Source organism: Sorex araneus, chromosome X (genome assembly GCF_027595985.1).
Source record: "Sorex araneus isolate mSorAra2 chromosome X, mSorAra2.pri, whole genome shotgun sequence".
Lineage (NCBI taxonomy): Eukaryota > Metazoa > Chordata > Mammalia > Eulipotyphla > Soricidae > Sorex > Sorex araneus.
This window is the reverse complement of record NC_073313.1, coordinates 259,602,462-259,746,640: the sequence shown is the minus strand read 5'-3', so window position 1 is coordinate 259,746,640 and position 144,179 is coordinate 259,602,462. Positions and strand designations below refer to the sequence as shown.

General features: G+C 39.0%; 1 pseudogene; it reads left to right on the top strand.

Annotated features, from left to right (window-relative positions):
* The first annotated feature begins 137,867 nt into the window (after positions 1–137,867).
* LOC129400315 (U2 spliceosomal RNA) lies at positions 137,868–138,012 on the top strand (annotated as a pseudogene).
* The last annotated feature ends 6,167 nt before the right edge of the window (positions 138,013–144,179 follow it).

Below are 144,179 nucleotides of genomic sequence, written 5' to 3'. Positions count from 1 at the left end.
AGAAAGAAAGAAAGAAAGAAAGAAAGAAACCCACTCAATCTCCAGGTATTATCAGCTGAGCATGAATTATCTTTTTGGAGATTGATTTATAGAATAATAGAGGAGAAAACAGCTTTTTTTTAAAGCAGTAAGACTGAATGGCTACTGCATAGATATATCTCAGATGTGCTTTTCTGCTCTTTCTCTCTCACTTTCAAATTGATAGATCTTAGCATATGGCTTCTGAATTGTGGTTTACACACTATGGTTTATGACTCAGCATACAATGTTTTTGTTACTGAGTTTTCTTCCATTTGTATAACATCAAATTAAAAGCAGATACTCTTCCTCTTCCTATAGCTAGTAAGAAAGCAGTGTTTGTTTTTATTCATCTTATAAATAAGTGTATGATAGATGTCAGAATCCATTTGTATCTCCATGTCCTGAGTCAGAGATTGAAATAAAAGCAGCTTTTTTTGTGCTTCAGAAATAGGCTTTTACAAGTATGTTATATCACAGTTATTGCCATCATTTTTGTATGCCCTGAAATAATGTAGTTCCAAGGCATTAAAGTATGCCTTAGGGTGTGAGATAATCAGTGTACAGGCTCCATTCGGGAAGAATAGGTAAAATGTGCTCTTTTGAGTTAATTTCATCTTTTCCTGAGTACTGCAATTTGAGTCTTCTGTCAGAAAATTCCTAGATATCTTGTAGGATTTCCTGGATCCCTTTGCACCATTTATACCAATTGTGTGTACTTTTTTGCTCTTTTCCTCTCATTTTTCAAATCCATAGATCTTAGCATATGGCTTCTGAATTATGTTTTACACACTATGATTTATGACTCAGCATGCAATTTTTTTACTAGTTTTATACCATTTGTATAACAGCAAGTAAAAATCATATATTTTACCTCTTCCTATGGATAGTAGAAGAGCAGCATTTGTTTTTATTCATCTTATAAATATATGAGAGATGTCATACACAAAGACATTTTAATGTACTTTACAAATATTATCTTACCCAAATCTTATAATAACTCCACAAGTATGGTGTAATTTGTATTTTACACATAAGAAGACCAATGCAGAAGAATTTTTTTAGTAAGTCTGAAGCTACACTGACCTTATATGATGCAAGTAGAATGAGACGTGATGAACTGACTTCTAAGTCCTATATTTGCATAGGCTGCTTCTTCATTAAGAAATGAATTTTGAATGAAGTAATTGAATATGATGGATCCTAACAGTGCTAAGTGATGTTAGGGAGATTCACAGGGTCTATAATATGAGAATTAGAAAGTCTGATTTCTAATGACTTGAGGAACCCACCAGATTCTCTGCTCTAGGGAGTCTATGATCTCTCAGAGCTTCCAAACATTGGCAATTCATCATAATCTGGAAATGGAACCATTTCTACTCTACAACTCATTTACTCTTTTTTTGTTTGTTTGTTAAAGCAAATGGCTCAAGAAGCTTTTAAATTCAAGATACTTTTAAATATCATGATAAAAATTTACATGTGACCCAATCCCTTGCCATTTTTTTCAAGTGCAGATCTCGCCTAATAAAACATTCTCTTTATAACAGAGTGGTCCGACATATCAAAAACATTACCGAAGGGGGAAAAAAGGCCATCAAGCCTGCTGTGGCCATTTGTAATATTCAGTAGCAAGTCCTTACAAGCCTGTTGGAGTCAGCGCCAAGACAAAACACTCACTCTAGATTAAATCACAAGAAGAGGAGCCAAGTATTTCTTTTTCATTATTTTGAGAATGTTTAAGACCTAGTCTTTATTAATAGAAGTGACTTTCAGCAGAAAATAAAATGGATCTTTGCCACAAAGTAAACTCCTTGACAACAAAAATGTGTCTTATTCACTGCTCTGATGCTCTATGCCTAAAACAGTACCAGCTATAAATGGGAGGTTGAATGTTGCTTTTGATCACCTCAGTAACCTTAACTGAGACCACAGAAAGTCTAAATGGAAAGCAGCATGATATGGTCAATGTTAGCTAATATATTTGGAATCAAGTCTAAAATTTTCCACCAAAATTGGCCTGTCATTTAAGGCAAACTGTTCCATAGCCCTGCATCTCTCTCTAGTTAGGAACTACTCATTTTATCTCTAACAGTGCAGAAGCAGATATCCCTTTGACACTTGGTTCCTAAGTTTAGCTTCACAGTGGCATGCAACATTATTCTATATTGTAATGGCACATTTCCTTACAATAGCGTGAAGAGAAACATGATGTAGAAAAACCAAATATTCAAAAATTTGCAAATATGTATATTCCTTCTGCAAAGAGTACTTGAAGTTCCGACATGGTGAGCAAGGAAACCCAACTCATTCTCTCTTTCCCTGATTAGAACGCTGACTCACCATATGTCAAAAAGCATGCCAGATATCTGTCCCGGGCCAACCCTGGTTGACTCATAATCTATGGTTTAAGATGAAGATCTGAGTTACCTTTGATCTTTCCCTCCAAGAATTTCAAAGAAGATAATACCCCCATGTACCAGTGAAGCCAACTTGACTACCACTAAGCATGCACCCAGCTCTCATTATTCTGATTCATCAGAGAGGAAGTTACAACAATAGCAGTAGGGTTTGAAACAGCCATTTCAAATTTGCACCTGGAGCTGCAGAGGGTGAGAGAAATTAGTCTCATTCTGTTCCTTTTGGGTTTTGTAAATAAGCATCTAAAAGCAAAGTGCATAGTTAAAAAAAAACATACACACACAACAAACAACAAAAACGAACCCCCGGGGCTGGAGCAATAGCAGGGGAGGGGGGTGGTGCGTAAGGTGTTTTCCTTGCACCCGGCCAACCCAGGTTCGGGGTTCGATTCCCAGCATCCCATGTGGTCCCCCGAGCACCGCCAGAGGTAATTCCTGAGCGCAGAGCCAGGAGTAACCCCTGTGCAAAGCTGGGTGTGACCCAAAATGCAAAAAAAAAAAAAAAAAAAAGAATCCCAATCACACATCCAAAGCATTAGACAGAGCAAATATCAAACAGAAATATCTTCTTTCCACCCCCCCTCACCCCCCCCCCGGGGTCATCTAATCTTTTTCCTTTTCTGCTTTTTGTATGCGTGCAGATTTGCAATCTTTAGACTCCAAATCTGAGCAGAGTTTTCTGTGAAGGATGTTATTTATAAGATTCAACTTCTGAGAAAGGAAGGCTTGGCCAGGAGGTTGCTCGCAGAAGAGTCAGAGTCAACGGCCAACTCCATAAAGCCTTTGCCAGGATAGAGTAGAAAAGGTCGTCGGCCAGACTTGTCTCCTGGTAAGTTAAATTGACTGGCCTTTGGCACCCCCCAGAGGTCAGGCTCTGGACAAGAGCCACTCCAAAGAAGACATGACCTCAGGCTGGATTCTTGTCACGGAAGAAGACCTTCATGGAAATGAAAGTTTGAGCTATTGTGATAAGACCTACAATGTTTTTTTTTTTTTTTAAAAAAAAAAGGGTTGATCATTTGTAATCTGTGGAGGTCTCACCCAGATTGTTAAAGTAATCTAAAAGTTCGTTTAAAGGGTTTTCAGGCTGTGAGTGGACCGTTAGTTACTGGAGGAATGCAATGGATGTCTCTAAGAAAATCTTTAAGTCCTAGTCTCCAAAAAATTGTCATAGTCGATGCTCCCAGGAAAAGGAGCATCTCACACCCAGGAAATACTAGGCAGTGAGAAAACATGACATCACAAAGAGAGATAGAATAAGTAACAAAGACAGCTGAGGTGGATCTGCAAAAATTGGGATAGGAGGAAAATTAGAAAGTGATTGTAAATGAACTCTATATGACATTTTCAAAGTAAAACAAGGGCCAGTGAGATAGTATAGCAGGTCAAGCACTGGCCTAATAGGTGGTCAACTGACATTTGACATCAAAACCATCAAAACACTGTCAGAGTGATGTCTGAGCACAGAACCAGGAGTAAGCCCTGAGCACATCAGGTGTGGCCCCGAGGAGATAAATAAATAAAAGAGGAAACTGAAAGCACGAAAATGAAAAGAAATACTAAATAACACAAAACACATACAAATAGTAACTACAACATATGAAAGTAAATATTAAAAATTAAGAACTCAAGGGGTGAAAGAAATATTATAGAAGCACTTGCATTACACATGCCTGACTTAAGTTTGAACCCTAGCACCACCTATAGTCCCATGAGCACTTCCAGAAATGATCCTTGAGCATAGGGCAGTAATAAATCCTGAATACTGTCAGATGTAGCCCCTAAACCAATAAATAAATTAATAATGCACATTTAAAGAAAAAGAGTTCAATTAATGCATTTGGAAACATCAAACAAGACTGAAGTGAAAATAAATTGCCTCAAACGAACATGTTATGCAGACTAAAATAACTCTACACTTAAACATACACTCACAAATGTGTCACCCACAACAAGTGTTAGGATATTTGACAAATAGACTAAAAAAATAACTAAGATATTTGATCTCCATCTAATTAAAATTTTAGAGGGCAAAGAAAGGACATAAAGAACATACACCTTAGAAGAGCTAAGAGCATTAATTTGTTTTGAATTATTAATAAATATGAATTCACATATTCACTAAACCCAATAACAGCCAAACAGGATACAGACAGATAATATTTTCTCATGATATTTCAAAATTGCATAACACCAAAGGTACAGAGAAGATTAAAAAAGAAACAAAACAAAACATCCACACACAAAAATAGTAAGTTTCAGGTTTAATTTCCTATAAACAACTTGCAAAGTGCAAGACAGTTTTAGTAATGATAAGAAATATCTACTTTCACTATTATTCTCGCACTAATTTCAAAAGCAAAAGTAAAGTTAGGACATTTTTGAAAAAGGAGAATTTGTTATCAACAGAAAAATACCAAAGCAGGTTCTGAAGCCAGAAATGTTAGACAGAGTAAAGTAATTTTAGATAAAGTGTGTGTGATTTGAGAGGCAAATAATTAAACACATAGAAACTTGTAAACAAACAGAAAAAAGTAGCGATATTGCACAATTACTTTTCTAGAACTATGGCATTGCGAGTAAGCAGCAACAGTGAACTGGAGGTCTCTCCTCCACCAAGGTACTGGGGGACACCTTGGTGAGAGGGAACACCTTAGGATGGGAACAAGTTCGAGGCCCCTCCCCTACAGGTACCGCAGGGGCGGGGGATGGGGCACCGGCATGGCCTCATAGGTGCAGCCACTCATACATCCACTAATTATTTTCCCCTTTCATAGTGCATTGGATCATATCTCAGCCTCCTTTATTTAACTTTTAGGAGGGCAGCTTGGTCACCCTAATCACATTAGGCCAATAGACCACTACCTATTGTAATCAAAATTCTCCCAAGACTTACCAAAATAACAGTGAACACAAGAATCCATACAAACCTAGTCTAAAAGAACACATTGCCTGAAGCTGTGCTAGAGGCCCTGACACAAATCACACAAGGGCACCAAAGAGGAAGACAATATCATTGAAGGGGAAAGAGGAGAGCACCATCGACTGAGCTCATCCAGAATCCTCCCTGGCAGTGAAAGCATCTTTAGGCAAGAAGGCAGAATGTATTTATTTAATATCTAGATGGACCACAGCTAGGCAATCACCTGAAATTTTGGCTCACAACTGGAATAGAGAACACTTCTCATAGTTTTTCTAGCAGTTGTGGTAGTGGTGAAATGACGAGAAGATTGTTGAGAATGGAGTTTTCAGTTGGTTGCATAGTGACAATACACTGAGGTACACTGAGGCAGGAGGGGCACACCACAGGACTTTGATGGCTACTCTTGTGTTTGGGGATGTTTGTGTTTGTATGCACACGGTTTTAGCAGATTTTATTAATTTACTGATTGTTTTGGCGGCCTCCCTTCCGCCCCCACCTAGGAAACAACTGAGTTTAGAGCCTTCTGTTCTGTTCTGAATCATAACTAATGATTTATGACCTATTCATCTCTTTCCAGATCCCAGAATGGACCACTCAGGACTCCAACCTCTGGCTGCCTTCCGAGATACTTGTGCTTAGTTACCTGATTATGTTTTTAACTTTTCCATCACTAGAACAATGCATCAAGATAAGGCATCTCTTAACTGAAAGGGTACAGAGAGAGCAGAGCGAAACCTACAATTTAACCCTTACACAACACAAATCATTATAAATTCCCTCAATTGTGTACAAGTAGGATAAGGGTATATTGGTTTACTATAAATTTTTCTTTTTTCTCTTTTTCTTTTTCTTTTCTTTTTTTTTACAGAGCCTACATATCTCCACCCAGTTGGTGCTAGAACACTGGGACCATGGTAAAAGTGTTCTGGGGCCATTAAAACCATTTCCAAAGTTTCTCACTCTTTACCCTTTGAACTAACTCCATGACACCCCCAAAATATTGATCTGTTTATGTATGACTGCCAAACCTTCCCAGATAATCAATGAGGGTAGAACATGGAATTTACAAGATAATAAGAGAAAGTTGAATACGAAAATGGCATTTTTAAATCCAAAATAAGTTAATAAGGGAATTAAAAATTATATGGAAAAGGGAAGAAGGGCAGAAAAATTATGTGGTATGAATAGGCATACTCACATAAATTCATACATGTCATATGCTATGTATGTTGTCGCTAAATTAATACATTGATTGAAAACACGTTTTTATACTAAAGTTATGGATTAAATGTTTTTATTAACATATTTTCAGGATTGAAACATCACATTCTTTGTCCAAATTTCGTTTCTGTTTAGGAATTTATTGAGGTAAAGCTGGCTTACAAATGTGTAAGTGTTTATGTGCTTTCAGGGACCAATGTTATCACACCATCTCATCATCAACATGCCAGTAACCTTCCACCACAGTCCCTAAAACTCTTCTCTTCCACGTCCAGCCTGCCCCATACTTCGCTTACATAAAATTACTTCTGTTGTCAGAATTTATGCACTTGTTTTCATTATATTTTCCCTGACTTTGTTTCTTTGTAAACTACCACAAATGAGATCATCTGGTATTTGTTTTTTTCATTACTTTTGCTAAGCACCACACCCTCTAATTTCCTCCATAAAGGGAAAAGATGAAAGATTTTATTCTTTTATACATGCACACACATAAATACACACATACACACACATATATATATCACTGTATCACCGTCATCCCATTGTTCGTTGATTTACTCAAGCGGGCACTAGTATCGTCTCTATTATACTCAGCGCTGAGATTTTAGCAGCCTCTCCTTACTCAGCTTTCCCAATGATTGGAGGTTCTTTCAAGGTCAGGGGAATTAAAACTATCGTTACTGTTTTTGGCATATGGAAAACGCCACAGGTAGCTTGCCAGGCTCTGCTGTGCGGACAGGATACTCTCAGTAGTTTGCTGGGCTCTTCGAGAGGTAAGTATAATATCTGTTACTGTATTTGGGATATGAATACGCCACGGGGAGTTTGTCAGGCTCTCCAGAATGGGCAATAGACTCTCAATAGCTTGTCGGGTTCTCCAAGAGGGAGAACTAGGCTGTTAGATGTTGCACGGCAGCATTGCAGGCACACTTCCAGGAGCTTGGGATGACATGGCACTAGGGTCAGTTTCTGGGTGTGACTGCCTAGCTACTGTAAAATGGGGGATCTGGGTGGAAGAGGTCCAGTCCTAATCTGAACAGCCTTGGAGATCTCGGCCCCAGATCCCACACGCCTGTTTACTTCATGTGTAGGCTTATCCAAACGTGTGGAGAGTGGCCTTGAACATGGCTGTGTCTGGGTTCCCGAGAAAACATGTGTATCACATCTTTTCCCATGCATTTTCATTGAGTACTAGATTGATTATGCTTCCTGTTGCCATTTGTTAGTCTATGACTATGCTTATTTATATCACACAAATGAGAATATCCTTCTGTATCTGTCTTTTCACTTAGCATGCTATCCTCCAGTTTTGTCAACATAACCACAACTGCATGATTTAGATTTTTCTTCACTAAGATGTATATATATATAGTTTCTTTATCCAGGCATTTTTGTTGGACACAGGTTATTTCCAGATTTGTAGTATTGTGAATAGTACTGCAATGAACATACATATAAATGTATGTCTTTTTGGACTTGAGTTTTTGTACCTTTGGAGCAGATGCCAAGAGTGGAACTCTTGGCTTTGCATTCCTACCAGAATTCCTTTTCCATACATTAATAACAACCAACATTGATAATTTTACTTTTCAGGAATCTGTGTGCTGTTTTCCACGGAAGCTGAACCAGTTTACAGTCCCAATTGTGAATTAATTTCATATTTTCTACATCCATGCCACATCTGGTATTTATTTTCTTTTTGATATAGGTCATTTATCACAACTATGAGTATTATCTTATTTAAATATATTTATAAGGCGTTTATGTTAAAGATACAGAAAATATAAAGCTAGAGAGCAGTAAAAGATATATAATAAATCTCATAAAACATTGTATTTAAAAAAGCTTCATAGCAAATAGAATCACTTCACTAATGATGGTTGCTAGACAAGAATTATATAATAATTTTACATTTAAATGAATCAAAAGGAAATTCAGAATGTGTACAGCAAAACTTTACAGAATTTCAGAGGGAATGAACACACTCATTGTAGTGATTCAGACACCTCTTTCTTTAACTGAGAAGTAGTACAATAAATAGAAAACAACAACCAAAACTTTAGTAAGTGCACACACACACACACACACACATACATTTATATATATAAGAGCTATTTATATAAAAGAGCTATTTGTAAGTAATAAGTTTTCTTTAGTAGTTGTACATGTATATTCATAATACTATACCTAACATTTGTAGATCATGTATTTAAAGGAAACATTTGTAGATTACATATATTTTATGTAATGTCACACCCAGGGACTGCCCCCAGGCCATGTAATCCTGTCAATGGCCAGCATCCAGAGACTTAAAAGCAAGCTCCCGATATCTTATAGCATACTTCTCCCTCTGGGAGAACCTGCCAAACTACTGGGACTTTCCTGCCCACACAGGAGAGCCTCACAAGATCCCATGGTGTATTAATATGCCAAAACCAGTAACAAGCTGGGTCTCATTCCCCTGACCCGAAAGAGCTTCCAGTAAGGCATCATTGGAAGGACGAGTAGAAAGAGGCTTCTAAAATCTCAGGGCTTGGACGAATAGAGACATTACTGAGACCACTTGAGAAATTCAACGATCAATGGGATGATGATGACGACGACGACGACGATGATGATGATGATGATGATGATATATTTTACAAGTTAATATTAGTAAATCTGGGTTACAACATGAATTTTTACAATTTCCAAATGATGACTCTCATATAAGATACAAGGTGAACATCCAAAACATATAGACATCCAAATAGAATGAGTAGTAGTAAAATAACAATCATACAGAGAAGCGTTGATGATAATGAGTCAGTACAATAAATGTTACCACCTTCATAGTGTGACTTGTTTTCAAGCCAACAGATATTACAGATGGAATAGAAGACCAAGATTGTGTCAAATCATACATTCTTAAGAGTCATCAGCAATAATTTAATCATCCAAATACTTCCTGGAGGATAAAGATTATGTCTGTAATTTGAAATAAACTTATAAGAATGTAAGTATCATAAAAGATACTTGGAGAGTTGTCTAAAAACAGATAAATTAATTTGTTATACCTGGAGATGACATACTAGGGCTTAACAAATAATCACTTGTATCACTTGTCACTTGTCATTTCAGTGTTCGTCGATTTGTTTGAGTGGGCACCAGTAAAATCTCCATTCATCCCTGGTGCGTGCTAGTGTAGACCAATGGCATCTGCTTGCTCCAGAAACATGAAGAGCCTCAAACCGTTCATTTAGGGTCCTGAAAAAGAACTTTGACCATCTCAGAACTCAACATGACAAACGATCTGGCATCTGAACTGCAGCCACTCGGTCTTTTAACATCCCATAGAATCCAGTCCGTAACAGCTCTAGTCCATCAGTCGTCTCTCTGATTTTTAATGCCTTGGCAAACGAGACAGCATCCCAGGTTCTTGATTGTCGATAGAGGTCAGAATTCCTGATTCCTTCTCTCACTTGAGTGAAAAGTGATACTCCAAGCATAGCTCTTCCAATTCCTCTTTGGAAGACCCAAATAGCGTTCTCATCCTGTTTTTGTAGGGCCCAGGTCTATTCACAACACCCACCTGTCCTTCACCAACTATAAGACCAAGATGACTACCCATTGACTTCCTGATGGATCTATAACATCCAGAAGGGCAATGGAAAAGGTTATCCATGACTTATACTCTGATCTCTTTGATAACCACATCCAACTGCCACATACCAAATTCCGCAGGATGGATATGTCATTCCCTGTGTTCTCCCTTCCAAAATCCGACACGTCATCATCAGAAAAGAAGCGTACGGCACCCAGTCCAGACAAGGTCAGACCGGAACACCTGAAGAATCTGCTGCCAGTACTCAAAAATACGCTGGCTCAGCTCTTCACACACTTCCTGTCTGGATGCAAGGTTCTGTCCCAATGGAAAACCAACAGAACAAGAAGGGAGACATCCACGACATTGGCAACTATCACCCGATCTGCCTGTTGTCCGTCTTCTAGAAATTATTCACTCAAGTCATCCTGAATAGGATTGGCAGAACACTAGACAAAGTACAACCATGAAAGCTAGCCAGGTTCCATAAAGAATTCAGCACAATTGACCATATCCACACAGTGACCAAGCTCATTGAGGTTTTGCAAGAGTTCAAGATGCTGCTCTGTCTAATGTTCATCATTTTAAAGAAGGCCCTTGATTCTGTTGAGACTGAAGCGGCCATTGAAGCTCTAGTCAAACAGGACGTTCAAACTCAGTACATCAGGGTCCTCTGTGAGCTGTATTACAGATTCACCACCAGGATCTCACCATTCTACAATAAAGTGATCATCAACAAAAAGAGAAGGGTTCAGCAGGGTGACACCATTTCACCAAAACTCTTCAGTGCCACCCTTGAGAACATCATGTGACGACTGGAATGGGAAGGAATGGGAGTGAAGATAGATGGTCAGCAACTACACCTCTGCTTCGCTGATGACATCGTTCTCATAACACCAAATATCAGCCAAGCAGCACGAATGCTGGCTGACTTCTACCTGAGTGTAGAAAGGTCAGACTGCAGCTGAATCCCATGAAGACAATGTTCATGAGAAATGGACTAGTTCCTGATGTTTCATTTGCCCTCAATGGAATGAACATCTCTGAATGCAGCAGCTATGTGTACTTAGGTTGAGAATTCAACATGACAAAGGACCTGGCACCTGGACTGCACAGGAGGAAAAGAGCAGCGTGGGATGCCTTCAAGAGCATCAAAGAAGTGGTTAAGAGGATGAAGAACCTCTGGCTCTGGGCACATCTTTTTGACTCCACCATTCTTCCTGCACTAACATATGCCTCAGAGACCTAGGCCCTACGAAAACAGGATGAGAATGCTCTTTGGGTCTCCCAAAGAGGAATAAAAAGAGCTATGCTTGGGGTATCATGTCTCACTCAAGTGAGAGAAGAAATCCTAAGTTCAGACCTTTGTCGATGGTCAAAAATCAAGGACGCTGTCTCATTTGCCAAAGCATTGAAAATCAGATGGGCCACACACATAATGCTATTTAGAGAGACTGCTAGACTAGAGCTGTTACCGAGTGGATTCTACGGGATGTCAAAAGACCACGTGGCTGCCCACCTACGAGATGGTCAGAGTTCTTTGTCAAGACCCTGAATGAATGGTTTGAAGCTCTTCATACTCCTGGAGTGAGAAGATGCCATTGGGGTACACTAGCATGCGACAGGGATGAATGGAAATCGTTACTGGCACCCGCTTGAACAAATTGATGAACAACAGGATGACAAGTGATATATGTACCAAATCGAATATAAAAATGAGGCAGAACCATATCAGCGAGAAAACATGTACATATTTAACCAGATTGGAATAGTGTTAGGTAATATTGGGTTGTCCTTGCTCCTCCCGCAGGGAGCTTAGGTTTATTGAGCTACTCCCACAACACTGCCCCCGAGGCACACCAAATTCCATCAAATACTAATAATCCTATATTGATTTTATCTTGCCTTTATGTCACTTGCATGATTTAGCAATGTCCTTTTTGTACAGACACAGCAAGGCAGTTGATGCCACGCTATTGTAACTTGGGAGCTGACTACAAAATAATATTAACTCCTGGGCATCCATCATATTTACCTGACTTAAGCTTCAATTGCCTACACTTCCTAACACCCCCAAAAGGAGGGTCCTGACTAAGGGACTAGATGGACCCAGGGCAAGCTGTAAGCTACCCTTGCATTGAAAGGGGGCAGACTAAGCACCACGAATATAATAAGTTAAGAGCATGTTCATAGAACAAACTGTCATGACCCAAAAAGAAGTAACTGCATAAGGACCCTGCTTTGGTTAGGAAAGACTAACTTGGCCTGAAGACTGTGGTCTGGGAAATATAGCAAGATATCCTTAGGAAGAGCCAACCTTTAAGCTTAATATATCTCTTACTTTGTCCATACAAAATGACTATAAATATTAAAAGTAGTAAATTTACTATAATTGTTTAAATGGATTACAAGCCGAGGAAAGGAGAAAGCAATGCACCCTGGATAGAATCCCATCCTTGAATGGATCTCCTAGTAATCTGGAGTGCTGAACCCTCAGGTGAGATTTTGTCCTTGAGTTACTCTGCTATAACTTCCCCTGCAGGCATGGCACTACCTCTGTTTATTGTTATGACAATGTTCAACCTGACCTATGTGTACCCCCACCCTTCATGATTTCTATATAACTATGCTTTAAGGAGTCAAAGGGGACGAAACATTGAAGACTAGAAATAGAAGGACTAGATGAAGACTAGAAAGTAGAGGACTTTGAGGTCTATAAGGAGACTAGGATAATGGAACTATGATGACTGGGACTACAACCAAAACTAAGACTACGATTGTGCTGTAAGGGGGGGAAAGATCAGACAACACTGGGAAGGAGAAATATACCATATACCGACCAGCCTGGGCCCTGTTCCTTCTTTTCCCCAGTCCTTCATCTGTCTGTCACTGTGGGCTGGCCAGGGGAATGGTTCTCAGTGACCAAATGTTCAAGTCCCGTGTGCTCCTGCACCTTTCTCTTGAAACTCACACATATTTAACTATATTGTACTCACTGTATCACTGTATCACTGTCCTCCCATTGCTCATCAATTTGCTTGAACAGGCGCCAGTAATGTCTCCATACGTCCCTGTCACATTCAGGGTTAGAGGAATGAGGCCCATTATTGTTACTATTTTTGGCATATCGAATATGTCACGGGTAGCTTGTCAGACTCTGTCGTAGGAGATTCTGCATCACTCTTTTCCAGGACATTTGTTTTATAGTCTCTGGATCTTGGACATTGATGAGATTATATGGTGACAGTTTGTGGGTATGACTGCTAAGCTACTGGAAAACAGGGGATCTGGGTAGAGGAGGCCCAGTCCCAATCAGAGCAGGCTTGGATATCTCAACCATAGATCCAGGTATGGAGTCTTGCATACCTGGCTTCCTTTGTTGGTTCATTCATGGGTGAGGCTTGTCTGAGCATGTGAAGAGTGGTCTTGAACATGACTGTGTCTGGGTTCTGGAGATTTTTGGCTGCCAGGGTTCTGCTTGAGGCGGGGAGGGAAACTCAGCCTGTCCCCCTCTGAGGGGACCCTGGTGAAGACAGCCTGGAGTGGGGGCAGGAGATTTTTTAATAGATGGTAATAGGTTTGAACAAATCTTATTTTTCAACATCTGGGTCATTTGCTTTCAGTATATCTTGTAACAAGCACTCTTTCTGAAACCCTAAAATAATATCACAGCACTTTTTGTGAACAGGAGAAAATTAAAATGCAATGCAGCATAACAATGCTAAATCTTGTAACTAGTCTGAAAATGAAGAAAGTGACTAGGCTATTAAGTGGATTTAATGAAAATTGGATATTTCTTCCTTTGTAACAAAGTACTTTGTGGAAAATACCTACAGAACTCAAAATAGATCAACATGACTCATTCATAACATATTAAAAGCAAATTTACATTCTGCTGTATTGATTTTTTTCAGTCATTTTGATAAATAAAACAATCACATTTATAGTAGAAAATTCAAGATTGGAAGAACCAAATGGAGAGAGCATTCATAACTACTGAATGGCAGAATATTAGGCATATATATTTACTATTCTAATGCATCATTGAACCCTGAAAGACAAACCTATAAATCTTTCTACCAGATTGTATGAGATGTAAACTAGAAGGTAACCACCTCAGACTAACAAAATATAAAGAGAAGGTTTAACCTGTAGCAACATTTTAGTAATTTCTTATACAAGGACTTAATGGCTTCAAGGTGAACTACAACAATCTTCAAAATTTTCTTCTAAGGAATCATTTCTTGATCATTCTGTTAGGAAATTTTGATAACAAGCAATATTAAACATTGTATTTAGGGTTTGCTATGGAGGCAGGTTTAAGAGGTGGTTGTGAAAATGGGAGACACTCATGAAGGAAAGGTACAATGGTGATGGGATTGGGATTAGAATATTAAATGCCTATAACAAATCATCATGAACAATTTTGAAAACCACAGTGTTGATATCAAATGTAAGGGGGTAAATTTGAAATAATAAATTAATTTAAAAATTAATAAAACTGTCTAGGTGAAAAGAAGATAGGTGTATGTGTGCTTTCTACCTAAAAAAATAGGGATTCTTGACCTCACTGATCTCACTCAAGCCCATTTTTCACTAATTCATTGTTTTTCTTTAAAAATTTTAAGTTGTGGGGCTGGAGAGATAGCACAGCGGGTAGGGTGTTTGCCTTGCACACGGCCGACCCGGGTTCAAATCCCAGCATCCCATATGGTCCCCTGAGCACGGCCAGGGGTAATTCCTGAGTGCAGAGCCAAGAGTAACCCCTGTGCATCGCCAGGTGTGACCCAAAAAGCAAAAAAAATAATAATAATAAAAATAAAATAAAAATAAAAATTTTAAGTTGTTTACCCAACATCAAGTTGATACAAGAAATTTTCTAAATCAGCATTGCCTAATAAATCTCCTTAAATCACAGTTCTATTGACATTATTTCAGGTACTTTTTTTTCGATTGAGGACTTTCCTTTGCGAGTTTCTTCATACTTTACAAATTAGTGAGATCATGCTGTATTTGTCTTTTTCTTCTGCCTCACTTCACTTAATATGTCTCCCTCCAGCTCCATCCAAGGGTCAGAAAACTGCAAGATTTCTTCTTTCCTCATAGCTGGGCAGTGTTCCACTGTATATGTAAAAAGCATTTATTTATCTTTTCATCTGAATATAGGCACTGGGTTGTTTCCAAATCTTATTTATTGTAAATAATGCTGTAGTTAGACTGGGTGTGCCATGTACTTATAGATGAGTATTTTCGACTTTTTAGGATAGATATGCAGAAATAGAATCATAAGTTTATATGTTGGGCTCTATCCTTAATTTTTTAAGGAGTATCCAAACTGTTTTCCAAAATGTATGAACCAAGAAAGTCCTATAGACAATGAATGAATTCTCTTTCACCACAACCTACCAGCATTTACTGTTTCTAGAATTTTTGACATAGATCATTCTTGATGGTTTGAGGTGATATCTAGTTGTTTAGATTTGCATTTCCCTGATAACCATAGATGATGAACTCTTGACTTTCCTTTACCACTTCATTTGAAATAAGAATGTGGCTGCATTAAGAAACCAAAAGCAGTCAAATTATGTTCTTGGAGTTCAATGAAGTCAATATAAATTAAGAATTTCTATAAATGAGAAGCACTATGTAGATAATGTCATTCATTTAAATTTTAACATTAATATGTAGAAATTAAACACTGAATATACCTCTGCTAGCATGAAGTAGTTATATTGAAAAACAAATTGGTCATCTTCTTATTTAGTCTAGTTTACACCATACAAAATTTTTTCTATTTTTTCTAATTTTTCTATCACAAAAATTCTGTCTTTACATCTCCTTTGATGCCCAAGTAGGTTATCTTTTGTAATATTTGAACATTGTAACAAATGCATTATATTTTTGAGTGGTAATTTTCTTAAATCATCATCATCATCATCATCATCATCATCATCATCATCATCCCATTGATCGTCAATTTTCTCCAGCAGTCTCAGTAACGTCTCCATTTGTCCTAGCCCTGAGATTTTAGAAACCTCTCTTTACTCATCCTTCCCAACAGTGCCTCATTGGAGGCTCTTCCAGGGTCAGGGGAATGAGACCCATCATTGTTACTGGTTTTGGCATATTAATACGCCACGGGGAGCTTGTCAGGCTCTCCCATGTGGGCAGGAAACTCTCGATAGCTTGCCAGGTTCTCCGAAAGGGAGAAATAGGCTATAAGATGTCGCTATAAAAGTCACAATAAACAACCTAAAATACTTTCAAAAGGAAACTCTTGTTTAAAAATTGTTTATGTTTTGTGGGGAGCACACCCAATGGTACTCAGGGCTTACTCCTGCATTGACTAATTTTCCTAAATAATTCAAAAGGAGATTCTTGAATTTTTTCTCATATGTTTAGAATTGCATAGTCAAGAATCAACAGGGAAATATGAAGATGTGATAAAAATCATTTTATTTCATTATTGTAACTATATGCTTACTAAATTAAAGATATTATGGGAATTAACCACAAATTGCATTAGAGCTCATAAGAATATTATTTGTATGTTCTCCTATATCCATCCTCATTTGTGTTAAATGCATGAGTCTTGATTAGATCATTAGCTTCCTTACATTTCTTGTTTTGTTTTTTTTAAGTTTATTCACATAAGACAGTCTTTCTTTTTTTTTTTTTTTTTTTGCTTTCTTTAAGGTCACACCGGGTGATGCTCAAGGATTACTCCTGGCTCATGCATTCAGGAATTACTCCTGGCGGTGCTCAGGGGACCATATGGAATGCTGGGAATCAAACCTGGGTCAGTTGCATGTAAGGCAGCTTACAATGCAATCTAAATGCATCCCTACTTCCTATGCTATCGCTCCAGCCCCACACATTTTCAATGTAAGTAGATTCATTTTTTAGTGTTCTCATTTTAAAACATAAAATCATATTTTTATCTTATTTTATAAAATTCCTTTGTTTATAAATCCCTCTTCAGTGAATTCTCTCATCACATGTCATTTAAAATGATAGAATATTGTGAGAACTACACCATTAGGTGATTTTGATCATTGAACAATGGTCAAAATGTATACTACAAACTTTTCAACTACTACATCCTTGGAAAAATCTCTTCAAATCATGAATGAGTCTCTCAAATGTCATCTTCCAGTTGTTGCTAATACTTTTCTGGATGGCACTGTACCAAGCCTAGGCCAGGACTTTGATGCAATAACAGATTTCATAATATTTTCATAATTTCATCTGTGTCTTCTCATTGTTTTCTTGGGCAAAGGTCCTTTTCGGCTAGTAGGTCTTGAAAGCAGACATAACTTCTTGATCCATTTTTGAGTTTAAAAGGTTGTTTTGGAGTGAAAATTGATACTTGGTATGAAGATCATCAATAATAAGAAGATATCTAGAGAATTCTGAACAATAAGAAAACAATCTTTAAGAGTATGTTCTTCTCCAAGTAGTGCTTTTCACTGTGCTATCTCTGTGCTTCGTACTACACAGTGGATATTATTGAAGGTAATTGAAGCTCTCATTATGCTAGATAATAAGAGGATTCAGATTTTTATCCACACAAGACTGGTTTGGCCTGTCAGAAAAAGTCTTAAAATCTGGTTTTGCCTCAATTTCCTTAGACATCAACATCCTTCCAGAAATTTATGTCCACAATCGGATGATTTATCCATATTGAAATTTTGTTTTTGGCTGGAAAGATAAAAGAGTGGGTATGACGCTTGCCTCATATGACCCCAATTTGATAATGGGCTTTGCACATGATGTCCAGAATCCCTCTAGGAGTGCCCTGAGCACAGACTCAGGAGTAAAACATGAGCAGAGCACCATCAGGCATGGTTCAAAAACCAAGATCTAAAGAAAAAAACAGTAAAGTTTTGTTCTTGCAAATAGTTTTCTTCACAATCATCTAATCAGTTTGTTTTGTTTTTTAAATCTAACTGTTTCATAAATTAGGACTGTAAGAACATGATTTTTGACTAATTAATTTTTGTCAAAAATATTATATTGTACAGTATACAAATATATTCACATTATTTGAGTCATTTAAATCAACCTGAGCCAGTGGTAATATCACCATTATTGGCTTCACTTCATTCTAGACATATATATTTATATATATGTATATGTATATATATACATATATATATATATATATATATATGGACTAGAGCAATAGCACAGCGGTTGGTCATTTGCCTTGCACGTGGCTGACCTGAGTTCGATTCCTCCGCCCCTCTCAGAGAGCCTGGCAAGCTACCAAGAGTATCTCGCCTTCATGGCAGAGCCTGGCAAGCTACCTGTGGCGTATTCAATATGCCAAAAACAGTAAAAACAAGTCTCAAAATGAAGATGTTACTGGTGCCCGCTCGAACAAATCAATGCACAATGGGATGACAGTGACAATGACAGTGATATATATGAATATATATGTGTGTGTCTGTATACACATATAATGTATGTCTGGTTTTCAATTCCAATCACAGAAGTTTCTATCGAAGCTCTTTCCAATTTGTTTTAGTTTTATTGCTTTTAATGAAGCAGATTTCTTAAGAGCTTTTATCATTTCATTCCTATTCTTTTGGGTTATAGTTTGGTGGATGGGACAGGGCTGATTGGCAAGCCATAGCCATCACTAGTTTTCCATGCTTGTTTACCCCAATCGGTTTTATATGTATCTTCAGGTAAATAACCTGACCTATTTACTGAGATTAGAAAAAATTTGTATGCTTAGGAGACATGGTGTTTTTTTTGCCAAGGTGGAGGTTGGCATCATACCCAGCCACGTTCAGGACTTACTCCAGACTCTGTGTTCTGTGTCCAGGACCCAGGTATTCCTCATGGTGCCTGAGAGAGGGGGAGGGGATAAGACTATATTGGTGCCTGGGATTGAACTCTGTTATCCACATGCAAGGCAAGTACACTAACTCTCACACTATCTATCTGGCTCCAGAGTCCATAATTTTTTTTTTAGTTTTTTTTTTCTTTTTTGGGTCACACCTGGCGATGCACAGGGCTTACTCCTAGCTCATGCACTCAGGAATTACTCCTGGCGGTGCTCAGGGAACCATATGGGATGCTGGGAATCAAACCTGGGTTGGCCGCATGCAAGGCAAACGCCTTACCCGCTGTTTACTCGGGCTTACCTCCAGCCCGAGGCCATAATTTTTTTAATGAAATTAAATTGAAAGCAAGAAAAAAGTGTATAATCAAGTGATGTGTTAAAAATGAGATATTTGATGCTATCGTGAAGCCCTATAGCATAATTATAGTTACAATATCACTAAGCAACAGTTATTATCTTACCACCATCTTATAGGCAGCCTGTAATTGTCCAAAGGTGCATGATTATACAATTACAGAATTTTCATATCAGCTGGGACTTAATTATCAAATTAGCATCAAGAATGCTTTTTAACGCACCAGTTAGAAGATACAAACTTACTATTTTCAAGTATTTCTTTAAGCTCAATGGCATGATTATAGATTGAATTGAATTCCCACAAAGCTCTAACTTTAATATGCGTTATTCTTACCAAATGCAGATTTGGCATTAAGACTCATCAAGAGTAATTAAGAAGAAATGAGGTACTAAGAATGACACTTCAATATAAACTAGTTTTAAGTTTTTGTGTGATTAATTTTAATAAAGATATATCAAGTAGATATTATGGATATTGAAGCAGGCAGGCAGGTAGATATAAGCTGCACACCCAATCCCATGGCAATGAATTCTTGGGAGTAGCTCTAATGCTACAAAAACCCCCCTTGTGAGCACAGGAACTAAGGCCTGAAATGACCTTTACCTGCCATCAGCAGAGACCCAGAGAAAGCTGCACCCACCGCTGAGAGAAGCTGCTGCAGGAACAAAGACCAGGAGAGGAATATCAAAGAAGACCACCCACTGCTCCCAATTCTACCCCTTGGCAACCCCGCTAACAATGGACTCTTACCTAGGTAGGATGTCCCATGTGGGCAGCTTGAGAAAACCCCTATAAAAGTCAACTTGATTGGGTTCTGGAAGTTGGCAGACACCAGGATATTTAGGGGACAGGTGGGGAGACAACACCTACTCCCATCTGAGATACCCAGTGAAGTCGGCCTGGTTTAAAATCTGGAGGCATCTTTGCAGTAAGCTGTTGGGTTCAGTGAGAAGTGCAGGTACGGCAGGTTCAGTGCCGGCAAACTCCAGCCCTCAAGGGATAAGGGGTGGGCCCGTCCCTCTCATCCTCCCATCCCTATGGGACCCTGGAGATCACTCCTACAAACTGCCTCTGGCTGCTACTTAAGCTCCTTAAAGGCCATAATACAGAGACACACAAAAGAATCTCCAGCTGAGTAGCTCTACCTCGCTGCAGATATTTCTCCAGACCCTAATTATCTAAAATTTTAGAATTCCAGAAGAACACAAAAGGGAATGTGGGGCAGATTGTCTGCCATAGAGGCAGGGAGGCGGGAGGAGGGATGCTAGGAAATTTGGTGGTAGAGGATGTACACTGGTGGAGGGTTGTGTGATTGATCATTGTATGACTTAAACCCAAACAGGAAAGCTTTGTAATTGTATCTCACGGTGATGAAAAAATAATAATAATGATAATTTAAAAAGTCAGCTTAATCAAAGAAAGTGCACACATATGCAGCCTGAGCCCATGTGCTGCCTGTGCACATGTGTTGGTACTGATCACATGTGCCCAAGCACATGTACATACCAAAAATTATAACAGTTTAGTATGTTTCCAAAGTTCTTGGGGGGCTGGAGCAATAGCACAGCGGGTAGGGCATTTGCCTTGTACGCGGTCGACCCGGGTTCGATTCCCAACATCCCATATGGTCCCCTGGGCACCGCCAGGAGTAATTCTTGAGTACAAAGCCAGGGGTAATCCCTGAGCATTACCGGGTGTGACCAAAAAGAGAAAAAAAAAAACCATAAAAACCAAAGTTCTTGGAATACTTGCATATATTTAATTTGGACAAAGTTGCCTGGTATAAAGCCTAATATTTAATAAATTGCTGAATATCTGCTTCAATAAAAAGAAAGACTTTATTTGTATTTTAAGTTGAAGACACTTCTTAACAATATCAATTAGAGTCTATGCAAATAGAAAAAAATATATTTTATAAATTGGAATAATTAATATCATGAAGCATCTACATTATTCAGCAGAAACTATGAATTCAAATTTTATTAAGATTTTCAGTAATATGGGACGACAATGACACTCCCATGACACTACAGTGGCATACTACAGTGGTGCTTCCTTTGGGTGCAATTCCTGACACTTAATATGGCCCCTTAAGGTCTTCCTAGAGTGATCCCAAAGCACAATACTAGGAGTAAACACTGAGTTCTGAGAAGTGTGGCAAAAATAAATAAATAAACAAATAGGAAAAGTTTCCACTGATGTTTTTCACAGATATGTAAATGTAATTCTAAAATTCATATGAAAATACAAAAATTCACAATAGTCGATGAAATCTTAAGGAAAAATAACATAGTTGGAGACATCACACCACCTGATTTTAAACTATATTACAAAGATAAAGTAAGCAGAACTGCATAGTATTGACAAAAACTCAAATACATAGACCAATAGAAGATAATAGAGAATCTAGAAATAAAAATATAGATATGGTCACCATATTTTCAATAAAAACTGCTGAAAATACACAATTGAGAAAATAGTATATCAAAAAATGGCGGAGGAATTATATCCATATACAAAGGAACAAAATTATAACTATAATAATAAATTTGTATGAAATAGCATGAAGGAAAAGTTTCATGAAATGCTATTGAGTTTTTTGTATGCAATATATAAGGCTTAAATAATGAAAGCAAAAAAAAATAAATGATTTATGTCGACCACACCAAATGTAAAGTTTCTGTATGCAAAGAAAACAATCAACAAAATGAAGAAGCAAGCTGTAGAATGGGGGAATTATTTACTATATGTCCTATAATGAGTAAATTTTTATATAGGTGAAAATGAATACTATTCAATAGCAGAAAGTCAAAGTTATTTTTAAAATGACTAATGACCTGAATAGACACTTTCTCAAAGTAAAATAGGTGCTTAATACCACCCGATCATCAAGAAAATGTACATCAAAGCCACAATGAGATGGAATTCCTGTTAAGATAGTTATCATCCCCAAATCAAGAGAGAGCAGGGCTCATCAAACGTGGAGAAAAACAAATCTTTGTGTATACTTGGTGGGACTAAAATAGATGCAAAAAAATAATAAACAGCATGGACACTCCAAAAAAATATTTTGCTTATTTGGAGGCCACACCCAGCCATGCCCTGCACTTACTCCTGGCTCTGTCCCTGTGCTCAAGGATAACTCTGGTGGGGTTTAAGGGACCACATGTGGTGCGGGAGATCACGTCTGGGTTAACTGTGGGCAAAGCAAGTGTTTACCTGATATACTATATCTCTGACCCATAAAAAAGATATTTATTTTTTTAATTATTTGAATAATTTTTTCTCTAAAAAAATGAATTATTTGAATTCATTTTTCAATTAATGATTTTTTTAATTTTTTGCAATATTTTTATGATTTAGTTTCAGTCATACAAGGTTCCAACACCCATCCTTTTACTAGTGTAAACATTTTTACATTTTTTATTACCAATGCCCCCAGTTTCCCAGTCACTACCACCCCAACCTGTCTCTACTGCCTCCATGGTAGGCACTTTCTTTCTCTGTCTCTGTCTCTGTCTCTGTCTCTGTCTCTGTCTCTGTCTCTGTCTCTGTCTCTGTCTCTCTCTCTCTCTCTCTCTCTCTCTCTCTCTCTCCTTGTGGGCATTATGGCTTGCAGTACAGGTACCGAGAGAGGTTATTATGTATATCCGTTCCCTTTACCTACTTTCAGCACACAGTTCAGAGTGATAATTTCCAACCATCATTGTCTTAGTGACCCCTTCTCCATCCTAAGTGCCCTTCCCTGACTCCCCCAACTTGTGGCCAGCTTCTAATCATGGAACAGTTCTCCCGGCCCTTGTTTCTATAGTCCTTGGGAATTAGTCTCATATTATGTGTTTTATATCTCACAAATGAATGAAATAATTCTGTGTCTATCCCTCTCTTTGTTACTCATTTCACTCAGCATGATACTCTCTATGTCATCTATTTTTAAGCAAATTTTACGAATTTATTTTTCCTACAGCTAGATAGAATTCCATTCTGTAGCTATACCATAATTTCTTTATCCAGTTATCTGTTCGTGGGTACTTGCTATTTCCAGATTCAGGTTCTTGTGAATAGTGCTGCAATAAGTGCACATATTGCAGCACTATTCACAAGAACATAATAATAATATTATTATTATGTGATCATTATATTATTATGTGATTATAATATTATTATTATGTGATTATTATATTATTATTATCTTCACTCCACATATATAATTATTATTATGTGGAGTGAAGATGATAATAATAATAATAATAATAATAATAATAATAATAATAATACTTTGGACTTGGGGCCATACCTGGTGATGCACAGGAGTTACTCTAGTTCTGCTAGAGTCATAGGAATTACTACTGCTGGTGCTTGGAGGACCATTTGGGATGCCAGGGATTGAACCCGGGTGGGCCCATAGCAAGACAAGTAATCTACCCACTGTACTATCTCCCTGGCTCCCTTAAAAAGATTTTTAAATAGAACTGCCATAACCAGTAATCCTACTTATAAGTAAAACAATTAAATAATGTTTTTATTATTAAAAGAGAAAAGAATTAGATCATTATCTCATTAACATGTCTGCATTAATTTCATGTTCATTTTAGCATTATTTAATAGAACTAAGATTTTTTTTAAATTTTAGTGTCTCTCAACAGATGAATGGATTAAAATGAGGTAAAATTATTCAATTATAAATGATAAGGAAAGAGATTCTGCAGTTTGTGACAAGGTGGATGGCACAAGAAAATGTTACATAAAACAAATTAAACTGGACACAGAAAGACAATGCATGATGTCACTTAGGTGTTAAATTTAAAAAAGATAAAGTTAGTGGATTTTTATGTAACTTTCACATCTAATTTCTACTGCGCATTGTATTTTGAAATTTGGAGGTACTACATGACCACTTTAAAAGGCTGTAAACTGGAATGATTCATTATTATTATTATTATTACTTTGGGTTTGGGGCCATACCTTGGGATGCTCAGGGGTTACTCTAGTTTTATTTAGTTGTGAAACTGTGAAGCTTGGTCATTTACATGCTGAGTTTGTGGGGTGTGGGTCGGACAGCTGGGGTTTCAACAGGGTGAGGATATAGGCCACCTCACTCCTGAGAGGGTCCCAGAGTTTTCAGTAACATGATCAGTCTACCGTGGAGTTACAATGGCTTGGTGTCTTTCCCAAGATCTAGACGTGAAGCAACACAGAAGGTTCAAGGAGCTCAGGGAGTGATTAAGGAAACAATCCAACAGCTCAGGAAATTCTCAGACATGAACTTTAATAACACCATTGTGAGGTATAACAATTTTCTCCAATTTTCCTTTACTTAACTGTCTTTTGATAATTTGAGTTGTCATTTTGTCATAATATGCAGTAAAAAATAAATTGTGTTGCACCTGTTAAGAGGGAAGACTTGGGGTGTGGGTGGGAAAGTTGGAGACAATGGTGGAGCAAAAGTCACACTCATGGTTGGATTTTTGTTGGAACCTGAAACAGCTGTACTGTGAACAACTTCATAAACCTCAGTGTTTAAATAAAGTTTAAAAGGACTGATTTACTGGTGCAGAGAGGAGAGTAGTTGCTAGAAGGTGGAAGATGAGGTTATGAAATAGTGATGGCCTAGCAAAAGGGTATAAATTTTGAGTCATTAATTGGAGAAATTAACATAGTACATTGTGACCAAGTTAATAGTAATGCATTGTACTCTTGGACATTTTTTGAGTAGACCTTGTATGTCCTCATCATGCCCTTAAAACATGGTAACTATGTGAAGTGATGGAATATTATTTATTTAATTTTGCTAACCATTCCACAGAGTATACCTATATCAAGTCATTGTGCTGTATAATTTATGTGTATACAATTTTTATTTAATTATAATGCTATGGGTCTGGAACCATAACACAGCAGGTAGGGCTTTTGCCTTACATGCAGCCAACCCAGGTTCGATTCCTCTGTCCCTCTCAGAGATCCAGGCAAGCTACCAAGAGTATATCACCCGCATAGCAGAGCCTGGCAAGCTACCCGTGTATTGACGTATTCGATATGCCAAAAACAGTAACAACAAGACTCACAATGGCGATGTTACTGATGCCCCCTCAAGCAAATCTATGAGGAACCCGATGACAGTGATACAGTGAATAATGTTATACCTTAATCCAGGAAAGGAAACTACAAATATTAGAGCAGGCATTGTAAAATTAAATATCTGACACAAAATAGGAAAAATCAACAAAATCAATTATCAGTTCTTTGAAAACATTAACTTATATATTCATAGTAACAAAAGAGAGAAAGGAAGGAGGTAGTGAGAGATGAGAAAGGGTGAGAGAAGTGAGAAAGAGGTAGAGAACCTTAATTAGCATAGCAGTGGCTAAAGTAAAATGAGAGTATTTCCAAACCAGCAGATTCTCTAGTCTGGTACCAGCCTAGATGGAGGAAACTCATCTTTTCTCACTGATTAAATGAAACATACAGTTAGCCAAAATTGTATATAAAAATACAATGTGTCACTTATCATCAGGGAACTGAAAATCAAAACAACATTATTGTCTCACACCAGTTGAGAAGCTGGCACACATCATAAAGAACAAAAGCAACCAGTGCTGTCAGGGATGTGGGGAAAAGGAACCCTCATTCATTGCTGGGGGACTGTCAGCTGGCCCAGACTTTTTGGAAAACCACATGGACACTGCTCAAAAACACTCAGAATTAAACTTCTGTACAATCCAACAATTCCACTTCTGGGAATCTACTCGAAGTGTCCAAAAGCTCAATTTACATAAGGTATCTGCATGCCTATACTCATGGTAATACTACTTATAATAACCAAAACTAGATATAACTGATTACCCAAGATCGGAAGACCAGATAAATAAACTGTGGTACATATACACAGTGGAATACTACTCAGTTGTAAAAAAGAAAAAAAAATCATGAATCATGGAATTTGTTGTCACGTGGATGAAGCTGAATAGCATCACGCTGCATGAAGTAGAGAAGAAAGAGACGAACAGATATGAAATGGTTTATTCCTTGCTGTTTATTTAAAAAATAAAAACAACAGAATAGGGAATAACAAATGCCCCCAAAGTAATAGAAACTGAGACATTGACTTCAGTGGGAAGCTGACCACAGGTGGGGAGAGTGGGTGAGGGCCAGCAGACCATTGTTGGAGGAAAGTAGACACATGGGTGGTAGGTCTTGGTGCTGGAATCGTTCACACATGAAATCCTATGGATACCAATTTGTAAATCCCGGTGCTCCAAATGTAAAGAACTTGAAAAATACAGTAAGAGCTTTGGATAGTACGTGGAGATGAAGGGGAAATCGAGGCAAGCTCAGAGAATCACCGATGCTGCCTTATTTATCTGCCCATACTTTATTTCCATTCTGGCCAGAAAGCTGGTGTAATAGTCCTGTCACCCCTGCACACAGCGTGTCTCTGAGAAGAGCTCAACCTTTGCCCAAAGAACTAAGGAAAACAAAGCGGATGACGGGGGAGTTCTGTTGTGTTTGCTGTAACTCATTTGTGTTTTAAGAGCACGTCACACTTTACTCACTTGGCAATAGTTGTTATTGGCTTAGGTTCTTACAAGAGCATCAGAATAATTAGTTGATGTGGATCTGTGCTTCTTAGATACAACTTCTTCAAAGTTGTCCATGGCTACCCTAATAATGTCTGAGTCCCCAATTTACTATTGTCTAGGAAGTTTCTCTAGCATATTACCTGGGACTTATCTTTACTATTTAAATCTCCTATGACTTTCCTTATAGAACTAATCAGTGCATATGAGGAGTTATCTATTCTCTGTCTAGTTACTTTTTAAATTTTGGTACCTATTGTTCTCAGAAAAGCAACTAAGTGTACAGTAAAATAAATCCTAACTAACACATTTATCAGTTTTAAGATGCTCATTATGTCACCTCTGTCATGACTAAAACATACATACAAAAGCTTTGTTCTTATTTTTGAAATTACTCCCTGTCAGTGAAAAGAGAGATACATAGAGAAAGGGAGAAGGAAGGATTGAGTTACTCTGGAATAAAATCAAGAATTTTCTAGTTTAGTTAAAAATTTAAAAATAACACTTTATGCCAAATGTTCATGCTATTTTGCCTGATCATTAAATGAAATCTTTTTCCACCATGTAGTGTTAATAAAGATTATCTTCAAAACAGGATGAAATTCAACATTCCTTTCCTTGTTTTTAAGGTGTTAAGTTTAAACCATCATTCTTTAAATATTTCTTAAAGTTTTTAAAACAGTTCCATTATTTTATCAACTTCCAAATGGGATAGTTCATGTTTGGCATATCTTGTGATCATGTAAAAAACTTATCACCGCACCATGATTTACAAAATTATTCATAATGCAATATTAGGTATACAATATTCTCACGCAGTTCCATCGCATATGTCAACTTCCCTCCACCAATGCTCCCAATTTCCCTCCAACCCTCAGCCTACCCTTCGACAGTCACATTTTTAAGTCTGGTTGTTGTAGTTTGGATCTCATACTTTCAGCTTCATTGGTTTTGTGGTTCTGATCAAGTTAGATGTGGTAACTTATAGAAAGTGCTAGTTGTATAGTATTTTAGTTAAAAGAAAAAAAGTAATCACTGTGTTCATTATCAGAGGATACAAGGGCACTTATGATTTTTTAACCATGTATAAACTGCATACATACAAGAGAGTCTCTTGCCCACATGCCTGGCTGTCTTCCCCGGGGCCCCTCGGAGGGGATGGGCTCCAGCTTCCCTCCCCACCCCAAGCAGAGCTCCTGGCGGCCGAAGACCACCGGAACCTAGCCAAAGCCATGCTCGAGGCCCCTCTCCACACGTTCGGATGGGCCTGAAGCATGAAGGTATCAGCAGAGGAACCCAGGTGTGTGTAATCCCATCAACAGCCAACATCCAGAGACTTAAAAGCAAACTCCCAGAAGTGATATCTTGTAGCCTACTTCTCTCTCTGGGAGAAACTGGCAAGCTACTGAGAGTTTCCTGCCCACATGGGACAGCCTTGTAAGCTTCCCATGGTGTATTCATATGCAAAATCCTGTAACAAGCTGGATTTCATTCCCCTGACCCTGAAAGAGCCTCCAGTGCGACATCAACATCGTTGGGAGGGCTGAGTCGAAAGAGACTTCTAAGATCTCAGGGAAAGGACGAATAGAGAGGTTACTTAGCCCACTCGAGAAATCGACTATTAACAGGTTTTCGTGATTCGTGATAAACTATATGTTCCATGCTCTTCCTCTGATTCATGAGACACATTTATAATAAGCAAAAAATGATTATTAATATAGTCTTGGAATCATCTATGCATGATTATATCATGCGTAGCATATATCTAAGCTTAAAAACTGTTTTGACTCTTTGTGTCATTTGCAAGTCTGTCCAGTCACTGTGGAAAATCTCCCCTTGAGAATATTCCAGAAATAAGAAATCTGCAGCCTCGTGCTGATGTGTCTCCCACCCAAATCTGCCACTTCACTTTGAAAAGTAAATGATCGCCTTTCCTCATACAAACTCAGAGGCAGCTTCAAGCCTGGTCTATGTTTTGTTGAAGCAGACAACACATCAACTTTCATCGTGTTACAAAATTCAGGAACTGACATTGTCCCCTGCAGCAATTCTTTCTCACTCGCTCTCGTTTTCTTCACCATCTTCCTTCAACTGTCCAAGTTCCAAAAGACAAGAGATCAAGGAAAGTCCTATTGCTCATAGAAGAAATTTCTTTTAGGCATAATCAGCATTTCGTACCAATTTTACATAAAATAACTGATCCAGGAAGGACGCACGACCAGGCCAGTGAAACACAGAGGAAAAGACATGAGATAAGAGAAGGGACAGGGAGTGCAACTGGCAGAGAGAAAGCATAAGACATACTGAAATCAGTTGATGAAATGGTTTTAAGATTATCGTTTTACTTACAGTCACGCGCCAGGAGAGCTGGGCCCTCTCAGAAGATTCACATGTGTCATCCTTTAGATTAATGCTCCTGGTTCACCTACCAGATTATTTGGTCTTAGTTTCTCCACAAACAAGTTCTTCCTGCCCCAGGACCTTTGCATTTGCTCTTCTCTGCACAGGGAATTCTCTTCACATTTTTTTTTTTTACCTGAACCCTTGCTTTTCTTTTCTTTAATCAATGTCACTATTTCAAAATAACTTTTCTCAGTGGCCATAACAAAAGAATACTACGGATATTATTCCTGTTATTATCTTCTCTTTACCTTTGTAAAACTTTCCAGATTTGAGATCATATATTCACTGTATCATTGTCATTCTGTTGCTCATCTGTTTGCTCAAGCGGACAGCAGTAACGTCTCCATTGTGACTGTGAGACTTGTTACTGTTTTTGGCATATCGAATATGCCCCAGGTAGCTTGCCAGGCTTGCCAAGAGAGAAGGAGGAATAAAACCCCAGTCGGCTGCATGCAAGGCAAACGCCTTACCCGCTGTGCTATCATTTTAGCCCAAGATCATATATTAAATTATATTAATTCAGACTAAAGAAACTGCCAAGGTAACTAAAAATAGGAGTATCCCCTATTTATATTTGTCTTGGCTTCTCATGGTCATTTTTTGTAAAGACTGTACCACTGTATCACTGTCATCCCATTGCTCATCGATTTGCTTGAGTAAGACTTGTTGTTACTATTTTTGGCATATCAAATTCGCCCCCGGTAGCTTGCCAGGCTCTGCCATGTGGGCGAGATCCTCTCGGTAGCTTGCTGGGATCTCCAAGAAGGATGGAGGAATCGAACCCGGGTCAGCCAAGTACAAGGCAATTGCCCTATCCGCTGTGCTATCGCTCCAGTCCATTTTTTAAAGACACGGTCCTATATTTTGTTTTATTGTAACTAACTGGTAGAAAATACTTAAATGGAAAACATTTGATCACAAATTTATCATTTAGGCATAACTAAACATTTTAAAACACTTTTCAGAAGAAAAAAAGAAATAACCTCAATATCATCAAATATAAAACTGTATAAAACAATTGTGTTATACCTATACAAATTACTATGTGACAAATAAAATTGGTAAAATAGGTAAAATCTAATGCCATATATATCTAAATAACACTCCTAAAATAATTTCTCTCTCTTAACATCCTAACTACACTAGACAATATATATAGATATACATACATATATAAGTATGTGTATATATGTATATATATATTTTTTTCTATCTAGTACATCTTTAAATTTGTGTTTCCTGGCTCATCAGTAAAATTGGGGTTATTTTTATAAATACATTCTATGACTGTATTTGCATTTATATATGATATATATAATTTTTGTATATGTATACACTTTTTCTAATTTTATTGATTTGTGAGCATCTATTGCATTTTCTGATTATTAGTAGTCAGTGAGTTTTAAAAAACAGCTGTTTTCTCCTTTTTCAATGGGTATGTATTGAACTATTTTCAGTTCCAAAATTTATTTTAGTTAAATAAAGATTTTATATTCTCTTTTACAATGACAAAAATGTGATATTTGATCTGGACCAAAGAAACAGGACTAATTGATTCATGGTGATTCTCTCTCTTCCACTTTCAAATGGTTAGACAATTTCTGGAGGGCATCTTGGTGGAACAAGTTTACTTGCTTGATTCTAGTTAATTTTTTATTATCTGTATCTGTTGTGGAATAGCATTCTTTCTAGTTCTATTTACTTTGCTCAAATCTCTGGAACTCTGAGCAGCAAGAATACACACAAAACTCTGCGTCTAATAATTTTCTGTGTTAGTAGTAATGTTTCTTTCTATGTTTTATTGTCTTTTTGATATACTCAAGTGCCTCTTGAGTATATTTATAGTATACACAAATGAAATTAAGTGAAATTAATAGATCAATGAACCAAATGGAATTTTTTAAATTCTCCCTCTATAATTATTATCTCAAACATATACATATAAAAATATTTATGTATATTCAAAGTCAATGAGGAGTTTTTATAATGTAAAATGTTGGAAAGGAAAGGAAAATTTGTAACCATATTAGAGCATCATCGGCACTCACCAACTTCCTGTCCCACTCACTCAAGTCTGCAGTATTGGCAAATATATGTGAAATACTGGAAGGTGGAAAGTAAGAAAACATGACTTTAATAGCAGAGCGAAGTATACTTAAGGGAAACAGACAGACTTCTTAGGCTGTGCTTGACATAACACTTGGACTCTGAATCAGGGGTAGAAAGTATTATATGCCTTTTAATTTCTTGTTTACAGTATTTTATTGAATGCATCATATTTTTCAAAAGTCAGTCATATTCAATCTGCCTTACCATTGCACCAATTCTTTTCAAGTTAAATTGTACATTATTTATCCTTTGTGTGACCCTATTTGTATTTTAGAGGGAAACTGCCGTCGTTGGTGCTGGGAAATGGACACTGGTGAAGGGATGGGTGTTGGAATATTGTGTGACTGAAACCCGATTGTGAACAGCTTTTGTAATGGGCTTTCTTACTGTGACTCAAAAGATAAAAATAAAATAAAATAAAATAGGTTAGGAGAGCTGTCATCAGGAATTTCCATTTGTATGTCTTCTTAATCATAAATATCCTATATCATTATGACAATTATATATTACATCATTTAGACAAGTGACACTCGAGGAGAAAGAACAGTAAAGTTATATTCTAGAAGGTTATATATAATATTTTTCTGCATCTAAATTTTCAACAAATAAGGCCAAAGCTGTCACTTTCTCATGTAGCTGGGCATCTTAATAAAAGCCATATAAATTTCAAATTAAATTAACCACTGAGATTTGGGATTCAAATATGTCTCCCTGGTCTTTTGCTCTCACAGCCTTCTGCCTTTTGCAGTTATACAGCCCTAGTATGATTGGTTAAGACTAAAAAGTAAAAAAATCAGTTCATCATAAAAGGACACTGTGATATAAAAATGTAGAAATAAAAGCAGCTCATGTAAGGCTGAAGTTCTTGGAAATGACTTCAATAGACAGGAGAGATGGTTTGGGAAACGTTCACTGCATAAGGAGGAAGTTAAAAGAGAACATTTAGGGACTCCAAACTGCCAAGACATATGAGAACCACATTACTAAAGACTCATTGAAACAATTGTTGCCAACCAAAATTCATAAGTATAACAAGCATTCATTATCTTCCTCCAAAATTATTTATAATGATATGAATAGTTTCTTTGTGACCATAGTTTATTCTTAGATCATGAGAGTCTCAAATCTTTGTTTTCTGAATGATACGTTAACATGGCATTAAACTATTCACAATTGTTTAGTTCAGCAATACATAATTGGTATTTTAGGTGATCAACATTTTACATTATAAAAACTCTTCATTGACTTTGAATATACATAAATATTTTATATGTATATATTTGAGAGGACCCTCCAGCATAGCTGCAGCTAGATTCCGGTGGTCTTTGCCCACCGGGAGCTCTGCTCAGGGTGGGAAGGGAAGCTGGAGCCCATCCCCTCCGAGGGACCCCAGGGAAGACAGCCAGGCATGCGGGCAAGAGACTCTCTGTGCTTTATGTGTCTTGTATATTAGTTATTTCCAAATTATTAGTTATATCCAATATAATGTATATTAGATGTTCCAAAGTTATATCCCATTCAGTAGAATGGCTTTTGTTTTAGTGATAGTAGTTTTAACCACAGAGTTGTTTATTTTTCTGTTATCTTATTTGACCACATTTGCTTCTGTTCTTACCAATCATGTTGAATAACTGAATATATAACTGAAGCTACTATTATTAAAAGTTTCGTCTATGCTTTCTTCAATGGATTTTATGGGTTCAAATGCAATATCTATATAGATAGACCCCTTTGAATTAACCATTGTTCATAGTGTGAGTGTTTCGATTTCCTTTTTGTATTTATAGTCAACCAGTTTTCTTAACTTTCTTCTTTGGAGTAACTTTTTATTCTTCATTCAAAGTTCAGGCTTTTTGTCTCAAATTAACTGCCCATATATCTGATTGCTTATATATGGGCTCTCAATTGTCTTTCACAAACCTGAATGTCTTCTTTAATTCCAACACCACACTTTTTTTGATTAATATAGCTTTATAGTACTATTTAAAGTCTGGGAATATGGTAGCTCCAATTTCCTTTCTTTTTTTGTCTACTTCAGATTTCTATGGCTATTTGGTGAGTTTTGTGTTGCCATACAAATTGTAATAATATTCATTCTATTTAATCTTTGAAGAATTTCACTGAAATTTTGATAGGGATTCAGTGAAGCTCTACAGTATTTTGGGTAGTATTGTCAGAGTTATTGGCAGAGAGTCTCTTGCCCGCTAACCTGGCTGTCTTCCCGAGGGCCTCCTTGGAGTGGATGAGCTCCAGCTTCCCTCCCCGCCCTGTGCAGAGCTCCCAGCAGCCGAAGACCTCCGGAGCCAAGCCACAGCCATGCTCAAGGCCCCTTTCCACATTTTCGGACGAGCCTCACACATGAAGGCACCGGCAGAGGAACCCAGGTGTGTGGGACCCAGGCTGAGACCTCCAAGCCTGCTCAGATCGGGACTGGGCCTTTTCCGCATAGATTTCCCATTTCCCAGTAGCTAGGCAGTCACACCCTAGGGACTGCCCCTGGCGCTGTGGAATCCCATCAACGACTAGCATCCAGAGACTTAAGAGCAAGCTCCTATATTTTACAGCCTACTTCTCCCTGGGAGAACCTGACAAATTACTGGGAGTTTCCTACCCACATGGGAGAGCCATGCAAGGTCCTCGTGGTGTATTAATATGCCAAAACCAGTAACAATCTGGGTCTCATTCCCCTGACCCTGAAAGAGCCTCCAATGCGGCATCATTGGGAAGGATGAGTAGAGAGAGGCTTCTAAAATCTCAGGGCTAGGATGAATGAAGACGTTACTGAGACCGCTCGAGAAATTCAACCATCAATGGGATGATGATGATGATGATGATGATGATTGTCATTTTAACAATGTTAATTCTTCTAGTCAATGAACATGAAATACTTTGTAATTTATTTGTGTCTTAAATATATTTTAATACTTGCATAGTCTCAAATTATAAGGAGTATGCTTCTTTATTAACTTCATTTCTACATTCATGATTTTTCTGATGTAATCATTAATGTGACTTAAATTATTACCATTTTAGGTTTTTGTTTGCATAAGTAAATGCAGTCATTTGTATATTGATTTTATAGCCTGTCACATGTATATAGGCTTATTTTTTCAAAAACTGTGGTGGATTTCTTTGTATATTCTCATATACAAATAGTGATAATATAAATTCTTCTGATATTCTGTGAATTGCCATTATTTCTTTTTCTTGTTGAATTTCCATGACTAGGACTTCTAATAAATTGCTTAAAAATAATGAGGAGAACCGGAGTGATAGCACAGTGGGTAGGGCGCTTGCCTTGCAGGCAGCTGACCTGGGTTCAATCCCCAACATCCCATATGGGTCCCCAAGCACTGCCAGAGTAATTCCTGAGTGCAGAGCAGGAGTAACCCCTGAGCAACATTGGGTGTGACCCAAAAAGCAAAAAAAAATAGTGGTGAGTGTGAACTTCATTGTCTTTTGTGTGATGTAATAGGAAAAGTTTTTAATGTTCTGACATTTGACATAATATTAAATATGTATTTGCTATAAAGGGGCTTTGATAAATTATTTCATATAGTCACTGTCACTGTGATCCTGTTGCTCATCGATTTGTTCGAGCAGGCACCAGTAACGTCTCTCATTGTGAGACTTATTGTTAGTGTTTTTGGCATATCAAATATGCCACGGGTAGCTTGCCAGGCTCTGCCGTGAGGGCTCGATACTCTTGGTAGTTTGCCGGGCTCTCCGAGAGGGGCGGAGGAATCGAACATGGGTTGGCCACGTGAAAGGTGAATGCCCTACTTCTGTGCTATCGTTCATATAGTCACATTTGTAAATATTTTATCAGCCACTAATAATGAAACATGTGAAATGCTTTTTGTACATCTATTGACACAGTCATGCTGTTTTATCTTTCCTTTTATTATGTGGTGCATTGCATTAATAGACTGGGGTAACAGTTTTGCATAGCACCGTAGCACTGTTGTCCTGTTGTTCATCGATTTGCTTGAGCGGACCCCTGTATGGTCTCCGTTGTGAGACTTGTTACTGCTTTTGGCATATCAAAGATGCTACGGGTAGCTTGCCAGGCTCTCAGTAGCTTGCTGGGCTCTCTGAGAGGGTTGGAGAAATTGAACCCAGGTCCGCTGCGTGGAAGGCAAACTTGCCCTACCCACTGTGCTATCGATTCAGTCCAAGTCTCACAATGGAGATGTTACTGGTGCCTGCTCGAGCAAATCGATGAATGACAGGATGACAATGCAACAGTTTTGCATATATGGAATAAATCCCACTTGGTCAGGATGCATTATCTTTTTCGTGCATTGCTAAATTTAGTTTACTATGATTGTGTTGAGGATTTTAACATTTTGGATTATCAGAAGTATTGGTCTATAGTTTTCTTTCCCCACCCCCTCAACCCCACCCTGCCTCTGTGGCGGGGCATTCCAATTTGATATCTCTCTTTCCTTTTGGGTGTTGTGGTTTGAAATAGGGGTATTGAGTGGTCATCCTGTTCAGTTGGTCTATAGTTTTCTTTCTTCTTCCTTCCTTCCTTCCTTCCTTCCTTCCTTCCTTCCTTCCTTCCTTCCTTCCTTCCTTCCTTCCTTCCTTCCTTCCTTCCTTCCTTCCTTCCTTTCTTTCTTTCTTCCTTTCTTTCTTTCTTTCTTTCTTCCTTTCTTCCTTTCTTCCTTCCTTCCTTCCTTTCTTTCTTTCTTTCTTTCTTTCTTTCTTTCTTTCTTTCTTTCTTTCTTTCTTTCTTTCTTTCTTTCTTTCTTTCTTTCTTTCTTTCTTTCTTTCTTTTGGTATTATCTCTCTTTATCTCTCTCTGCTTTTAGGATCAGAGTAATGTTCACCTCAAAGACTGTTTAGAAAAATTTCTGCATTTCAACTTCAAAAAAGAGCTTGAGAAGGATAGACACTTGGCCATATTTGAAGGTTTGATAGAACTCACTAAAAGCTATCTGGATCTAGCCTTTGACTTTAATCAGACTGTTGATTACAGTTTCAATCTGTTTTTTTAGTTTTCTGATTCAGTTTTTCTAATTTCCTTTTGATTCGATGTTGAAGAAGTTGTATTCTCCCAAATATTCATCAATTTCTCTTCATTTCTCCAATTTCGTAGCATAAGTTTTTCTGGTAGACTCTTAATGCCCCTCATTTCTGTAGTGCTGTTTTACCTTTTTAGTCTTGAATCCAGGCTTGTACATAATAATGGTTTTATCCATAATTTCTTCTCTCCATTTTTCCTTGGAGCTCTTCTTTAGTCTTTTGCTCCTTAGGTGTGTTTATCCTGTATCCTGGTCCAAATCAGGTAGGCAGTACCCTCCTCCACAATATCTCTGCTCTAAATCATATTTCTTCATAAACAAATTAAAACAAAGTTAACAATGGTAATTGGTTATTTTTTTTCTCTCAGTGAAATGTCTATCTATTTAAATTAAATTTTTAATTGTATTTCATGCTATTAATAATTAACATGTTGAAATTCTGTGACTTGATGACAATTTGTTTATTAATTTGTCTTTCTTAAAAATGATCATAATAGGACTTGAGGTGTGAAGAGTATATTTTTGTCATGTGTTGAAATAATTCAATAACTTATTTTTCAAACAATAACTTATTCTTGTATGCAGCTGACCCGGGTTAAATTCCTCTGTCCCTCTCAGAGAGCCCTGCAAGCTACCAACAGGATCCTGCCGGCACAGCAGAGCCTAGCAAGCTACCTGTGGCATATTCAATATGCCAAAAACAGTAACAATGAGTCTCACAATGGAGAAGTTACTGGTGCCTGCTTGAAGAAACCGATTAACAATGGGAGGACAGTGCTACAGTGCTGTCATTGAATCTAAAAGTAAATGGGTATTGTCCTAGAATGCAATTATATTTGTTTCTTAATTCTAATCTAACGTCTTGTATTGATTTGTTAGGATTGTTGTAACAAAGACCAGAGCCCAAATGGATGAATCAACAGAAGCTCATTGATTTACTATTCTGAAGCCTGGAAGTCTGAAACCAAGGTTTTAGTCTGGCCATGTTTCCCCCAAGGCTCCAGGGAAGGATTTGTTCCAAGATTTATCCTTAACATCCAGTAGTTCTTTGGCTTATAGCAACTTCACCACAAGGTTCACACACACATTCACCGTGTATATGTCTCTTTGTCCAAAATTTCCTTTTATATAAGGGTCACCTATAAGATTTAAAAAAAAAAATTTTGTTATAGCTCCAGTCACGTAACTATAATAGTGTTGGCATTAATGTACATAGTTAATGAACTCCAGCATAACCAAACACTCAAGATCTTCCACATCTGTTCTTAGGTCCCTATCGTCTGATAGTCATTCTTTCCGTTACTTTCCCTCAGTGCTTGGTGACCTTAGATTTATAATTCAAGATGAAGGGTTGTCATTGTTTCATACTGCTTATCCCTGTGGTTTGATTCTCTATATACCATGGACAAGTGACATCACTTGATATTTGTCCTTTTCCTTCTGATTTATTTCAGAAGGAGCATGATAACCTGAAATCAGACCCATATCATAGTGAACTGCATAATTTTATATATTCTTTTAGTTGCATAGTATCACACACTGTGCATATACATATCATGTTTATATATATACATACATACACATACACACATATATAAATTTTTATCCACTAATCTGTCATTGAAATTTTGAGTTGTTTTCATATGCTGGCCACTATATTAAGTGCTGCAATAAACATAGGTGCCCATACATATATTTAAACTAATGCTTTTGTGTTTGGGGAAGAGATACCAAGAAGTTCCATCACTGGGTCATATAGGAGTTCTATTCTTACTTCTCTGAGCAATCTCCATACCATTTTCCACCAGGTTGAACCAGATAACTTACTCACCAACAGTAAGTTAAAGGTCTTTTTTTTTTTTTTTACCAGATCCAGAGAGTCTCTTGCCCACACGCCTGACTGTCTTCCCCAGGGCCCCTCGGAGGGGATGGGCTCCAGCTTCCCTCCCCACCCCAAGCAGAGATCCCGGCGGCCGAAGACCACCATAACCTAGCTACAGCCAAACTGGAGGCCCCTCTCCACACGTTCGGACGGGCCTCATGCATGAAGGTACCGGCAGAGGAACCCAGGTGTGTGTAATCCCATCAATGGCCAACATCCAGAGACTAAAAAGCAAGCTCCCAGAAGCGCGTTACCGCTTGCGGCCGCACGATATCTTGTAACCTACTTCTCCCTCTGGGAGAAACTGGAAGCTTCTGAGAATTTCCTGCCCACATGGGACAGCCTTGCAAGCTTCCCATGGTGTATTCATCTGCTAAATCCAGTAACAAGCTGGATCCCATTCCCCTCACCCTGAAAGAGCCTCTAGTGGGACATCATTGGGAGGGCTGAGTCGAGAGAGACTTCTAAGATCTTAGGGAAAGAACGAATGGAGAGGTTACTGAGCCCGCTCGAGAAATCGATGATTAACAGGGTGATTAACAGGGTTTCGTGATCAAGATTGTGAACCAGACCTACCTAGCACCAGTTGCTTTTCAGCCTTTTAGATATATGCCTTCTTACTGGTATGAGATGGCTCCTCATAGTCATTTTTTTATTTGCATTGCCATAATAATGAGCAATGATGATATTTTCGTGTGTGTCTACTGACGGCCCTTATGAATGCTTAGGAAAAATATCTATGCATCACCTTTTTCCAATTTTGAATAGTTTTTTGGTTGTGAATTTTGTGATATATAAGATATATCTTATATATTATATATCTTATATAATATATATCTTATATAATATATCTTATATAATATATCGTATATCTTATATATTATAAGATATATCTTATATATATCTTATATAATACTGGGCTAATATATTATATCTTATATATTAGCCCAGTATTTGATGCAGGGTATGCAAATATTTTCTCTCATCTACTGCTTGTCATTTTATTTTATTTTATTTTATTTTGATGTTATCTTTCAATATATCTTTCAATATATAACAATTTTTATTTGATGTTTCCATTTAGTTTTGGTTATTTTGCATAAGGAGTCAAATTAGTATAAACACCTCTAAGTAATGACTCGATTTTTTACTTAATTATTTGATCAGCTTTTATATCTAAATAAGGTAATAATCTGAGGATTAGATTCAAGCATATCTTTTTGAGGAACAATAGTCAATCCATGAAATTAATTTCCCATTTAAAATTTTATTTGTATTTTTCAAGACGCTATTTTTAAGATATAAACTGCACTGGTGGGACTAGGTTTTTGGTGGGTAGGTGGGTGGGTGAAACATATTTACTAAAGCATGACCTGTCTTTCCAAAATAATCTAGTAGCACAAACTGATAAGAAAACGGTGGCAATTATTAAAAATATGTATCATTATTATTAGTATTTTTTCATAACCAATATTTGTCTTTGGTACTGTGGAACTTGTTTTAGTAAAGTATGATGAAAACCAACGAATTTTCATGTCCAAATTTCTCTTTCCCTTTTTTGCAGGGATTGGAGTTTATGAAGCTGGAAATAGGACCCTGTTCGGCTGCGTGGAAAGCAAGGACCTTACCAAATTGCTAAGTTTATAAAGTGATATCATCTTAGGAAAATCTTAGGAAACTACAATAAATAAATGCACAAATGGATTACGTATTATTTGATACTCAACGGTCTGTCAGTGAAAGTATTTCTTGTTCTAGAGCTTTATTATTCGAGATAATCATGTTTGGGGCAGTACTTTATTGCATATATGAAAGTTTTTCTTATCTCCTGTGCTGGTGGTAGTTAGATGTCAATTTGCTGGAAAAAAATATTTACATGTTACCTATGGTTACTACCTACTATTTTCTTTGTTATTTATGCAATGAATAAAGCTCCTATTTCGGAGCTGGAACTACCTCTTATCTGCTATAATTATGGTTTAAAAAGCACTGCTTGTAGGACCAGAGAGACAGTATAAGATAGTATAGGGTTAAAGGGCTTGTCTTGTGTTCAACTGATACCAGCTCACTCCCTGGCATAGTATATATGTGGTCCTCATAGTATGAGCACCACCAGGAGTGATACCTGAGCATAGAGCCAGGACTAAGTCCTTAGCACCACCGAATATGTCCTCTTCAAATCAAACAAACAAATAAGCAAACAAATAAAAATGCAGAGCCAGGAATTTGCCTTGAACACAGCCAACAACAAACAAAAATGACAAAAGTTTTGCATTTGTCCCACAGTGAGAGGTAGTAAGAGACATGCAAATGTTTGTTGACTAAATACACAAGATAAATACATAAACTAATAAAGTTTAATAATAAGCTGCATATTTGAATTGATATCCTGAGCTTTTATATTTGCAGAGTTGGTTTTAATTTAAAATGGTGAATATAAAGGCTGAAATGATTGTAGAGGGGTAAGGAGCTTGCTTTGCAAGCTGCACTGCAGGCCTGGGTTTGATCCCTGGCACCTCTATGGTCCCCTGAGTCCTCCAGTACTGATAGTTGAGCTCAGAGCTAGGAGTAAGCCCAGAGCACAGACAAATGTGTCCCCAAACTAAAATATAAATAAAATCTTGAAAATAATAAAAATAAAATAAAATGACTTTTCTTCTAACATGTTGTTTGTAATCATGTCACTTATTTAATGATGATTTTGAAGCCATCACAAGCAGAAGCTTCCTTTGTGACAGGTAGATTTCTATAGATTAAGGACAGAGACTGAATATTATAATCATGTACTGAATATTTTAGTGGAAAGTGAGGTAATACATACTCAAACACATCAATCTCTTGATGGAAAAGGTAAATATTATGAAGAAAAAAATGAATGGAAAAAAAGTGCTATTAAGCTAAGGAAATCAGAGACAGCCTCTCTATAAGGTAACTTTGAGCTGAAACTTGGACAGTCAGCCCAAGGTCCTACAACCTTCACGTGGAAAATATTGAAGTCAGTGAAACAATTTTTTGAACTCAGTTAGATCTCTATTTTAATTAATTAATTTATTTTGGGTTTTGAGCCACCCTTGGCTGTGTTCAGGGCATATTCCTGGCTCTGCACATAGAAATCACTTCTGGCTGTGCTCTAGGGACCATATGGGATGACAGGGATCGATCTTGGGTTGCTGCTTTCAGGCAGATGCCGAATCTGCTGTGCTATCACTCTGGCCCCGATGTTTATTTTTTTTTAGGGGGCATTATTTGTCACAGTATTCTAATAATTCAGTCCAATATCCAGTATTCACACTGCAGAGAGACCTACTTAAGGTTAAATAAACTTTAATATTTTTAGTTTTATGTTATTTAGTTATATAATAGCACTGTAGAACTGTTGTCCAGTTGTTCATCGATTTGCTCGAGAGAGTACCGGTAACATCTCCATTGTGAAACTTGTTGTTACTGTTTTTGGCATATTGAATATGCCATGGGGAGCTTGCCAGGCTCTGCCATGTGGGTGAGTTACTCTCGGTAGCTTGCCGGGTTCTCTGAGAGGGATGGAGGAATCAAACCCGAGTCGGCCGCATGCAAGGCAAACGCCCTACCCACTGTGCTACTGCTCCAGTCCTAATACTAATCTTCTCAAGATGTATATAACTAGTTATATGGTATCATAAAATTAACTGGAAATTCTAATATTCTTAGCTAAATGGAGACTATCTTTAGTAAGTGTAGAAATACCATTCTTCTAGAAATGTAGAACGTCACTATTCACCATATTATTTTGTTTGTTTGTTTGTTTTTCATTTTGTTTTTGTTTTAAGGTCTCATCCAGCTGTGCTGAGAGCTTACTCCTGCTTCTGCACTCCTGTCAGGCTCAGCAGAACATATGTGGGGTCAGGGATTGGACCCATGTCTGGAGTGTGCAGGCAAATAATCCTACCAGCTGTACTATCCCTCGGACACTATCATCTTAATAATAATTTCGGAGAGTAATTAAAATCAGTTCAAGAAAAGATAAAGAAGATACTTGTATGTTTCACACACTTGGCTCTTGCAAGTATATTTTTTTCTATTTCATGTCCTCTTATGATATAATACTATATATACGTCTTTGAGTTTCCAAGTGATTTCATGTATTAGCACTTTGTAAAACAAATGACAGATAACAGTGCAAGAAACTACAATAAGGCACACTTCCAACCATGTTAACTCCCATAATGCATCAATTCCTGCTTACACTGTTTGTGGTTTCTTGCTCCCACCCCCATTCCCAACAGAGATAATAATGTGGTTAGCCAACTACAACGAAGAGGGAGCAAAACGCATGAACTGAACTCCACTGGCTTGCTTAGGGACTTGATGATTTAATTTAGTGTCATGCTTTTCAATTTCAAGGTTTCCATATATGAAATGAAAATGTCCTAATGCACCTCTCCAAAAACACTGCAATCATGAGATCACCCGACTCACAAGGATTCAAAGTTTTCAACACATCCTCAGTTTCCTGGCCCGTTTATTCAGTACATAATATAGATATGGATGTTTTCTTTCAGATCCATTAGTCAGATTAGGATTTGGACTTCCAGAGCATATAATAAATTTCCTTCTAACTATAGGGAACTTGGTCCAACTCTCCTTTTAAGTCCACAAACTTCTCTATCATCTTGGTTATAATTATTTTAATCCCCTTTCCAAAGTGAGCCTTTCTCCCCTGATGAAGACATGTTATATTTAGGTAACAGTGACTCATTATATTTGGCTCATTTCCCTTGGCTTGCTCTTTGAAAATGAAACAGGGCTGGAGAGAGTGTGAAAATTTGGGGTTTTAAACCCTGTCAGGTTCTGCTCAATCTTTTCATCTGTAAAAGATAGAAATAATTCCCCCCTAATGAGTTGCTATTACCATCATCACTCTAAATATTTTAGTTTGTATTTATTGATATTTCACAGTTTACTAGACCCAATTTCGATCATTTTATGCTTAATATTCTGATTAAGTCCATCAATACCTGTCAAATACATACTGATGTTCTGTCCACTTTCATATGGAGAAATTTTGACGCAGCATAGTTTTGGGAGGTGGCAAAATAAGAATAATGGCATTGTGTTGTCAGAAACTAGGTTAGCATTGGGATTTAAACTTACCTGGCAGAAAAACTCAGATCCACTTAGATAAGGTGACATCCCTTAATGGGAAGACACAGCAAGCTAATAGCAAGAGAAGAGATATCTTTATATTGCAGAGTTAGTAAGTCACCATATTTTTGATTGGCACAACCAGATGAATACACAACTTCACTATAAATCCAGCGTTTCACCATAAAATTAGAAAAGCGTTATTATAGACAAAGAACCTGACAGGGACTGTAGGTCTGACTTTGTCAGAATGGAATAAAGATTGCAAGTCAGATATAAACTAAACTTACACAAAAAGGGAAAAAAGCATAATCAATGTAGAGAAAGAAATATCACCCACCTATTTCCAAAGAGATGCTGGGATCAGATTATACTAGGACCTGGAGAGCTAACCCCGTGTTTTGCTCTATTTACTTTCCCGGGTATACTGAAGATCACAGAAACTGGGCATGAAATCCTTATGTGTTCCATAAATGCTTAGGTTATTTTAGAAAGTTTTGCAGTTTCAACAAAAGAAAACATGAATCTTTTGCCTATAACTCACAGTTACTCTGATTTGCAATTAACAATCATAATGGTTTTTAAGTGGCCATTAACTATTTTACAATTGTGATAATCTGCTGGGATGTCTTTTCAAGCATCATATTTAAGGAGTTATTTAAGGAGCATCTTAAATAACAGAAATTTATTTTCTCAGGTTTGGAAGATGGAAGTAGTTATTCAAGAAATTAGTTTTGTTGCTTCATCTAAGGCCCCTATTCTAAGTATATTCCTTTATATACAATAAATAAAAGAACCTAACTTTCTAATCATCCTATGTAATCTGATGGTCTTCATTTTCTGTGTGTCCAGTCTCCTCTTCATATAAACACATAAAGGCATAGAAAATAAGAATGCACCTTCATTACCTCAGTGTAAGTTAGTTGACTTTTTAAGACCCTTAATCCAAATCCAGTCACATTCCAAGGCTGGGAGCAAGGACTATAATAATTCAATGCTGGATCTGGGACTCACATATTTGTATTTAAGGAGACACAATTCAGCACATAACAATAAATAATAGAGTTTCATTGGCCCACTTGAAAAATATATATCATTGCTTCATAAGCTCCAGAGACCTTAAAAATATTAGACTACATAAATAGCACTATCACGTAACCATCTCTTCTATGAATAAGAATTGTTAGTCTCAAAGTACTTGGCAACATCATTGAAATCTTCTGTTAAATGCTTTCTGGTATGATTTTAAGTATCACCCAGGACAATGATTATATATTTATTAACTCAAAATAAAACATTTTTAGAGCTACTGCGAAGCCAGCTTTAGGTAATGCAAAGATAAATATAGCCATGCATGCATGTTTTTGCAAGTTTTCAACATAGGGTTGTATCTTCTCCTTTACAATCCATAGGTACTTATGGTAAGATCCTGGACATAGAAGGATCGCAGGAAAACTACACATTGAAAATAGAAATCTATTTATGTTAGTGGTTTTACAGTATTTTTCACTCCTACTCATAGGTGAATGTGTGAGATGATAACATCACTTTGAAGCCTGATTGTTTAACTTAACTGTCTTCCATTAACAGCTTACTTCCACCTTTCAAAAGAGATTTCCTAAAAACACAGACCAAATCTTTAGTGTTTGGGCTGGGTTATAGGACATAAGGTATCTCAAAACAAGTTTTGAAAAATGTACCACATTTTGGTTTTCATCAATTCCAAGTATAACTTACCAGGCATTCTCTTCAGCTTATGTTTATACCCATGTGTATCTCAATGGAAATCCAATCCATATGTTTCTGATTCAGTTACACTTAGCTCATCAAAATATTGTTTTGCAAGAGCTATTTGAAATCCAAAAAAGCTTTGAAAGCTTTTTTTCTTAGAAACAGGAAATCAGTTTCTGCCAAGTGTAAACAAACACATTCCCTTACTCCCAATGCTCATATTTTAATTGGAAAATTTAAAGACAGAAGGTTAAGAGAACTCTAAACCTTCCGAAAAACAACCTCATCTTTTATACAACACGGCATTTACTGTCTTCCTATTTTCTTTCATCATTAAGTGATCTTGGGGTAATCATCTCTGTAACATTTCTACATGTTAGGCATAAGATTTCCTACTTTACCCTAATTTTCCTTAAACTATATCTTACCTTAGTTTGCTTTAAAAAGCTATTTTCTAGAAACATATTGTGTCTCAACATTCACCTCATAGAATAATTGCATAAATGGCATCAGATTAGACTACTACCAGTAACCTGTTGGTTAGGTTCACAAAGTAATCTTAATTCAAAATTGCTTCAGTTGAATGAACACATTGATGACACACTTATTTGTACTACTTTTCTTGTTGATATTCTCTGGATATTGTCTGAGCATGGTAAGAGCCTCAAACTATCATGTAACAAGGTTTATACACATAATTATTGGTTCCTAACCATCAACTTATTCTAGGAATATCAAGTATTGCACAGGTGTTCTATTATTATGTGGTATTTGAAATAGCACCTCTAATATTAGCCAGCAGTAGTTGAGAAAGAGGTTTTAATCTGCCCATCTGTGTGATATTGAGGTAAGTGTATGACTATATCTATGTCAATGCACCAATGCCAGCAGCTAGTCATGTGAAATGGTGATTCCAAACAGATGCAGATTAAATAGGCAAGTAACATAGGTCATCCCGTGTCCAAATGCACATCACGAGGGAGCATTGGTGGTGGAAAATGCTCACGGGTGGAGGGATGGGTGTTCAAGCATATGACTGAAACTTAATCATGAAAACTTTGTAACTGTATCTCATGGTGATTCAATTTTTAAAAAATGAAGTAACCAGCTATTTCAACAATTCTTTTGAATTTGAAAAGAAACATGCTAATGAAATTGAAATCCCATATTCCAAATTCTGCATTTTATTAACCTGCCACTTTTAAAATTTGATAAAAATCACTGGTGAATGGGCTGTCCCTATTGTTTGTTGAGAGTCCTATAAAAATATAAAATCAATCAAAGGATATCAACATGTCATTGGCAAACGAGCAGCCTCATTTGTTTTTTTAATAAACTAGTTAATTTGTTTAAAGTATGCTAATCAAGCAAAGGCTCTATTTACCTGCATTGCCAAAGTATCTGGGGAAAATTGTGGTTTGTGGAAGGGAGAGATAGACAGCAAGCGTTACCCATGATCCCGTTCAGGATAAGCAGAGACTTGGATGAATGTAGACTTTTCTCTAACTCCGAGGATTGGAAGGACTTTAGAAATTATGATTTCAACATGCTCCGATGTTTGATTATCCCCATCTCCTAGACTTTGCTTCAACACTCTCACTAAAGACATCACTGGCAGAAGAAAATTGTTCTAAAGTTCTTCCTTGTTTTGACTGAATTATTTTTCCCACTAAGTGCTCTATACTGATGCTGGCTCAGCCCTTTCAGACTTAAGCAGAACATGTTCCCAAATGAGAGAACATTAGTGTTCTGTTCAGCTCTGTTTTTCCCTCCTTTGTTTATGTTCAGCTTTTTAGATATTTGTAGAGGTTGTCACAAGCATCTTTAATCCATCCACAGTTCCCTCAACATTTCCTCCTATTTCCCAATTGCTTCTACTTTGCTCATCTGGTCACTTTACTCTAGCTGGACAGGCTCCATTTGCTCCTCTCATCTTCCTAATTCTTCCTGGTGCTCCCACTGTTTACACAACTTCCACTTAAATATCCTCAGAAGAGGAGCTGGCTTTGGGCTAGACCATATTTTTTTTCACAATCCAAGTTTCTGTAATACAATTCCAGGTCTAACCTAATCACTCCAGACTCCGAAGAAGCAATATGTCATTTCCTCTAGCATGGTTTGCTTCCCTGTCTGTATCACACACTCATTCTTTCAAAATGATTCACTGTTAGCCACGTCAGGGAAAGACCCCTTCAAAACAACGTAAAATACTCTTTCGAGGTTCACATTACTGATTAGAGCAACATGTTCACTGGACAGCAGAAATACAGTTTAATTATCAATACTTTAGTAATTTCCTTGACTTGGATTGAGGGCAAAAGAAATGGTGATGCAATAGTTAAACCCTTCCATGACTGTGCGTTGGGAGTATTCTTCCTCTGTTCAATGTGTTTGGGACAAACTACAAAGGATCAGAACATTTTCTCATTGTCACTTTATCAAACTAATCATGCCAGATTCTTATTTCCTTATTTATACAAAAATGGCAGATTGACATTTCATGCGATAGCAGTCACAAGGCAGGCTTTCTAGCATAATCTTCTCAATGCCATTTGTGGATGCTCACAGATACTTTCTCAATGGGCTATAGTGCTTGTTTACTTTATCTTTTATTCTCAGACTTCACTTTTGTTCTCAGACTTCACTCACAAAATAGTCTCCAGGGAGGTCTGGTAGTATGCCAGATTTGAAGTTATTGTGTAGCATTTTTGTCACTGCTGATGAAAGAAACTCTATAACACTTTCATTTTATCCTTTAAAAATGTAATTAAAGAATTTTCACTTTTGTTCTGTGTTTCTTCTCTCATTTCTCTCTAAACATTTTTCTCAAATTATTGACAATTGCTTGCATTAAAATGATTAGATTTTTTTTCCTAGGTATTTTTCTCTGCAGAGTGCCCTGCTTATCTTAGTAGAGACCATGCCTTCATTTAATACAGACACTATCGACTCATACAGCAGAGTGACCTTAAAAATAATTTAGGATTGGGCTCACTGGAATTTCTGCTTTCTGTAAAGTTTACAATTTATGATTGAAGACTTCTATGAAACGCACTTCTATTTTAAGATTAAGTATCCTTTTGAAAAAAGAATTCTTGAAACAGATTAATGGTAACTTTGTAACACTCAAGATTGAAGCCAAAATAAAAACAAATGTCTTGAATAAAATTTAAATTAATCTTCAAAATATAAAAAAGATCAAGACTCAATCTGGAAAATATTTAAGAAAACTTGGTTTATATTTAAGAAAAATTATCATGTTGGGATGTCTTTCATCTCTCCTCCTTTTCTCTCCCTTCTTTTATTTTTTATTCTTTTTCTTTTATTTTTGCACTTTGTTTCACCAACCCCCCTCCAAGAAGCCAATGAAACCATGAGGGCATAGGGAAAAATATTAAACTATACCACAAAATGTTAAAAAAGAAACCATGTTTTGCATTTTAAATAAGATTCCATCCAAGTTCTTTGGAAACCTGCATTTTAAATCCGGCTCTTCTCCAAAATGTGAAAGATTAAAGTAACATATACAGTGAGTGTTGGATCTGAAGTGAAAGAGAGATACTTAACTATTTGTAGATAGTTAGGTTTTGACATCTGGCCTTAAACTTCCTTTATAGAACCAAAATCTTTCTGTTTTGGTTCTTTATAGAACAGAACATAGGGAACTCTTTCTTTTAAATAAAAAGCCTGTGATCTTTTAAATGTTTCTTGGGGTTTTCAGTTCCCATAGGGAAATCACTTGTCACTTGTATCACTCGCCATCCCATTGATCTTCGATTTGTTCAAGCAGGTTCCAGTAATGTATCCATTTGTCCCTGTTGTGTGCTAGTGTAGCCCAATGGTATCTGCTCACTCCAGGAGTAGGAAGAGCCTCAAACCATTCGTTCAGAGTTTTGATGAAGAAGTCTGACCATCTCATAGGTGGTACCTGTGGGATCCAGTCGGGTAACAGCTCTAATTCAGCGGTCATCCCGAAATCGTGTTCGGCCTGTCTGATTTTTGACGCCTTGACAAATGAGACAGTGTACCTGATTCTTGATTGTCAATGGAGGTCAGAACTCCAGATTCCTTCTCTGACTTGAGTGAAACCTGATACTCCTAGCATAGCTCTTTGGGATACCCAAATAGCGTTCTCAACCCTTTTTTAGTAGGGCCCAGGTCTTGTACGTTAGTGCAGGAAGATGGTGGAATCAAAAAGATGTGCCCAGAGCCAGAGGTTCTTCAACCACTTAACCACTTCTTCAACGCTCTTGAAAGCGGTCCATGTTGCTCTCTTCCTCCTAGGAGAGCAATTCTGGCACCAAGTCGTTCCTCATGTTGAGTTCTCGACCCAGGTACACATAGCTGCTACATTGGAGATGTTCGTTCTGTTGAGAGCAAATAGAACATCAGGGACTAGTTCGTTTTTCATGAACATTGTTTTGCTGAGATTCAGCTGCAGTCCTACCTTTCTGCACTCGAGGTCGAAGTCAGCCAGCATTTGTGCCACTTGGCTAATGTTTGGTGTTATTAGAACGATGTTATCAGCAAAGAGGAGGTGTTATAGTTGCCGACCAAAGTTTATCTTCACTCCCATTCCTTCCCATTCCAGTCATCGCATGATGTTCTCGAGGGTGGCACTAAAGTGTTTAGGTGAAATGGTATGACCCTGCCGAACCCCTCTCTTTACATCAATGATCATTTTCTTGTAGAATGGTGAGATCCTGGTGGTGAATCCGTAATACAGCTTGCAGAGGATCTTGATGTACTGAGTTTGAACACCCTGTTTGGCTAGGGCTTCGATGACCGCTTCAGTCTCAACAGAATCAAAGACCTTCTTTAAATCGATGAACGTTAGACAGAGTGGCATCTTGAACTCTCTCGAAACTTCAATAAACTTGATCACTGTGTGGATATGGTTGATCATGCTGAATCTTTTTCAGAACCTAGCTTGTTTGCATGGTTGTCTTTCATCTCGTTTCACCTATTCTATTCAGGATGACACAAGTGAACAACGTGTAGACGATGGACAACAGGCAGATTGGGCAATAGTTGCTGATGTTGTGGAAATAGGGAAATACAGGTTCTGAATTCTTTTTTTTTTTTTGAATCACCATGAGGTATAGTTACAAAACTTTCATGTTTGAGTTTCAGTCATACAATGATTGAACACCCACCCCTCCACCAGTGTCCCCAGTATTATCCCCCACCCATTCCTGCCCACCCCCTGCCTCTAAGGCAAACAATTTCCTCCATATTCTATACTTTTGGGCATTGTGGTTTGCAATATAGATACTGAGAGGCTATCATGTTTGGTCCTTTATCTACTTTTAGCACACATCTCCCAACCCGAACGATTCCTCCAACATCATTGACTTAGTGATCCTCTCTCTATTCCAGCTGTCTTCTTAACATTATATTATATCCATAACACTGTCACTGTCACTGTCATTTAATTGCTCATCGATTTGCTCGAGCAGGCACTAGTAACGTCTCTCATTATGAGACTTATTTTTACTATTTTTGGCATATTAATTACACCATGCATGAATAGCTTGCCAGGCTCTGCCGTGCAGGCGCGATACTCTTGGTAGCTTGCCAGGCTCTGTGAGAGGGGCAGAGGAATTGAACACAGGTTGGCTGCGTGCAAGGCGAACCCATACCGCTGTGTTATCGCTCCAGCCCATATCCTTAACAAGCAATACAAAGCACATTGTCTAGCAATTGTATTTTCAGCAGACATAAGGGGAGGTAGGACTAATCTCGAAATACCGAAGGTAACTAAAGTAGAGAAAGAATTCCTTGCAAATTGTCTGCCACACAAGCAGGGGGTGGGGGTATAGAAAGTGGGAGTGGGGAATACTGGGGATTTTGGTGGTGGAAAATGTGCACTGGTGAAGAAATGTGTGTTGGATGACTGTATGATCGAAGTTCAAACATGAAATTTTTGTTACTGTATCTCACGGTGAAATAATAAAAAAAAATTAAAAAAATCTAAAAGCTTATTCGTTATCTTTATCATTTGTGTGTTTTATACTTTTGCCAGATAGGAGTAGAATGGAAGTATTTATCTGGTTCTTTCACTAAACATGGGATTCTCCCATTGTGTATAGTTATCATATCTTCTTTTCCCATTCATTAGTCAATGAGCACTTAGATTATTTCTAGTTCATGGAGGCTGAAAATTGTACTGCAGCAAACATGGGAGTTTATACATGATTTTTTGATTTTTTTTTACATTTTTAGGTGAACCTGGCAAGCTACCCGTGGCATATTTGATATGCCAAAACCAGTAACAACAAGTCTCACAATGGGCATGTTACTGGTGCCCACTCGAACAAATCGATGAACAAAGGGACAACAGTGCTACAGTGCTATTCTTCAGGTAAATAATCTCAAGTGAGATAATTAGGTAATATGGAATTATAATTTTGTAATGGCTAGACACATTTACGTTGCTACCAAAAGTGTCACTTATCCCCATATCATTTCTAGTCTTACATATAATAGTCCTTGCACAATAAAAAATAAATACAGAACAATTATTAAATAAAAACACCAGCACTAAACCATATAATGTAAACTTGTAAAAACCCTATAAGTATACATTGAACTCAGTACAATTACAAAAGAGCAATTACTCATCACACTGAGCAGATTCTCCACAGAGAAAATCTCTAAACACTAGTGGCCTTCAATAAAAAACTAGGTGTGATAGATTTAATGGATAATTACAGAACATTCTGCTTAAAGCACCCATATACACATTCTGTTCAAGTAATCGTGTAATATTATTAAGAATAGTTCACAAGTTTGGCACAAAAACAATATCAACAAATATATGAAGTTTAATATCATATAATTAATCTCTTCTTATCCTATGAGATAAAACTAGATCTCTAAAAGAGAATTTTATTGAATTACAGACTTTGCTCAGGAAACAAGAAAAATTGTAAATAATTATAACTAATTTCTTAGCTAAATAAATTAGAGCAAGAAGTAAAAGAAATAAAATCAAAGCTTAAAAGGCAGAATCCATGAGCTTTGTGGGTATCTTCTGACAGTTTGTTGAAACATTACTGGAAAATATGTTCATTTTAGAAATATCTCTATGACTTGATTAACTCGCATTCAAAATAATTCCTATTATTTTCTTACAAAAGATCCTAAATGTAATCTGGGGACACCTACAAGACATTTTGATATGCAATGTAGAATATCTGTTAGCTCTCAGAATTGCATCATAATCATCATTGGAGGGCTATTATTGTACCTGTCACTGTCACTGTCATCTCATTGTACATCAATTTGCTCAAGCGGGCACCAGTAACATCTCCATTGTGAGACTTGTTGTTACTGTTTTTGGCATATCAAATACGCCACAGGTAGCTTGCTAGGCTCTACCCTGTGGGAGAGATGTTGGGCTCTCAGAGAGGGGCGGAGAAATAGAACCCTGGTCGGCCAAGTACAAGGTAAATACCGTACCCGCTGTGCTATCGCTCCAGCCCATTGTATTTATTACAACAATTTAAAATTAAGGAAGAGGTTATCTTTAGAAAGTATCAGGTATTCAATAAAAGATCACTTTCTGCCCAAAGGGGGAGCACAAGTTTTTTTGTGGGCTCAGTGAGTGGTTGAGCTCTTCCTAAAATGTCAGAATCGGGGCTGGAACAATAGTACATTGGGCAAGATTCTAGCCTGGCATGAAGTCTATCCCCATACCCAATATGGTACCCTTCAACTCAACCCCTGCAGTTGTTATCCCTGAGTGCAAAGCACTTGCCTCGCATGAGAAACTTGCTTTGCACCAGGTCTACCCAAGTTCAGTCCTACACACCCCATATAATACACCTCACCCCTGGCTTTAGAGTAGTTATCCCTGAGTACAAAGCTAAGGAGTAAACATCAACTCTGCTGGTTGGGGCCCAAATCCAGAACAAAACAAAAAGAATCAGAATCAGAGTCTGAAGAATATGCTTGAAGAAAAATGAATAGATTATACCATATGAAATTGAAGAGCACAAAAGTCTCTTAGGTGAACTATTCAAAATGTATTTCAATTGTATCTCAAATCTATATCCATAGATTTGAGAATTATTAGGCAGATGAACCATGATAGTAGACAAAAATCACCCACAGGAATATTTATATTTTAGGCAAAGACTATAAAAGACTGAAAAAGTAGGAAAAGTGAAGATGAAAAACCAGGGAGTCAAGCTTGAAGATGAAAGTGGAGTCAAGGCTATTTATTTTACAGGGCAAGTATTTATGTGCTATACTTGGTATGTTATTTATATCAGAAGGATAGTAAAGAAATTATAAGCCAAATAATGGAAAAAAGAATAACCAAATTTAGGGTCGGAGCGATAATACAAGTAAGGCACTTGGCCAAACCAGGTTTGACCTCCTGCACCTCATATGATCTCTTGAACCCACTGGGAGCTAACCCTGAACTTAGAGCCAGGAGGAAACCCTGAGCACCACCATCCCTAAACATCACCGGGTGGGTGTAGCTCAAAAACAAACAATGAAAGTAGAAAGAATCACCGCACTTTACCCGTAACTTGAAAATAATCATTTATCTATCTCAAAATTTTTGAAGGCATTTGTTCATCTTAAAAAGAAATAAGTAATCAAAGTAAAGTGAAAGTAAAGTGAAATTTACCAGTTACACATGCGGGGTGGGGGGCTGGGGAGGTGGGGGGGAGGGGGAAGGTATACTGTGATTCTTGGTGGTGGAATATGTGTGCTGGTGAAGGGATGGGTGTTTGAGCATTGTTTAACTGAGACTTAAACCTGAAAGCTTTGTAACTTTCCACATGGTGATTCAATAAAAGAATAAATCAAAAATAAACAAATATATACATAAATGTCCTAAAAAAAAAAAGAAAGAAATAAGTGGGGGTATGGTGCCACCAGCAGGTCAACCTGTACCTCTGGGGCAAGTACATCAGCAGCCTGATGGCGCCTTCAAGCTTTCTGATACCCCAACATTACCGCTGTGGCTATGGCCAGACACCAACAACTTGGGAACAAGTTTACCAAGAAATTAAATGGCCAAAATTAGGTATGTGGGAGCCACACCCACAAACCACCTCCGGCTTAGCTACACAAGCTCATTTGTAGACCTTATTTCAGAGACCCATAGATAAATCTCGAAAGAGATCCAAAAAGCCACAGTTTATCTCAGACCAGCACATGGCTAAACAGACTGGGGTAAATCAGCAGGTTGGCCTTGTGGCCTGCCCAAGCAAAGCCCCATCAGCCGCTTGCTTCTACAATCCAAAATTGCCGCCATGCCCCCAGCGTGACGCCACCGTCTCAGGATGGACTTCACCAATATATAATCTGTTGACAATTTTGTAATGTGAATATTAGTGCACCAACAGCCCTGACCCAGAGACACAGCAGCAAGGCCCGGAACACACCACAGCACTGGAGATCTCTCTGGGCCCCATGCAAGTCCATTTGCACTAGGGCACCCCAGATGGAGCAGGTGTGCTCTTCCCACCTACTCCAGATGGAATCTCGGTGACCAAGAGCTTCCACAAGCAAGGACTGAATCTCCAGGCTGCATGGTGGCAGAGGACCTGGGCTGTCCCTCCCCAGGTTCCCGCCCACCCAGCAGACTGGCTGTCATGCCCTCAATTTGCCTCTGGGCTCCATTTTAGCGCACCAACAGCCCTGGCCCAGAGACTCTCAATGGAATCCCAAAATATATTAGTGCCGTACAGAGATATCTCTGGAACCCAAACATTTACACTCTAGAAATTTACATTTACAATTGTGGCTATGCAAGCTCTCATGATATTCAAAACAAGCAATAGAAAATAAATGATCTAGCATCTGCTCCTGGCAGGTAGGCTTGAATGGTGGTGGGAAATTTCGAGCAAAACAAAACATAATGCCCCAAATTAGAGAGAGAGTACTAGGGAGAATGTCTGCCATAATGGCAGGGTGAGGACTGAGATGTGTGTGGTGGAAAATGCACACTGGTGAAGGGATAGGTGTTCCATCGTTGTATGGCTGAATCCCAAACATGAAAGCTTTATTACTCTATCTCATGGTGATAAAATTTAAAAAAAATATAATAATGTGGAGTTCATGCCCAATTCAATCAACTAATCAATGGCTGAACAAATAGTGGTACTCCTACATTATTTTTTAAAAAAAAGAAAGAAAGAAGGACCTTTTAAAATTTTATTTTTATTAACTTTTTTTGAGTACAATTTTCAGAAGATATTTGTTGAGGAAGATACCACACCACACCACATCACCAAAACACCAGCATCCTTCCACCAGTGACCATTTTACACCTATTAAGTAAAATCGATTTACAAAATAGTTTTTTACCTATAGCCTCTTACATTATTTAAAACTGTCACATAAATATATTTGTGCAAAGGATATGAAAACAATGTGGAAATTGTGAAAGAAGTTTCTTAGAATTCAAAACTGTAGATAGAAAGTTATAATGTAATTTAAAAAAATTTTTTTCTCTACTCTCTTGCAAAATTTTTACACTTGTCTCTTGCAAAATGAGCCCATTTAAAATGTTTTGTTACTAAAGTATGTGCCAAATTACATTAGGATGCAACTTCCTACTCCCACTATTTTTAAAGCCAGTTGTATAATCACACACAGTGACAGCACTCCCTGAGGTCAGCCCTGCTCTGAGAACCATGCGAACTCCTACCTGAATTTGCTCAGTAGCATCTTTATGCTCTTACTGCCTGCCACAGGCTAAATCCTGACACATTTATGTTCAAGAGACTTTCATATTTCACCTAATATTAATATAGATACTCACATGGTTTGCCATCGAAAGGCAGCTGATAGCTAATCATGTTTTACCATACAACAGTGAAATGTGATTAAAATAAATGGACCTGTTAGACATATATAATATGGCTAACCAATGGAAAAATCAATACAAGTTAGCAAAACTGTTAAACACCTATTTGAAGCACTTTCTATGATTATTTATTCCCCAAATTATAAAATACTTTATTCCTAAATATATCCCAAGGCAGAAGCTTAGTGTAATAGTAAGTTAGGGTGTGATTTCTTATTTTTGTAATTAAAATATTTTAAGTGGCAGACATAAAATGTGTTACATTTTGTCAAAAGACTGCTCCTTTCCAACGGAATACTATCTGGGTTTTGTGGTTTTTTCTTCTTCAATTAAAAAGAAAAGTCTGCTTTGTTGAAACTCTTTTGGGTAAAGTTACACTGAGTCTATTTTTAAAAGTTAACAATACTGATATTTATAAATTGGAAATAGAGTGGATAATATTAAAATGACCAGAGAAAATAGCAGCCTTTGCAAATAGAGTGATTATCGGGATTATATCTAAATGAACAAACACCTATTTAATGTTTCTGTTATATATATTCTTAAAATAATAATTGAGATTTAGAAAGGGCACTATTTTGAACTTTACTATTTTCTGTCACTATTACAAGAGCTAGGTGTCCTTCTTTATCAATAATTTATCTCAATGTCATAAACTCTATTTTGTTTATGACCCTGAATTCCTTGTCCACAATTTGAAAATTACCCAAATGAAATGAAAGATAGCCAGAGTTTTCTAACATAAAGCCTCTTTGGGGAGAGAACTGGCAAATTCTATGTAAGCATCTCCTTTTATTTCTTAAAAGTAGGAAATTGTTGATTGGAGATGGAAGTGAAAGTGGACTTAGAAATTGTAGGTGGCCTAAGATAATAACTTTGAAAAATTTAAATGGTGGAACATCTGTTGCAGTGTCTCTCTGCTAAAAATACAGAAAACTTGAGAAAATGAAATTGTGAAGAAGAACACAAAAAGAAAGCTTATTGATTCAAAGGCATCCTGGGCCAAACGTTCAATTTTGTAAATCTGATTAACTGCTTTAGAATAAGCATAAAGCTACTGTGTTTATTTTTGCCTAAATTTGTTCTGAAGAAAGTATATAAACATCTTTAGGATTCACTGCTTTTTTAATTTTAAATTTGAATTCCTTCAATCTCCTTTGACCAAAGTGTATAATCCTTTCAATATATTATTGAATTAAGTTCACTAAGGTATAGTTGAGGATCTGCGCAACAAACTTAATCAGGAATATTGGCCTATAGTTTTTTAGTATGATCTCTGTCTTCTTTTGGTATTACTGTAAAATTGGTGTAATAGAAATCATTAAGAAGAATTCCTGCATCTTACATATTTTGATGGGCTGGAGTGATATCACAGCGGTGGAGAGTTTGCCTTGCACACGGCCAACCCAGGTTCGATTCCTCCACACCTCTTGGAGAGCCCAGCAAGCTACCAAGAGTATCCCGCCCTGCACGGCAGAGCCTGGCAAGCTCCCCGTGGCATATCCGATATGCCAAAAACAGTAACAAGTCTCACAATGGAGACATTACTAGTGCCCGCTCGAGCAAATTGATGAACAACGGGATAACAGTGCTACAGTGCCACATATTTTTGATAGAGCTTGAGGAGTATAAGTTGTAAGTTATCTTCTACGTTTTGGTAGAACTCGCTAATATATCCATTTGAACCTGGGCTTTTGTTCTTGAGAATATTTTAACTTTCCGTTTCTGTTTCCTTATGTATGATTGGTCTGTTTAGGTTTCTACTTCCTCCTGATTCAGTCCTGGAGGTTGTACAATTCTAATAATTCATCCATTTCTTCTAAATTTTTCAGCTTGGTGATACAGTGTCATTCCTAGCCAAGCCCTTATGATGTTTAGGATTTCAAAGGGACTTGTTGCAATTTCTCTCTGATCTGATTTCTGGAGTTTTGTTTCTCTTTTCTCCTTTTGATGGCTAAAGGTTCATCAATTTTGTTTATTCTAGAGAGTAAACATCTTCAGGTTTGATTGGTTTGCTGTATTACTTTTATTTTATTTATATATCACATCTTATGCTCTAATTTTTATCACTTGCCTCTTACTACATAATTAGGATTCAGACATTGCTCCTCTACTAGTTTCTAAAACACTGAACTTATTTTATTAATTTTAACTTTATCTGGTTTCATGATGTGAGCCTATATTGCAGTAAATTTCTCTCTTATCCTTTTGCTGTGCCCCATAACTTCTGATAGTTTGTCTTCATTCCCAGTTGTTTTTTCCAATGTATAAAGTTTTATTAATTTCAAATATTGTTTTTCACTTCTTTCATTCCCCTTTTGACTTGATATATATTTTACAGCATATTGCTCTATTTCCAAATGCAACTTTTATTAATGTTTATTTTTGGATAATTTCTGATTTCATGACATTGTGTTCAGAACTAAAGTTGATACAGTTTTTATTTCTATGAATTTGTGAACACTTGAATTGTGCACCAGTACATTTCCTATGCTGGAGAATGTTTCATGTGCACTGAGGAAGAATGTGTGCTTGGATGTGGAGGTGAAGTGTCATGGAAATTTCTCTTCATTCCAGTTATTCCAATTCCTTATTTGAGGCTCATTTGAAAAATGAACATTCTGCCTGTTTGATCTGTCAATAATGAGAATGGGGTGTAATTCTCACACTACTATGGCAATGAAAATGGTAGATAAGAACTATGACTTATGCTGTAGTACTATATTAAGGAGAATAATATTAATTACTTACTATTTTGTAAGAGATTTTGTAAGGGATATAGTTTAAGGAAGGCCTATACAAATATTCACTTTATACCTGACTCTATGTACATTGACTTATCATCTATTTCTACATCTTCATGGAATGTGATAATTTTACTTATTTCTTTTAAATTGAGAGATTTCTCCTTTAGTATTTTGAATTGCATTAAGAAAATAGATCCACAGACTTAAATTTGAAATTCGTCAGTGTGTTAACACTGTGTACCCTATTTCACCTCTTCAGTGATGAATCAACACTTCAGCTACTGTTAAAGAGAAACTAAGTGAGGATTCAAACTTTTGACAGGTGTCAACTTGAAAGGGACTGGGAAAAGGCAAAGGAATCAAGGTATCACTTAATAATAAATGGGAGTGGGGAGGAGCAGAGAGGGATTGCAGTAAGCTGATTTTACTAGCAAGGGTTTTAACTGTCTGAGACTCCAGAGTGGGAAGAACCTAGCAGAGGCATATCTGTCCACTTCTCTGCCTCTGGGCAGAATACACATTCCAGACCCATGAGATGCGACTTTTTAAGGATGACTTCACAACTAAGGGCTTACTAAAATATACTCCAAGTGGAAATACTAATGACTCATGCACTCAGAGTCATGATGTTACTGTCATTTATAGCTTAATTAACACCTTTAAAAGACATCTGATTTACTGCATTTCTCATTGTCAGGGCCTTATAAGAAAAAGGACAAAATAAGTTATAAACCATTTCATTACTTAAAGTATTAAAAATAGTTAAGTCAGGAGCATCATGCTGACTTTAGAAGTGATAGCAGTAAGATTTGGTTTTTGAGGAAAACTACTATATAAGATGCTTAGATGATGAACCTTGGTGGAGTATTTGAAAGCAAGAGACATGAATCAACTGATTTTCATTAGTAAGCATTACAAAACAACAATACATTAGTTCATTTAAAAATAAAAGCCATACTTTAAAATATCTGTAACTTAAGGAAACGTAAGGGCTGTAGTATTATTATTCCTGCTAAAAATGTTTTTCAAGGAAAATTGTAGGGTCAAGTTTCTATCTCTACCTCTATCTGTGTTAAAAAGCTCTAGCTAGCTACCTAGCATATTTCCTACTTATCCACATCAAAGTACATTCATTTGAAAAAAAAAGTTATTGCTCTTTAATAATGTGCTTCTTAAGTTTACCGGTGGTTGTCCTTATAAGTTAATTTAAGTGAAAGTTTTATGAGTGGTTTGAGGTTCATGGAAAAATTGAGAGGAAAATAAAGAGTTCTATTATACTCACTCCTCAGACAGTAACACTGTTAACATTATAACACACTCAGGCACTTATTCTTATGCAACCAAAATTGGACACAACACTTAATGACCAAATTTGGAGCATAATTTATTTAAAAGGATAGAAAGAGTGGAAACGTGGCAGGAAGACTCTACTGGCCTGGCAGAAATCTCCTGAGCAGGAAGTGACAAGAACATTTCTTTTCAATATCCTTAACAAGTGGGTGTAGATGAGCACTTTTCATTTGGGTATTAAGTGTTCAGGGCAATAAAGCAGGAGCAGGGAAGGAAGGATGTTGAGATTTTTGGCTGGCCCAGCTATGGGTCTATCAAAGTGACACTCCAACTTCATAAACATGCTTATTCTGTGCCTGTTTCATTAACCCACTCGTTTTGTCATTAGCATTTGAGAAGTTGTTTACTCTAGTAGTTGCATAGGATATCTTATTGTTTTAATTTGCATTGTCCTTAAGAATGCAATGTTGAGCATCTTTTTATTTTTATTTCCTTTTTGCTATTTATGTTCTTTAATAGTGCATTCAGATCCTATGTCGTTTTTTAATGAATTATTTGCTTTCTTATTTAGGATTATGACATATGGACTTTTATGGTGTCATAATGAGATACTGTGTTAGTCTGGGAAGGGAAGCAAAGATGCTATATTCCAATGATTAGGTCTGTCTTTTAGTTGGACAATTGTGTCCCTGGGATGTTAACTTCACAAGTGCGTCTCACTACCTCCAATGCTCTTCTTTAACGGCAAAAGATTTCTGGAGAAGTGGTGGGATTGGAAAATGTGGTTACATAGTCCCCACTTCTTCCCAACCTGTTAGATTCTGATAAAAAATACCACTGTAGCACTGTCATCCTGTTGTTCCTTGATTTGCTCGAGCTGGCACCAGTAATGTCTCCATTGTGAAATTTGTTGTGACTGTTTTGGGCATATCAAATACGTCATGGGGAGCTTGCCAGCTCTGCTGTGTGGACGGGATACTCTCGGCAGCTTCCTGGCCTCTCTGAGACGGACGGATGAACCGAACCTGGGTCGGCCATGTGCAAAGCAAACACCCTACCCCCTGTGCTATAGCTCCAGTCCATTAAAAATAAATAAATAAATAGGTAGATAAATAAATAAACCTCAAGTAAGTTGTGCTCCTGTAAATAAGTCCCTCTTGAGGAAAAAGGTATAGAAAATAATGTTCTTAGCATATATCTGAATGTCTCTTTCCTCTTACCTCTGCAGAACATTGGAGATCTTGACAGTGAAAGCCTAGAAGGGTTCTGGGGGTATAATTCATAAAACAGTAAGTGCCTATAAGACTGGACCTTCATGGAAATCTTAGCTTTCAGATGTGTTCAAGTCTTCTGAAACTTGTCAGTAATGATTTCTGTTTTCTGATTCTAAAACTGTTTCCCAGAAAATTTTCTGCTTCTGCATTTCTGACCTGTTGAATTGTGATTTTCTGTCTGCTTGCACTTTAACTTTGGAGGCAGAAACTTGTCCTAAATTCCTATTTCTGTGGTGATTCCATGAAATGCAGTTGATTTCCAGATTGCTCAGCACTTGTTCTTGTTGTAAATACTGATGGGCTGCCCTCCAGACTCCTTACAGGCTGGGTCAAAAAAAGGATGTCCTGAAATAGTTGTTTTTTAGTGCCTTGGCTCAGAAACTCCATTGGTGTTCCATTGGTCTTGCAGTGGTCACTCACTCATATGGCTGTTTCAATTTCCTTGAAAAGCCTTTTAAATAATGCTATTTCAACAGCATGTACCCATAAACAGTAATATCTGTATAAGAATTATTATGAAAAGGCTGTAAAGCAACAATTTCATAAAGGGAATCCTATTCTCATTGATATGCATTATTTGCCAATCAACATCATTATTATGGCAATAGATCAGTCTCACAGTATTTTATGTATCACTTGTATCACTTGTTATCCTGTTGATCTTCCATTGCTCGAGCGGGCACCAGTAATGTCTCCATTCATCCCTGTCACGTGCTAGTGTGCCCCAGTGATATCTGAATACTCCAGGGACAGGAAGAGCCTCAAACCATTCATTCAGTGTTTTGACGAAGAAGTCTGACCATCTCATTGGTGGGCAGCTATGTGCTCTTTTGATATTACATGGAATCCAGTCAGTAACAGTTCTAGTCCAGTGGTCATCTCTGAATCGCATTACATGTCTGGCCAGTCTGATTTTCGATGCCTTGGCAAACAAGACAGTGTCCCCGATTCTTGACCATTGATGGAGGTTGGAACTCTGGATTCCTTCTCTCACTTGAGTGAAACATGATACTCCAAGCATAGCTCTTTTGATTCCTCTTTGGGATACCCAAATAGCGTTCTCATCCTGTTTGCATAGAGCCCAGGTCTCTGAGGCATATGTTAGTGCAGGAAGAACTGTGGAGTCAAAAAGATGTGCCCAGAGCCAGAGGTTCTTCATCCACTTAACCACTTCTTCAATGCTCTTGAAGGTGTTCCATGCTGCTCTCTTCCTCCTGTGCAGTTCTGGCACCAAGTCATTCCTCATGTTGAGTTCTCAACCCACGTACACATAGCTGCTGCATTCAGGAATGTTTGTTCCATTGAGAGGAAATGGAACGTCAGGGACTAGTTTATTTTTCATGAACATCGTTTTGCTGAGATTCAGCTGCTTTTATGATGAAACATATTCACTTATTTTTAACCCTTTGATTAAATGTATTTGTGCAATCAATTGGATCCAAGCTATGGAAAACCCAGTAAGACCATAATCATAATGTACTGAAACTTGGGAGCACGAAAATGTATTTGTGGGGCCAGTATAATGGATACTGTGTTTGTTTTGCACAGCGCTGGTCCTGATTTGAAGCCCGGCAATGTGTATGGTACCCTGAGCCAATCAAGGAATGGACCTTGAAGACAGAAATAGCTCTCAGCACAGCCATGTGTGACCCTCCAAACAAAAAAAAAGTTATTAATTTCCTGTTGATTTAGAATTATTTTATAATAATTACTTAAAGAGTTGAGCAAGAGTTGCTCAAGGCCACTCTCCACACATTTGGATGAGCCTGACTCATGAAGGAACCAGCAGAGGAAACCAGGTGTGCGGGACCCGGGCTGAGATCTCCAAGGCTGCTTAGATCAGGACTGGGCCTCTTCCACCCAGGTCCCCCATTTTCCAGTAGCTAGGCAGTCACACCCAGAAACTGTCCCCTGTGCCACATAATCCCATCAATGGACAACATCCAGAGACTATAAAGCCAAGCTCCCAGAAGAGAGCAATGCAGAGTCTTGCCCCCTTGCCTGGCTGTTTTCACCGAGGTCCCTTTGAGGGAGCAGGTTGAGTTTCCCTCCCGCCCCGAACAGAGCCCCAGCAGTTGAAGACCTCCAGAACTCAGACACAGCCATGCTCAAGGCCACTCTCCACAAGTTTGGACGAGCCTCATGCAAGAAGGAACCCAGGGTGCAGGACCCTGGCTGAGATCTCCAAGCCTGCTCGTATCAGAACTGGGCCTCTTCCTCCCAGATCCCCCATTTTCCAGTAGCTAGACAGTCACACCCAGAAACTGCCCCCTGTGCCACGTAATCCCATCAATGACCAACATCCAGAGACTATAAAACCAAGCTCCAGACATCTGATAGCCTAGTTCTCCCTCTTCACGAGCCTGGCAAGCTACCAAGAGAGAGTTTACTGCCCTCATGGGGAAGAGCTTGGCAAGCTCCCCGTGGCATATTCATGTGCCAAATACAGTAACAATGATGGGTCTCATTCCCCTGACCCTGAAGAGCCTCTAATATGGCACCATTGGGAAGGACAAGTAAAGAGAGGCTGCTAAAATCTCAGGGCTAGGATGAATGGAAAAGTTACTGGGCCCACTCGAGCAAACTGATGATCAATGGGATTACAGTGATAGTGATACTTAAAGAGTTGTCACTGCTAATTGAATTATATTATTAAATATATGAATATATTTACTAGAAACTAAAAACCATGTAAAATAATATTGATATAGTAAGATAGTAATGTAGTAATGATATAGAAAACTAAACCTTTTTTCAGTCTAGTCCAGAAAACTAGATAAGTCTAGTTTTCTTTTTTACCTATTCCTTTTGAATATCAGTAATCATGTTTTCTTTTTCCTTTAATTGTAGTTTCTCTGTCAGCACTTCCTCTTCAAAAGCAGCATTTTTTTCTCAGCTGGAATTTCACACCTCTAAACTCACTTTACCAGTGATGGTAATGAAAATGATATAGAATTTGATATTATTCCCTAGCCTGTTTTGTCTTTTCATTTATAATATAAAAGCTATAACTATATATTTACTTAAAATTCACTAAGTAAAAGAAAGTCTCACAGATTAATTATTTTAATGAACAAAATAAAACAAAAAAGAAATCCTTTTTTTTTTGCCTTCAGTTTATACTACTTTCAAATAAATCTCTTTTAAACATTTTATGAGAAAATACTTCTTAGGCCCATGACTAATTTATAAGGCAGTTTTTGAAATTCTTTCAAAATGCCATAAAAATGTCCTAGCGTTTCCATTTTCTATAATCAATATACTTTGACTTACTGTAGTTAGTATTTATTTGTATATATTTAAATTTTTTGTTCTATTTGTTTATTAAAGTAACACTCCCTGCGACATAATGTAATTTTGTTTATTTAGTTCATTTGTTTTGTTTTCTTAATGTGGCTATATAAGCAACATTTTATGGTGGTACTTGTCTTCTCCATTGGACAGCTTTTACTAGTCATCATGTCCTCTAAGTATGCTGATTCATAGAAGAAGCAATTCCTATTCAGATCAAATGCTTCCAGACATTTGGCAAGTGTGGAAAAATTTCCGGGCTGGACCAATAGCGCAGCAGGTAGGGCATTTGCCTTGCACTCGACTGATCCGGGTTCGATTCCTCTGCCCCACTCTGAGTATCTCACCCGCATGGCAGAGCCTGGCAAGCTACCCATGGCATATTTGATATGCCAAAAACAGTAACAACAAGTCTCACAATGGAGACTTACTGGTGTCCTCTCAAGAAAATCAAAAGTGACAGTGACAGGACAAATCTCCATGACGTACTGTAAGCCTACAGGGACAAAGCTGTGTCTGGAACTTCCTGCTGCACAGAGCTGATGACCTGCTGGGAGGAGCAGCTCACCTACTGGACAGCTGCTTCCAGGCTGGGCCAGGGCGTCAGAAGCCCCGAGACTTGTAGACTGTGACATACATTCTTGTTCATTAGAAAGCACTCATTTTTTAGCAAGCATATACTTACGTGAACACAGAAAGAAAAAGTTTTTATTTTATTTCCCCAACATACAATTATACCTGTTTGTTTTCAATGGTTCACAAATGGATTGCAGGGTCAATTTTCAGGTCTATCTGAAAGGTCACTGTCACTGTCACTGTCACTCTCATCCCATTGCTCATCAATTTGCTAGAGCGGGCACCAGTAACCTCTCTCATTCTGAGACTTGTTTGTTACTGTTTTTGGCATGTCAAATACACCATGGGTAGCTTGCCAGGCTCTGCCATGTGGGCTCGATACTCTCGGTAGTTTGCCTGGCTCTCCGAGAGGGGCGGAGAAATCAAACCCAGGTTGGCTGTGTGCAAGGCAAATGCCCTGCCGCTGTGTTATTGCTCCAGCCCATCTGAAAGTTAGAACACGTAAAAAAAGAAATGATTTTTAACCTTATTGTGTTTATTTTTAACAGTACTTCATTTCATATACAAATAAAAGCACAAGGCCTAAGAGATAGATCAGAGGGTCGGGTGCTTTCCTTATACATGCCAACCCTGATGGTCTCCCAAAGCCCCCAGAAGTGGTTCGTGAGCAGAGAGACAGAAGTAAGCCCCAAACACCACTGAGTGTGGCCTACAAACAAACAAACAAACAAATAAAAAATAGATAAATAATTTTCTAAAAGGCACAATCAATCTTTGTAAATATATGAATAGAAACTTTCCCAAATAACACATATGGGTCAAGAAGTATATGGATAAAAATGCTTTGCATCATTTATAACTAGGGAAAGTCACATCAAAACAATGAATTGTCACCTCATATGAGTAAGACCTGAGTATATATAAAAAGGAACAAAAACAAAAAAAATCCAGCCTACTACTGGATGCAGGGAAAAAGGACCCTTGTCCACTGCTGGTGATAATGTTGGAGCAGAGGATGGGGAGGGGGAATGTTTGATAACATTGGTTGGCTCTTGCTCCTCCCCCAGGGATCTTAGGTTTATTGGGTTACTCCCATCACCATAAGGCACACCCAATTCATCAGGCACTCATTATCCTATACTGCCTTTTTCTTTCCTTTATGTCCTTTGCGTGGTTTAGCAATGTCCATTTTGTAAAGACACCGGAATACAGTTAATGCTATGCTTTGGAACACGGAGTTCATTGACTCTGGATAATACATACTCTGGGTATCCATCATATTTACCTGACTTTAGCCTCAGTGGCTCTTACTTCCTAACACCCCCAAAAGGAGAGTCCCAGTGAGGGACAATGATAGACTCAGGGCAAGCTGTAAGCTCTCCTGGCATTGGAAAGGGACAAACTTAATGCCATATAATAAATTAAGAACATTGTCCTGGAATAAACTCTGTTATGACCCAAAAAGGGGTAACTGAATAAGGACTCTGCTGGGGTTAGGGAAGACTAACCTGGCCTGAGGACTGTAGTCTGGGATATATAGCAAGGTGTCCCCAGGAAGAGCCAAACTCTAGGCTTAATGTATCTCCTACTGTGTTTATACAAAATGACTAGAAAATTAGTGGGAAGTAAATTTACTATGATTCTTTAAATGGCAGAGAGTCTCTTGCCCGCACGCCTGGTTGTCTTCTTCGGGACCTCTTGGAGGGGATGGGCTCCAGCTTCCCTCCCCACCCTGAGCAGAGCTCCCGGCAGCCGAAGACCTCTGGAACCTAGCTACAGCCATGCTCAAGGCACCTCTCCACACGTTCAGACAGGCCTCATGCATGAAGGTACCGGCAGAGGAACCCAGGTGTAATCCCATCAACAGCCAACAGAGACTTAACAGAGACTTAACAGAGTCTTAAAAGCAAGCTCCCAGAAGCACAGCCGCTTTGCATGCTTGTAGCCTACTTCTCTAGGATAAACTGGCAATCTTCTGAGAGTTTCCTGCCCACATGGGACAGCCTTGCAAACTTCCCATGGTGTATTCATATGCTAAATCCAGTAGCAAACTGGATCTCATTCCCCTGACCCTGAAAGAGCCTCCAGTGCGACATTGACATCATTGGGAGGGCCGAGTCGAATTGAGAGGCTACTGAGCCCACATGATAGAAATCAACCATTAACAGGATTTCGTGATCGTGACCGTGATCATTTTTAAATGGATTACTAGCTGAGGAAAGGAGAAAGCAATTCACTCTAGATGGAATCTCACCCTTGAGTGGATCTCCTAGTAAGCCAGAGTGCTAAACCCCCCAGATTAGATTTTTGTCTTTGAGTTAATCTTCTAGAAAAATTTCCCCTGAAGAAGGAGCTTGTTATGATAGGATTTAGCCCCACCGATGTGTCCCCCCACCCTTCACAAACTTTATATAAATATGCTGTAAGGAAGGAGTGGAGAAGGAAAATAATGACACGAGGAAGAAAATAACTACACTGTACAAGGGAAGAAAAGCAAACTATGGTGTAGGAGAATAAAGCTGTAAGGATGAGGATGGGAATGAAATAAATGTCACTGACTACCAACCAGCCTGGGGCCCTGGCCCGCTTCTTCCTATTCCTTGTTCCCTTGTCCGCCCATCACTGTCCACTGCCCAGGTGAATGGTTCTAGGCCACCAAATGCTCACGCCCAGCACACCCATGCTTTTTGAACTCAAAGAAACAAAGGTCCAAGAACAAATGCATGAAGCAAGAAACTGTGTCATATAGACGTAATAGAAAATCCCTTGGCTATCAAAAGAATAAAATCAAGCAATCTTCTGCTTTGTGGATGAATCTGGATGGTATCATGCTGTGAGAAGTAAATCATAAGGAAAAGGATAGATACAGATACTAATATTCGTATGAGGTAATATAAAAAATCATAGGAGGAGAATAACAAATGGCAAAGACAATGGAATCAACAAACTGCTACAGAACAGTTTATTATGGTTGAGGACAGGCAGGGAGGGGGTGGGAGAGTGGGAGAGGGGTAGGTTGGGGTATGGAGAGAAACACTCCGGAGAAAGATACCTACAGCAACATTATATGTATGACACATTACCCACATTATCACATTATACACATTATTGTAAATCACAGCACCTAAAATTAACTAGTCGTAAAAGTAATTAGTTAAAAAGTCAGTAAGGACAAGGAAGTTAGCACAGGAGGTAAGATATTTCACATGTGCTTGGCAGAGCCTATTTGGATTTCAAGCACTGCAGATGGTCCTCTTACAACCACCAGGACTGACCCCTGAGCAGAGAGCCAAGGGCACCTACACACCACTGGGGGGTGGCTCCAAAACATCCAAAAATCAAAAGGAAACGTCAGTAAGGTTAGGTTGTAAGATGGTATCAGGGAACTTTATCTAGATTCGCAAGTGGTACAAAATAAAGTAAATTTCTTTTAATGTTGATGATAGCATCCCTAAACATCTTTTGTTACTTATTATGTGCAGCCACTTACGTCTCTGGGAATTCAAAGTGTTCATTACAACTGAAAACTTCCTGTATAGCAAACAGGCTTTCCTACTAAAGTACTGTCAAGTACAGATGTCCAGCACTGCCAACATTAAGTTACTTGGGTTAGCACCGACTGAGTTTCTGGTCTCTCACAGTCCTGAGGCCATGCTTTGCATTTCAAAACAGAAGAAAACAAAATCACTACCTGCTTTGCCTGTGCCTCCTCTGTCAGCCTGACCCGGGCACAGACCAGGCACTTAACAATCTATAAAGTTAATCCAAAGACCCCCGTGCTCCAGGTTCTTTGTTAATTGCCTATTTTACTCGTCTCAATATGCTTATATTTGAACAGTTCCTGTGCTAATCTCACTGTTAGTTTTGTGACAATACGAGCAATCAAAGTGAATGCTCACTGTATGACAGTATTCTTAGTGCTTTAGATGTTTTAACTTTTTAATTCCATGGCATCTCGATGAGACAGGCACTAACATTATCATACTGTTACAAGCAATCAAAGATCTGAGTTAGGTGGCATTGGTGTTGCATTAGTAAAATGGTACCTCCAATCTCCCGTTTTATGCATGAGATTACTGTAGTTCAGAGAGGTTTAAAAGAAATTACAAATATCACACAAGGGTATACACAACAAAAGTAGTATTTGAAATCAGCTATTTTGATCCCTGCTCTTAATCAGATTGCAATAAAGCCTTGGTCTGGCAACTGGCTCTTGGATATTGTTAGTTTAACATCTCCACAGATTTGAATTTCAGTGTCTCTCCGAACTTGATTTGCTTCGTGGAATTCTTTGCCTATTTGAAGTTCATGAGTAAGACATCTTCTTGGAAGCTACCAGTTTGTCTTCTCTTTATTAATACTCTCAGTTGTCAGTGGATATGGTTATGTTGAAACTGGTTTTGCTTCTATGTGGGTCCTGGAATTTTGTCAGTAAAATTAGCATGCAAACCTCCTGATGCTTCCAAGGCTATAATTCTTTCATAGCTTTAAGAATGAAATTTCGGATCTCCTAACATTTCATGACCGGTGAGTCCTAGCTGGTCCTGTCCCATGCTACTTTTCATTTCCGGTGAAGAAGGTAACTTCTGGCCCCCACTTCCCTCTCTCCCCACCCAGTGTGGGGTGACCAATTCTGTGCCACACTATCCTCAGCCCAGTGTTTGGTTCCAGAGTCTAAGGCCTGATGCGGGCACCCCGTGTGTCCTTTCTAGTATCCACTGCCTTAGTCCCCTTTGCTTTGTTTCCAGGGCACATATGCAAAGGTGAGAATCAATTGCTCCTCTTCTTGCCATCTGTCCTGGCACAGGTGAGGGATCCAAGAGAGGTTGTCTGATCTCTGCTCCTCTTTTAAGTGCTTTTGTTCCCGCCCCTTGGTCATTTCTTTTGTCTACTCTATTGATTTGTGAGATTTAAAGTGACAAATTGTCTTTATTAAATTACCTGAGGCCACTCTTCTCTCACCTCAGCATTCCTACCTTAATGTGTGTTTATGTGAAAACAATCAAACTTGAAGGTGCATACAGATTGGTTGGGAGAGCTATGTATGGAATTTAGAAAGTATTTAGACTGAACAACTGGACTGGAGACATAGCACGGCGTGTAGGGTAGGGCGTTTGCCTTGTACATGGCCGGCCTGGGTTTGATTCCTCTGTCCCTCTCAGAGAACCCGGCAAGCTACCAAGAGTATCCTGCCCTGCATGGCAGAGCCTGGCAAGCTCCCCGTGGAGTATCCGACATGCCAAAAACAGTAACAACAAGTCTCACAATGGAGATGTTACTGGTGCCCGCCCAAGCAAATCGATGAACAACAGGATGACCGTGCTACAGTGCTACTTAGACTGAACAAGAACTCAAACCACCATCAGTTTAGGAGGTAAAAATGTATTTTACCTTGCTGATAAGAACAAAAATCCCTTAAATAAATAAAGTCTTGCTGTTGTTATTTTTTTCTTGCAAAACAGGCAAAGCTGCTAATTTGATCACGCATTTTCGCAAACCACATGAGGTGTCTTTATTGAGGATGAGACCAAATTCTGGAGAGGAAAGTTCTGTGTTGCATTTGGCAAATTAGTTTTTAAGCCTTTTATGAGCAATCAAATAAACAATGGATGAAGAGTTGATTTGAAAATATAACCTAACTTCACATATTTGCATTGTTTTATAAGTCTTTAGTTGTTTGTTTTTAAATTTTTACTCACAATTCATCACTCAGTCAGATATGCAAATTCGAAAGTGCTAGCCTGAAAACCACAATAGAAAAAAATTTAAAATTAACTGAAAACCCCACAAGCTCTAATGTACTCTGTCTATCAGCTTAATCTCTTCCCTTATGTTCAGACAAGAGTAAAATAAGTCAGGTAATGATGTTTTAAATGATCTAGAATAAAAAAGGATGATGGTTTACTGGCATTTATAAAATGTTTTAAAGATGACTAAAACATAAAATATACACATGTAGATAAAGATTGGCTTTGCATGTTGCTATGGCAGTTTTTTTAGCATGATTAAACTATTTTATACATCTACTATTTTCAAGGTAACTGGCTGTGGTCAATTAATTGTGCAATTAATTGTGATCACTTATGTAAGCTCTGGGTACCACTGGGTATGGCCCCAAACCAAAAATCAAAAAATTGCATTTATTCATCTACCAACAATAGCTTGTATCCACAAATGAATCCTGAGTTCCACCCAGAACTCAGGATTCATTTGAGAACATTCCTTGGTTTGGGTCACGAGGAGCTGTATTCGGATTGAGAGCAACCACATGGAACAACCAGCAGAGAAAGGCGGAGCAGGATGGCCCCAGAGGAAGCAGGCAGCCCCGCCGTGCCTGAGCACTCCTCCAGGGCTTACCCCGCCACTGAAGCTACTCTAGCAAGAGGAGGGGTCCGGGAGCTGGAGACAGCTTAGAGCTGGAGCACAGATCCAGGTTCAATCCCCGAGCATCTGGGGGAGAGACCTCAAGCCCCTCAGCACCTCGGCTGGGCCTGAAACGAAACAACACAAAAGATGAGACAAGGAGTGTGCCAGAAGAGCTCAGGGAAGATTGGGGAACTGCCAGGGCCACTCCTGGCGGTCCTCAGAGGACTGTGTGCAGTGCCAGGAATTACACTGGACACGCTAGTCATGTGCAGGGCAGCACTGTCCTCCCCATACTATCTCTCTGGCCTGGGACTCACTACCTTTGCCATGGAGAAACCAAACTTTTCAGTAACAGCTTGACCACCCCTATCCCAGGCCACCCAGATGTCCGCAGGAGGAAAACTCAGAACTCTACAAGCCATTGACTGTGAGCTTTTTGTCCATTCTTTCAACCTACATGTCAATATTTCATGGGGTTTCTCCAATAAAGGGGGTCACTTCCAGAGATGCTTAGTCTGATGGCTCAGTGCTAGGTCCAGTGGTGTTGGGAACCACCCAGTTAACGCGAGCAGTGATTAAAAAAAAGAATTGAAGTGAAACGTGTACAGAGGTGCATCAACTATTTAATTCTAAAATCAAGATGAAACATCTGCATGTAAGAAGTCACCTCAAGGTTTTCCAAGCTTAATGATTTCTTCTTAAATAATTTTAAATTCCATACCAGACAAAACAGATACAAATATATTTGTCTTTGAATATTCCCACTGGGAGTAACATCTCTTACCCCAGATGAAATTATCAGCAGTTACATGCAGCTTTTTTCACTCAGTTAAGAGCATCCTATGACTCTATTAAGTAGCGAGCAAGATTAAATTTAGTATACTGCATATAATATAGTGTAACGTGGTTGTTGCATAGCTCAAAATGTTAGTATTATTCAATATTATTAATTTATACTGCAATATTTATTTCTTTTTCCAAAAAAGATTCACTAATTATTAATATAGAATATTATATAGTTGTGTGTGTTTGTGTGTGTGTGTGTATATTGCTTTCAGATTCTATGTGCAAGTGAAATCTTATGGAATTTGCCTTTTATTGTCTGACATTTTTTATTTAACATATTTCTTGAAGATTTATCTATGTTGTTTCCAATGGCAAGATTCCATTCAATTTTATGGCTTTTCATTGTATATGCACTACACATATTCATATATCATTTGACACTTTTTTCCTTTCACAGAGATTATGAATAATGCTGCACTGATCATTGGTTACATACAACTTTTAAATTGGTATTTTCCCTTTCTTTGGATAAGTATCCAGAAAAGGAGTTTTGAGGCCATGATCATGATCATGATCATCAACCCATTGATCATCGAATTTCTCGAGTGGTCTCAGTAATGTCTCCATTCGTCCTTGCCCTGATATTTTAGAAGCCTCTCTTTCCAATGGTGCCGCATTGAAGGTTCTTTCATGGTCAGGGGCATGAGACCCATCATTATTATTGGTTTTGGCATATGAATACGCCATGGGGAGTTTGCCAGACTCTCCCATGCGGGTTGGAAACTCTCGGTAGCTTTCCAGGTTCTCCGAGAGGGAGAACTAGGCTATAAGATGTCTTTCAGGAGCTTGGTTTTATAGTCTCTGGATGTTGGCCCTTGATGGGATTACAAGGAGCCAGGGGCAGTTTCTGGTGTGACCACCTAGCTACTGGAAAGTGGGGGATCTGGGCAGAAGAGGCTCAGTCCTGATCTAAGCAGGCTTGGAGATCTCGGCCCCCGGTCCCACACACCTGGGTTCCTTTGCAGGTTCCTTCATGTGTGAGGCTCATCTGAACATGTGGAGGGGCCTTGAGCATGGCTGTGGCTGGGCTCCAGAGGCTTCGGCTGCAGGAGCACTGCTCGGTGTGGGGAGGAAAACTGAAACCCACCTCCTCCAAGGGGCCCCAGGGAAGACAGCCAGGCTCGGGGGCAAGAGACTCTCTGCCATGCTATTTGATATTGTGGTTATACTAATTTACATTCCTAAGGAGAGTATACTGGATTTATGTAAGCTTCTCATCCACACCAGTCCTGGTTATTTATTATTGTTGATGTTGTTGTTATGGCCATTCCTGACAGATGTGAGATGTATCTCATTGTAGTTTGGATTTGCATTTTTCTGGAAATTAATGATGTTGAATGCTTTTCTCTCTTTCAGTTTAAATATATATTTAAATCTTCATGATTTAAATATATATATATATATGTTATATCCTCTGCCCATTATAATAGCACTGTAGCACTGTCATCCCATTGTTCATCGATTTGCTTGAGCAGGCACCAGTAATGTCTCCATTGTGAGACTTGTTACTGATTTCGGCATATCGGATACGCCACGGGTAGCTTGCCAGGCTCTGTTGTGAGGGTGGGATACTCTCGGTAGCTTGCCAGACTCTCCAAGAGAGGCGGAGGAATTGAACCCCTGTTGGATGCGTGCAAGGCAAATGCCCTACCCGTTGTGCCATCACTCCAGTCCTCCATTATAATAGCTTTTTATTAATTTGTGTAGGTAAATTATACATTCTAAATATTAAAATAATTTTTATTCAGTAGGTAGTCTATTTTATTTATGCTTTCCTTTGCCCTATAGAACATTTTTTATTTGCTGAAGTTCCACTTATGTTTGTCTTTGTTGCCTTAGTACAGTATACATTTCTTGCTTCATTTATAGCCTCTCTCCGTTCCTCCTTTGAACTACCTCTGGGGTAGTGTAGAAGGAGAAGTAGGAATTAAGGCAAGAGACCAAGAAGGTTATTATCTAACTGCCAATATGGATATGGCATTATGCTGTGTGGGCATTGACAAGTGTTCAAACCTCTCTCTCTATCATGGACATGTTCCAAAGTTCATTAGCATTCGATTGGGATACTCAGTGTTCCCTCAGAATACCTTTTGTGTGACATGAAACATTGCCCTAGCTCTTTGAATGATCAGCTTCTATTTTTTCATGATTGAATGTTAACTCTCAGATGTCTTTTTGTTTGTTTTTGTTTGGGGGCCACACCTTGCAGTGCTCAGGGAATACGGCTGCTCTGTTCTCTGGGATCACTCCTGTCAGGCTTGGGGGGACTATATGAGGTGCAAGGTATTGAACTCAGGTCAGCAGCTTGCAAGGCAAGCACCTTACCCTCTACAGTATCTCTCTAGCCTCTCGGTGAATTTTATCTTTTTTTTTTTTTGCTTTTGGGTCACACCTGGCGATGCACAGGGGTTGGGGTTACTCTTGGCTCATGCACTCAGGAATTACTCCTGGCGGTGCTCGGGGGACCATATGGGATGCTGGGAATTGAACCCGGGTCAGCCGCATGCAAGGCAAATGCCCTACCCACTGTGCTATTGCCCCAGCCCCTCATTCTTTTAATAATGTTGAAAAAGAGTGCTCGATTGCCATGGGTCTGCATGAACATATGGACCTGTGGGCATATGAAAGATTAAAGAACTACTATAATTTGTGGTTATCTTCAATGCAATCTGAATTACTTGTTCCTGTTCTTTTGGTTTGGGGGGTCTCTGAGTATTTGACAAGCACCTGCTTATCCACCTCCTAACTCCCAGCATCCCTCTCAACCTCTCTAGCTTATTTTATTTTATTTTATTTTTTTTATTTTATTTTATTTTATTTTATTATTTTATTTTTTTTTAATTTTTTATTGTGGAAAGTTACAAAGTTACAAAGTTTTCAGGTTTAAATCTCAGTTATACAATGCTCGAATGCCCATCCCTTCACCAGTGCTCATATTCCACCAAGAATCCCAGTATAGCTCCACCCCGCCCCCTCACACCCAAACCCCCCCACGCCCCTAGCCCCCCCCCCTAAGCCCCCCCCCCCCCGCCTGTGTAACTAATAAATTTCACTTTACTTTCACTTGGATTGCATACAATATGTCAACAAAACTCACTATTATTGTTTGGAGAGTCTCTCCCCTAAAGTCAGACCTGCTGAAAAGGAAGCATTAGATAATTTGTTTTCCATTGCTGAGGATGAAGAGGTATGAGGTCGAGTGACCACACTTAGCGGCCTCTCAGTTTTGGGTTTCTGTAATTTAGTATTTTAGTAACTAAGTCCAGAGAGATATCTGCCAGAAGTTGCATCGTTGCCAACTTGTACTTCACAGTTACATTATATTCCACATATGAGTGCAATCTTTCTATGTCTGTCTCTTTCTTTCTGACTCATTTCACTCAACATGATACTTTCCATGTTGATCCACTTGTAAGCAAATTTCATGACTTCATGTTTCCTGACAGCTACATAGTATTCCATTGTGTAAATATACCAGAGTTTCTTTAGCCAATCATCTGTTTTCGGGCACTCTGGTTTTTTCCATATTGTGGCTATTGTGAACAGAGCGGCAATGAACATGGAAATGCAGATGTCATCTCTACTATACCTTTTTGCCTCTCCGGGATATATTCCCAGGAGTGGTATTGCTGGGTCAAATGGGAGCTCAATTTCTAACTTTTTGAGAATCGTCCATATTGTTTTCCAAAAGGGCTGAACCAGTCGACATTCCCACCAGCAGTGAAGGAGAGTCCCTTTCTCCCCACATCCACGCCAACACCGGTTGCTTTTGTTTTTGGGGATGTGGGCCAGTCTCTGTGGTGTGAGATGATATCTCATTGTTGTTTTGATCTGCATTTCCCTGATGATTAGTGATGTTGAACATTTTCTCATGTGTCTCTTAGCCATTCGGATTTCTTCTTTGGAAAAGTTTCTGTTCATTTCATCAGCCCATTTTTTGATCGGGTTGGCAGTTTTCTTCTTGTGGAGTTCAACCAGTGCATTGTATATCCTTGTTATCAACCCTTTATCGGATGGGTACTGCATAAATATCCTTTCCCATTCTGTAGACTGTCTTTGTATTTTGGTCACTGTTTCTTTTGAGTTGCAGAAGCTTCTTAGTTTGAGATAGTCCCATTTATTTATCTTTGTTTTCACTAGCTTAGCCAGTGGCGTGTCAGCTTTGAAGATACCTTTGGCTTCAATGTCGTGGAGGGTTTTGCCGACCTTATCTTCAATGTACCTTAGGGATTCTGGTCTGATGTTGAGGTCTTTAATCCAGTTTGATCTGATTTTTGTACATGGTGATAGATGGAGGTCTAAGCCCATTTTTTTGCATGTAGCCGTCCAGTTTTGCCAGCACAATTTGTTAAACATGCTTTCCTTGCTCCACTTCACATTTCTTGCTCCCTTATCAAAGATTAGATGATCATATATTTGGGGGTGTATGTCAGAGTATTCAACCCTGTTCCATTGGTCTGCCGCTCTGCCTTTGTTCCAGTACCATGCTGTTTTAATGACTACCGCTTTGTAGTAGAGATGGAAGTTGGGGAGGTTGATTCCTCCCATTTTCTTTTTCCCAAGGATTGCTTTAGCTATTCGTGGGGGCTTATTGTTCCATATGAATTTCAGGAGCGCTTGCTCCATTTCTTTGAAGAATGTCAAGGGTATCCCTATAGGGATCGCATTGAATTTGTACAATGCTTTGGGGAGAATTGCCATTTTGACAATATTAATTCTTCCAATCCATGAGCGGGATGTCTTTCCATTTCCTCGTGTCCTCTTTTATTTCCTGAAGTAGTGTTTTATAGTTTTCATTATACAAGTCCTTTACCTCCTTTGTTAAGCTGATTCCGAGGTATTTGATTTTTTGAGGCGCAATTGTGAATGGGATTGCTTTTCTCAGGTCACTTTCTTCTCTCTCATTATTTGCATATAGGAAAGCCATGGACTTTTGGGTATTGATTCTATAGCCTGCAACCTTACTGTACGAGTCTATTGTTTCTAGGAGTTTCTTGGTAGAGGTTTTAGGGTTCTCTAAGTATAGTATCATATCATCTGCGAATAGTGAGAGCTTGATTTCTTCCTTTCCTACCTGAATGCCCTTAATGTCTTTTTCTTGCCTAATCGCTTTTGCAAGTACTTCCAGTACTATATTGAACAGAAGTGGAGAGAGTGGGCATCCTTGTCTCGTCCCTGTTCTCAGAGGGAAGGCTCTTAGTTTTTCCCCATTGAGGACAATGCTTGCCATAGGCTTGTGATAAATGGCTTTGACTATATTGAGGAAGGTCCCTTCTATACCTATTTTTGCTAGTGTTTTCATCATAAACGGATGCTGGATCTTGTCAAATGCTTTCTCTGCATCTATTGATATGATTATATGATTTTTATCTTTTCTTTTGTTGATATGGTGGATTATGTTGATTGATTTCCGGATGTTAAACCATCCTTGCATCCCCGGGATGAATCCCACTTGGTCGTGGTGTATGATCTTTTTGATGAGTTGTTGAATTCTATTTGCTAATATTTTGTTGAGAATTTTTGCATCTGTGTTCATCAGGGATATTGGCCTGTAGTTTTCCTTTTTTGTGGTCTTTGTTTGCTTTTGGTATTAGGGAGATATGAGCCTCATAGAAACTGTTAGGGAGGGTTTCTGTTTCTTCAATTTCTTGGAAGAGCTTGAGAAGGACTGGCAAAAGGTCCTCTTTAAATGTTTGGAAGAACTCACTAGTGAATCCGTCTGGACCTGGGCTTTTGTTTTTGGGGAGACTTTTGATTACCATTTCAATTTCCTTGATGTTAATTGGACTATTCAGGTACTCCAGGTCTTCTTGGTTCAGCCTTGGGAGATTATAGGAGTCGAGGAATTTATCTATTTCTTCTAGATTCTCTTGTTTCGTGGCATAGAGATTTTCAAAGTAGTCTCTGATGATCTTTTGAATTTCATTGGTTTCTGTTGTGATGTCCCCCTTTTCATTTCTGATTCGGCTTATAAGGGTTCTCTCTCTCTCTTTCTTTGTGAGTCTTGCTAGTGGTTTATCAATCTTGTTTATTTTCTCGAAGAACCAGCTCTTGGTTTCATTGATCTTCCGGATTGTCTTTTGGGTTTCCATGTCATTAATTTCTGCTCTAAGTTTTATTATCTCTTTCCTTCTGCCTGGTTTTGGCTCCTTTTGTTGGTCCTTTTCTAAGGTCTTGAGCTGTGAGGTCAAGTTATTTATGTGGGCCCTTTCTTCCTTCCTGAGATATGCTTGCAGAGCTATAAATTTTCCCCTTAAAACGGCTTTAGCTGCGTCCCACAGGTTCTGGTAGCTCGTGTCTTCATTCTCATTTGTTTCTAGGTACCTTTTGATTTCTTCCTTGATTTCCTTCCTGACCCACTCATTGTTCAATATCGAGCTATTTAATTTCCAGGTGTTTGATTTGGTTTTCTGCATCTGTCCACAGTTAAGTTTTATCTTCAGTGCATCATGGTCTGAAAAGATAGCTGGTACAATGTCTATCTTGTTGATTCTGTTGAGGTATGTTGTGTGGCCCAGCGCATGGTCTATTCTGGAAAATGTTCCATGTGCACTGGAAAAGAATGTGTATTCCTTTTTTTGGGGATATAAAGCCCTGTATAGATCTATTAGCCCTCTCTCTTCTATTTCTTCCTTCAAAGCCAGTATTTCATTGGTGAGTTTTAATCTTCTAGATCTGTCCAGAGGAGACAGTGCGGTGTTGAAGTCTCCAACTACTATTGTGTTGCTCGAGATGTCCTTCTCGAGGTCTCTTAGCAGCTGTTGTAGGTATTTAGCTGGTCCCTCATTGGGTGCGTAGACATTTAGGAGTGTGATTTCTTCCTGATGTACACATCCTTTGATTAATAAAAAGTGGCCTTCACTATCCCTTCTAATCTTTTTCAACCTGAAGTCTATGTTGTCCGATACTAGTAAAGCCACTCCGGCTTTCTTGAGGGAGTTGTTTGCTTGCAGGATTGTTTTCCATCCTTTGACTTTGAGTCTGTGTTTGTTCTGGCTATTCAGATGTGTTTCTTGCAGGCAACAGAAGGTTGGGTTGAGTCTCTGAATCCATTTTGCCAGTCTATGTCTCTTAATTGGTGAATTCAGACCATTGACATTAAGGGAGATTATTGTTATGGGATTTTGTGCCGTCTTTGTGCAAGGGTTTGTTGTGCTTATAGAGGTTGTTCTTGTCTTACAATAGCCCCTTTAGTGCTTCTTTTAGGTTTGGTTTTGAGTCTATGAAGTTCCTGAGCTGTTGTTTATCCCCAAAGTAGTGTATGATTCCTTCTAGTTGGAATGAGAGTTTAGCCGGATAAAGTATTCTTGGTGAAGCGTTGATTTCATTGAGTTTTTTCACTATATCCCACCATTGCCTTCGAGCTTGGAGGGTTTCCTCTGATAGATCTGCTGTGAGCCTCAGGGGTGCTCCTTTGTATGCGATTTCCTTTTTGGACCTTGCTGCTTGGAGTATTGTGTCTCTCTGGAAGATGTCCATCATTGTAACTATGATATGTCTTGGGGTTTTTCTGTTAGGATCTCTTTTAGCTGGCACTCTCCGGGCGCCTTGAATCTGGATGCCTGCATTGTCCAGCTGTGGGAAGTTTTCCGCAATGATTTGTTTGACTGTGTCTTTTTCGTTGGGGTTGGTTCCCTGTGGTTCTGGTAGTCCAATGATTCTAATGTTGTTCCTCTTGAATTCATCCCCTAGGACTCTGATTTTGGTTAGAGCTATTTTGAGGTCTCTTGCCATGGTTTGATGTTGCCTATAGGCCTCTTGCAGCTCATCTTCAAGCATACTGATTCTGTCTTCGGCTGCAGTCATCCTATTGTTGAGGGCAGTCAGAGAGTTTTTGATTTCATGTACGGAATCCTTCATTTCTTTTTGAAGGTTTTTTATTTCTGCTTTCATTTCTTCCCGTATTTTGTCGGCTGTCTGTTGTATTGTTTCCGCCAGGTCTTCCTTGAAGTTGTCCATCTTTGCATTGAGTTGATTGAACATGTTGAGGATTTCAAGTCTGAATTCTTTCTCAGAGAGGTCAAGTTTGTAGGAGGCGCCCATTGAGGTTTCCGGACTCCTTTGATCGTCCTCTGGTTGCAATGGGGATTTTCGCTGTTTCTTCATGTTGTTTGTGGTGATATGAAAGAGGGCTCTTGATGATGAGTGTCCCTGTTTCCTTTGCCGGAAGACAGGACGGCGGTGGCGCTTGGGGTCGGCGTGCCGGCCACTCGGCCGGCAGTCCGGAGGGGAGGGAAGCCCGGGGTGCTCAGCTCTAGCTTATTTTAAAGTACCATGGTGAGTTGAAAAGTGTTTGGATGAAGGATAGATTTGCAGTGTAGCACATTAGTGATTTCCCAATATACATTGTAGGAAGAAAAAAAACTTCTGATATTATGATCTTGGTTTTCTTACATGTTTAATATTCTTGGTGCCTATGGGCCCTCTCCAGTATCCTATGTGAGGTAGAGAGGAAACAGATGGTCGTGTTCTTCCAATCCACCTCTTCTTCACTGGGACAAGGTGGGAAGACAAGGACTGATAGTCTACAATGAGACCCTTCACAGCATGGACCTCAAGTCCCTCCAGCCCTAGTAGGCAGCCAACAAGCCACAGCTAATATCCACCTGTTCTGCCTGGCACGGGAGGTTCCCACCTCCTGATTCCCACCTCCTGATTTCTCAGGGAACTGTGAACTCAGTTGGAGCTAGGAATTGCTTGTTGCAGGAAAGGAATGCCAGTTCTAGGCCTACCTGGGCCTGTTGGATTCTTGTCTGTTTCACAGAAAAGAATTTTAGGAGAAGAGATTTTATTTGGAGGATTTTTTTTGAGGGAGGATAAAGGGGGGATGGAGAGAGAGAGAGAGAGAGAGAGAGAGAGAGAGAGAGAGAGAGAGAAGCACTCAAGAGAGAATTCAGGCTTCTCCAAAAGTGGGGGAGAACCCCAGTATGTATTTTGAAAGGAAAAATACAGGTGAGCTGGGCCATGACACATGAACACAATCAGCACATGCGTTTGGGCAGCATATATGCAACTTCCTTTGTTCAAGTTGACTAGTTGACTTTATAGGATTTTTCCAAGTGCCCCACATGGAACTTTCTACCTAGGTAAGAGTCCATTGCTAGGGTGGTTGCCAACGTCGTAGAGTTGGCATTGGTGGATGGTCTTTGAAATTAACTTCTTGGCGTTTTGTTCCTGCTAGAGCTTCTCAGGGCTGGGAAGGGGGAGTGTGTCTAGCTGTCTCTGGGTCTGTGCTAGTGCCAAGAAGATCTTATCAGGCTTTACTTTCTGTGCTCACAAAGTGGGTCCTGACAGCCTTAGATCTAGCTGGTTATTATTTCCCAGGAATTCCATTGCCATGAGGCTCTTTTCTATCTACATGCCCACCTCATTCTCATTGTTTCTCAGATACTTATTTTGAATTTATGAAATGCCTGTCTCCATAAAAACTCCTTGTCCCAGTGAGGACACTCGCATTTGCATTCTATTTCATTTAAAAGCAAAGAAGCAAGATAAATAAAGGAGAATCATTGCTTTTTTTAAAAGCACCTAAGGACAGCATGGATAGATATGATTCTCTTTATTTTTCCCTGAAAGGAAAATAATAAAGATGTAGAAAGAAGACAGATTCCTTCTCATTAGGGACATTGTGCTAAAACTTCCTCTTTAGCCGTAAAGTTGCAGAAAAAGGTGACATGCAGTTGGACAGACTGATAATTTTCTCCAATAGCAATCATTCCCCTTTTTCTCTTATAAATACAATTTTGATGGTGGCAACAATAAGCCAAAATAATAAGTGAAAAGAGAAAGAAAGAAAAAAGAAAGAGAGAGACTGGGAGAAGGAAAGAGGGATGGAGGAAAAGAAGGGATGAATGAAGGAAGGAAGAAAGGAAAGAAAGAAAGAAAGGAAAGAAAGAGAGAAAGAAAAGAAAGAAGGAAGGAAGGAAGGAAGGAAGGAAGGAAGGAAGGAAGGAAGGAAGGAAGGAAGGAAGGAAGGAAGGAAGGAAGGAAAGAAGGAAGGAAGGAAGGAAGGAAGGAAGGAAAGAAAGAGAGAAAGAAAAGAAAGAAGGAAGGAAGGAAGGAAGGAAGGAAGGAAGGAAGGAAGGAAGGAAGGAAGGAAGGAAGGAAGGAAGGAAGGAAGGAAGGAAGGAAGGAAGGAAGGTCCCTTAAACTTAGTTTACAGATTTTAATGAGATCCAAGTAGGATTTTTTTTTAAATTTTAATTGAATCATAGTAACAAAGCTGTTCATAATTGGGTTTCAGTCATATGATGTTCCAACACCCATCCATCCACCAGTGTAAATTTCCCACCACGAATGTCCCCAGTTTCCCTTTTGCCACTCCACTACCCCCCTCACCCAGTCTGCCTCTATGACAGCCAGTATTCTCTCTCTGTCTCTGTCTCTCTGCCTCTGTCTCTCTGTCTCTGTCTCTCTCCTCTCTCTCTCTCTTCCTTCCTCTCTCCCTTTTGGGTATTATGGTTTCAATAGAGATGGAGGTTATCATGTTTGTTCCTTTGCCTACCTTCAGCGCGTAGTTCTTCTTCAGAGCCATCATTTCCGACTATCTGCATAGTGGTTCATTCTCTATCTCAATTGCCTTCTCCTCCAGCACCTGAGGCTGGCGCAGATACGAGGAGAAAGGGACTTTCATTCATTGTTGGCAGGAACGCCAACTGGTCCAGTCTTTTTGAAAAACAATACAGGCATTTCTCAAAAATCTAGAAATTCAATTTCAATATAACCCAGCAATACCACTTCTGAGAATATAACCTGAGGCCACAAAAACCACACAACAGAAATGCCTTCTGCACTGCTATGTTCACAGCAGCACTATTCACAATAGCCAGAATCTGGAAACAACCTGAGTGCCCGAGAACTGAAGACTTAATGAAGAAATTATGGTACATCTACACAATGGAATACTGTGCAGCTGTTAGGGAAAATGAAGTCATGAGATTCTTTTGTAAATGGATGAACATTGACAGTATCATGCTGAATGAAACAGTCAAGAAGGGGACAGACATAGAATGATTGCACTCATATGTGGGAGATAAAAATACACAGACTGTTCTACAGTGATTGTTGACTGAGATTTTCTGAGAATACTTCCTAAGAGAAAAACTGATTCAGCAACTGGCACATCATCATTCTCTTGGCCTGGAATACTAGCCTATCATTACAGTTGAAGCAAACTCTTTTGCAACAACTAAAACTAAAATAATAATTTAACAACTAAAATACCTTAAGATTATATTTCTGAGTTCCAAATATAGCTTTAAATTTTCTTGCTATAAGTCAAAATTTGGACTCTCATTTGCTTTAGCTTGCATCCTTATATCTCTATTATAGTAAAAATTTATTCTTAAATTATGCACCAGCTATAGGATTTTGAACTGTTTTTGTGATGTCTCTAGGCTCCAGTTTCCTTATTGGTAAACATAGCAATTCTATTGATATCATCTCAGCATTATTTTGAAGAGCATGGAACCTTGTACATTGTGGTAAAAGCAACTTATAATCATTTATCCTCAGATAAGAATGGACATTCTTTAAATGTAATTTGGACTTAAAATCATTAAAAACTGAGCTGTAACAGAAGGTAGCAGGATATCTTAAGAAATCATTGTTCATAGTTGTTTCTACCATAGGGATTTTCTGGTATCTAAAATTAAGAGAAATGAAGATTCATTGCCATATTCAACTCTTACAACAGAAATTCCCAATAGATAATTCTGTAGAATAAAAGTGGGCTCTTCACCTGAAAAGAGCTCATATCTTAAATTCTGAAAGTTCTAAGGGTTGTTTGACTTTATTCAAGGAGATTTTTGTCATTTTCACATTTTTGCTGTTGCATAAAGGATGTGCCAAATTACTATTTGTAACTATAATACTCACTTTTCAACAAATGTAGGTTGTGACAGATGAGAGCAGCCTTGGGAGTGGCTATGCATACTGAAATATAAGTCTGTCTCTGTGTGTGTGTGTGTGGTGAATGTAGATGCTTGTTAAAACTTCATTTGAAATGTGAATGCTTAATTACTGAAATATACACAGGAATCTTATTAAAGCAGGTCTGAAGACTAAGAGAAGACAGAGATGCTTTATTAACTTTTTATTGTTATAGTCACCAATCATTATTTAGCCAATACTTATCTCTGACCATTCTTATTTGCTGTTGTTTTCTTTTCCTTGAAACTTATCTGATTTCTTATTACTCTTAGTGTTCTACCCTGAAAATTTCAGAACAAGGATTTATGCTTTATGTCTTCTAGTCTTTTTTTCCCAGAGTTTTTTTCTAAAAGGGACTTATATATTAGCTTAGCATCTCACCTGGGAACTTTTGACTAACATCTAGGAAAGATTATAAAGGTTAGCTAACAAGGCAAGGATCTCCTGAAAATTCCCACATCTCTTCTTTTTTTACATTTATATCACTGTATAAAAATAAAAAGAAAAGGCGCGGGCGAGGGAAGGGACGCCTCACCGCACCGAGCCAGGCACAGGGCCTAGGGCAGCAGCTGTCTCTCCCGCCACCCGAGTTCGGTAGCCTCCAGCCGCTTCCCCCACCCCGGGGAGGTTGATGGCGAAGATGTGGCAGGCGAAGGAAGGAACGGAGCCATGATGGTTGGTCTCACTTGCAGTTTATTCCAGTCTTCCCTCTATACACTCTCCATCCTCTCTGCACCTTTCTGCCTCTATACACTTTCCGCCCCTCTCCACTTTCTCTCCAAACCCCTTTTATTGATCATGGCCCTTCCAAAGGGCGCAATACATTGACGTCACCAAAAGCACCAAAAGATCTTACAGGAAGAACATTGAGGCAACATAATTCTCTTGTATCTGCAGGCCTGCTAATCTAGGCCCCCGGAAAGAAGATACAAAAACAAAAGGGAAGCCTTCTTTGGGCTGAAAGCACTCGGATTTACATCCCAAAGACCAGGCTGGGCTGCAGCCTGGAATCTACAATGTCGAATCAAACCTGGCTAGCACCTTAGATCTGCGGGGGTCAAAGATCAGCTAGGTTTCTGTGACAAAAGGTTTCTGTGACAAAACTCCAGAAGGCAGCTGGAAAAGGGGAAATATTCCAACAATCACTAAATCATTTTATTTAGTTATTATGTGGGGCGCTGGGGGACATACACACAGCATTGCTCAGAGGCTACTCCTGAATGTGTGCTTAGGGATCATGGATCCCTAATCATTCAGCCAGTTATCATGGAGAGGGACTATAGAGAACTCTGAGCACCACTTGGGGACCCCCACCCACAAACAAAGACAGTAATTTTTTAATGTAATCTAATAAATCTAATTGTAATCTAATCTAAACTATCTTCTCTGGGGCCCCTCAGAGGGGATGGGCTCCAGCTTCCCTCCACACCCCGAGCAGAGCTCCCAGCAGCCAAAGACCACTGGAACCTAGCTGCAGCCATGCTCAAGGCCCCTCTCCACACGTTCGGACGAGCCTCACTCATGAAGGTACTGGCAGAGGAACCCAGGTGTGTGTAATCCCATCAACGGCCAACATCCAGAGACTTAAAAGCAAGCTCCCAGAAGTTTGCGGCCGCAAAGTAGCCACTGGCAAGCTTCTGAGAGTTTCCTGCCCACCTGAGCAGCCTTGCAAGCTTCCCATGGTGTATTCATATGCTAAATCCAGTAACAAGCTGGATCCCATTCCCCTGACCCTGAAAGAGCCTCCAGTGTGACATCATTGGCAGGGCCGAGTCGTTGAGAGAGACTTCTAAGATCTCAGGGAAAGGAGGAATGGAGAGGTTACTGAGCCCACTCTAGAAATCGATGCTTAACAGGATTTCGTGATTGTGATGATCATAAATCTAATAAAATCTGATTCAGTCTCTAAATACATTGCAAAAGCTGACAATGAATTTGGGAGCTTGTTTGGAGGTTCTAGTAGGGGAGCGCAGCTACTCGTATACCCTCGACCGAAGACCGGTCCGTCTCTATTCGGGGAAGGCCGTCCTCTTCGACCGAGCGCGCAGCTTCGGGAGGGACGCACATGGAGCGGTGAGGGAGGAAGGGGACACCCGCCTAGCCAGCCAGATCAGCCGAATCAACCCTGGCGATCAATGGGGTGACAGATGTCTCAGCCAGATCGCCCTCACATCCTGACAATGAATTTGGATTTTCTAAGTTTATGTTTTTGTGAATTGCCTTAAGTGGAACATATTTGAAATATAAGCATGTTTGATACTCTAGAAATGATATACTGCTTGTTTTACACAGAAATAACATGAGATGTACACTGGCGAAGGTATGGGCATTGGAACATTATATGACTGAAACCCAATCATGAACAATATTGCAATTGTGTATCTCATGGTGACTTAATTGAAAGATAAATAAATACATATATGAAAATCATTCCATATTATCTGGTTCTGTGGAACTTCACTCATGTGTGAAACTTGGCCCTAGCATTCAGAAAACTTGGTCCTAGCATCCGGAAAAGTGGCCTGGAGCGTGGCGGCAGTTGTGTAGTGGAGGTCGGCCCCTGAGGAATTTATCTGGTACTGGCAGGGTGGGTCTTATAGCTGTGACCCCTGAGTCACCGAAGATTGGTGGAAGCAAGGCGTCGAAAATCAGATGGGCTGGACACGTAATGCGATTTAGAGCGACTGCTGGACTAGAGCTGTTACCAATTGGATTCCATGGGATGTCAAAAGACCGAGTGGCTGCCCTCCTACGAGATGGCCAGACGTCTTCATCAAAACCCTGAACAAACGATTTGAGGCTCTTCGTGTTCCTGGAGTGAGCAGATGCCACTGGGCTACACTAGCATGTGAGAGGGACAAATGGAGATGTTACTGGCGCCCACTTGAGCAAATCAAAGAGCAATGGGATGACAAGTGGTACAAGTGATGAAAATCATTAAAAATATAACATCTGATTATTGGGCATTGAGAGAAGGAAGGTCGTATTTTTCCTCAAATTGTTTCCCAGTTTATATAGATTTGTTTATTAGAAAATATGCATTAAATGTCACTGTCATGGGCCTAAAGAGATATCACAGTGGATAAGCCACTTTCCTTGCAGGCAGCCAACCCATATTTCACCCCTGGCATCCTAGTATGGTCTTCTAAGCCTAACAGGAGTGATTCCTGAGCCCAGGGTCAGGAGTAAGCCCTGAGGACTGCCAAATGTGGCCAAAAGACAAAGCAAAATAAATTTAAAAAGTCACTGTCACTAATGTCTTCAACGTATTATTCTTTTATTCTTTTATCTGTCATTGTAAGTCATTTTAAGGGATTCATGCTTTTGAATGTCTACGGGGATAATATCATTATATGTGCATTTATGTGTTTAATTTGTTTTTATTGCTTACTTGGAATAGTGTGGGCCACATAGGCCAGTGCTCAGAATTTATTACTCTTGGATTACTCTTGGGGTATTATTCATGGTGCTCGAGATAGAACTTAGGCTAACCACAAGCAAGGCTAGCATCTTATACGCTATACTATCTATACTATCTATGCTCCCAATGTGTATTTTATGACTTAGTAAATAGTGTCACTGTCATCCCATTGCTCATTGATTTGCTCTAGAGGGCACCAGTAACGTCTCTCATTGTGAGACTTATTGTTACTGTTTTTGGTATATCAATTACACCACTGGGTGGCTTGCCAGGCTCTGCCGTGTGGGTGTGATACTCTCAGTAGCTTGCCGGGCTCTACAAGAGGGGTGGAGGAATAGAACACAGGTTGGCCACATGCAAAGCGAATGTCTTACTGATTTGCTATCACTCCAGCCCAGTAAATAGTGATAAATTAAAAAATATCTAAGGCATTGTCAGTTATTATTAAATGAGTACTTTACTTCACAACTATCTTCCAGTAATTCCAGTCCAATTTAGCAATTGATAAAGCATTATAAGCATGTTCTATATGATCCTCTTAAAAGCCAACAACAACATGTCTATTTGCTATTTTGCATGCAAATATTGCTAATATTTCCTTTGACGTCATTTTTATGATCTATAAATCAAATTCAAGTTAGCTTCTCATGTCCATAATTTATTTTTTCATTTTTATTCTTTGTCAGGGTTTTCCCCCTTCCTCTGCTCCCAGTCAGTTTTCCCCTTTAGACTAATACATCTGTTGACAACTTTCCACACTCAAAATTTTAATCATTTTTTGTTGTCCCAAGAGGGAAGTAAAAAAGCAGATGTTTTCATCTTTAAGATAAGAATTCTCTTTTTTTTCCTACTTAGAAGCTTTGCATTAGCTATCACCTCCAGTTTATATTAAACATTCCAACCAACACCTCTACATTGAGCAAAAGTTTTACCAACTTGTCTTCTTTGAAATTTAGTTGACCTTTCTCCTCCGCTCATTCTCTACAAGACATCCATTTCTTGAGTCATACATTCTTGTGAGACTCTAGTGAAAGATATGATTCCTTTTCATTTATAAACACTGCTTACAATTTCAGGCAGTTCACAGGTCCCTGGGGCCCATTTATAAACTCACTGAGAGGAACACCTGCTCTTGTTTATCAAATTATTCATTCAGATATTGTATTGTGCATAATTTTGTAGTATTAGTCACTTGTTAAATCAACTTTTTCTCTCTATTCTGTTAAGTTTTTTGAAAAGAATAGTCATTTTCAAGTTCCAGTCCTGCTGTGTTACCTTAAAGTATTTAATACTGGACATCCTCTGTCCCTACCCACTTCTTATACAGGGAACATTAGAATAAGCATATCTATATTTTCCAATGTGAATTAATTATATTTAACACAATGGAGTACTTAAGACTGAATTTGATATTAGTATAATATTGTATTCTAATAGTGATGTTATAATAGTCTACTATTATGTTTTTACTGAAAATGTTTATTCCCTAAGAACTATTCTGACTGTGCAACTAACAGCCCTTATCCAATTTTTCTTCTTTCTCTGACTTCAATAGAGAAATTAAACTAAATTGAAAGAGATTAAGTAAAAATTGCTGAAAGTCACAACTAGAACTTTTATGGAGCCAGGCCTCAAAAGCAGATTCCTCTGACTTCTTCAGAGGCCTCTCTAATATTGCCATTCATCTTAGTAAGTCTATCTCTCATTCATCAGAGTAGTAGAGAATTTATACAGACATGCATATTTTTACATCTATCAATGTACACACATATATAACAAGGCAGTTAAAGAAAAGTCTTGAAATATACAAACAATTCAGCTAAATTGAGGAGATTGTCTTGAATTTATCTTTTTAAAAGAGGTGGCATTCAAAGCATGCCATGAGTCCCATCTGACACTAAGGACGGACAAGCATGGGGAAGGCATGAAGACTAAAAACTTTGTGGAAATGATGTATAGCGATGATCGGCGGTTCAACCAAGCTACTTCTGAACATATAGAAAGTAAAATTAGAAGACAAATAATACTGAAGAGTTGTATACCAAATAGCAGAGTACTCTGAATTCAGGGCCAGGAGAACAAACTGAGGGACAATTTCAAACAGAATCAGTTCTAGATGATGCTGACAGGCAGCAAAAAAGGATTTTAAGTGTGCAAAGAACCAGGGATGTATGTTCATTCATTTGGCCACATCTAGGAAGACATTAATGATGTTCTTTGTTTCAGGAACAGTTTATGTTAGTGGTTGAATTGATAACTGACACTGAGAATAATGGGAAACTGACATCCAAAATGCTGAGTTTCTATTCTTTTGTCCAATGGTTTTCAAACATTTACATGTCTTCACTTTTTTTCCTCTCTGCATTATTCTATACTCTCTCTGTACAAGTTTCACTCTCAGGACTTTTTTCATGGGCCTTCTTTCACTGCCTATGCAGTGCTCAGAACACAGGGAATCAAGTTCCTTTTTACACATGCCACTGCTTGAACCAGCTCCCTTATAATTAATGATGCCTTCTCTTTTTTCTTTACCATCCACTACTTTTCTCTTAATCATGTGGCTCTGACTTTTATTGTTGACAGATGATTGAAGTTCTCTTAGGTGTTAAACCATAATCGGCTTCTCCATTGATTATTATAATTATATTTGCTCTGTGTTGAGCTCTGCCTGAGGTCAACTGTTCCTGCCACTTATTTTCAATGTCAAATTCCATTTCTCCCATCTCTGTTTCATATTTCTTTACAAAGAGCAGGGTGTGCCACCCTCAGTGTGAACCTTTGTGTTTGAGGGTTAATATTCTGAGGCAAAGACTGAGTGGGTAGGTAGAGGAATTTGGGCTTATTGACAACTGTGTAAGGATAAAGATAGCACCTGTCCTCACCAGGAATGCAAGAGTTGATAGATCCAAGATCTGGATGTTCAAATTGTCAGGAAGAAACCCTATCTGGAAGAGGATCTCCAGGACCTTCATTGTGTAACTGTATAAAGGTAGAGGTAAAGACAGCCATTTTTAAAAATGGTTAAGAAGAACAAAACCAAGCCCACATAGTTTCTGAGTAGTTTGCCAAGAGAATTGTAGCTTGTATAAGGTTTCCTGTTAGTTGGTGGGTCAGACTAGGTTAGAGTTATAGTGTGGGATCAACAATCTTACTTTGTGGCAGATTCCCATGTCTTTCTTCTTTTATTGAATTTGGGCACACAACTCCTTGTTTGGATGAAACATACTTGGATTATTTGAAGATCTTATTACATATTTTGAACTTTCATAAGAACACATTTTCTTGGCAGATTCAGAAGAAAAAAAATGTCTGGCCTCTTTGATGTCAATTTTCCTTAGCCAATTGTAACATCCTTAGCTCCATGATTTCCAGAAGGGTATGCTTTGACACCCCCACCAAACTTAATTCTCAGGAAAAGGATTATTACATAAATCTTTCTTCCTTCTCATGTTTTCTTTCCCTATATAACACTTGGTTCATCTCATGAAAGGCTTATTCCTTTGTGCAATGGAATTTAATCTGAGACTTTCAAAAAGCAAATTGCCATGAAATTATATTAATTATAACTGGTCACAGAAAGCTAGTAAGATGTTTCATCTTACTTGTTTATCTGTCCTGAGAACTTCCTTATATCAGGTGTGGGTACGGGAGGTAGATGTACTACGAGGAAATTGTAGTTTATGTAGCAGAAACTGTGAAATGGAGACCATGGTCCTTTTTCAGTCTCAAAGGATCAAAGATGTTGAAAAACTTAGTACATTTTCTATGCAATGGAGCTAATACAATTGTTACATGTATCACATGACACTTCTTTGTAGCACATGAGTTAATACTCTTCCAGTAAAATGTAGAAATATCCCTTCAAATATGATCATTTTTGTCTACCTTTCCTGGTGACTCCTTCAGCAGACTGAACATGACATAACAAAAGACATATCAAGTCTCACTAGATGAGGCTGTGAGGTCGGTATGGCCAACAAGATAAGTTAGAAGGGTATTCTGTGTCAGCTTTTATGCCTCAGTAAAACACCGTGAGGAAAAGCCAAACTTGGCTTGGAGACCAAAGTAAACAACTCTAGGACTATAGTTCACAATCTATGTCAATATTTTATAATTTTTCTGAGTCCACAATTTTCAAGTTCTAATAAATAGATCATTTGATAATAATTTTTAATAATTGGAAATTATACTGAAAATATGTTATTTTATTGGTTTAAAATCACAGAGAATTTACTATAAATGATAGCTACAAATTTGTATTTATATAATACTAATTATCATACTTTCTAGAAAACACAAGTGTTTTGTTCTTGTGTCTATCTTGAATATATATATATATATATGTATACACACAATATGTTTTAATCTCAAATGACATGACACTACTTACTTCCATACTCTTGGTAAAGATTACATTTAAAATCCCTTTGGTTTTATTTCACTGTCACTGTCGTCCTTTTGCTCATTGATTTGCTCAAGCGGGTGCCAGTAACATCTCCATTCGATATGCTAAAAAACGGTAACAATAATGGGCCTCATTCCCCTGACCCTGAACGTGATAGGGACAAATGGAGACATTTGGTTTTATGAATTACCAAAAATTAATTACTCAACGTGGCCGACCCAAGTTCGATTCCTCTGCCCGTCTCAGAGAGCCCGGCAAGCCTGAGAGTATCGAGCCCACACGGCAGAGCCTGGCAAGCTACCCGTGCATATTGGCTATGCCAAAAACAGTAACAATGAGCCTCTCAATGAGAGACATTACTGGTGCCTGCTCAAACAAATCGATGAGCAACGGGATGACAGTGACAGTGACAGAATGCAGATTGAGAAGACTCTTTAAATTTGATTTTTTAAAAATATATTTTTAGATATATTGTTTTAGAAGACCATCAGTCTTGGAAGAAAGTAATGAACAATTGCATATTTGAGTAGTATGTTGAATTTTCTCCAGTTTCACGATAGTTTTTGTTCATTTTTTTTGTTTTGTTTTGTCTTCTGGGTCGCACTGATGTTTGACTCTTACTCCTGACTCTGTGCACAGGAGTCACTCATGGAAGAGCTCAGAGGACAATAGTTTGTGCCAGGAATTGAACCCAAGTGGGCCTCAGCGAGGCAAGCGCCCTACCCATTGTACCATCTCTCAGACCCAACATATCCAAGAATAATTTTTTAGCTGCCTGTTATGATTATTTTCCCAAACAACTCACCTCGAAACAATAGCCATGCAATTTCTTTTTAAAATTATTATTTTTAATTTGGGAAGGGGAGATGTGGCCATCTCTGGCTGTATGCAAGGGCTACTTCTGATTTTATGCTTGAGAGTGACCCCAGAAAATCTTGAGGAACCATGTGTGGTGCAAGGGATTTGAAAGAGGGGTCTATCACAAATGCCATGTCTTTGGATCGTCCTCTACCCCCACACTCCCATGCAGCTCTTTGATAAAATAAATGCCCTTGGAAATTAAGGGGATTTTTTATTCTACTCTGTTTTACTCTACCCCTCCCTCACACTCTCCATCGGAAGGGGTCAGAATGCCTCACATCGCTGAATTTAATTTATTCCAGGCCACCCCTTCGGTTGAAACATTTCCTCCAGGAAGTTTTCATTCAGTTGAAGCCCTGAAGGGTTAAGAAAACAGAAACCCAGAGTATTACAGAATTGTTGTTATGACTGTTTCCAAGGAAACCATACCAAGAATGTTTAAGTGTCTTGTTTCTCTGCAAAACCACAGGAGTGTAGCTTGTTGGAGGTTTGATGTGCTCTTAATTCTTGCCGAAGCTGCTCTGTGGTGGGGTTTCCAGTGGAGCCCAGTTCCTTGACTGCCAGAGCACTGACTCCTGCCCCCTACAACACCCCCCTCCCCTGGCTGAGTTTATCATCTTTCTCCTGCAAAGGGTGAAGGGGTTTCAAACTCAAATAGAGTTTGATTCTCTTTTTGTTTTCAAAGAGTATCTTTAATTTTCTCTAAACATTCCATGTGAACTTTTTTCTCTAACACACATATTAACAGGGCATCTGAATATTTCATCAAAAATAAGTAATAAATGCGTTGCAGAGATCGCTAAATAAAGGTGAGAGATCGGCTCTTGCTGTTTTAAGGGATGTCTTCAAGGTTAGGTGCCCCTAGAGAGTTCTGCGATTTCCTTAGCTGCAAGGGACCATAAACAATTTTCATGGTCCTTTATACTTTATTTGAAATTTTATATGTCCAAATAATAATGCAATCCTGAAAAATCAGAATTTAATATCCAGCAATTTGATAGAACTTGACTTAGGGTGTTTTCATAATTAGCTTCTAGGAAATAGTAGCTCCTATAAAAATGTTTAGGCAAATGACATGAAGTCAGAGGAAACCTGAGTTGTTTTTGTTCAGAGTGTAAAATAGGTAAAATCTTTGAGAGAAAGATTGTTCATTTTGTATTTTTCCACTCTCAGAAAGCAGACATGTACATATATACATGATTGTACTCTTTTATATACTCAAACATTAAAAATATTCAAAGAAGCATAGGCCAGTGAATACTTGTTATTTATTTGTTTGTTTCTTTATTTTGGTTTTGGGGTCACACTGGCAGTAATGGGTGTTTATTCCTCTAATTGTGCTCAGGGCTCACTCCTGGTGGAACTCAGGGACCATATATGTGGTTCCTGGGATTGAACCAGAGTTGGCAGAAGGCCAAGTAAACACTCTACCAGAGGTACTCTTGTTCCAACCCAGAAACTTACATTTTAATTTGAATACCACAATTAGTCTAATGACATCACACACGCATAGGTATCATTACTAAATATTGAAAACATATGAAGCAAATATAAAACATGATTTAAGTCCCTCTATTCTCCAAAAGAGAAACTTATACTTACTTCTATATTTTAACTAGAATTAGTTTGCATTCTTCTATTGTCATAACCACTATTTTATTCATGCCATAAATATAATTATATGTGATATATAAATATAGATTTATAAATATAAATATCACTAAATTACATGTGGGACATAAAATTATATGTACTTTTCCTCCCACTTAACTTTCCTTAAACAGAATTTATCTTTGCCATATTCCTCTTTCTCAAATATTATCTTTCTTGAATAGGCTTATCTTTGTCATGTTCCTCTTTATTTCAAGCGAGGTGAATATTGCTGACACAGCAAAAAGCATAGAATTCATATCTAACCTGCCTCTGAAAAGTTCTGGGAGATCATGGAGATAGCACAGGGGTGAAGGGGTTTGTCTTATATGTCAACTATCCCAGTTTGAATCCCTTGCAACACATATGATCCCCTGAGCACTACCAGAAGTGATTTCTGGGCATAGTCAAAAGTCAGCCCCCACCCTCAGGGAAAGAAAAGTTCGGGATAGAAAATTTTCAAATAGCTGCAGTTTATGTTTCATAATTTTTCTATTGGAAAAATAATAATTTATTCCTAGCCTGCTTTGAGCCTCTGACAAATTCCTTAAACACTCTCAAACCACATGTGCAGATCCTCTACAGATTGACTTGAATCATCAGCTCTTCCACGTTTTATGAACTTAGCACCTGTTGTGTGCAGCACCCAAAGATGATACTAAATTTAGTTCTTTGATCTGCAATGTTAGAGCCACATGTAAATGAGCAATTAAACTAGATACAAAATAAATGCATTGAATGCAAATGATGTTGAATAAACTCAAACAAAGATGATGAATTCTGTGAGGCATGTTGGCTATTTCTAAAGTATGTTCTCCTTTCTCCTAAAATGATTTTCATGAGAGTTCAAATAAGGCAAAGTGGCCGCAGCGAAATGCCAATGTTTATCACTTGACAGCTTCACCGGCTTTTATGGACTCGCAGAAATGAGTCTCAATAGAAAGGGCCAGGCTTCTCAGTCTGGGTTCCTGAAAGCGAATCCTGGGATTAGCACTGGGCATGTGCAATTCATCCGGGAGCTGATTTCAGGAAGCAGAAGTGTGTAACAAGGGAAATGAGAAAGACATCAGCAGAAGAGAGTGAAGGGGAAGAGGAGAAGAGATAGATGAGAAGCAACAGGAGGCAAGAATCAAAGGGATGCATGTGCGTCAATGGTGTGAAGGAATGCCTGAGTTAAACATCCAAACCACACACTCAACTGAAACCACAAGTCCCAAGCTGTAGTAAAAGAATTTAAAAGGTGGTAGCAGGGGCTGGGCTGTGGTGTGGGGAAGGAGAGGGAAACTGGGAGCACTGGTGGAGGGAAATTGCCCCTGGTGGTGGGATTGTTGATGGAATGTTGTATGTCAAAAACCCAACTATGAGTAACTTTGTAACTCACTGTCACTGTCACTCTCATCCCATTCATTGCTCATCGATTTGCTCGAGCGGGCACCAGTAACATCTCCATTGTGAGACTTGTTGTTACTGTTTTTGGCATATCGAATACACCATGGAAAGCTTTCCAGGCTCTGCCATACGGGCTAGATATTCTCAGTAGCTTGCCAGGTTCTCGGAGAAGGGCAGAGGAATCAAACCTGGGTTGGCTTTGTGCAAGGCAAACGCCTTACCCACTGTGCTTTCCCTCCAGTCCTTTGTAACTTTGTAACTCATGGTGCTTTAATAAACAAATAAAGGAGGGAAAAAAGAAAAGATTGTGCTGGAGGTTCTGTTGTCAACAGATCTAATTCTCCGCAAGAGTTCGCAAGAACTGTGTTGAAGACTGAGAAGTCAGAGTTGGGCAGTTCACTTCAAAAGAAGTTGAGAGGACAAATCCTATGAGCTCCTACAAATACAGCTGGGATTTGCACTCAAGATCTGCAGCTCTACTGATGGCCATCCTAGCTTATCAAAAAAGGAGCTGGAATTCAGTTCACTTAGCATTTGACAGCATGGCATTTATAACGACCAGTGTGGTGTGTTAAGTTTTAAGGTGGTAGCTTTTTATCATGGATAGAAGGTTCTGATTTGAATTTATAGAATATCTCAGATAGCACAGTTTCAAAATAATCTAAAATAATCTATTTCCCTTGGGCTAGAGAGATAGTACAGCTGGTAGGGTGCTTGCCTTTCGTTGTTCCCATTTTTCCAATTTGCCTTGCATGTGACAACCTGGATTCAATCCCTAGAACCACATATGGGGCCCCAACTACTACAAAATGAGATCCCTGAGCACAGAGCCAGGATCCTTCTCTGAGTATATCCTAGCGTGGCTCCAAAGCAAAAATAAAACAATTTCCTTTAACTTTCGTGAGTTCTGAAATAACTGCCATATATAAGATTTTTACCTGATTATTTAATACCCCATAAATTTAACTTTACTAAATCCAGTAGAGAAAAAGAAAAATATTTTAAAAATATATTTAACATAACTATTAGTTTTATATTTTCATCACTGTCACTGTCACTGTCCTTCCATTGTTCATCTATTTGCTCAAGCGGGCACCAGTAATGTCTACATCGTGAGACTTGTTGTTACTGTTTTTGGCACATCGAATATGCCATGGGTAGCTCACCAGGCTCTGCCATGTGGGCAGGATATTTTCAGTAGCTTGCCGGGCTCTCTGAGATGGACATTCAACTCAAAGTCTTCCCCTCCAAATTTTTATATGCTGACTCAGATGTATCATATATGAATACGTTTATAAATCATTATGTATCTACATTTATATACATATTCTGACCCTGATATCTCTATATTATATTTAATTTAGTATATTGATAGACTGAAAGTATTTTAACTTTTGAAATGACAAATCTTCTTGAGTATGAGATACGAATTTCCTTTCAATTTGATCCAAACCTGCTAATGCTTCCATATATTTGTATTTTTCAGGCATCTGAGATCCTAAATTTATGGCACATTCATTCTGATTTTTCTATCCTCTAATTCTACCTAATATTTAAGCTCAATTTACAGGATATTTATTCTCATTTGTGTTATGTACTCTACATAAAATTAAGTATTTGAAACTGCTTAATTAAACAGACATATTGCAAAGAGAATACGAAAGTATTGCAAAGAAAATTCATGCATTTAATTTGTCAATGGACATTATTTCTTGTCATGTTCTGAGACTTTTGCTTTCTTTGTGCCATTGTAAGATATTTAATAAACAGAGATAGTACTTGTGAGTTTAATCCACAGAGGCTCTAAACTTAAAGACAAAGTATGAAGAATGTCAGGGTTTCGTTGTTCCCATTTTTCCAATTTGAAAGTCTTTTTAAAAAATTACTATAATTTCCCACAGATCCTTTGGTAGAAAGGTTGAAACATTGAAGACAGTTTCAACTTTAAAGAATGCATCTTTTTATCCTCAGCTTTTAGGAACATTTTGTAGTCCCCTGAGACGAATTCTTCTCTATTCACCTCTACCAAAAGTTCTTGGAGCTTTGATTTACAGATTGATGGTGTGGATTTGTCTTACATGTGTCACCCTTATGTTTCCAGTGACACCAAACTTTCATCTCCTTAGGATCATATTTTTTTACAGCTGTTTTTAAGGGATGATGCCCCAGGTTCTATTTTTAAAAGACCTATAATTAACATTATACCACTACAGCTGAGTTATCTATCTTAACTCAATAAAAAACAGAGCAATGTTGTGGAAAGAATTTATTATCATTGATGACAAGATGTAGAATAAAATTATTTTTACCGTTGAATCAGCAGCTTGGAGTATCGAAAGTTGATGGCACTGTTTTCCAACTGTTCTAAAAGAATCTTCTTGCTCTGTAAGTCAGGTCATAGTCATATTTTAACCAGTTTTAACCATAACATCATTTTGTGTATCCAGTAGAATGTTATGTTATCTTATTTACAAAACCACACAAAAATTGTTTTTCTGGTGCAAGTCAGCTGGGTTTGTCTAAACAAATAACTTCTGTCACCTTGGAGACTAAACAAATGTAATATAAATTCATAAAATAGTTTATTTTCTTTTTCTTTGCTTTTTAAGTCCTATAAAAGCAGTTCAACCTTCTAGTGAATTGTAAAACTCTTAATATCTAATAGTAAAAATATGCTGAGTCCTTTTGGATATGGATGTTAATTCAAAATGTGAAGAGTGAAATCATGTCAACAGGACAGGGAGTATAAATATGACAAGTGATGTTAGAGTGCCTTAGAATCAGTTACTGCAGTGTCTTTAAAAAGCAGTTCTTTCTGAAAATAACAAGGCTTTTGATATCAGAAATAGCAGTGCTGCCAGCCAGAAGCTTCAGAAACATATCTTAAAAGGGAAATCTAGTGCATTATATCTCCAAAGTAAACATTTCTAGAAATATTTTCAAGCTGGGATCGTTTCTCAGAAACAAATGCTTTACTTCTGTTTTATTCTCAGAGCGATCTGCTTTCTTCTCCACCCCCAAAACTCAAACTAACTGAAAATGTAATTGTTGTGTCTCCTATGTTTTCTTAGTCAGAAAATGGTATCTACATGGTGACCATGGTGTCAGCTGTGTCTACATAGCAGTGCTGCTTTGGACTATCAGAGGATTCTTTAAACATGAAATCAACTGGCAGATAACTTGAATTGCCTGCACAGAATAAAAGGATAGTCCAATTGGCCTTTATATCCTCAACTAAAGAATGTTAAGGTTATGAAAAGCTATAAATGATACTAAATTTGTGCTTGCAAATTGTTAACGGAGTTGTAGATATGAGATCACAGAGGCACTTAAAGTCAGAAGATTAACATAATCTCATAAGTAGTTCATACGTGAAGCTATATGTAGCTCATAAATTGCTATAGAAATGCTACACTATATCATATTCTACTTTAAAAAATGTATCTTTTCAGTGAGTACTTATTAAATATCTTTTGTGAGCTAAGTACAGCTCTAAGCTTTATAGATATAAAAATAAATGCAAAGTTGTGAGTTTCAAAAATAAGGGCGTGGGTATTCGAGGAACTCGAGCATTTGGTGGCCAAGAACTGTTCCTCTGGCTGGCCCCTGGCAACAGACAGACAAAGGACACTGGAATTGGAGAAACAGGGCCACAGGCTGGTCAGTAGCATTGTCATACTGTTGTCCCGTTGTTCATCGATTTGCTTGAGCAGGCACCAGTAATGTCTCCATTGTGAGACTTGTTGTGACTGTTTTTGGCATATTGAACATGCCACGGGTAGCTCACCAGGCTCTGCTGAGCGGACAGGATACTCTAGGTAGCTTGCCGGGCTCTCCAAGACAGATGGAGGAATCGAACCTAGGTTGGCCATGTGCAAGGCAAATGTCCTACCCGCTATGCTAGGCTAGGGGTAGTAGGTACTAGGCTGGTCGATAGTCAGTTTACTTCTCTCTCCTCCTCAGCTTAGTCCATCCTCTCCCCTTATGGCACAATCATACTTGCAGTTTTGGTTGTAGTCTCAGTCATCATCATTCTATCATCCTAGTCTCCTCTTAGACATCAAAGTCCTCTATCTCATTACATTTTATTCCTTGTCTCATTGTAGTTTCATAGTCCTCTACTTGCAGTCATCATCGGCATCTAGTCCTCCTTCTAGTCCTTCTCTTTCTTAGTCTCATCATAGTCTCATATTCTCCTCATAGTCCTTGTGTTCTTGTTCTTAAAATCCCAAAGTCCCCTCCTTCCCTCTTACAGCATAGTTATATAGAAGCCATGAAGTGTGGGGGTACACATAGGTGAGGTTGAACATTGTCATAACAACAAACAGAGGTAAAGCCACTCCTTCAGGGCAAGTTCTAGGAGATTAAGGACAAAATCTCATTCGAGGGTTTAGCACTCCAGATTACTAGGAGATCCACTCAAAAGCAAGATTCCATTTAGGGTATATTGCTTTCTCCTTTCCTCAGCTAGTAATCAATTTAACCAATCAGAGTCAATTTACTTCTTATAATATTTCTAACAATGTCATTTTGTTTGGACACAGTAAAAGATATACTAAGCTTAAACGTTGGCTCTTCCTGGGGATATCTTACTATATATCCCAGACCACAGTCCTCAGGCCAGGTTAGTCTTTCCTAACCCCAGCAGCATCCTTATTCAGTTACTTCTTTTTGGGTCATGACGAAATTCATTTCATGATCATGCTCCTAACTTATTATACTTACAGTGCTTAGCTTGTCTCCTTTAGATGCCAGGGTGGCATACAGCTGGTCTGGGTCCATCCAGTCCCTTCATTGGAACCCTGCTTTTGGATTGCAAGGAACTAAGGACAACTTAAGCTTAAGTCAAGTAATTATGGATTCCCAGGAGTAAATATGATTTTGGAGTCAATTAACTCCCATGTTACAAAAGCACAGCATCAATTTTCTTCCTGTGACTAAACAAAAAAAGGACATTTCTAAATAAACCATGAAAATGACATAAAGGAAAGACAAAAGCAATATAAGATTATTAGTGCTTGATGGAACAGAGCCACAACGGGCACTTTTGTGGGAGTAACTCAATAAACCTAAGCTCCCTGAGGGAGGAACAAGGACAATCCAATGGTATCCAACACAAATTTCTACTTCTCCAGGTGTATTTGATCTGGTGAACTGAACTAGATGATAATAAGCTAAGTAAACAAACAGTGTTTACATCTGTGATACACGCAATGATAAAAAGCAATGGGGTAATATGAGTTAGTAATTCGGGAGATATAGGTATTAAGATATAAAAAATGGGATATTTGAATTGGCAATAAAGAAAACTATCTGATAAAAAATATAAAAGCTTACTGCAGAGCCTGCCAGGACCTGATTAGAGGTTTTGAGAGACCCAGAATGTTTCCCAAGCTGAAGACTCTGAAGTGTATTTCCAAGACCCAGTTGAAATTTTGCCAACTATGATCCTGATTTTTGCACCGAGTGTGAGAAAAGATTGAAGTGTGGAGACAGGGGAGCTCACTATGGTTGAAAGTGAGACAGAAAGACAGAAAGTGAGACATAGAGAGGTGACATACTTTGCTTTGCTCAAGCCCAAACTGAAGGGAGAGGAAAAATCAAATTTGTATGGCTTCCTTATCTTGTGGTTATAGTATTATTAAAAAACTGAAGGACAGGTTTCCTAAGTTATTAGAGAAAATGCTAAAATCTTCTTTTAATCTAGTAATGCTGGACTTCTAAACACTCCTTGAAATTCAATTGTTTGGAAAGTCTTCCAAGTACTTTTTCTCAAGTTTGTTTTTCCATCCAAGGAGAAGAAGAAATAAAAGATGCTCTGATAAAATGGAAAAACAATATGTTGAGGTAGCAGCAGTTCCAGTAGTCAACAAATTGTTTCACTTCACTTGTATCACTTGTCATCCCGTTGATCTTCGATTTGCTCGAGCGGGTACCAGTAACGTCTCCATTCTTCCCTGTCTCATGCTAGTGTAGCCCAATGTAATCTGCTCACTCCAGGAACAGGAAGAGCCTCAAACCATTCATTCATTGTTTAAGTAAAGCAAACCGTACAGTTTGCTGCTGTTCTTTTCCTAAAGCCTCCAGAGCAAATTACCACAAGCTTTGTGGCTTAAAGGAACCAAAATGTGTTCTCTGGTAGTTCTGCACCCACAAGTTTAAAATCAGGACTGTTTCCTCATAACTTCTTTGCAGAACTGATCATGTTTGGATATTTGAATTTGCTTCAGGTGCAGAATAAAGGTAAGATTAACTCCTTCTTCCTACATACCACATTGAAATCCCTCTAACTTTCTCCCATAAGCTGACTTTACTAAAACACTCAAGAGACAACTCAGTTGCAAAAAGGAGTTGCTCCTTTTATTTTCTGATTTTTATCTAGTCTGCTTGGAAACTCAATGACAGATGGACTCATGGCAGAAGAATGAACCTAATTTCCTCTGAAGGTTGGTTTCATGAGAATACAGTACCCCGGCTTTCCTATTTTAAGTGTATGTTTTTTAGCTTTTCCTTTTATTGATTTATCATTAGTTTAGAATGTAGATTTCAGGGGTATAGTTTAATGCTAAATTGATTACACCCACCAGCAAACTTTCAGAACCATTTTTTGACCTATTTTTCCCTACCACCAATCTTTTCACTCTAAAAATTAGTCTTCTCTGAGTTTAAGTGCTTTCTTTGTTATATTTTGACACGTTTTGTTTGTTTTACTGATCTATACTTCAAATATGAGTGATAGCATCTAGTGAGAGTTTCCATTTATTGTTTAATGTATCATAATCACCCTCAGTTTCACCCATTTTGTTCCAAATAACACAATTACATATTTCTTTAGTGTCAGTAGCATTCCAGTGGACCCAAAATTTTAAAACTTATGTAGCTATGTAGCTAGAGTGATAACAGAGTGGGTAGGTGTTTGCCTTGCATACGGCTGACCCAGGTTTGTTTCCTCCACCCCTCTTGTAAAGCCCAGCAAGCTACCAAGAGTATCTCGCCTGCACGGTAGAGCCGGGCAAGCTACCCGTGGCGAATTCGATATGCCAAAAAACAGCAACAAGTATTACAATGGAGAAGTTACTGGTGCCCACTTGAGCAAATCGATGAGCAATGGGATGACAGTGATACAGTGACAGTGATGTAGCTATGAAGATATGTTGTGGAGGTGATTAAGGTAATACATCCTGAAATAACTGGCAAGCCTGATCCATCCAACAGAAGGGATTTCAGAGCATATCTGAGGCTTACCAGAAGAAAAAGTTCTGCTTCTGGGGCTGGAGCAATAGTACAGTGCGTGGGCATTTGCCTTACATGCAGCTGACCCAGGTTCAATCCACATCACCCCATACGGTCCCTGTGTCCCTTCCAGGGGTTAATTTCCCTCCACCAATGTTTCTAGGTTTCCACCCATATCCCATCTCTTCCTGAATACAGAGACAGAGTACACCTTGATAGTGGCTAGATATGGCCAAAACCAGCAACAAAAAACATCTTCTTCTGGGCATGCTTGATATTTATAACCCTATTCTCTATCCCGGGCCACACCTCCCCCACTACCCGCCTTCATTTGCTTTCATGGTCTTTCTTAAAAACCTGAGATTTTTTTTGTATCCATCCACTTTAATTGTATAAGCAAATTCCATGAAATTAATCTCCTAACATATAAAGAACCCTCAGTGGGTCTATTTCTATGACTAAACCTGGATTCAAGTATATTTCTATCTGGAATTCACAGTATAATTAAAAGTTCAAACAGGTCTTCTGGCTACTAAATATAGTCATTATTTGATAGTCATTATTCAGAACCACTCTATGTTACCGCTTCCTCCTTCATTCATACCTCTTGCACATAAACTTACTTGTTTTCAAGTCTGTATAGAGCTCCATGCTCCAGGGTAATGGCTTCTTCCCTTCATGCACAGGCACGTATGCCATTGCTCTGGCCATAGCAGAAAGGAGATGTGAAAAACTACAGTTTGCTAAACACTCTTCTTATGACCATGATGCCTGATAGTGTTGCTTTGATATAATATATCCAGAAACAGATGTGTGTGTGTGTGTGTGTGTGTTGGGTGGGGGAGTGGGGTTATTGGGGGCAGTTCTCAAGATAATTTACTCCCCACATTAAAACCAATGAAAAACAAAAAGCGACTGTATTAATAAGCCCAGCTTTTCTTTACCTTCAATAATTTCACTGATTTTTCCTCAAATCCTAAGCTTTCTTTATCTTTGGCCTTACTTCTTTTTTTAAACCACATTTTTTTAAATTAAAGCACTATGATTGGAACCTACCATGAAGTATGCCATGCCACTGGACTCCACACCAGGCTGTTTCACTCGGGGCACCCCAGATGGGGGGGGATCGGGTGAGAGCCCTCCCTGCCCCAAGGGACCCAGCCCTGGCAGCTGAAAACCTCCACAACCCAACCGCCACCACACTCCAGGCTGCTCCCCACATGCTCGGGCTGAGCCTCATGCATGAGTGAAGTCCCACAAAACCCAGGTAATGCGGAACTTTGTGACCTTGAACTCTGGGCTCAACAGGGCTGGGAGCGGAGATCCTTTGCCCATTTCACTCAGTCTCTGGCGACCCAGGAGTCACACCGATAAGCTATCTCCTGCCTGTGCCAGATAATCTCATCATTGGCCACCATCCAGATCACACAGCTCTTTCTTCTGGAAGGGAGCATGACATGCAGCCTGTCTTATGCATGCCACACGATTCTGCATCAAACTGTTTCACTCAGGGCTTCCCAGAGGGACTCGGGTGAGAGCCCTCCCCACCCCGAGGGACCCTGCCCCTACTAAAACCTCCAGGACCCAACCACCACCACACTCCAGGCCACTCCCCACATGCTCCCCACACACCACAAGACATTCCCTACCCATTCTCCATAAGTACTACAGCACGTTTAATGGGGTTCAGATAGTAGGCAACAAATCATAGAGGGAAATATACATATATATGCATATATACATATTTTCAGACATATCTACCAAAGCTCACATCACTCAACCTTTAACAATGTTAGTGAGATCCTAAAGAATGTCTTCATGGCCCCTGCCAAAATAGAACAATCTTCACATTGTTTCCTATATGAATACGTTTTTGTAAGCATGTTCAGCGGTTCTCCCTAACAGACAATTACAAAATATATTATTTTGGTTCTACTTTGGGATGAGGATGGAGGCTTGAGATGGAAACATCCCAAGTTTGGTGGTGAGAAGGTGTAAGGGTGGTGGGATTGGTGTTTGAATATTAAATGTAATCAAATATTGTGAACTACCTTATAAAATTTTAAAAAATAAAAAATAAGAAATAAAGCACTGTGATTTACAAAATTATGCATAGTTGAATTTTTGACATGCAATTTTGCAGCACCAATTGCACCACCAGTGTCAATTTCCCTCCACCAATGTTCCCAGGTTCCTTCCCACATTCCATCCCTCCTGCTTTCCAGTCTGCCCTCTTGACAGGCACCTTTCTAAGGTTGGTTGTTAAAGTTTAGCCTCTTGATTTCAGTGTTGTTGACTCTGTGGTTTAGATACTTAGCTCCATCATTTCTTAAGACCAACTTTGTATCCCACTCCCCTGACTGGCCCAAGTTGTTTCATATCTGTCCCTTCTCCCCTTTCCCTTACTCTTTCTTACTTTCTCCTCCCTATACTCTGGGGTCAAAGTTGATCAGGGAATTCTCCCCTTTAAACCATACATTTCCTCATCCAGCTATTCTTAATACCACATGCAAGTGATATTATCCAGTGTTTATCCTTCTTCTTTTGACTTACTTCATTTAACACGATGTCTTCCAGTTCTATCCACATTGCGACAAATTGCATGATTTCATCACCCCCTGCCAGATTCATATTTCACACCTTACACAAAAGTCAACTCAAAGTGGATGAAAGATCTCCATATCAAACATGAGTCTATAAAGTACATTGTAAAAAATATATAGGCTGAACACTCCAAGACTAGACCTCGAAGGAGTCTTCAATATGATGCTTTTGGCAAAGGCGACAGAATCAAAACTAAACAAATGGGACTACATCAAATTTAAGAGTTTCTGTATGGCGAAAGAAACAGCTTAAACTAGATGAGAGCTGAGTAGAAGAAGATATTCATATTCAACACATCAGATAAGAGGTTGGTATCCAGGATCTATAAAATACTCAGAAATATCATTATCAGCAACAAAAATCTAAAAGTCCATCAAAAATTGGGAAGAGGAAGTGAACAAACACTTTTCTGAGGAAGACCAATGGAAAGTCAATAGGCATGTGAAAAATGCTCATTATCACTTATTACTGGGAAAATCCAAATCGACAGCAATGAGATATCATCTGTATCATCTTACATCAGTGAGAATGGTAAATATCAAAAATACTGGAACAATCTCCATTGGCCAGTTTGTGATGAAAAAGGAAATCTCATCTACTGCTGATGGTAATGCAGTCTGATCTGATCCCTATGAAAAACAGTATGGCGGGTACCCATTAAATACAGAATTGAGCTCTATTATAAACCAGCAATTCCACTTTTTGGAATCTATCCCAGGACAGAAAAACATTAATTCAAGAGAATGTATATGCACCATTATTCATTGCAGCATTCCATATAATAATTAAGATTTGAATTCAATTTAGATGTCCAATGACAGAAAAGTGGACCATGAAGATGTAGTAAATATATATACATATATGTGGACTAGAGCGATAGCACAGCAGGTAGGACATCTGCCTTGCATGCAGCCGACCCGGGTTCCATTCCTCCATTCCTCTTGGAGAGCCCGGCAGGCTACTGAGAGTATCCAGCCCACACGGCAGAGCCTGGCAAGCTTCCTGTTGCGTATTCGATATGCCAAGAACAGTAACAACCAGTCTCACAATGGAGACATTGCTGGTGCCTGCTTGAGCAAATCAATAACAACAGGACAACAGTGTTACAGTGCTATATATAAATATATATGTATCTATATTTATATATATGATTTGGCTTTACTAAGCAACCCAGGGCAGTATAGGAGTAGGAAGAAGAGAACTGTGTACTTCATAATTTTTCTCTCCCCTAATCCCCAGATGCTGGGAAATGCAGATGACTCATTCTTCTTCCTCCTCTCTGATAACTCCCTTAAGCAAATCTCACAGTTTCGTTAGCTAAGTCTGAAAATATTTTCTCATCTAAACCTGTCTCTAAGCATATTTTCCCGCTAAGTCTTTAACTCACCCTGACTCAAGGGTAATAAGCCACAAGGGTCCCTTGGGAAACAGAAGCATTAAAGTGTCAGTGATTTAACAGAGAAATAAAAATGCATCAGCTTAGTACCTTAACAATACTGTTGCTCCACCAATAGTGAACAACTTTCTTTTCTATCACATTGCTGCCAACATATATCGTTTCTCTTCTTTTTCATACAGACCACACTTGTTGGTATATGGTGCTGTCACGTTGTTACTGCAATTTGTGTTTCCTTGATAATCAGTGACAGTGGACATTTTTTAAAGTGCCTCTTGGACATATTTGTGTCTTCTCTGAGGAAATGTTTGTTCTTGTCTTCATTGTATTTTCTGTTTTCCTTCCTTTCCCTCTTCCTTCTTCCTTCTTCCTTCCTTCCTTCCTTCCTTCCTTCCTTCCTTCCTTCCTTCCTTCCTTCCTTTTTCTTTTTCTTTCTTTCCCTCCCTTCTTTCCTCCCTCCCTCCTTCCCTCCCTCCTTCCCTCCCTCCCTCCCTCTCTCCCTCCCTCCCTCCCTCCCTCCCTCCCTTCCTTCCTTCCTTCCTTCCTTCCTTCCTTCCTTCCTTCCTTCCTTCCTTCCTTCCTTCCTTCCTTCCTTCCTTCCTTCCTTCCTTCCTTCCTTCCTTCTTCTTTGTTCTGTTGTGGGAGTCCTTCATAATTTGTCACCTTGAGACAAAGGCTTGGAATGCCTGTCATCAGTAACATTTAGGCTATGAAGGTGGGTCAATGGTTTTGTTTTCAAATCCAGTCCCTTATATTTGACTTGAAAATGTTTTAAGCTACAAGCCATCAGGACTAGTACAACTGAGTTATTTTTCTATTCTGATACAGTAATGGGTATATATCTAACTTTTTAAAAACTGCATGTAGGATAAACAAAATATTAGAATTAGCTCCATTTTTCTCAGTGGAGGACATTTGTGGAAAGACAATGAAGAAAAATTATATGCAAAACATGAATTAAAAGAATAGCATTAAGTTAAAATTAATTAGATTAGCTAATCATTCTAACAGATTAGACTAAATATCTATTTCTTTGTTTTCACAAAATCCATTATAGTCATTTGCAAATATAGATGAATAAAGAGCAGTATAAAAATAGGTCCGCATGGCAGAGTCTGGCAAGCTACCTGTGACATAATCAATATGCCACAAACAGTAACAATGACCATCCTCATTCCCCTGACCCTAAAAGAGCTCCCAATATGCCATCGGGCTACACTAGCATGCGACAGGGATGAATGGAGACTTTACTGGCACCCACTCAAGCAAACTGATGAACAATGGGATAACAGTGATACAGTGATTAAAAATAGGTACATAAATAAGTTTAGAAAAATTTTCCCCCTCAATTTGGTGAAAGCTCTAGAACTCTGCTGTTGTTTTGTTTTGATCTCAGAAATGTAACTATTACCTTACTTAAATTTTACTATAAGGAACTTTCAATTGCAATTTCATCTTCTCTAACTTTCTGCTTCACTTGAAAAAATATAAAATATTCTAGATATTATTTTTCCATAAAGATAATACTGTTTAAATGTTTAAAAGAATTTAAGAAAGCAAATTATGACAAAAATCACAATTGATTCACTGAATACAATGAAACTCAATGACACAGCAAGAAAGTGCTAAGATGGTTCTATGACTGGAACATTCTGAAACCATATTTCTGAGTGGAACTTGTATTTAGTGTACATAAGGAACTAGTATAAGTCAATACTAAATTAAAAGCCAAATGGAAAACAAAGGGTTTGAATAAATGCTTCCTATAAAAGTGAAGAAGCACATGTGAAGTATACAACATTACAGGGCATAAAAAAACACAAATCTAAACCGTAATGAGATTAGGTCTTTTGTGGGAAAGAATGGCAACAATAATTAAACAGACAAACAAGTGTTGGTGAGGATTTGGAACAATTGAAACCCTTACAAATACGTGTTCAAACAGTTAACATGATAAAACCCCTTGGAAAACACTTTGGTGATTTCTTAAAAAGTTAAGCATAGATTTACTATATGACCCAGCAAACAAACTAGTTGGTATCTACAGAAAATACATGGTCACCCAAAGTTCTATGTTCTTAACAGTATTGCTCAATTTTCTGCCCAAATTTTCCATCAGTCAATGAACAGGTAAAGTTTGGCATAGCCATATAAAGAAATATTATTTTTCAATGATAAGAAAATGGGATTCACCTCAAAAACTTGGTAAAAGAAGTCAAAAAGTCAAACCCATGCTTCACACACACACACACACACACACACACAAATTGTATTACTCCATTTACAGACATCTTCCAAATGACAAATATGTGGGACAAAACCAGGATTAGTGTTTCATTAGGACCAAGGCAGAACTGGACGATCATCCGGAATGACAGTGACACTACATTTTTATGTGGAATTGGGTCACACCCAACTTTGCTGAGAGCTTACTCCTGGTTCTGTGCTCAGGGAACACTACTTTTAAAAGTAATAAACATATTTAAAATGTATGCAATTATAGTAATGCTAGTAATGCTTTTGCATCTTTATAGATACATGAGCCACTGAGTTGATTAGTTAAAATGTGTAAATTTTATGGTTATATGATTACACTTCAATTGTATTCTTTTTAACAATTATGTGTGCTGTTAATCAGGAAATAAAAGAACATTTATATTTTTAGTATAAAAAAAACCTAACTCAAACCATATCATTTCTTTAATCAACTATTGCCATTACCTTCACAATCAGACGAAGATTAATGATTGTCCTAAGTATTGCTTACTAGGAAAAATTTCAAGACCCCAAACCCATTATGGCATTGAATTTACATACACTAGAAGTGCAACGAGATACTTGAATGATATGTGACATGCTGATTTATGCTTTGCGTTACTAAGTAGGTGGAAGTTTGACAACATAAATTCAATCATCTCTACTTTTAAAATAACAAAATGGCAAAACCATCTTCAAGATTTTTCAGTATGCAATTCAACAGTCATTTAATTCTCGGGCTACTAGGGACAAAGATTCCATTTCAGAGTGCTATACTGCCTCCCCCTGTGTCCCCTCCCACTCGTCCATGTATGTCACAACTTTAATAGCGAATGAAGTTTTCTTGAACTTGTCAGAGTTTTCTTTAACACGCTGTAGGATTGGCAGAGAAGCGATCCGCATAGCAAATGAAGATCCTTTGAACTGTATTGTGGACCTAGAGAGCAATTCATGCCTGGTGTTTCCCGGCCTACTCTCTCTGTAACAGAAGTTGTGCAGAGCAAGAACAACAACAAAAAGCATGGCTTCTGGGCAGTCTATTTTTCTCCCATCAGGCTGTGTTTAGAGGCTGTGAAACGGTCTCTTCAGCCGCAGCTCTAAGCTGCTGTTTTCAGACTGCAGCTGGAATATTCTCCCTCTGCCCTTAACAGATACATCTACTAGTCTTCTAGATGTAGCTCAAATAACCTTTGATGGACTACCACTGCTTTCTTGCAAAAAACCTTGACCCCCTAACACAACCTGGTGAATTCTCCTCAGGCACTGAGGTTCTTTTATACTGGGGAAAAAAAAAAATCAAAACACAACCTCCGCTGAAATCCTGTGCTCTCTAATAGACAAAGATAACCACCACCGTGATGCTTAGTATTCAGGATGCAAAGAAAACATGTCCCGGAACACAGGAATCTGTTGGGGGCGGGGAATGTCCTTATCACATAGCGGATCCTGGAGGATCCTGCTCTCGGCTCAGCCGCCAGCACCTCCAAAGTCCTTCCTTTCTCAGGACCTGGAAAGCTGTCCAGGAAGAGTGGAAATTCCGGAAATCTCGATCCGCCTGGAGCTCAGTTTTGCTTTCCAGGCGCAGTGGTGGGGTTCAAGCTGCCTGTTTGCTTCATTTCTCCCAGTTCAGTGAGGTCATTTTATCATCTTCCCAGGGCTTTCTGTATTTTCCAAGGAATTGCCAGCGTCCAACAACACCCTCTTTCATCCCATTGGAAATGGAAACACGTCCACGGCAGGAATTTTCCACTTAGACCCCGATTCCCTCGCCGGGGCCCCCCGCACGCCGCCGCGCAAGGCTGTATTTCTTTCCACTGCAGTTTGTCATTTCTGAGCTAGCACAATGAGCTGTATTCAGTCATTCTGGGTCCACCCCCTTTCCACATCTTTTTTTTTTTTAATGCATACTTTCGAGCAATTTCAGGAAGAGACCAAAGGCTTTTAAGCAACATTCTATTTAATTAGTTGCATCGCTGTCATCAAATCAGAACCTTCTGGAATCATGCACTCTTCCTCCCCACCCACCCCCCAGCCCCAACCACCACCACCTCTCCCTCCGCCCTCCCCCCCCTGCCCTCCTTAATTCTCCCAGTTCCCACCCCACTCCCCCACCCTGGTAAACACATTAAGGACCAGCTCCCGGTCCATCTATTTGGCCCCGTTATTGTTTGCCTTTGCAAATGATTTTCCTTGAATCATATTTACAAGCTATACATCACCGTGTGACACGCTGATAAGAGGGGACAGAGAGTGCTGAGCATCTCCGTGGTAAACAAGCAAGGACACGTGATGGGAGAGGCGTTGGGGGCCGCGTCTGCCTGCAGCCGCCTCTGCACGGGGCGGGGGGGGGGGCACCGCCCGCCCCCAGAAGGCCGGTTTGGGAGAGTCTTGCAGGGCAATCCCCAAATCCCGGGCGGAGTCGGAGAAAGCGGGGGGGGGGGGGGGTAGGGGGGAGGAATCTGCGGGGTCAGAGAAAGGCTGCTCGGGAGGGGAACAAAGCGCGCCTTCTAGAAAGCCCCGCCGAGCGCTGGGAAAGCGCGGAGCCCGCGGCGCCGGGTCCTGCACCGGCGGGCGGGGCCGAGCCTCCCCCGTCTGGCTGGGTGGTAGCGTCTCAGACAGGGCAAGGCCTGGGGGTCACCGGCGCGTCGCGGAGGGTGTCTCGGGAGCTCCCGGGATGCTGCAGAGCGGGAAGAGCGGGATTTGCTCGAGCTGGGAGGGTGGGCCGGGGTGGGGGGGGGAGAAGCGTGGGGGAGGGCGGAGGGGGGGGAGAAGGGGAGGGAGAAAAAAAAAACAAAAAGCAGCCAAAGAAGAAGGAGATTGATGCTTTGCAGGACACCTAGGGGATTTCTTTCAGGGGGTATTACTTCCACTTTTAGGCAGGAACAAGAGCTGGGAGGGAAACGGCAGCCCGCGCTGACAGCTCGGGGCTGATCAAAGGGGCGCGGGCGAGCGCCTTGCTCGGGCTGCAGGGGTGAGAGAGTGGGGGTGTGCCCGGGCTGCGGAGAAAGGATTAGCGTCAGGGAAGGGACGGGGCCCTGCTCCCTTGTTCCGGAGAAAAACGTGTGTGTGTGTGTGTGTGTGTGTGTGTGTGTGTGTGTGTGTGTGTCCGCGCGCGCACATAGGCACCTATGCAATGTCCCTAATTTAGACATACAATTGCATCTATATGTTTGTCTCTGTGGGGTTTTTTTTTGGGGGGGGAGGGAGGGGCGCTTGGGAATAACAGCTGGAGCTGCTCTTGAATCACTCCCATCTCTTCGCTCTGAGGTTACCCAGGCTAGTCTGCATGCACTGCAAGCCCCCCTCCCCACCCCACCCCACCCGCAAAAAAAAAAAAAAAAAAAAACCAAAAAATTCTTTTAGTGACCTTAATCTTTCTGCATATCGGGATTTTTCTGGGGAAGGGATCTAGAGATCCAGAGACTTTCCCACAGCGATTCTCTGCCAAGTGGATCAGGAGTAAAGGTGCTGTTTAGACTATGCTGGGTCACTCCCTCCGTGGTACTGTGACTGTGTAGTGCCGGGAGTGGAACCCTGGTCTTCAGCTCACGGGGCATACTCCTAACCACTGGCTCACACAGTCTCCAGTCCCCTCCTTATCTATTACAGACTCCACACTTCCCTTAGGCCAAATAGACTCTGTCTATCTGTCTGTCTGTCTGTCTCCCCGCCCCCCCTCCAAGAGAAGAAATTCCACGCTTCCCAAATGTTGACACCTATGTCTTGGAGTTGCGGTGAAGGATGGCCTGATTTGAGGACATTCTGATGTGGCCACATCTCTCCGTGGATAGGGGAGCCAACTTCGGGAGTCTAAAGAACTTTAGACAGAGTTTAAAGCAGTCCCGGGATTCAGGCAAAATTTCCTTTCTGGGGATAGCAGCAACCACGTGTAAATTGCCCTGCACTGGGGCAGGTCATCGCTGTCTTTTATAAAATAAGGAGCCCCCGGAGTTGACAGAAGGACAGCACAGCATGTCTGCCTGAGACAGGACCACAAGGGCTTTATTAGCATAGAGCATTTAATGATTTCATTACTAATGCAGAAGAACCCTAGGGGAGTAGCTCTGTGTGTGTGTGCGCTTGTGTGTTTCACTTCTCAGAGAAGCCTGAGCTTTATTATCTAGGGATGTGATGAAGCTATGAAGGAAGGGGCCTGAATGGGATGCAAAATAAGCTCATGTGCAATAACTATTTCCCCCGACCACTAGCTATACACATGCATACACACACACACACACACACACACACAACTGTACCAAAGTACATGATACTATACCAACATTTACAATGAAGCATAAGGGGAAAGTTAACAATTTGACTTTTGCCCCCAAATCACATTTTGTTATATACATATATATATACATATATATGTACATATATATGTACATATATATATACACACATCCTAAATTATTTACTAGAAAAGCAGTTACATATAATGTATCCTTTTAGGAATGTACTGGAATTCAAAGACTAACAAACAGGGCAGTGCAGGTTGTTGTTGTTGTTGTTTAATGATCAGAACTGCCAGGATCAAGATGAACTTTGTTTTGTTTTGCTTTTAGTGAGGGGAGACTGCACTGGTTTTATTCAGGGTGGACTCCTGGCTCTGTGCCCAGGGATCACTTCCTGGCAGTGGTCAGGCATCATATGTGGTACCAGGAACCTAACACAGCCCTTCTGTACCTCTCAGGCTCCCTGATTATGATGGAAATTTATGATATGAATTTTTACTTCATAATTGATTGATAGTAAGTATTCTAAAGAGATGATTTTCCTTCTGGGTGGAAAGATTTAAAAGATGCCCACCCTGTCTGCATTTGGGATTGAACTTCTCTATCCCAAGCTAAGGAAAAGGTGATTTTAGGAAACTCCCTCTAGACACACTGATAAGATGCCATTATGGGTGTGTACCACCATGTTGCTTGTGCCTGCAGCAAAGTAATGATGCTTTTGCAGTAATGCCCTATAAACATACCCCTGAGCTTTGTCTAATGTTTCAGGTGCTCACCTAGCCCAGACTCACCAGCTTAGTCAAGTGGGATCATAGACTTCCTTGTTACCTTGCATGGATTTCCCTAAGTGAATGCCTGTTATAACACCCAAAATTTTGTTTTTCTCTTCAGCATTCCTTATTCTCCAATATTATTCAATATTTAAGGAAAAATAAGTATCTATCATTTACTCATGCATTTATCTAAGAATCTTCCTTTATTGAAAGCAAGTTTGAATAATGCAGTGCTGTGCTGATGAAACTTGAAATTTTACCTTGAAGTCCCTTCTCTTTAGTATCCAGTCATGGCTGTATGAGACTTATCCAGATGTAAATTCACATGAATAGGTATACAATTTATGGCAATATAAATTTTTAAAATTTAATTCATTATTTTAGATATATATCAGAAAAGTGTTTCTCAGCCTGGGGCCATATGCACTCCTGGGGGCTCTCAAAATATTCCAAATAAGCCACAGGTGCAAATTTAATGAATGGGGAACCACAGAATCACATTAGTAGAACTGTCTACTAGGACAAGGGACCCTGAGTGGTAAAAGTTCAGAAGGAACAGAGGCCCCAAATAGGTTGCAAAACATTCTATTATTCTATGAATTGATATTTTTCACTTAATATACAAAGCACATTTTTCTTTACCAGAATATACAAGTCTAAACACTCTTTGAATTATTGCTGACATTAAATGATTTATCAATCAGTGCCCATTGAAACATATTAAAGTTATTTCCAATCTTTTATTATTACAAATAATGCTGAAACTAACATTATTTTATTCTTAATTTCTTTTTTTTTTTTGCTTTTTGGATCTCACCCAACAATGCACAGGGGTCACTCCTGGCTCATGCACTCAGGAATCACCCTTGGCGATGCGCAGGGGACCATATGGGATGCTGGGATTTGAACCCGGGTCGGCCGCGTGCAAGGCAAACGCCCTACCCGCTGTGTTATCACTCCAGCCCCTATTTTTAATTTTTTTATTGTATCACCATGAACTACAGTTATAAAACTTTCATGTTTGAGTTTCAGTCATACAATGATCGAACACCCATCTCTCCACCAGTGTGTATTTTCCACCACCAATGTCCCCAGTATCTCCCCTTCCTCCATCCCACCCCTCTCCCAGCCTCTATGGCAGAAAATTTCCCTCTTACTCTCTCTCTCTACTTATGGCATTATGGTTTGCAATACAGATAATGAGAGGCCATCATGTTTGGTCTGTTATCCACTTTCAGCACACATCTCCCATCCTGAGCGACCCCTCCAACCAACATTAACTCAGTGATCCCTTCTCTATCCCAGCTGCCTTCTCCCCCAGCTCATGAAGCAGGCTTCCAACCTGGAACACTCTTCCTGGCTCTTGTATCTCTATGTCTTTTGGGTTAGTCTCAGATTAGGTTCCTTTATATTCCACAAGTGAATGCAGTTCTCCTATGTCCGTCCCTTTCTTCTCACTCATTTCATTTAGCATGATACTCTCCATGACCATCTACTTACAAGCAAATTTCATGACCTCATCTTTCCTAACAGCTGCATAATATTCTATTATGCAGAAGCACCAACTTTTCTTTAACCAGTCATCTGTTCTCAGGCACTCTGATTATTTCCAGATTCTGGTTACTGTGAACAGTGCTGCAGTGAACATATAGGTGCATATGTCACTTCTACTGTACTTTTTGGTATACTAACATTACTTGTTGTTTATTTTGGGGCCACACTCAGCCATGTCAGGGCTTACCCCTTGCTCTGCACTCAGAGATCATTCCTCGAGGTGCTTGGGAGTCCCTAAGGGGTTCCAAGGATCAAATCTCAGTTTGCCATGTACAAAGCAAGTGCTTTCCCTGTTGTATCATCTCACCAGCCCTCTTAAATGAACAATCTTATAAACCATTTTCCCTCTTCCCCTACCCTGTTGCTTGTTCTCGCTATCACATTGCAGGGACCTGTTTGCTGCTGGTGTTTCCACACGTGGCTGTAGCACCGCTGAGGAATCACACACGTGGGTGTGGCGCTCTCATGCTCAGCAAGGACCTTACCGGGGTCACACTCATTAGGTTGTGGTGCTTGCACGCATCTGGGTTGTAGTGCTTGCGTGTAGGGCAGATTTCTGTGGTGCGTACATGAACACTCTTGGGGTTACTACTGCTGTCAACAGTGCCCCTACATCTTTAGTAGTGGTGTTCATGCAAGGAGTTGAGGCCCACGGATGGGGTGTTCCAAATTTACAGACCCACTTAGACTACTCAGGGCATTGCTTTACGCACAGGGCAGCGCATGGCCTTATGCTTGCCATAGTTGGTGTATTTAACCACTGGGTATCCCTTTTAGGAAACTTGAACCATCCTACTACTTTTGGGAAGCTGCATTGTATTGCAGTTGTCAGCCCAATGGGGGTGTGAATTTTGACTTGTTAGAAAAAGTAACAAATTATTCTCACTATGGGAGAAAAGAACTTAAGATTTTCACAATTTCTATAGGAATACATCACAATTTTCATACATTTTCAGTCACAGTCTATTGTCTTTATTTTATTATTATTTTTTCTTAATTGGGTTTGGCTCTGCCATGCGGGTGGGATGCTCTCGGTAGCTTGGCAAGCTACCCGTGGCGCATTGGATATGCCAAAAACAGTAACAAAAAGTCTCACAATGGAGATGCTACTGGTGTCCGCTTTAGCAAATCGATGAACAACGGCAATAGTGCAGTGCAGCGCTAACTGGGTTTGGGGTTCCTGCTTGACCAGCCTTAGGGTTTATTCTTGGCTCTGTGTTGAGGGACCAAATGTGGTGTTAGGGATTGAAAGGCAAGTGCTTTCTGTACCCCCTGTTCTCTCTCTGGCCATTATCACTGTTTTATTTATTCATTGCTTTGGGGTCCATACCAATAGTGCTTCAGGACTTACTCCTGGTTATGGACTCAGGTATTGATCCTGGTGGGTTTTGGAAGACCACATGGGTACCAAGAATCGAACCCAGGTTGGCTGCTACTCAAGGCAAGCGTTTTACCTGCACTGCTGTAGCTCTGATCCTTACATTTAAAAAAGAAGTTCTGTCAATATGCTAAACGAACTAAAAGTCACCATGTCTCCTCCTTAGACTTATTCCAGTTACTACAAGAGTCGAACAAGTCTTATGTGTGTTGTGTGTTGACTAATCAAAATTCTTTCTGAGAATTATTTCTCCGTTGAAGGTTTTGCCTCATTGTTTTTTAAATCTTTGCTTCTACATGGCTCTTAGAAATTCTTTATAATAAGAGTCCCTGCTTCTTTCTACAAATGTCCCTCGTATGTTTTGTCTTTTAACTCTGATTATGGAGGCTTTATCAGAGACACTTGAGTTTTTATGTAACTAAATCTGCCAGCAATTTCTTTTATGGACTCCAGGTTGTGTACTGATTAAAACTGATTAAAGAACATATAACCTATATTCTGTACTCCAGATGGTGGATTAACTCTTAAAATTGTGTCTTTCTTCTTGTTGCTGTTAAAATTTTTATGGGGGCCACATCAATCAGTGCTCAGAGGACTGTGCTGTACAGGGGACCGAGCTCATAACCTAGCTATCTGGAATCAGGTACAATTTATATTTTTTATTCTTTTAAAAAAAATATTATTATGGCTTAAGTAACATGTTTACAAGTGTTCACATTTATAGTTTCGGTTCAGACAGCGTGAGTTTGATCTACCTCTTTCTTTAGGACTATTTTATATTAGAATAAATGAACACCATAGCAACAAATAAGTCTGGTTCTGCCTTTAATTATTTTCTTTAGTAACACAAGATGTATTTCCCAGAGTATTGAAAATAAGAACGTGGATGGATCCACAAAGCCTGTAACTTGGAGGATCAGAGAAATGATCAGAATAATGGCTTATCAGATTTGAGTCACCTGACATTTTCCAGAATAAGTCTGAATCTCACCTTTTCCCCATGTATCAAGACAAGGAAGTTTCTTGGGCTTCTTTCTGCTCTTATTGTCTCCCAGCTCGCTTTCTCAATCTTTGTTGCATCTCATGACAATTTATTACAAACATTCTAATCAAACATAGTTATATCCCTTCCACATGTGTACTAACATCTGAATATCCATCCCCTGCAATATATTGAGGAACCATAATTTGACCGCTCTTTCCTGAATTTTTCACTCTGACACTTTGTTTGCTCTCTAATTTGCTTGGCCTACTTAAAGGTTCAAATACTGCATTCTACTTTCTTATAGTGAGATAATGCCATTTTCCCCCCACCCTCTGATTAAAATGCCCATCCCTTCATTCTACATTCAGATTTCACTTACCACCAGCTTGGGGGACCATTGGGATGCTAGGCACGGAACTCAGGTCTGATGTGTTTAAGGCAAATTCCTTGCCCACTGTAATATATCTTTGGCTCCTTCTCTTTGTTTTCCTTTTCTTTTCTTTTCTTTTTTTTTTTTTTGGTTTTTGTTCTTGGGCTATAGGCCACCTACTACTGGTTCTGTGTTCAGGCATCACTCCTGGTGACCCACCTTTTATTCAGTCTTCTTGCTTGAAATGAATGACTCAAATGTCCTTCCCTTTATGAATCCCCTCTCTTTTGTTCTCATTCTCATTTGCCACTTCCACCAGAGAAGGATCCTCAATTTTTTACTTCCCTTCTATTGTATCATCATAACCTTTACTTTTAACTTACATTTGAGTAAATCAATAGAGCAACTGAAATCCTTAATAAACTTATAAACACAAGTAAGCTTGTATATCATACAAATAAACTTGTTTACTACACAATAACAAGTATTAAGTAAACAAGAAAATTTACCATTTGAGTCATAGTACCTAATCTTGTGTTTTATGCATTTGGAATGGATACTCCAAAGAAGCTTGATAAGATCAAAGAGCACACTTGTATACATCCCAAGATCCTAGATGAATGATAACTAAGAGTGAACTTGAGATCTTAGCAGAAATTGGCATTTATAAAAGAGTTGAATCCATTTCTTGATCTCTCTGTTTCAGATAACATAAAGTCAGATTTAGCAAACTAATGGCAAAATAATGTTAGTTAAGCTAAATGTTTATACACATATAAACACATGTTTTGGGCATAGAAACAACATTATTTCAGGCAAGATAATGAAAAGATCCTTTCAAGCTGATTAATTATGCCTCACTTTTTGTTTGTTAGTTTTCTGTGTTTCTAAAATTTTGATGATGTCTTTGGTTTGGGAACCACACTTGGTGGTGCTCAGGTCTTATTCCTGAGTTTTTTAAACCATTTTTAACCATGACATTTAAGAAGTATTAAATCAAAAGTTTTTGATGAAATGATATTTGATTAAGTGAAATTATACTAATTATGTAAAAATAATTTTGAAGTAAAAACTTATTTCTCTATTCCCAGAAATTCCACTTAGACAAATCAGAGTTCCTTTTTGTGTTAAATCACATGATTTTCAAATGGAATTAAATTCTTGAAGACATAACAACATTCTAAAAGTGTCAAATTCCATGTGTTGATACTGCAAAAGTAGAGTTCAGAAGTTCCTTTTGATCCTATGAACTTGAAATCATTTAAAGACCTTTCTGTTTAACAAAGATGGACTGATTTTACACATTGCTATATATATATGTATATATATAGCTTATACTATATCTGAAAGTTTATTAAAAATAGAAATATACATAATATCTGGGCTAGAATGATAGCACAGTGGGTAGGGTGTTTGCCTTGCCAACCCAGTTTCGATTCCTCCACCCCTCTCGGAGAGCCTGGCAAGCTACTGAGAGTATCCCACCCCCACCCGCACTGCAAAGGCCTGGCAAACTACCCGTGTCATATTTGATATGCTCAAAACAGTAACAACAAGTCTCACAATGGAGAGGTTACTGGTGCCTGCTCAAGCAAATCAATGAGCAACGGGATGACAGTGATACAGTGATACATATATCTAGTCTTTAATAACTTTAATAATGTATAAGTAGCAAAAATGCATGAATTATTAGATATAATAATACTAGACAAAAGATCATTATTTTTCATCAATTTTATCGATTCACAAAAATTGTCAATTTTATATATAAAGATGCTAGGATCTTTTGCTTTCTGCTTATACTCCTTAAGTAAGTTCAAGGAACACATGTATAAATGTTAAAATTAGTCATTAATGTTACTGAACAATGTAGTCTATAGTTTGGAAGTATAAAAAGTCTGGGATTAAGAAAAAGTGAAAGAGAAAATAAGAAATGCAGAAAAATAGAAACAGATAAGAGAAACAGAGATAAGAAGGACCAGCAGACATAGTAGGGAAGGAAATGGTAATCAAGTGAATTATTAGTACATAAGTGATGTCATAGAGTCAAAATACTCAAAGACAGCAGAGAAGCTGACAAGTGGATGATTATGATGGATTTGGTGTTATTTCAGATAGGATACCACAAATGCTTTATTTGATACAGTGGCATTTGGGCAGAAGTAGGAATGAAAGGAGAATTCCCTGTTGATTTTCAGGGAGCAAACATCTACAGAGTACAGTAGGTTCCAAATTCCTGAGGCAGGTGTCTTGGGACTGGAATCTTCAAGGAGCAAGGCCAGAGGCCAATGGGTCTGGTATAGAATAATAAAAGCCATAAGCAGTAAGAGCAGCTATGGCATTGAATATAAGCACTGGGAGACAGTGGCAGGGTTCTCAATTCTCAATAAGATGGTAGACCACTAAGAGACCCGCTGAAGTCAAGGTACATAATTTTAGTTAGGGTTTATAGATTAATATGGAGAATATAATTTGATAGCAGAAGCAAGAGCCCTGGGCAAGTGAACCAATTTTCTAAATGAGATGGTAGTGGAATGGATAGGATTGTAGTTGTGGAAAGTGACTAGGTTAGTATGCTTTTGTAAAGTAGAACGCCTAAATTGACCATTTCTCTTTATTTCTTGGCTTTTTTTGGTCATGCCTGGTGATGCTCAGGGGCTACTTCTGGCTCTGCACTCAAGAATTACTCCTGGTGGTGCTTGAGGGACCATATGGGATGCTGGGGATACAACCTAGGTCAGCCATGTGCAAGGTAAACGCCCTCTCTGCTGTACTATCATTCCAGACACTCAAATTTGACTATTAGTGATCTTTCTCCTGGGCTAACTTATGCTGTTCATCCCTTAAGAGAATCAATTTTTCTTTTGTTTGTTGCTAATTGAAGTACCTAGGTGAGTACCTGGTGCAATGCACACACATGTGTGCCCGTGCATATACAAACCCCCACACACATTCACTGTCATCCCGTTGCTCATCGATTTGTTCAAGTGGGCACCAGTAACGTCTCTCATTCTGAGACTTATTGTTACTGTTTTGGGCATATCCAATACACCACTGGTAGCTTGCCAGGCTCTGCCGCGAGGGCTCAATACTCTCGGTAGCTTCCCGGGCTCTTCAAGAGGGGCAGAGAAATCGAACACGGGTCGGCCAGGTGAAAGGCGAATGCCCTACCACTGTGTTATCACTCCAGCCCACACACATTCACAGAGTGGTAAAATCATTCATATTATGTTATGCAATCAGAAATATAATTCATATTTATTGCTTATGTAGTCTAAAATAAAAGCTAAGCTACCGTTTTAGAAGCTTAATATTAAAATAACTTCATACATTTTACTTGAATATTAATGCATAATTTAAAATGTAGTTAAATATTAAATTCTAACAAAACCTATAGATATAGTAATATGAACCACATATGTATTTGCAGTATGCACACATGTATACACATAAAAGTTTTATCCTCAATCAAAACTGATGTATAAGCCCAGTTTGCTGTAAATTAACATTAACAATAATATTTCTTACTGACAGTCAACAGCATAATTTTCTAATCTTTTTCACTTTGGATTGAGAACTTATTTTCTTGGTTCTTATCCATTCGTTATTCTCGTATACTGAGATATAGGTCCCAAGCTGATTTGTATCGTATTGATGCAATCAATAGTTTTGGTAAATCTACAATTCTTTGGATGCTGGTTACTTTGAATAGAGATAGTTTTCTACTTCAACTGCCTAGTCTACTTAATTGAACTTTCTACTTTAGCCATTGTTTGCTATTTTAAATAATGTTCATTATTTTATAATATATTGGGCAAAATTTTATTCAATTATAGACACTCAGCTTGTGCATATCTATCCACAAGTATCTATGGTTATAGTTTGGTTAACTTCTTGATTTACAGATATGAAGATGTTTAAAGTGACTTTATATTTTAGGGCCCAGAGAGATAGTATAGCAGGTAGGATGCTTGCCTTGCAGATGACCAACCCATGCTCTATTCCTGCATCCCTTAGGGTTCCTGAGCGTTCCCATTAGTGATCCCTGAACACAAAGCCAGTAGTAAACCCTGAGCACCACAGGTATGACCCTACAACAAACAAGCAAAAAATATATACAAACCAAAATAATTTTATATTTTATTTCTGTCCTTGCACCACCAGTTCCTTGATGGATGCTTCCGATGCCAGCATACATGCTTTGAAAGTACAGACAGTCATTTTAGTCTTTCTTTGTTTTGGCAGTCTAGTTTGTCCCTCAGATTTTATCAGCCTCTCCTTGCTCATCCTTCTTAACGCTGCCATACTGGGGGCTCTTTCGGTGTCAGACAAATGAGGCCCATTGTTTTTAGCATATCGAATATGCCACAGGTAGCTTGCCGGGCTCTGCCATGTGGGAGGGGTACTCTCGGTAGCTTGCCAGGTTCTCGGAGAGGGATGGAGGCTTTTAGGGGTGGCCTCCAATCACCCTTACAGGTGTTCCCATGGTTCACACCATATTTGAAGCCCATCAAATATGGTGTGAAAATGGAAAATGGGTATTAAGTGACTTATGCTGTGTAATATAACAAGAGGAAAATCTCTGGGATCTTATAGAGGCAAGTTATAACTGTACATCTGTTGACAGGACAGTATCCTAATAGATATGGTATACTCAAGAACTCCTTCAAACCCGGGAGGGTGTTAAGTCCTTACAGTGAGATCTACCAAGCACCGTGAGAACCAGAAAACTAGGTTGTTTGTGTCAGAGCTTTCCTTCTCAGTTACTCAGAACATGTCAGAAAAAGCCTCCCATTTGCTAAAAAAAAAGTCCCGTCTATTCTGGCTTTGTTTGTCTTTATATTCCCACTTCCTAGACCAGTTTGTCTCATAGGACTCTTCTTGCAAATGTAGCCCTCCTTCATACTTGGAAATGTTTTTTTTTAAAAGTTGGAAATGGATATGAATCCATTCATGTGTGTTGTAGTTGGTCCCATGCTGAAACCATTTAAGATGCATTTGTGATTCAAAGCAGAAATTTGCACTTGACTTTGCCTGTGGCAGAACTCGGCAAGCAGAAAAGAAACAAAGCAGGATTAAAAGACTCGCAAAGATATTCCTCAGACACGGGGTACCTGGCTCAGCTCTCAGGCTGATCTCTGGAGGGGTGGTAGACCAAGTCCCCGCCCAATCGAAGCCATCAACACCCCCAAAACTCCAGCCATGCCTTCAGCAGGGTTCCACCACCTCAGGGCTCAGCTCCACGGGAATGCTAACCTGCCCCAAACTTTCGACACGATGGGGTATTTTTTGGCTGAAAACTCTGGTTCCTCCCTCTCAGAGTCAGGATGGGTGACTTCTCACCTCCTGGCACTTCCAAAAGCCCTGTCAGTCACACCCAAGCCTCACTGCAGCTGCCATGTAAGCTCATCAGAAACTCATGTACAAACCTCAAAAGAAATCAACTAGCTGCAGAAATTTCTCAGAGACCCAGTTCTGGCTTAGACGTTCCAGGTGATCTTGGGAGGAAGACCCACTAAGTTCTCTCCCTAGCGAAGTTCCAGCAGCCCACGCACTCACACCTCAACTGCTGCTGCCATGTGTCAGGCCAGGCTGCCCAGTTAAATATTTTGCATTTTCTGGGGCGATATCTCTAAACTCTACAATGCTAACATCTCAGTAGGAGCACAGCAGGTTGGATGGAAATGTAGTGTAGGAGTCATGTAATCTCCACTGTAGCATTGCAGTGTTGTCCCATTGTTCATTGATTTGCTCAAGTGGACACCAGTGACGTCTCCATTGTGAAATTTGTTGTTACCATTTCTGGCATATTGAACACATGAGTAGCTTGCCAGGCTCTGCTGTTCGGGCAGGATACTCTCGGTAGCTTGCCGGGCTCTCTGAGAGGGACAGAGAAATCGAACCCGGGTCGGCCGCGTGCAAGGCAAACACTCTACCCACTATACTATTGCTCCAGCCGTCAAGTAATCTAGAATAATAAAAACATTAACACAGAAATCTTAACTTGCAAAAATAGCTTCGTAAACTCTCAGACAGGGACTGGATGTGCCCATGGTGAGAAAAAAGTTTTCACATTTTCTTTTACTGAAGTATTTTTTCATCATTCCATTAGCCATTTAGTGGTAACAAGCAATATAAAATTAATTTTTGTGTGCCTGCCATGGGTGCAGGGTTTAAGGATTGTTGGAAAATTGAGGACAATGGTAGAGGGAAGGTGACAGTGGTGGTAGGAATATTGGTGTTGGAATATTGAACGCCCCTAAAAAATCATTATGAACAACTTTGTATACCACAGTGTTTAAATAAAGTTAAAAAAGAGAATCATGGTAGAGATGTAAAAAGAAGTCAACCTCAAATTTTCATAACTGAGAAAGTTGTTAAATAAATGGGCAGTAATCCAGGGAGGGGCTGGAGCGATAGCACAGCGGAAGGCCGACCCGGGTTCAATTTCTATGCCCTCTCGGATAGCCCAGCACTCTACCGAGAGTATCTCACCTGCACAGCAGAGCCTGACAAGCTACCCGTGTCGTATTCAATATGCCCAAAACAGTAACAACAAGTCTCACGATGGAGACGTTACTGGTGCCCGCTCGAGCAAATCGATGAGCAACAGGATGACAGTGACAGTGCCATCCAGGGAGAATTTCAAGCAGCATACATTTATATACACACCCTCTGCATACATCGATAGTTCAGCACTCATAGATTCACATTTTTGGTACAATGACTGCTATTAGTTTTGCAAATTCAACTTCTAATTGAAACCACATCATGGGCAGATCAAAAATAAGCTAGTCAGGCATCCCTGCTAAAAATGTACCCAGCGGGAAAGCCTCTTTGTTCTCCTTAAAAAATGACCTAATTCAAGAAAGGCACTAATGCCTCTAGATCATGACTCATTAATGCATGCAACATTCCTACTGCCCCACTCTTTCTGGCCTCTTTCTCCCTTCACCCTTCAGCATACTTTTCTTGAGAAAAAATAAAAGAGTGCCAATTCTCCTGTAAACTACATAATTGGGTTTAATATGCAGGCTTGCCATCTCAAAGTATGCACGGTTCTTGCATTAATAGAATTTATACGTGGAGCATTTAGAGATCACCTGTGGATAGGCTTGTTAATTAACGGAGTTAGAGCCCGAATTCATTCCATTTAAACCAGAGTAATTGAAATCAGGGAAATCACCACTGCAGTATTCAGTACTTTGATCCCTCTTCAAGGTTATTTTAGCAATTATGTTCTTGGCTGTGCATGTTAGTAAATGCTGAGGTTACTTCCTTTGCTGACTGACTTCTCTTCATCCTATGCCCTATGTCATATCTTTTTTCATTATTCCATTAGTTGAGAAATCTAGTAATAATCATCTGTGTCATCCTTTAGTCCTCCAAAGACTATAAGGCCTCATCTAATCTGCGAGTTCTTTAGGGGAAAACTGAAAAAGAAAAAAGGGACTAAAATCTTCATCCCAAAATAAATCATTTATCACCTTCCCAAGGGCTAAAATACTTAAGTATTATCAGTGGTTTAGATGCTATTAAGTCTTCTGATGTTCCTGAATATCTGATAATGTTGGTCTTCTTTTATAATATCAAATGGGTATGAATTGTTTTTAAATTTTTAAATATAGAAAAATAAACTAAACTATGCTCAATTTTACTGAAGGCAAGGTGTTACTATTTTAGTACATAGACTAAAGAAGTCAAAATAAATTGAGGCTGCTTTTTATAATAGAATTACTTTTTCATCTATACTTTTCATGAATACTTTACAGCTTTTCATCTTTCAGAATTGTAATATGAAGTATAAACTGATATCAATGATTGTATACCATGGCTCAGTAATAAATATTTTCTTTCATCCAAAGTGACATTTCATAGTGGCAGAAATTTTCTCCACCACCGTGCATTTTACTGACACATACAAAAATAATACCAATATAAAAATCCCTTGCAATAATAGATCAACATTAGGATATTATTCCAGGTATGTGGGAATTTGTCTTTATTCAAGTAATCCCTTGTATTTGTACTTGGATATGTACTTTGAACAATTCCTATAACTAATATTTAAATTTTGTATTTAATCACTCTCAGGACTAGTTTAGCCAGGACTATACTTAGTGAAAGGTTTGCACCAGAACATAATCACAATTTAAGTTTCGACATGTAAAAGGCAGATGTATTCCTCAAGTTTCTGAGAGTGCTTAAGGCATGAGAGGACATGGCACGCTTAGCCTCTTACAGTGGCAGTGTGGACCTGTGTGTGTGCCACTCCATGCCATTGTTTGCATTGTCTTTCTGTGAGGAGCATGAGAAAGTCTCAGGGTGTCAGGGGAATTACCCAACCGCTTCTGTTTTGTTTTGTTTTTGAGAAGCTGGGCAAATAGTCAAACACATTGATGAGAAAAAGAGACTTTAAGAACGTGCACTCATCCTGAGCTACTGGGAGAGATGCCGCATGACTGAGTAACTCATGGTTTTTAGTTTAGTAACCACATGGTTTTTAGACATAGCTATGGCAAACTTGGAAGAAGAAAAAGCATTTAGGGTGGTTGTCAAAGAAGGTGTCTAAAATAAAAGTACAGGGGCTGGAGCAATAGCACAGCGGGTAGGACATTTGTCTTGCACGTGGCCTACCTGGGTTCAGTTCCCAGCATTCCATATGGTCCCCTGAGCACCGCCAGGGGTAATTCCCGAGTGCTAAGCCAGGAGTAACCCCTGAGCATCGCCGGGTGTGACCCAAAAAAGCAAAAACATAAAATAAATAAAATAAATTTAAAAAATTAAAATAAAAGTACAAAAGTTTAAGATCTGTCTTCTCCATAGAAAGAAGGTTTAATAAAGGACCAAACGTGACAGCCTCTCAGTATCTGTATTGCGAATCATAATGTCCAAAAGTAGGAAAGAATAGGGGAGAAATTGTCTGCCATAGAGGCAGAGGGAGGGGTGGGATGGGGGTAGGATACTGGGGATATTGATGGTGGGGAAAATGTGCACTGGCTGAGGGATGGATGTTTGATCAATGTACGATGGAAACTCAAACATGAAAGATTTGTAACTCATGGTAATTCAATTAAAAAAAAGAAAGGAGGTATAGATTAGATATTTTATTTACAGAGGAACATACCCATAAAGATAGATATCTTTCTTTATTTAGGTCAGTTTTAATTCAAAGGCAATCTTTATGAACACAATCTTTGGTCAAAACCTACTTTAGGGTGGCAGATTTCTGATTCTCTCAGTAGTCTCTGGAATTTCTCTAGAATCTCAACCATTTAGAATTTCATTAAAATGAAAAGAACCATCCCTCAGTCCTGAGAATAGAAAGAGCAGTTAAATAGTAATCCTAGAACTATTAGTCTTGGCAATTTCTAAAATTGTATCTATAATATACAAATAATCAAAAGCATGTTTACAAAAATTAAACAGAGAAAAAGGTTAGAACTCGAAGAATTTGACTCTATCAGATGTTCTGAGTTCAATCAGTGAATGACATTTCTAGATGCTAGCATCAAAGCATCTTCAGATGACAGGTTCCCCTGGGTTACAATGTTCCTGGTGTCCTCAGACACTTATAAAATAGTATCTGTCACAGGCTGGTCTGCACAATCCAAGTGGTGATTTCTGAAGTTTATATTAAATTCCCAACTTCAGCTTGCATAGTGTCAGAGAAAAGGACACTCTCTGTTTTTAATAAAATTCTACCCCAACAGAAGAGCTTAAAATGTAAGTTTCAAAATCAGATATGAGAAACATGTGATCTATTCTGAGAGGAAAAAGAGAAGAAAACGTCACAAAGCTTCAGAGAACTAGACTATAATGGTCCATAAAAAATGCTACCAAAACACATTCTATCTCCTCCTCCGTGTCAATTCTACCAAATAATTATGGTAAGATGAATTCATTCACATAGCTTAAAATATTGTTTTATTTGGTGACTTATTTTTATTAAGCAGAGTAAAAACATAGATGACCACATTGATTCTTTCAATTTTGTTCTGCTAGAACCTTTTCCCATGGAACCTGATATTGTGCACTTGATATCTTGGGGCTTGGAGCTGAAGTCAAGATCTTACCATTGAGTTTTAACTGTGACACCTTTATGTTGTGGTAATTCCTCTTATCTCATTGATTTCTAAAGTGTACTGGATATTTGGAACCTGCCAAGGAGCCATCTTCATTGTCCTTTTAGTAGCCTGAAACCAACCAACCTTCCTTCTTCGCTTCCTCCTTTCTGTCCTCCCTTCCTCCCTTCCTCCCTTTCTCTCTTCCTCCCTCCCTCCCTCCCTCCCTCCCTCCCTCCCTCCCTTCCTTCCTTCCTTCCTTCCTTCCTTCCTTCCTTCCTTCCTTCCTTCCTTCCTTCCTTCCTTCCTTCCTTCCTTCCTTCCTTCCTCCTTCCTTCCCTCCCTTCCTCCTTTCTTCCCTCCCTTCCTTCCTTCCTTTCTCCCTCCCTTCCTTCCTTCCTTCCTTCCTTCCTTCCTTCCTTCCTTCCTTCCTTCCTTCCTTCCTTCCTTCCTTCCTTCCTTCCTCCCTCTCTCCTTCCCTCCCTTCTTTCCTTCCTTCTTCAATTTTAGAATTTTACTTCTCAGGAGAATCAACATAGGTATTAAACGCTTGAAACACAAAGATTATTTGAAACAGATTTAATGGCTGATTCATTATTATTAGACAATTCTTAGCAATCCGATACTTAACACATCTAGTGAAAAAGAATTCAAATATAAGATTTACTTAAAGTTAAAACAGACATGCTAGTGTGGTTGATATCAAATAATTGCTATTTTTTAAAACTTTGGAACATTTTACTTTGTTTTATTTTATTTTTCACTTTTTGGTTCACACCCAGCAATGATTGTACTCCTGGCTCTGCACTCAGGAATTACTCCTGGCGGTGCTTGGGGACCCATATGTGATGCCTGGAATTAACTCGGGTTGACTTCGAGCAAGGCAAATGCCCTGCCCACTGTACTATCACTCTGGCACCAAGCTTAATTATTTTGATAACACATAATGTCTAGTTTTTGAGGCTGACTAGAATTTTAAGATTACTTTTGCTTTGATAATGAGTGAAAGAAGTCAAAGTCTGGCTTTACATAAGTTTAAAACCCTCCATAGCAATTAACTTTATTTTATTCAGTTTGACTACATAATGTCTTTTCCTATATTCCTTTATCAAAACACTTTTTTACATTTCTTTTGTATCCACATTCTCTCCTGTAATTTTATTTCAGCCCTTCCTTTCAATAAATTATCAAATTCAGTTTGAGACAATCACAATCACGATCATGAAACCCCTTTGATTGTTGAGTTGCTCTAGTGGTCTCAGTAACCTCTCTATTCTTCTGGGAGCTTACTTTTAAGTCTCTGGATGTTGGCCGTTGATGGGGTTACACACACCTGGGTTCCTCTGCCGGTACTTTCATGTGTGAGGCTTGTCCGAACGTGTGGAGAGGGGCCTTAAGCATGGCTGTAGCTAGGTTCTGGTGGTCTTCGGCCACCAGGAGCTCTGCTCGGGGTGGGGAGGGAAGCTGGAGCCCATTCCCTCCGAGGGGCCCTGGGAAAGATAGCCAGGTGTGTGGGCAAGAGACTCAATCAAATATTTACATTCTTTTATTTTCTCTTAACATTTTAGAGTTTAGAGTTTAGAGCTTTTTAAAACATGTCAACTTTTTAGATTTAGAGCCATTTTTCTCCTATTTGTTAGCTTTGATTTCATATAACTTAGAAATGTCAGAGGTATTAAATGCTTGAAATGAAGATGATGATGATGATGATGATGATGATGATGATGATGATGATGATGATGATGATTTTTGATTTTTGGGTCACATTCGGCGATGCACAGGTGTTACTCCTGGCTTTGCACTCAGGAATTACTCCTGGCGGTGCTCAAGGGACCTTATGAGATGCTGGGAATTGTACCCGGGTCAGCTGCATGCAAGGCAAACGCCCTCCCCGCTGTGCTATTGCTCTAGCCCCACAAAGATTATCTGAAACAAATTTAATGGCTGATTCATTATTATTATACAATTTTCAGCAATTCGATACTTAACCCATCCAGTGACAAAGAATTCAAATATAAGATTGAAAGATGCCCAAGTCCCAGCCGCCCAGCCCCAGCGCAGCCACAGCCCTCTTCACAGGCGCCCCTCTCTTCACAAGTGTGCCTCTCTCCCGCGAGGCCTGGTGACGGTCCTGCGCTGCCTGTCCCAGGTCGTGTACCAGGACTTGGTGCAGGCACAGAGGCAGCACCTCTGCACCCCACTCTCTTGCGAGCACCTGGCCCTGCTCGCCCAGCTCCAGGCGCCCCTCCCAGGCCTGGTGCAGACCCTCTTTTCCATGGCCACCAGGCGGCCTGGGCCTTCCCTGCCGAGGGCTGGATGGGGGCCCTCTCCCCCACGGCCTGAGCGGCCTATTGCTCCTCCCATGAGTGAGAGGGCCCCTTCTCCGCCATCCAGAGGCAGGGCCTGAGGATGCGTCTCACGGGGCTCCAGCTAACACCCCCAGCGCCCCAGAATCCTGCAGAAAACAGATACCCGTGACTTCTCAGAAGCTTCCAGAAGGAAAGCAGGACCTACTGTACCCAGCCTGGTTATGACCGAGAGAACTGCAGTGACCCATCACTATGAAGGGACTCGAAAGACTCAGGAAAGGGAACCCTGGGCTGTCGGGACACTGACCAACACTGGCATTCCCTGCCACGCGGGGTCGGACCCCTGGAGGTCTCAGGATCGGCATGTTCGTAAGTGAGAGCAACAGGGCATTGTCCATTTTCCAGCTATTTGTGCTGGGGGCTTGAGGCACTCCTCATGCCACACTTGGGAGGTCCCTTCTGGGGTGGAAATGGGGTGGCAGGGACAGGCAGAGCAGGGCATGGCTGGTGCCATCCTAATCGCTGCCGGGTACCCTACTGCAATCAGAGTTCAGCATCACCTAGTTTCAGCTGGACAGAATCGCGATGAAATTGCCGTGGGCCGGTTTGGATTTTCTTTAGCTTCAAAGAAATCCCTCTCAGGATGTAGGAAACACATTTGACCTACGAGGCTCATCCCACCCAGTCCTAATGAGGTTTCTTTATTTTTGCTTTATTGCTTCTAATAATGGGCTGGAGCGATAGCACAGCGGGTAGGGTGTTTGCCTTGCACACGGCCGACCCGGGTTTGATTCCTCTACCCCTCTCAGAGAGCCCGGCAAGCTACTGAGAGTATCGCAACTGCATGGCAGAGCCTGGCAAGCTCCCCGTGGTATATTTGATATGCCAAAAACAGTAACAACAAATCTCATAATGGAGATATTACTGGTGCCCTCTCTAGCAAATTGATGTGCAACGGGATGACAGTGACAGTGATAAACTTTGTTTTGAATTTCAAATTTATAAATAATTATAAAACAGCTACACCAATATTCTTTGGATCAGAAGACATAAATAAATAATTGCAAAACATGTATTTCCTTATAGCATTATGACAACCCATTTTGCAGGTAGATCTGATTCCAAATTTAGAAAAAAAACTCCAATCCAGGTAAATGTTTAGTATATTGTCTTGATACTTCAAGAATCATGACTATTATCAATATTATTTTTAACATTAGATTTGATATTAAAATTAAATATTTTAATATTTAATTAAATATTTTAATATTTAATATCAAGCACCTCCATGATTGTGTGAGGAAGGCAGAGAAAGAGAAAGCCATAAAAATCCACCTGTCTTTGGAAACTCTTGAGCTCATTTGCCAACGTGGACTGGCTCGAGCCTCAGCCAATCACAAGCTGACGTCCAAGCTCTCAAAGCTGTGCAGAGAAGCGATAAACGAAGACCTAAAAGAGAGAAGAGCAGCGGTGTTGGCCAATGCGGCAGAATCTGGGAAAAGTATCTGCAGCGCTCGCCTGTCCTTCACCAACTACAAGACCAAGAAAACTGCCCCCACCCCGACGTCCTGATGGATCTATCACATCTTCCAGAAGGGCAATGGAAAAGGTTATCCACGACTTCTACTCAGATCTCATTGACAGCCACCTGCCCACATACTAAATTCCACAGGATTGATAAGTCGTTCCCAACTTCCTCCCTTCCTAAATCCGGCACGCCATTTCATCAGTAAAGATGCATACAACACCTGGTCCAGACAAGGTCAAACCCAAACACCTGAAGAATCTGCCACCAGTACTGTCAATACACTGGCTCGGCTCTTCACATGCTACCTGTCCGAATGCAAGGTTCTGTCCCAGTGGAAAACCAGCAGGACTGTTGTACAAGAAGGGAGACATCCACAACATCGACAACTATTGCCTAATTGTAGTTGTTTACAAGTTGTTCACTCGAGTCATCCTGAGTAGAATAGGCAGAACACTAGACGAAGGACAACCATGCAAAGCCAGATTCCGAAAAGGATTCAATCTGATAGGCCATATCCACATGGTGACCAAGCTCATTGAGATTTCACAAGAGTTCAGGATGCTGCTCTGTCTATTGTTCATTGATTTAAAGAAGGCCTTTGATTCTGTTGAGACTGAAGCGGTCATCGAAGCCCTAGCCAAACAGGGCGTACAAACTCAATACATCAGGATCCTCCATGAGCTGTATTACAGATTCACCACCAGGATCTCACCATTCTACAATAAAGTGATCATCGACGTAATGAGGGGTTCAACAGGGAGACACCATTTCACTGAAACTTTTCAGTGCTACCCTCGAGAACATCATGCGAGGACTGGAATGGGAAGAACTGGAAGTGAAGGTAGACAGTCGGCAACTACACCACCTCTGCTTCGCTGATGACATTGTTCTCATAACACCAAGTATCAGCCAAGCAGCACGAATGCTGGCCAACTTCGACTTGAGTGTGGAAAGGTCAGAATATAGCTGAATCTCATGAAGACAATGGTCATGAGAAGCAGACTAGTTCCTGATGTTTGTCCTCAACAGAACGAACATCTCCAAATGCAGCAGTTATGTGTACCTAGGTCGAGAACTCAACATGACAAACGACTTGGCACTTGGACTGTGCAGGAGGAACAGAGCAGCGTGGAACACCTTCAAGAGTGTAGAAGTGGTTAAGAGGACAGAGAACCTCTGGCTCCAGGACCACCTTTTCGACTCCATCATTCTTCCTGCACTAACATATGCCTCAGAGGCTTGGGCCCTACACAAACAGGATGAGAACACTATTTGGGTTTCTCAAAGAGGAATTTAAGAGTTATGCTAGGAGTATCACATCTCACTTAAGTGAGACAAGGAATCCTGAGTTCTGAACTCCGTCAATGATCAAGAACCAGGGATGCTGTCTCGTTTGCCAAGGTGTCGAAAATCAGATGGGCTGGACATGTAAGGCAATTTAGAGATGACTGCTAGACTAGAGCTGTTACTAACTGGATTCCATGGGACGTCACGAGATGGTCAGATTTCTTCGTCAAAACCCTGAATGCATGATTTGAGGCTCTTCCTGTTCCTGGAGCGAGCAAACACCATTGGGCTACACTAGCATGCGACAGAATGGAAGTCATTACTGGCGCCTGCTCGAACAAATCGAGGAACAATGGGATGACAAGCGATACAAGTGATTTAGGAAATAACTTGTAATTATAGCATAATAGATTTATACTGGAATTCTTTGTGATAAAATTTAATCCCCTGTGATAAACTTCCATTAAGACTTAATATTGCAGCTCTAGCTTATCCCAAGGGTGGAATCTTAATTTAATTGATCTGGAACCATGCTACTAATATTATCTTTCCTGAAATTAAACTTTCTTAATTTATTTTATTGCTTAATTTAATCTTTGAAGTTGCAACTTGAAAAAAATCTGAGACAGGTTATTACCAGATATTTCTATTTATTAGTTAAATACTTTACCTCTTAAGAAGTTTAGTTGATATATCAACATTCCTAATTAGTATAGGGATTTAAGACAAATAGCTATGCCAGTTGACTCCATACTAGCTGGAAAAAAATCTTTGAATACAAGCCAATTACTTTATTATTTTAAATTACATTAAGTAAAAAAATTATTTATAATCACACGTAGAATTAAAATATTTTGTTCAGCAAAATTATTCAAAAAACATGCAGTTTCTTTCAAGAAGAGCATTCTACTTCAAGTTAGTTTCAATTTACTAATATAGTGTTAAATAAATTTTGAAAGACATTTTGATTAATTTTATTACATTTAAAAAATAGGAATTTTATAGGTGCTACATATTATATGAGAAAATGTTAATTATATCATCCTGAAGTCAAATAAAGTAGAAGGAGGTGGACAAAGAAATGAGCTATTAGATATAGAGTTCTTGTTTAAATTTTATTAAAATTTTATCCATGTGACTAGTTTCACAGAAATATATTTTAACTGCCATTATTTTTAAAGATAAGATAGAATTTTCACTGATTTGATGTTCACATATTTTTCTTTTACTCCAGATCAAGAAACTATTCTTTAAATCTACATGCCAAGGAATGGTTCTTTGATCTAACAGGTGGGGATAGGGTTGCTGCATAGCAGAGATAGGATCTTGCTTCAAAGACTAAAGTTTTTGTCTTTGTTTGAATTACTAGATACTTCATTACTATGGCTCAAGTTTGAATAGATTCTGGAATTCTCTGTTTCAAAAACAAAATATACAACTTCATTTATAAATAAAAATGAGAGTCTAATTCTTCAAGTGACTTTGTATCAGGTATGATATTAAAGGTTGACCTGTTTACCCAACTTCATTTTTTTTTTTGCTTTTTGGGTCACACCTGGTGATGCACAGGGGTTATTGATGGCTCATACACTCAGGAATTACTCCTGGTGGTGCTCAGGGGACCATATGGGATACTGGGAATCAAATCCGGGTCAGCCTCTTGCAAGGCAAACGTCCTACCTGCTGTGCTATCATTCCAACCCCAAATTAATTTATATTTAATATTAACTTTTATCAAAGAGAGAGTTCCCAGTACAAATGAGTGTACCATTCTACAGCAATTGAAGTATCATGTAAAAGAGTCAGGTAGCACCCAAAGGAAGACTAACAATAGTGATGTTCTTGGTCCTTTTTTGCTATTTTTATGACCACATCCAAGTATGGTATATCCAGAAAAGAAAAGTTCATTTTATGATTTTATTTATCATAAAGATATAATATTATAAAAGAAAAATAGGCAGTAAGGATGAGTTACTTCTGCCCGCTCAAGCAAATCAATGAACAACGGGAGGACAGTGCTATAGTTCCAAGGATGAGTTACATACATAGGAGTAAAAGAGGTAGATTTGGTTATTTATTTATTTTCTTGGAGACACAACTCACAGTGCTCAGGGATGTACTGAGTTCTGTGCTTGGGATCACCCTTAAAGGTGGTTGGTAGACCATGCAGTGCCAGGAAACAAACCCAAACTGAACATGTGTTCACAGGATATGCTTCAGGCCTTGGAGCAAACTCCCTGACCTAGAATATGATTTATCTTACTCTTTCTTGTTCAGTAACCCTATCTGACTAGTTTATTGTTTTGAAAGTTAAATATTTTAAAGTAAATATATAAATCACAACTTTTGGAAACACAAAAGAGTCCCTACTGGCCAAGATACCTGTCTACATATAATTTCTGTATTCCCATGTTATTAAAATTTTGTCAAGTTTGGGGCTGGAGTGATAGCATAGCGGGTAGGGTGTTTGCCTTGCACGCGGCCAACCCGGGTTCAAATCCCAGCATCCCATATGGTTCCCTGAGCACCGCCAGGGGTAATTCCTGAGTGCAGAGCCAGGAGTAACCCCTGTGCATCGCCAGGTGTGACCCAAAAACCAAAAAAAAAATTGTCAAGTTTACCCAAGATAATTCCTAATATTTCATTTTTCTTTTTCTTAAAAATATCAACTTTGGGTACCAGAATTAAGACAAGGTCAACTACATGTAAGATGGCTTTTATTTATTTATTTTTCTATCTATCTATCTATCTATCTATCTATCTATCTATCTATTTATTTTGGCCACACTGCTGTTGCTCAGGGTTTACTCCTCGCTCTGTGCTCAGGGATCATTCTTGATGGAGCTTGAGGGATCAGATGGCATTTTGGGTTATGAACCTGGCTGGCCATGTGCAAGACAAGAGCCCTGTGTTCTTTACTATCACTCCAACCCTTAAGGTTGACCTTTGTTTGATCCCCAGCATCACATCATCCTTCTCACATTGCTAGGGTAGCATTGGAGTACCTGTAGGTCTACCCACATGCCCAAGCAGCAACGTATCTTTCAACTGTCACTTTGACCCTTTGGTCTACTTGGACAAGAATCACCATGAGTTGCTCTGGGTCTCCTGAGCACCTCTTCTGGGACAACCCTCCCTTCATCCTAGTCCCGAGATTTTAGAAGCCTCTCTTTACTCATCCTTCCCAATGGTGCCACATTGAAGGCTCCTTTAGGGTCAGGGGAATGAGACCTATCATTGTTACTGGTTTTGCATATGAATACACCATGGGGAGTTTGCAAGGCTCTCACATGTGGGCAGGAAACTCTCGGTAGCTTGCCAGGTTCTCTCAGAGGGAGAACTAGGCTTTAAGATGCCACTAGCCCTCAAAGCTTCCAGAAGCTTGGTATTATAGTCTCTGGATGTTGACCTTTGGTAGGATTACATGGTGCCAGGGGCAGTCCCTGGGTGTGACCGCCCAGCTATTGGAAAATGGGGGATCTGGGCAGAAGAGGCCCAGTCCCGATCCAAACAGGCTTGGAGGTCTCAGCCCCGAGTCTCGCACACCTGGGTTCCTCTGCCAGTGCCTTCATGTGTGAGGCTTGTCCGAATACGTGGAGAGGGGCCTTGAGCATGGCTGTGGCCGGGCTTTGGAGGTCTTCAGCTGTGGGGGCTCTGTTTGGGGTGGGGAGGGAAACTGAAGCCCACCCCCTCTGAGGGTCCCCATGAAGACAGCCAGGCATGGGGGCAAGAGACTGTGTTACTCTCTTCCGGGAGCTTGGGATTATAGTTTCTGCTACATAGCACTTCTCGGCCTTTTGGCTAAGCTCAAGTGTAGTATCTGGGACACTCCTACCAAAATCAATTAAGACTTTTTCCAATAAGAAATTAATACTGAGAGCTTTCTAAAATTTTCATTGCTATACTAAGCAATTTAGAAACCTTCCCATTCAACAACTTCTTTGTTGAGTAGCAAATAGTTTGAGAGCTTACTCAGAAAACCAAAAGTAGGTTGCCCACTAGAGCAAACACGCAGAAAGGAAGACTCGATGGATGTTAACAGCTAAAGCTTGGACTCTTGGAGCCAGAAATATCACCATTTCCAGCAAAAATGTGCAGCTGTTGTCTTTTAATATTTTCTTAGCAACACATTTTGCCCTGACACATTAAATTTTTCTATCTTCTAAGAAAGCAAATGACAAGGACTTAAAACTACAACAACTTTTCCCAAAAAGCAGTAGCATTAAAAATGTCAAGAGCTGGAACAGAAATCAGTGACCCTGCAATAGAATAGAATAGAATAGAATAGAATAGAATAGAATAGAATAGAATAGAATAGAATAGAATAGAATAGAATAGAATAGAAGAATGACCCCTAAAAGTTTGCTTTCCGATGTCTAAGTTTCACTTTATCAGAAAGGAATGTGAAGAAAAGTCCCGCCTTACTCGACAGGGATAAATCAACAAGATTTAAAAGACTTTATTAAATCCACATCCTACAGCCAAGCAGATGAAACTCCTGGGTACACTGATTTGAGACTAAAAACTCTCGGCCCTTCTCAGAATGAGGGTAGCAGCCTCCCCTGCTCTGTGTACTGCCCAAAGCCCCAGAAGCCACACCCACATCCCACAGCCTCCACCATGGAAATGCCCAGCCTCACAACGTCACGACTAATATTATAAGAAAGTGAAAGTCATAGGTACACAGGTCTTCTGGCTTAAATCTCTGGGACCTCCTCGAAAGGGGGTGGGCCACGAATTGTCCCAATTTTACAGATCCTGGAGGTCCTGCATCATGTACCTACATACTTGGCCCCCTGACACCTACAAATTCCACAAAACTGACAGCCCAGCAGGAGCAGAGTATATTAGATGGGAAAGTGGCACAGAAGCTTGCCAATCTCTGCAAGACAAAATACTAACAGAAGTAGCAACAAACAGCTCAGAAAATCCTCAGACAGTTACTTTAATAACCCCATTGTGAGCTATAATTTTCACAAATTTTCTTTTACTGAACTATTTTTTGATACCTATACTTACCACTTTGTTGTAACAAGCAATATAAAATAAATTATTTTGTGTCTAAACTGGGAACAAATGTGGAAGAAAGGTCACACAGGTAGAGGAATTGGTGTTGGAATATTCAATGCCCAGAATAATTGTATTATGAACCACCTTGCAAACCAGGGTGTTAAAATAAAATTTAACAAAAATACTGAAGAAACAGAAAGCAAGCATTACTTTATAGGAGAGAGATATTAAATGTCTAAATATCAATAAACTATTTTATCCATTTTCTCCTTATGATAACACTTAGAAAAGTAAATTATCTCTTGCTACTTAGTTCCCATTCAATTTCTAGAGAGAGAAATATGGAATCTGATTGGTGGAAATAAACAAAAATCAACTGCCTTGATTTCCAGCTCAATCAGAAGTCCAAGTTCTCATTTTGTGCTGCCTTCTAAGGGCATTTGAAGACTTTCTGGAGGACTCCTGGCTGGCTCATCAGATTCCATTGCCAGGAAGGAAACCGCTCCTTATCATCTGCCTTTCTCACATCAGACAGATGGCCAAAAGGTAAGGAGAAATTTATTAATGATATACATACCGCCAGTACACATACACGGGAGATCGGGTAAAGCTGAGTGACTCAGACACATGCTTATCAAATGTAGCTTAAACTCAGCTAAGTGAAAGTTTGGTGGAGAAATAGGCAAGGCCATTTGCGTTAGCACAGATGGTAGGGGAACTAAAAAGATGCAGCTCCAAGTTCTGCCTTTTTCAGTGAAAACAGATTTGGTCTTCCCCTCCGCAGTGGGGTAGGATCCCTTATAGATGAAACTTTTCCTTTTTATGTGTAAACATCTTCAGACACACACTTAAACTTCAGAACCTTCTCCCATGAAATTAAACTTTGCCATAAACATACATTGGGATACACATGTTTAGCCTTTTAGAAAATATACTAGAAATAGTAACATCAGTAGTATCCTGTCGAATGTTACTTGAAAAAAATATTTTTACATTTATATAAACATCTGAACATTAGAGATTAGTAAATCTTACTTCTATGTAGCACTGCACTGTAGCAATGCACTGTCATCCCATTGTTCATCAATTTGCTCAAGCAGGCACCAATAATGTCTCCATTGTGAGACTTGTTGTTACGGTTTTTGACATATTGAATACACCAAGGGTAGTTTGCCAGGCTCTACCATGCAGGCAGGATACTCTCGGTAGCTTGCTGGGCTCTCCAAGAAGGGCAGAGGATTCGAACCCAGGTTGACTTCGTGCAAGGCAAATGCCCTACCTGCTGTGCTATCACTCCAGTCCTTAGAACATATTATTTATTAAGCCCAAGTATATCATCTCCAGGTATAATAAATTAAGTTCTATGTTTAATTTATTAACATATTACACACCTTACATACATAGCATATTACACACCTTACTTCTATGTATATATTTTTATCTATATTTAATAGATTTTTTTTTAATTGCTTCAAGTCCGCTTTCTGAGTACAAAGATTTTTGTCAAATGTTGAAACACTTATTTGAATTAACAGAAGTCTACAGAGAACACATTTAATATGAGAGATCATGAGAAAGAAAAACAGAGATTAAGATATTAATGATAATATAAATGTACTGCCTTTTAGTAAAAATAATATAAATAACAATCCAAAGTAATAAGTTATTGAAATATTCTGTGCTTCTCTACCCAAGAAAATTCAGCAATAAACTACTTCAGCAATTCTAGTTCATCCTGCCTCGCAAATTTACCCAAACACATTTCTGCTTCATAGTCTATCGTGATTTGGTAATATGCAATTAGAGAAAATGACCATTTTAATATAGAACAATTTTCTTGGAAATTATACAGTAAAAATATTTGAAACATATTAAAATCAAATGAATTTAGAATGATTATACTTATGAATTACTGTAATTTACTCTTACATAGCTAATTCCAAAAGACTGCACAGACATTTAGCAATTTCCATTCTTTATATTTTTCATAATGGGGTTTAAGGAAAAAAAGTGAAACCATCGTCTTTCCTCAAATCTCCTCGTAGATTTTATTCCAATAAAAGCTATACCCTCGCAGTCACCCCAATCAAGGAAGCCCAGGAATCAACTTCTGCCTCTTTCCTTATTCATTATTTTAACATTCATAAAATTCTACTTTAACAGCCATGGGACTCTCTCTCCCATAGATGTATAGATGAATCAGTACAGTTTCACCCATGTCCTGTCAACATGTCTTGGGAGCCTCACTTTCATATTCTTGGAATTTTCTGTCTCCCTCTGTATCACATTAAACACAACCCCAGTGACTATGCTCAGCATAATTGTCCTCAGGTTCTTTGAAAATACAAATTCAACAACATTAAAGTTTTGCTTAAAGTTCTTCAGTGGATGAAACTCAAACATTTTGGCATGATTACAACTCTTGGCATAAATCACAGTGAGAACACACAAAAAGAATCCCTAACAAACATCCTCAGCCCTATTGTCCAGCACCATGTCATAAGCATCTTACACTCCAGTTACACCAAGCTCAGTTGTTCCAAACTACCTTAGCAAATACCTTTTCTCTACTGTTAATTGAGAAAAGATAACAGATGCTCCTTACCATTTATTATTTCTGATTTTACTTTTAAATTCATGATTCAGGTTCACTATACTGTGTTTTTTTTTCTTTTTGGGTCACACCCAGAAATACTCAGGGATTACTCCTAGCTCTGCACTCAGGAGTTACTCCTGGTGGTACTTGGGGGACCATATGGGATGCCGGGGATTGAACCTGGGTTGGCCAAGTGCAAGGCAAATGCCCTACCTGCTGTACTATCGCTCCAGCCCCGACTATAGTGTTTTGCATGAAGTTTTTTTCTAAACAATTATTTTGACACTTGCTAAAATGACATTTTTTAAAAAGCTATATTTAAGGTTCCTGCAAGAGAGGTATTGTTATGGAGGAGAGAGTTGAAGTTCTACTCTGACAAGGGAGGATTTCAGGCCAGTGAGCAGAGCAAGGGGATAAAGGCGTGGATAATTCATAAATGAAAGGCCAAGTGAAAAGAAATTTTGTGATTGTAACCCAAACATAAAAGCTTGTAACTATCTCTCAGTGACTCAATAAAATTTAAAAAAAAAATCATAAATTGGCCTAAGAGAATTTATGCTGAAGGCACATCAGGGGTGTATATAAAAGATAAAAAAAATACTTAAATACCAAAAATGGGGATCTGGCTTAGCAATGTTGAGCTAATGTTGAGCTAACAGTAAGACAGAATGAAGCCTAATCTTGGTAAGTATTGGATAAGCCTTCTTTCCTTCAAAGAAGCCTTGGGAAAATTGGAACAACCAGAGATTTTTCTTTGCCTTTACTTCTTTTCTTCATTTCCTGAGCTTTTATAGCCCGCTAAGAATGTTGTGATTCGCAAATCATATTTTGCTAAGTTATGATTGTTTGCTTTTATTTCTAGTGAAACACTTATCTGAAAGGTAAAAGAATTAATTCTCATTTCTGTAGTGTGATATTTCGCACATTTCCTGTCTCCTGGATGTTTATGTTATCACTGTCACTGTCATCCTGTTGCTCATCGATTTGTTCGAGTGGGCACTAGTAACGTCTCACATTGTGAGACTTATTGTTACTGTTTTTGGCATATCAAATACGCCACGGATAGCTTGCCAGGCTCTGCTGTGAGGGCGTGATACTCTTGGTAGCTTGCCAGGCTCTCCAAGAGGGGTGGAGGAATCAAACACGGGTTGGCCCTGTGAAAGGTTTAATGTTTGTTAATTGAAAGCTCTGAAATAAAGGGAACATGTAATGGGGATTATTGTTTGTTGATACATTTTGTCTTTTTCCTTTTCTTTCAGGAATCTCTTTGCTCTTAATAAGGAATCTCTGATATTAAAACATGTCCATTTGACATGGGTCTCACCGAAGTGTATGAGATTCAATATTATTTGCTTTCTATGCTCTTTTTTTCTCTATTTATTTTATAAAGGAATTCATACAGGGTAAACCTATCTACAGCAAATACCAGTAAGATTAATTACTAATCAATGTGTGTGTATGTGTGATAGCGAGTGAGAGAGTATGGCTTGCAATGGTTTGTTTACTCTAAGTAATATTTTATGTAATTTCAACAATAGATTTTTCTGCTTCTTTGAGATGGTAGGAGTAAATGAATATATTTTTAATAATATCCCTGTAAAAGCTTTTCAGCCATTTTCCCATTTCACTTCACATGATTATTAAAAATTAAGAACCAGTCTTAAAGCAAAGCCTTCAACAGAAGAATATTGTGTAAAACCTAAGTAATTATTCTATAAAAATGTCATCTCTTCATGTGCACTCTTACTCTCTTTATTAAGCAGTTAATCTCAGACCTATGTATTAAATCATTTACTTGAAAAAATTATCTGGTGCTGAGGCATTTATTAAGTTAGTTTATGTATCTCTGAACTTCATATAAAATATATAGCAATACATACACATGCCTTGCCTACACCTTTATATAAATATATGTAGACAGATATTTTGTTCTTTAGAATTATTTTAATAACAATATGCACCCATAAAATAAATTTTTTGGCCTTTGGGGGTCACACCTGGCAACGCACAGGGGTTACCCCTGGCTTTGCAGTCAGGAATTACTCCTGGCAGTGCTCAGTGGACCATATGGGATGCTGGGAATCGAACCTGGGTCAGCTGCGTGCAAGGCAAACACCCTACCTGGAGTACTATTGCTCCAGCCCCTATAACATAATTTTTAAAAATTAGGTTGAATAAAGAAAATCACCCATATTCTTAGTAATTAAGTATAATCCCTGTGCATCGGTAAGAAATTGTTAGTTTAGTACAGTGTACTGGGTTCCTCCTAGGAAAGAAATCATCTTTATTCAGAAATGTCTTGACATTATCCAAATATCCTAATAATATCCAACATAGACACAATGTATAAGAAAAAAAAGAATCCAAGAAGACATAATGTCAAGAGAAAAAACTAAGAAACTAGCAGTTTTGCATAAATCAGAACCTGGAGATAAATGAGATTAAGCCCAGAAAGAACAGACACTCAAAGTAAGAAGTCACCAACTA